The sequence below is a fragment of the Pan troglodytes genome, chromosome 6 (assembly GCF_028858775.2).
Source record: "Pan troglodytes isolate AG18354 chromosome 6, NHGRI_mPanTro3-v2.0_pri, whole genome shotgun sequence".
NCBI lineage: Eukaryota > Metazoa > Chordata > Mammalia > Primates > Hominidae > Pan > Pan troglodytes.
The window spans coordinates 54,808,162-54,952,340 of record NC_072404.2 but is presented as its reverse complement, the minus strand read 5'-3'; positions in this window follow the sequence as shown (position 1 = coordinate 54,952,340).

Sequence of the window (144,179 nt, the reverse complement as noted above, 5' to 3'; positions counted from 1 at the left end):
TAAAAGTGTTCCTGTTTCTCTACATCCTCTCCAGCACCTGTTGTTTCCTGACTTTTTAATGCTGGCCATTCTAACTGGTGTGAGATGGTATCTCATTGTGATTTTGATTTGCATTTCTCTGATGGCCAGTGACGGTGAGCATTTTCTCATGTGTTTTTTGGTTGGATAAATGTCTTCTTTTGAGAAGTGTCTGTTCACGTCCTTTGCCCACTTTTTCATGGGGTTGTTTGTTTTTTTCTTGTAAATTTGTTTGAGTTCATTGTAGATTCCGGATATGAGCCCTTTGTCAGATGAGTAGGTTGCGAAAATTTTCTCCCATTTTGTAGGTTGCCTGTTCACTCTGATGGTAGTTTTTTTTTTGCTGTGCAGAAGCTAAAGAAGGCCATTACATAATAGTAAAGGGATCAACTCAACAAGAAGAGCTAACTATCCTAAATATATATGCACCCAATACAGGAGCACCCAGATTCATAAAGCAAGTCCTGAGTGACCTACAAAGAGACTTAGACTCCCACACAATAATAATGGGAGACTTTAACACCCCACTGTCAACATTAGACAGATCAATGAGACAGAAAGTTAACAAGGATACCCAGGAATTGAACTCAGCTCTGCACCAAGCAGACCTAATAGACATCTACAGAACTCTCCACCCCAAATCAACAGAATATACATTTTTTTCAGCACCACACCACACCACACCTATTCCAAAATTGACCACAGAGTTGGAAGTAAAGCTCTCCTCAGCAAATGTAAAAGATCAGAAATTATAACGAACTGTCTGTCAGACCACAGTGCAATCAAACTAGAACTCAGGATTAAGAAACTCACTCAAAACCACTCAACCACATGGAAACTGAACAACCTGCTCCTGAATGACTACTGGGTACATAACAAAATGAAGGCAGAAATAAAGATGTTCTTTGAAACCAATGAAAACAAAGACACAACATACCAGAATCTCTGGGACACATTCAAAGCAGTGTGGAGAGGGAAATTTATAGCACTAAATGCCCACAAGAGAAAGCAGGAAAGATCCAAAACTGATACCCTAACATCACAATTAAAAGAACTAGAAAAGCAAGAGCAAACACATTCAAAAGCTAGCAGAAGGCAAGAAATAACTAAAATCAGAGCAGAACTGAAGGAAATAGAGACACAAAAAACCCTTCAAAAAATTAATGAATCCAGGAGCTGGTTTTTTGAAAGGATCAACAAAATTGATAGACCGCTAGCAAGACTAATAAAGAAGAAAAGAGAGAAGAATCAAACAGACGCAATAAAAAATGATAAAGGGGATATCACCACTGATCCCACAGAAATACAAACTACCATCAGAGAATATTACAAACACCTCTATGCAAATAAAGCAGAAAATCTAGAAGAAATGGATAAATTCCTCGACACATACACCCTCCCAAGACTAAACCAGGAAGAAGTTGAATCTCTGAATAGACCAATAACAGGCTCTGAAATTGAGGCAATAATCAATAGCTTACCAACCAAAAAGAGTCCAGGACCAGATGGATTCACAGCCTAATTCTACCAGAGGTACAAGGAGGAACTGGTACCATTCCTTCTGAAATTATTCCAATCAATAGAAAAAGAGGGAATCCTCCCTAACTCATTTTATGAGGCCGGCATCATCCTGATGCCAAAGCTGGGCAGAGACACAACCAAAAAAGAGAATTTTAGACCAATGTCCTTGATGAACATTGATGCAAAAATCCTCAATAAAATACTGGCAAACCGAATCCAGCAGCACATCAAAAAGCTTATCCACCATGATCAAGTGGGCTTCATCCCTGGGATGCAAGGCTGGTTCAATATATGTAAATCAATAAATGTAATCCAGCATATAAACAGAACCAAAGACAAAAACCACATGATTATCTCAATAGATGCGGAAAAGGCCTTTGACAAAATTCAACAACCCTTCACGCTAAAAACGCTCAATAAATTAGGTATTGATGGGACGTATCTCAAAATAATAAGAGCTATCTATGACAAACCCACAGCCAATATCATACTGAATGGGCAAAAACTGGAAGCATTCCCTTTGAAAACTGGCACAAGACAGGGATGCCCTCTCTCACCACTCCTATTCAACATAGTGTTGGAAGTTCTGGCCAGGGCAATTAGGCAGGATAAGGAAATAAAGGGTATTCAATTAGGAAAAGAGGAAGTCAAATTGTCCCTGTTTGCAGATGACATGATTGTATATCTAGAAAACCCCATTGTCTCAGCCCAAAATCTCCTTAAGCTGATAAGCAACTTCAGCAAAGTCTCAGGATACAAAATCAGTGTACAAAAATCACAAGCATTCTTATACACCAACAACAGACAAACAGAGAGCCAAATCATGAGTGAACTCCCATTCACAATTGCTTCAAAGACAATAAAATACCTAGGAATCCAACTTACAAGGGATGTGAAGGACCTCTTCAAGGAGAACTATAAACCACTGCTCAATGAAATAAAAGCGGATACAAACAGATGGAAGAACATTCCATGCTCATGGGTAGGAAGAATCAATATTGTGAAAATGGCCATACTGCCCAAGGTAATTTATAAGTTCAATGCCATCCCCATCAAGCTACCAATGACTTTCTTCACAGAATTGGAAAAAACTACTTTAAAGTTCATATGGAACCAAAAAAGAGCCCACATCGCCAAGTCAATCCTAAGCCAAAAGAACAAAGCTGGAGGCATCACACTACCTGACTTCAAACTATACTACAAGGCTACAGTAACCAAAACAGCATGGTACTGGTACCAAAACAGAGATATAGATCAATGGAACAGAACAGAGCCCTCAGAAATAATGCTGCTTATCTACAACTATCTGATCTTTGACAAACCTGACAAAAACAAGCAATGGGGAAAGGACTCCCTATTTAATAAATGGTGCTGGGAAAACTGCCTAGCCATATGTAGAAAGCTGAAACTGGATCCCTTCCTTACACCTTATACAAAAATTAATTCAAGATGGATTAAAGACTTAAACATTAGACCTAAAACCATAAAAACCCTAGAAGATAACCTAGGCATTACCATTCAGGACATAGGCATGGGCAAGGACTTCATGTGTAAAACACCAAAAGCAATGGCAACAAAAGCCAAAATTGACAAATGGGATCTAATTAAACTAAAGAGCCTTCTAAGTATTCAAATGATCCATGATCATAATATGTAATATCTTATTACCTTACAATTTCTAATTTTTTTCTGTCTGATCTGTTTTTGTTTCGTTTTGTTTTGCTTTGTTTTTGAGATAGTGTCTCAATCTGTTGCCCAGGCTGGAGTGCAGTGGTGCAATCTTGGCTCACTGCAAGCTCCGCCTCCTGGGTTCACTCCATTCTCCTGCTTCAGCCTTCCAAGTAGCTGGGATTATAGGCACCTGCCACCACACCTGGCTAATTTTTTGTATTTCTAGTAGAAACGGGGTTTCACTGTGTTAGCCAGGATGGTCTCGATCTCCTGACCTTGTGATCCTCCCATCTCGGCCTCCCAAAATGCTGGGATTACAGGCATGAGCCACAGCGCCCAGCCACTCTGATTTGTTTTAGTAATCACTTTACACCTGAAATCTAGACCATAAAGATGGATCTAAGTGGCTTAGATGATAGACCATAAGAGGGGAATACAATTAGTTAAATGATCTACAGGACTACACAATGAAAATAAACTTGCTAAACAAAATATACATATAATTTTCTGTTACTGAGACCTCAGTGAGTTTTCTCCCCTGGGAATAATGGGAACACAGACTTATTTAAAAAATAAAAGGGAAAAATACAGCATTCCCAAGAACAATATTTTATTTGCAGATATATACTTTAATGCTCAAGGAGTTCATGAATGTCTCATTATAAAAGGTTTAAGCAACACCAAAATGCATAGGATAAAACAGTTAAGGCCCTTCCTTACCCCTAACCACCCTGACTACACTCTCCCCATCCATACAGGTGGCATGCTGCATTTTACAGCTGGTGGGTACAATGTCTTTCTCATCCAAGTACACATACAGAGGTACATGTGCACATTATTGTTTTATATCTACTATATCTAGTATTTTTCCTAAATAGTAAATATTAATACATGCATCAAGATAAAATACCTTTATGACAGTACATTTTCCCTTAGATCATAATAGTTTCATGAGTTTCTTTCTCTTGTAAAAAGCTCTAAGATATTGTACACATTTGTACACATTGTGTATATATTGCACATATTTGTGGCCAGCTTTATTCATACCTTTTTTTCCCTTCTTCATACTTCTGAACTTTGGGTTTGGATTTATAAATATGAAATTATTTGTTTAAAGTTTATTCAAAGTGTTTGCATATTTCAAATTTTGATACCTATTATAAAATTTTCTTCCAAATAATTTCCCCATTCTCTGTTTCCCCCAAACTGGATTGTCTCCTGTATCCTGTCTACCTTTCTTCCTCACTAATAAGTCATCAAATGTTTTACTAGGAAAATGGTGGTGCCAAGTTGGCGTCACCAATCTGAGCTTCCCTTCTCTCTCAAACTGTTGCCCTGAAAATCTTTGCCGGAGTGATAGTTCTGTAATTCTTTCAAAAGTACTTATTTTAAATATATCTGATTCAGTTTATATTTGTTGTCAATAGAAGGTTGAAACAAAGCAAGCGATCAACCATTTCTGGAAGCAAACTGTTTTACAATTTATAATCATAGGGAAGGTAAAAAGATATATACCTATATTCATTATACAGGGCTGGGGCAAGGAAAGAGTAATGGATATATTATAGATTGGACAGTAGAAAAATATGCATAATATAATATCAAGTGAAGATGTACACTGCCACGTAATCTCTAATTTCCTCTATGTTTAAGTATAATATGTACTTCAATAATCAAGAAAGAAAGATGCAAATAATTTTAAAATATTTGTGATGAGATTATTAATGTAATTGCTATAAAATTGCTCTAAAATTATGCAGATTTTTCTCTAAAATATTTGATAGTTGAATAGGGTGTCTGAAATAACTTAAATAGAGATAACTTACTTCTCCCTTTTGAAATATAGTTGGCTGTATACAGAACTGTCACAGATGCAATACAAAATGTCTGCTAAAATAAATTAACCATTGGATTGAAGTCAATGGAGAATAATGGAGAGAATTGGAACCGAACAGCTAATTCTCTGAAGAGCAGAACTCAGCAAGATAAAATGGCTTCTGTGGCTACTCTCACCCTGGGAGCATTTGCTATCTGAGCAACAGGCAGGCGGCTGACAGGCTGGAAGTTATTGCACATACTGCAAGGAGACACAATTCAGAAGAGTTGTAGGCATACAGGTGTCGACCGGAGAACTTGGGCACATGATTTTAAAAATAATTCTGGAATTGTACAGCATAGGGAGATTAAAAACTTCAGCAGAAAGTCACAGTAAAAAAAAAATACATCTCAGAAATATTGTGAAATGCATATTATAATTCCATATTATAAAACCCACCAAGAGCAACAAAAGAAAACTGATATATCTTCTGGTAATAGTTTAGATGCAGAAAATTATTTGATGGAATCCAATAGTTCAGTATAAAAATTCTCAGTGAACTAAAATAGAAGGTTCTTTCTTTAATCTGATGTCTGGCCCCACAGTCATGCTCCCACACACTCAGTGTTGACAGGGTGGCAGCTATCCCTGTGACTACCAGGGACAACACAGGGAGGCTCCCTCTCAGGCTTGTATTCAACAGTGCACTGGACGGCCCAGCCAGTGCCATGAGGTGAGGGAAAGAAGGAAGAGGCATGCAGATTAGAAAAGAAGAAATAAAATAATTATTATTCACAGGCGACAAGCTTATACACAAAGAAAATCCAAAGAAGCACATAAAAAAATACATGTGTAAATTTAAGCCAGGCGCTGTGGTTCAAGCCTGTAATGCCCGCTATTTGGGAGGCCACCAAGGCGGGTGGATCGATGAGCTCAGGAGTTTAAGAACAGACTGGGCTACATAGTAAAATCCCTTTTCTACCAAAAATAAAGTTAGCCAGACTTGGTGACCTATTAGCCTCCCAGCTACAGGGGAGGCTGAGGTGGGAAGATCGCTTGAACCTGGGAGGTGGGGGCTGCAGCAAGCAGAGATCATACCACTGCACTGCAGCCTGGGCAACAGATCTCATCTTAAAAAAAAAGCAAAATTAATTCAGTACAATAAATGCTGACATGGCAAAATAAATCAATTATATATATTGCAACAAATAAAAAATGGAGAGTATAAAACATTATTTAACATAGTTTAAAAAGCATCAAATACCCAGGGATACATGTAAAGAAATATACAAAATTCCCACACATGGAAAAATACAAAACATTATATAAGAAAATTAAAAATAAATAAATAAATGGAGGATATATCACATTCAAGGTTTGGTAGATTTCATATCATACAGATATCAACTCTTCTTAAAATATAGATACAATGTTATTGCAGTAGATATGCAGGAGGTATTCTTTTAACTCTAAAATTATTTTTAAAAATCTGTTTTTTATGAAAATCCAAATTAAAAAATAGTGTGTCTAGAGCAATTCTGTACAGGAAAAATAGAATAAGAAGGAAGAAGAGGAGAAGCAGGAGGAGAGGAGGGGAAGGCATAGGAAATGAAGAAAGAGAACAAAACTGCAGGACTCATAAAACCAGATATTAAATCTTATTTTGAATTTGTGGTTAGTAAGAAAGTCTAGTATTAGTGTGTGAATTGACAAATTGACCAGTAAACACAATAGAATCCAGAAACAGGCCCAAACACATATAGTCACCTGATTAATGGCAGTAATAATACTGAAGTGTCATCAAGAAAAGATGGTCCTTTCAATAAGTTAAGCTGGGTTAATTAGATATCCATCCAGCAAAGGAAAATGACTCTTAACCTCTATCTCACACCATATATAAAAATCAGTTTTTGGTGAGTGTATATCCACATTTAGAAGATAAAAATAAAACATATAATAATACATAGAACAATGTATTTATGCCTTGATATAGGCAAAGATTTTTATAAACAGTTCACAAAAACCACTGACCATAAAGGATAAAAAATTATATATTTCTCTGAACTACTATAAAATTCTATTAATCAAGGACACCATTACAAGAGTAAAAAGCCAAGCACAGATCATGAAATTATTTCTATATCAGGCTCAATTCTTATTAATCAAAGTAGTTATGTTTTATAAAAATGTTGCAGTTAGTGAATATTGAACAATTACTCTATTGTTCATAAATTCATATTATATATATATATTTATAATATCTCACATGCATTATAATCCTAAATCCTGGTAGATGCTATTTTCTTTATTTTACGACAAAAGAAAATGATGTTCAGCATGTTTAAGTGACTTGTTTGAGGTCCCATGCTAACACCTGTCAGAATTGCAATTCACATCCTGTCCAACTTACCCAACATCCAGATTTCCTTGCACTGCACTGCCCTATACCCTCTCCATCTTCTGCTCATCTCTGTATGAAGCTGAAACAGGAAGAGAGTGCATCACCTTTTTCAAGCTCAGCTGATAACATGTGTATAAGAAAACTCCACTCATATTTTTTACCACCATGCACATGTATGTGAATGATCACAAAGATGCCGTAAGTGTTGATTTTGTAGTTACTGATAAATTTTGGTGAGTTGATGAATGTGCCAATACAGAATCTATGAGTGAAAGTTGACTCTCTTTATATCTTTACAAAGGAAACATCTCCAAAATATATAAAGAGGTACTCAAAATCGGTAAGTAAAAATAATTTAACTCTATTTAAAAATAGACAGGTGTTTTGTATCAGCACTTCACTAAGTGGATATAAAATTTCCTAATAAACACAAAGCTTCTCAACTTCATTAATCCTCAAGAAAATGCAAGTAGAAGCATGAGGAGAAGATCACGTTATTGTTGGAGGATACTGGTGGGAAGACTCTCACAGTGCAGTTGAAAGTACAAACACTTTGGTTAAATGGCAGCATCTACTTTTGCTGAACATGCTCAAAGTCTATGTCCTAGCCATTCCCTTGCTAGGCATGTATGTGTAGATTTGTTCTTCAGAAGAAACACAGAAGAGTTTAACTGGAAATGGCCAAAATTGTGGGAGAAAACAAACATCAACAGTAGAATAAGTAAACCATAGTATACTTATATTTGTAATACTATAAAGTAACAATAATGAGAAAAATAAAATTATAAGAGTAAAGTGTTCAGTAGAAATAAAATTATCTAAACACAGATAAATGGGATCTATCTTTGAGGAAAGATTAAGACAGTGAAAATGAATACTGTCTCCTAGGTTTCATACATATATTTTTAGTTGAAAGGTTTTGTACAAGCCTATTGGTTTAACCACAGCAATTAATAACATGTTCTTCTGCCTTTCTCAGTACAATATACAAATAATCTTTATGTCATTCAAGAGATAATTTCTTTAAGGGAAAAACAAATGAAATGGAAGTAAATTTTATAAGCAAAAATTAAGTAATGGATTTTTTGAAAAATAGAAAATAATATGAAAGATTTAACAACTGTCTTCAAAGTTCAATCGATGATAACATGACAAATAAGCTGCCAATATTTCTCCTAGCTTCAAAGAAGTGATGGAAGAATTTGGCTTATTTGAATGTAGAAGTTTAAACAATGCAGCAGTTTAGTGACAAGGTGGCCTCATATTTGACAGTTTTGAGAGCTCTCCTACTGGCCCAAGAAATTGGAAGTACCCCCTCCATGACCCCTTCCACACATAAGGGAGCCACATGTAAACCTGTAGCAGAATGTCTAAAATTTATTGCAGCTTTATATCTCATTGTGTGATATATCCATTTGTTACAGTATATTTTAAGTAATCTAGTTAATTTTTTCTTAAAAATCTTTGAAAGGAAAAGAGTAACTAAAAAAAAAATGTACTGTTCTTTTCCCTTTTGGATATTCACATCCCAGTATGAGAAACATTGGCTTGAGTGATCTTCAGTTTTGAAAGGAAAGATTTTAAAAGACAGCTTATTCTGCTGTATAACATAGTGCCTATAGTTTACAATGTAATGATGCACACTTCAACATTTGTTAAGAGAGGGAATCTCATGTTAAGAAGTGTTCTTACCACAAACAACAACAATAACAACAATACAACAAAAACAAAGGACACAAGTGAACTTTGGAAGGTTCTGGCTCTGTGTATTACCTTCTGTGTTAGTCCTTTTTGGAGCTGCTAATAAAGACATATCTGAGACTGGGTAATTTGTAAAGAGAAAGAGGTTTCACAGACTCACATTTCCATGTGGCTGGGGAGGCCTCACAATCATGGTGCAAGGTGAAAGGCATGTCTTACATGGCAGTAGACAGGAGAGAAAATGAGAGCAAAGTGAAAGGGGTTTTCCCTTTAAAATCATCATATCTCATGAGACTTAATCACTACCAGGAGAACAGTATGAGGGAAACAACCCCCATTATTCAATTATCTCCCAGTGGGTCCCTCCCATGGGAATTGTGGGAGCTACAATTCAAGATGAGATTTGGGTAGGGACACAACCAAACCATGTCATTCCAACCCTGGAGCCTCCCAAATCTCATGTTTTTACATTTTAAAACAATCATGCCTTCCCAACTCTTCCCCAAAGTCTTAACTCATTTCACCATTAACTCAAAAGCCTGTAGTCCAAAGTCTCATCTGAGACAAGGCAAGTCCCTTTTGCCTCTGAACCTGTAAAACCAAGAGCAAGTTAGTTACTTCCTAGGTACAATGGGGGTACAGAAATTAGATAAATATTCCTATTCCAAATGGGAGAAATTGGCCAAAACAAAGGGGCCAAAGGCCACATTCAATTCTGAAATCCAGTGGGGCAGTCAAATCTTAAAGCTCCAAAAAGATCTCCTTTTACTCCATGTCTCACATCCAGGTCACACTGATGAAAGAGGTAGACTCCCATGGCCTTGGGCAGCTTCACCCCTGTGGCTTTTCAGGGTATAATCCTCCTCCTGGCTGCTTTCACAGGCTGGCACTGAGTGCCTGTGGTTTTTCCAGGCACATGGTGCAAGCTGCTGATGGATTTACCATTCTGGGGACTGGAGGACGGTGGCCTCCTTCTCACAGCTCCACTAGACAGTGCCCCAGTAGGGACTCCATGTGGGGACTCCCACCCCACATTTCCCTTCCACACTGGCCTAGCAGAGGTTCTCCATGAGGCCACCACCCCTGCAACAAACTTCTGCCTGGGCATCCAGATGTTTCTGTACATCCTCTGAAATCTAGGTGAAGGTTCTCAAACCTCAATTCTTGACTTCTGTGCACCTGCAGGCTCAACATCAAGTGGAAGCTGCCAAAGCTTGGGGCTTGCACCCTCTGAAGCAACAGCCTGAGCTGCACCTTGGCCCCATTTAGCTGTGGCTGGAGTGCCTGGGATGCAAGGCACCAAGTCCCTAGGCTGCACACAGCAGGGAGGACTTGGGCCTGGTCCATAAAACCATTTTTCCCTCCTAGGCCTCCAGGCCTGTGATGGGAGGTGCTGCTGTGAAGACTTCTGACATGTCCTGGAGACATTTTCCCCATAATCTTGGTGATTAACATTTGGCTCCTCATTACTTATGCAAATTTCTGCAGCCAGCTTGAATTTCTTCTCAGAAAATGGGTTTTTATTTTCTATTGCATTGTCAGACTGAAAATTTTCCAAACGTTTATGCTGTGTTATCCTTTTAAAACTGAATGTTTTTAACAGCACCCAAGCCACCTCTTGAATGCTTTGCTGCTTAGAAATTTCTTCTGACAGATACCCTAAATCGTCTCCCTCAAGTCAAAGTTCCACAAATCTCTAGGGCAGGGGCAGAATGCCGCCAGTCTCTTTGCTAAAACATAGCAAGAATCACCTTTACTCCAGTTCCCAGTAAGTTCCTCATCTCCCTCTGAGATCACCTCAGCCCAGATTTCATTGTCCATATAATTATCAGCATTTTGGTCAAAGCCATTCAACAAGTTTCTAGGAAGTTCCAAGCTTTACCACATTTTCCTATCTTCTTGTGAGCCCTCCACACTGTTACAACCTCTGCCTGTTACCCAGTTTCAAAGCTGCTTACACATTTTCAGGTGTCTCTACAGCAGCACCCCACTACCTGGTATGAATTTACTATATTAGCCTGTTTTCATGCTACTGATAAAGACATACCTGACACTGGGTAATTTATAAAGAAAAAGAGGTTTAATGGGCCCACAGTTCCACGTGGCTGGGAAGCATCACAATCATAGCAAAAGGTGAAAGGCATGTCCTATATGGCAGCAGACAATAGAGAAAATGACAGCCAAGCAAAAGGGGTTTCCCTTTATAAAACCATCAGATCTCGTGAGACTTACTCACTACCAGGAGAACAGTATGGGGGAAACAACCCCCATGTTTCAATTATCTCCCACCAAGTCCCTCCTACTACACATGGAAATTGTAGGAGCTACAATTCAAGATTAGATTTGGGTGGGGACACAGCCAAAACATACCACCTTCATTGTGGTAATATCATTCATATTTTCATATGTCTAAACTCATCAAATTGTACACATTAAATATGCACATCTCTTTGAATATTCACTATATCTCACTAAATCTATTTTTGTTCAAGACCTAACTACTACCAGTAGCTCAGAATATGATCTTCTTTGGAAATAGGGTCATTGTAGATGGTAATTAGGTAGGATGAGTAAAATGAGGTCACGCTGGAGTAGGATAAGCCCTTAATCCAATATGACTGGTGTCCTTATAGAGAGCAGACACACGGAGACAGAGACACACACAGGAGAATCCACGTGATGACAGATGCAGGGACAAAAGTGTTGCTGCTATAAGACAAGGAATGGCAAGGTCTGCTGGCAAACATCGGAAGCTGTGGTGAGGCAAACAGGGACTCTCCTCTACGTGTTTCAGAAGAATCCTAGTTCTGTTGACACTTTGATTTTGGATTTCTGGTGTCCAAAAATGTGAGACAATACATTTCTGTTTTTTTTTAAATGAAAAATAAAAAGAAACCTTAGTATAAGGTTCTCTTGTGTGAAGAATACTTGCAATGTAGCTGGAATGTGTTTTAAGTGTCAACACCAGGAACTTCAACCCATAAATACTCAGAAACATGCAATAATACAGTGGAAAGGTTTAGATTCAGCAGCGATAGTAAATTTCAGTTGCCCAGAGCCTGGGTAGCTTTTTCTGGCACAGTATCCCCAGAAGAAAAGTGCCAGGTGCAGGTCATTTGTACACCGTTGTCCACAGGCTTTCAAGTCGACAGGAGCTCAGTCAGAGATAGACATGGCTTACTGAGAGAGGGGATGTCTGTGGAGATCATTTAATCACTTTATTTTTTTTCTCAAAACTACTGTCTTTCAAAGTGCATCATTGGTTCTCACTTATCTGATTCTGGATTATATAATAGACAGATCCCTTAGCTATTTTAGACATAGTTTAATTATTAATGAACAATCTCACCTTCAGGGAGCAAAAAACCCAGTCTACATAACATCAAACGTTCAAAACCTCATCTGTTTTACAGCTCTGTCTCTTCCCTCAGCTCAGGTCTCACTCAGCCTTGAATCCTGCAGTTTGAAGAGGCACCATTTATCTCCCTAATTTCTTCACCTCCTAGTATTTGAGGTGTTTATTATATAGTTGATAAAGTCTGAGAATCACAATCTTTGAGGGAAATATGTGTTTGAATGTTCATCTTTGACAATGAGTTGTCATTGACAGAAAATTGACCACTGACACATCTCGTAAAAAACAAAAAGAGCAAATTTTGAAAACAAATCATGAGTCAATTTAAATCAGGGGCCAACTTGGAACCACACCTACCCAGCCATAGACCCCTCTGATATACACTGCAGCACGTGGGGCCTATGAAAAGAGCAATGTGCAAACAAGATCCAAGAAGTGTCTTATCTGAAATATGTTTATTCTCTACAACAGGACATATTAGGAAATGGTCCCAGTATATTCTGGTATAAATAAAAGTGTCATTAATAAGATATGAACATAACTGTATACATTAAAAGTACAAACACATCAGAATTACAATACAACAAAAGACTTACAACAAAGAACAATGAAAAAATACATTCAAGGCAAATGATGATAAATTCAGGAAATTGGCTCAGATGTGAGAGTAATGAAGAAAGGATGAAGACAATAAAAAGGAATGCAGAACAGACACTGTATTATTACAATTAACTAACAATAATATATTATCTTCAAAATTATAATTAATAGAAGATAAAAGTGGAAATAAAAACATTAACCAAGATATGCAAATGAAGGACCTTATCCTAAAAATAGACTGTCAAAATAAATTATATTAAGTGAAATTCAATGCACTTGATACATGACAACTTTAAGACAGACATATGAAATGACTTTGGTTTAAAATGTTTCTCCTTTGAATTTGTTAATAATTCAGACTGCAATGATCCTTAGATAAACAGATGTAAATAAAATGCACTCATATATTTGAAGAGTAGATCACGCATATGCTCTGTTTGAATTCACATCATCTATTGTGAATCATATTAAATATAAAATGATTTTACCTTTAAATGGCAAAGGGTTGAAGATATCTCAAAGAACTGATTGAAGTCTGAATGAAAAAGCTAATTTTCTCACTTACCGTATGTGATAGTTTGTAAAGTAATGCATCGGTTAAAACCTTGATTCCCTCACCTTTCAGCAGCATAATACAAAGGTTATCATAATAAATAATAAATGTATTGTATATATACACTTTATATATACAGTAAATAGTACATTTATTTTATATGATTTATATACAATAAATAGCACATTGATTGTATATTTTATATATATATATATATATAACAAATTCCCTATCAGTGAATCAAATATAGTAGGGATAAAACTAATGATTATTGCATTGTTAATTATTGTTGTCATTACCAGTATATCTACTTGCATTTTCTGAAAAAGTATTCCAAGGAGTTGCATTCTTAAATGTTTATGTAACTTTGTAGTTAGCATTTGGAGTAAATATTTTATCTTCTCTAGATTGAATAGGATTATGTCTTGCTCATTAATATGACCAATAATTATTTGACACTTTGTGCATTGCATTCTGTCAGAAAATATATTTAATCTATTTGGGTTTTTGAAGATAATATTTATATACTTTCAGTGCTGGACAAAGTAGTATTTTATCTGAAATGTGTGGATCAAAGATGTCTCCAGAAAACCAGCATTACATTCATTAATTTGAGGTAAAATCATGGAACCATCAGAAAGCTTAGCTTAAAAACTAATTGCAATCAGACATTTGGATATGAACAGAAAATAAAATATTTCTTAGTAAAATTAATAAACATTTGTAATTGTATAAATGAAGAAATGTTGAATAATTAATTGCACTGATCCAAGTAAATAAGTAAAATATGAATCCTACTATGTATTAAAAATCGTATCAAAAACTAGGTCCCAAATTTTATGTTAAGAGTCTCAGTTTTTGAGCTAAGCGGCAGGTATTTGGCATACTTTGAGCAGTGCATTTGTAGTCTGAGAATTGTTTCTTAAAATGGCACTCAACATTTTATTGCATTAGAAATTTGTGTTCCAGCTCTTGCAATGTGGATTTTTTCCTTAACATTAACCTTCATAATTTCATTAGTTAGTTGTAGACTTTCTGGAGAAGTCTGTCACTAGGAGAATGCTCACAGCCTTAAATCCTGTAATACAATATTACCTAAAATTATCTTTGTGATTGTCAGAAAGAAAGGCATCAAGTTATGATAGTGCTACAAATTGATCAACAACAAAGGTTTGTTAGGCATCTTCTATTTGGTGGACTTTGTGCTAATACATCATATTTCATGCTCAATGTATACACAATTTTTCTTTAATTACTTAAGCAATAGCCAAACAAGTTTAGATAACTTTGAAGTAAAATTTGGGTTTAAATTTACTTTAATATAGTTCATCTGATGCTATTGATTTCATCTTATATTATATTCATATAAACTGTATTTTTTCCCATTGATTCTCAACATACCTGTAATAGTAACATGTTTCTAAAATACAATAGTGATTAAACTAATTTCATAATTAAAAGATTTTGAAGACTCACGGAAACATATAGCCTTGTTACCATATTAATTACGGGTATATTTCTCAGGCAGTTTTCTTCTATATTTGTTGAGATTCTATCTGACACAGTCTTGAGGCATAGAACTAACCATACCTTCTTTAGGGGGGAAAAAGTGAAGAAATTCTCAAGCAGAAAGTAGAGGGTGAAGGGGCTGCTTTTTTTTATCACATATATGTGAAAGTTTTTTAGAGAAAAAAATAATTCCACAAAACTATTTTAAGATTAAATTGAAGAAAAGCATTCAGAATAACATTGCAGCCATTATAAGTGGCATTGTAACCTGCATTTTCAAATGCAGGCATTTCTTTTAAAGCAGGAATATTTTCAAAGGAATTGAATCACACCCACAACTCACTGGGTGCATACCATTACTGGTTCTATGGTAATGTGAAGAAAGCTCTTCTTTCTACCCTCAGGAATAAAGAAAAAGCTTTTATAAAATATGTAGAAATACTCAGATCTCTTTGCTAGTCGACTCCTCTATTTGAACTCTCTTCTAAAATGAAACACTGTGTTTTATTGTTTATTGTTTATATTCTCTATTATGTATTGTGATGTGAGAAAATTACAAGACCAGGAAAAGTGTCAGAGAGAAAAAAAAAGATTATTGAAAGCAATTTTTATTAACAAACGTGTAGCTCCAGGTTGAAATTAAGATATACAACTATATTAAAATCTGTTTTTGAATTAACACTTACATTTGAATATCTTATGGAAAATTTAACTTATTCTTTTAAGTGTGACACACCTTGTTTACTACATCATTACTTTTCTATTAAAATAGTTGTTTTGATATGTTGACTTTTGACTATTTGCGGGTTCTTAGGTATGTAGATATTGTAGTATAAAAGCCTATATAGGAAATAAAGAAAAGCCCTGTTTTGTTCACCATTACTAGTGAAAGCATCAGGTGAAAAGAATTTGTTTTAAAGAATCTTATTATACGACTTTGAATAACTTCCTAAAAATCTCTCAAAAAATAGTTCTTCGATCTACAGATCTCTTCTTTTGATCATGATGTAAGATTAAAAACCAATTAAATGCTTGGGATTGGCAAAGATTTTTTTTAGAAAAGACACAAAATATATTGACTCTAAAGGAAAATTGGTAAATTGGACTTCACTAAAATAAAAAAAAAATCTGCTTTCTAAAAAACAAAAGAAAATATGAAGTACAAGTACAGATTGGAAAAAATACTTGTAACACATAACATCTGACAAAGAACTTGCATCCAGAATAAAGAAAGTTATAATTAAATAATAATAAGACAAATAATGTACTCAGCAATAGAGGGGCAAAAATTTACAGGGACATTTTAGAAAGGAAGATATATAAATGGCCAATAAACACATAGAAAAATACTCACTGTCATTGGTCGTCAGATTGAATTAACTCACAATGTTCTGCCTGTGCATATTCATGAGATGTGGTAAAATTTTAAAAGGCTGACTTTCATGTGCGTCCCTGTGAAGAGACCACCAAACAGGCTTTGTGTGAGCAATAAAGCTTTTAATCGCCTGGGTGCAGGCTGGCTGAGTCCGAAAAGAGAGTCAGCGAAGGGAGATAGGGGTGGAGCCGTTTTATAAGATTTGGGTAGGTAAAGGAAAATTACAGTCAAAGGGGGGTTGTTCTCTGGCGGGCAGAGTGGGGGTCACAAGGTGCTCAGTAGGGGAGCTTTTGAGCCAGGATGAGCCAGGAGAAGGAATTTCACAAGACAATGTCATCAGTTAAGGCAGGAACAGGCCATTTTCACTTCTTTTGTGGTGGAATGTCATCATTTAAGGCAGGAACCGGCCATTTGGATGTGTACATGCAGGTCACAGGGGATATGATGGCTTAGCTTGGGCTCAGAGGCCTGACACTGACAATAACAATTTTGATGAGGATGTGGAGCAAATAGAACTCATAGATTACTGGTGAATATATAAAATGATACATCCACTTAAAAGAACAATTTAGAAATTTCTTACAAAGTTAAACATATCTTTACATAAGAATAAGCAATTCCACCCCTACCCCAAAAAAGGGAAAACATATATTCACAAAAATAATTGTACATGAAACTTCACAGCGGCTTTATTCTTAATACCCTGAAACTAGAAAGAACTCAAATGTCTGACAACTGAAAGGATAAAAGCATTGGAGCAAAGTCGTACAATAGAACACAAATAATAAGTCTAACAGGATTAAACTACTGATTCACAAAACTACATGGCTGTATGTTAGAGTTTTTTTTAATTTTGTTGTACATGTACCTACTTTCTGCTTGATACCAATCAGAGGAAATAAACAGTAGTTCATCCTTGAATGACAAGGAGAGTAATTCACCTTCACCATCTTGCTATAGAGCAGTGTTAACTCCTGATCTCCTGTTACTGTAGAAGCTACAGAGACTTTGTGTATTTTTTATTTGAAAAAGTATCACATAAGTCCATATTATAATAAAGTCCAGCTAATTGGTGAACTAGGAGTAGCATATATGTACTCTACATGACTCAAAGATTGATACACCTGAGAATCAGTCAGGTGTTTGGAATCTAGTGCTCTCCTGCATTGCCAGTGTAACCCTTGTTCAGGTAAAGAACAGGTTGTTGCAGCTTGCAGTAAGAAAGATAGTGGTGTTTATCAGGCTTCAAAAAGTTATGGAAGCAGCATAACATTTGGAAATATTGAGGCAACCTATTCACTGAGAGATGCTTTCAGCCTCAAGAGGGTCCCAGTGCAAGAGAATGTTCTGCAGCATACCTAGGCTATAGAGCAAGTTGCTCTGCCACTTGAGCCTAATGGCCAGAAGATAGGAAAATGCTAACGATGTTGTAGGAAATGATGTTAAGTGAGTCTCTGACAAGCCCCAGTGAGACAGGCACATACTCCTCGAGTTCTGGTGCAAGGTTATGCTCTGCTTGAAAATCAGCTCCTTGTGTGTCACTGACACCTAGTAGAAATTAAGCTTCTGATGGAAAAAATGTTACTTTTCCCTGAACTGTCTTGTCCATCATGAGCTGTGTGTTTTTGAAACTTCTGAATCATACTTTAGACAGGTTCAATAGCAATCTGCTGTATAATGAAATACAGTGTCAGGCTCTAGGCTTGAGCTGGTTCAAAAGACACAGGTAAATTAAATAAATAGGTATACCAGACTCCTACGCCACCTAGAGAGAGCTGGAGTCACTGCCTCTTGTTCACCCACTTTTGTGGCTTTATAGTTAACTGATAGAGACTAAGGGATGGACCTAAATGAAGTGGTAAAATAAAATCTTCTCAAAAGGGAGATCTAGGGGACAATACACTTGGTGTCTACTCTGTCTGGAATGTTAGGTGACCTGCAGCATGCAAACACATTGGTACAGCAGTGAATTGTTTGGCTGGTTGGTCAGGGGTATAGAAAGGGCAAGATCAGAAGATTGGTGGCAAGAGATCTATAGAAGAAGCATGGATGGCCATATGGTGGAAAAGGTGTGGCTCTGAGTGTCCCTTGACAATGTCCACCACAGGGCATACCTAGCAGATAAATCATGCGGTGACCCAAAGTACAGAACGGCCAGTCTTGTGGATGTTTTCTAGCCTCTCTGCTCAGCTACTCCATGGCTTTTGCAATGCATCCATGAGCACGGTGGTCATAATGAAGAGATCCACAATTCTCAACAAGTATGTCTCCCCAGAAGTTTGGATTTGGGTCTGAGACATTTCAAGTCTCGATCCATGTTAACATCTTCTGCCTGTCACTGACTGAGCCTTAAAGTACAAGAAAAGATTGTGAAATTGGCATGCTTTCAAAAACAATCAGAAGTGGCAAATGGACAACTGGCCATTGTGGCCATTGTGTTTTCAATAACTTTTGTTTACAAGTTCAGTTTACCTCTCAGGCTATGTTTAATCTCTTCCCTTGTGCACCATAATAATCTCTTTTGTAACTATGATAATACATTCTTGTTTATTTTTAACTTTTCTTACATTGTAGTTGTATATATTTATGGAGTACTTGAGATGTTTTGATATGGGCATGAAGTGCATAATTATCACATCATGGAAAACGGGGTATCCATTCCCTCAAGCACTTATTTTTCTGTGTTATAAACAATCCAATTATACTCTTAGTTATCTAAAAATGTGCAATTAAATTATTATTGATTATAGTCACCTGTTGGGCTATGCAACTATCTCTTCAGTATACTGATTTCCTTTCCTTTGGGTGTGTACCCAGCAGTGGGATTGCTGAATGATATGGTAGCTTTTAGTTTTCAGAAGAACTTCCCAACTGTTCTTCATAGTGGTTGTACAAATTTACATTTCCATGAATGGTGTAGGAGGGTTACCATTTCTGCACATCTTTGCCAGCATTTATCATTTGGATATAAGCTATTTTAACTTGGGTGAGATAATATGTCACTATAGTTTTGATTTGCATTTCTCTGATGGTAAATGATGTGGACCACCCTTTCATATGTCTGTTTGCCATTTGTATGTTTTCTGTTGAGAAATCTCTATTCAAATCTTTTGCCCATTTTTGATCAGATTATTAGTTTTTTTTTTCCTATGGTTGTTTGAACTTCTTACATATTCTGGTTATTAATCATTTGTCTGATGGGTAGTTTAAAAATATTTTCTCCCATTCTGTGGGTTGTCTCTTCACTCTGTTGATTGTTTTCTTTCCTGTGCCCAAGTCTTTTTTTTTTTTTTTTTTTTTTTTGAGACAAAGTCTCACTCTGTTGGCCAGGCTGGAATGCAGTGGCGAGATCTCTGCTCACTGCAAACCCTGCCTCCTGGGTTCATGCCATTCTCTGCCTCAGCCTCCCAAGTAGCTGGGACTACAGGCACCATGCCCGCCACCATGCCTGCCTAATTTTTTGTATTTTTAGTAGAGGTGGTGTTTCACCATGTTAGCCAGTGTGGTCTTGATCTCCTGACCTCATGATCCACCCACCTCAGCCTCTCAAAGTGCTGGGATTACAGGCATGAGCCACTGCACCCGGCCGCTGTGCCCAAGCTTTTTAACTTAACTTTTTAAGCCTGAGCTCTATGTTGGCCCCTTTTAGCCATAGCTGAAGCTAGAGCAACTGGAATGCAGGGCACCATATCTCAAGGCTGCACAGAGCAGCAGGGCTTAGGCCCTGCCCACAGAACCATTTCACCCTCCTAGGCCTCCAGGCCTGTAATGGGAGAAGCTGCCCTGAGGATCTCTGAAATGCCTTGGAGACATTTTCCCCATTTCTTTAGCTATTAACATTCGGCTCCTTGTTACTGATGCAGCCAGATTGAACTTCTCCCCAGAAAATGCTTTTTTATGTTCTACCACATTGTTTGGGGGCAAATGTTCCAAACCTTTATGCTCTGCTTAAGACTTAACCTGATTTGTCCATATTTGCTTTGGTTGCCGGTGCTTGTTCCTTTATAAATTACCCAGTCTTGGGTAGTTCTTTATAGCAGTGTGAAAATGGACTAGTCCACTACCCCTTGCATCAGCATGCCCTGAGTGGGAGACATGGAGTCAAAGGACATATTTTGGAGCTTTAAAATTTAATGAGTGCCCTGCCATGTTTTGGACTTGCATGGGGCCTGCAACCCTTTTGTTTTGGCCAATTTCTCCCACTGGGAATGGGAACATTTACCCAATGCCTGTACCCCCACTGTGTCTTGGAAGTAACTAACTTGATAACTTGATTTTGATTTTACAGGCTCAAAGGCGGAAGGGACTTGCCTTGTCTCAGATGAGACTTTGGACTTGGACTTTTGAGTTAATGCTAGAATTAGTTAAGACTTTGGGGGACTGTTGGGAAGGCATGATCGATTTTACAATGTGAGAAGGAAATGAAATTTGGGAGGGGCCAGGGCAGAATGATACAATTTGGCTCCATGTACCCACCCAAATCTTAGTTTGAATTGTAATCCCCACTTGTCCAGGGAGGGACCTGTTGGAAGGTAATTGGATTATGGGGGTGGTTTCTCCCATGCTGTTCTCATGATAGTGAGGGAGTTCTCATGAGATCTGATGGTTTTAAAAGTGGCAGTTTTCCCTGCATGCATTCTCTCTCCTGCTGCCATATCAGATGTGCCTTGCTTTCTCTTCACCTTCTGCCATGATTATAAGGTTCCTGAGGCCTCCCCAGCCATGTGGAACTGTGAGTCAATTAAACCTCTTATATTGATAAGTTAATCTATAAATAGCAGGGTGAAAACAGACAAATACATCTTCATTTTCATTTGTGTTTCTATTTATTTGTATATTTCATTTTTTATCTTTGTTTATCTGGCAAAGGTTTTTCAATTTTGTTTAACGTTTTAATAAAACCAACTTTTGTGGCATTGATCTTTTGTATTGTTTCCTTAATTTCAATTTCATTTATTTCTGCTCTGATATTTATTATTTCTTTTCTTCTACCAATTTTGGGTTTGATTTGCTCTTCTTTTTCTAGTTCCATAAGATGAGGCACTAGGTTGTTTATTTGATTTTTTTTTTTATGTAGACACTTATAGCTATAAACTTCCCTCTTAGTACTGCTTTTTCTCTACCCCATAGTTTTGGTATCTTGTGTTTCCTTTATTGTGCAAAAAATTTCAGTTTCCTTCTTAATTTTTTCAATGACTCACTGGACATTCAGGAACATTTTGTTTAATATCTGGGTATTTCTATAATTTCCAAAATTTTTCTAGTTATTAATTTCTAGTTTTATTCCATTGTGATGAGAAAAGATGCTTGATATTATTTCAGTTTTTTTGAATGGTTAGGACTTGTTTTATGACCTAACATATGGTCTTTCCTTAAGAATGATCAATGTGCTGAGGAAAAGAATGTGTATTGTGTGACCATTGAATAACATGTTCTGTAAATATCTATTATGTAATTTGGTCTATAGTTCAGATTAAGTCCAATGTTTCTTTGTTGATTTTCTTTCTGAAAGATCTTTCCAATACTGAAAGTGGGATGTTGAAATCTCCAGGTATTATTATATTGGGGCCTATCTCTCTGTTTAGATCTAACACTATTTCCTTTATATATCTGGGTGCTCCACTGTTGGGCACATATATATATTTAAATTTATATATCATCTTGCTGAATTAACCTCTTTATTATTATATACTGTCCTTCTTTTCCTCTTCTTAAAGTTTTTGTCTTGAAATCTATTTTGCTAATACAATTATAGCTACTTTTGTTCTTTTTAGGCTTCTACTGGCATAGAATATCTTTTTCTATCCCTTTATTTTCAGTCTTTGTGTGTCTTTATAGGTGAAGTGTATATCCCATAGGCAACAGATCAGTAAGTCTTGCTTTTTCATTCATTCAGCCACTCAATGTCTTTTGATTAGAGAGTTTAGTATATTTACATTAATATATTATTATTGATAAGTAAGGACTTGCACCTGTAATTTTTCCATTTATTTTTCAGGTCATTTTGTGGTCTTCTCTTTCTTATTTTTTTTCCTTCCTATCTTCTAGTGAAGATGATTTTCTCTGGTGATATGATTTAGATTATTATTTTTTATTTTTTGTGTATTTGTTGTACGTTTTTATGGTTTGTGGTCATTACGAGACTTGCAAATATTATCTTATAACCCATTATTTTGAGTTAATAACAATTTAACATTATATGCATAAACAAAAAATACAAAAACTCTATACTTTGACTCTTTTCACCTGCTTCTTAACTTTTTGTGTTTCTATTTATTAAGATATTAAACTGTCTATGTCTTGAAAGTTGTCATAATTATTGTTTTTGATTGACTCATTGTTTAGTCTTTCTACTTAGGATAAGAGTAGTTTACACACGAAACTTAGTGTTATAATATTCTGTGTTTTTCTTGTACTTACTATTATCAGTGAGTTTTGTACCTTCAGATGATTACTCATTGCTCATTAATGTCTTTTTCCTTCTGATTGAAGTACTCTCTTTAGCATTTCTTATAGGAGAGGTCTGATGATGAAATCCCTCAGCTTTTGTTTGTCTGGGAAAGTCTTTATTGCTCCTTCATGCTTGAAGGGTATCTTCACTGGATATACTATTCTGGCATAAAAAGGATTTTCCTTCAGCACTTTAAATGTGTCATGCCACTCTCTCCTGGCCAGTAAGGTTTCCAATGAAAAGTCTTCTGCCAGAGGTAATGGAGCTTCATTGTATGTTATTTGTTTCTTTTCTCATGCTGCTTTTAGGATCATTTATTTATCCTTTATCTTTGGGAGTTTGATTATTAAATGCCTTGAGCTAGTCTTCTTTGGGTTAAATCTGCTTGGTGTTCTGTAACCTTCTTGTACTTGAATCTACATCTTCCTCTAGGTTTGGGAAGTTTTGTGTTATTATCCTTTTGAATATATGTTCTACTTCTATCTCTTTGTCTGCCTCCTCTTTAAGGTCAATAACTCTTATATTTGCCTGTTTGAGGCCATTTGCTAGATTCTAGGGCATGTTTCATTGTTTTTCCATTCTTTGTTCTTGTGTCTCCTTGACTGTGTATTTTTAAGCAGTCTGTCTTCAAGACCACTAATTCTTTCTTCTGTTTGATAAATTCTGCTATTAAAAGACTGACACATTCAGTATGTCAGTTGCATTTTTTCAGTTCCAGAATTTCTGCTTGATTCTTTTTAATTATTTCACCATCTTTGTTAAATTTATCTGACAAAACTCTGAATTACTTCTCTGTATTATCTTGTATTTCTTTGAGTTTTTTGATACACCTATTTTGAATTCTCTATCTGAAAGGGCACATATCTGTGTTTCTCTAGGATTGGTCCCTGTGTCTTATAGTTTATTTGGTGAGAACATATTTTCCTGGTTGTTAATACTCATAGATGTTTGTCTGAGTCTGTGCATTGAAGAGTTAGATATTTATTGTAGTCCTCACAGTCTGGGCCTGTTGGTACCTGTCCTTAGAAAGGCTTTCTAGATATTTGAAAGGACTTGAGTGTTGTGATCTAAGCTGTATTTTCTTTAGGGGGCATCTCAAAGCCAGAAATGTGTGCTTCTTATAGATTCACAGAGGTACTGCCCTGTGATCTTGGACAAGATCTGGGAGAATTCTCTGGATTACAAGGAGAAGACTCTTGTTCTCTTTTCTTACTTTCTTCCAAAGAAAGGGAGTCTCTCTCTCTCTCTCTGTCCTGTGCCACCTGAAACTGGAGGTAAAGTAACACAAGCACCCCTGTGGCTACCACCATTAGGACTGTAGTGGGTCAGAATTGAAGCCAGTATAGCTCTAGGTCCCACCCATGGCCTGCTATAGCTATTCCCTGTCTACTGCCTGTGTTCAATCAGGGACCTGGGGTTCTCTAATCAGCAGGTGGCAAAGCCACCCAAGCCTGTGTCCTTCCCTTCAGGGTGGCGAGTTCCCCTGGTCCCCAGGTGGGTCCAGAAGTGCCAATAAGGATTCAGGAACTAGAGCAAAATACCTTAGAAATGTAACTGGTGTTGCAGCTGGGCTGGCACTCAAACCACAAGATGCAGCCCTTCCAACTCTTTTCTCTCCTTTCCAAAGGCAGAGGGGCCTTATCTCATGGCAATCACCACAGGCCCATGGGAAGTATTGCCAGGCTACCGTCAATTTTCCCTTAAGGCCCAAGGTCTCTTAAGTCAGTTTTCTATGAATGCTATCTGGCTTGAGACTCGACCTTTAGGGCAGTGGGCTCCCCGTTGGCACAGGGCAGGTTCAGAAATGCTGGAATCAGGGACTTCAAGAGCCCACCTGTTTCTCTACCTCACTAGTAAGTCTCACCCAAGGCCCTTGATGTAGTTAGTACCTAGGTATCACTGCTGGTTATTCAAGGACCAAGGGCTCTTCAATTAGCAGGTGATGAGTACTGCCAGGACTGATTCCTTCCCTTCAAGGCAGTGGATTCTCTTCTGGCCCAGGGAGTGTCTAGAAATGTCACCTGGGAGCTAGAACCTAGAGCACAGGCCTTGCAATTATGACCGGTGGACTACCCTGCTGTGGCTGACAGCTGGTATCCAAGATGCAAGATAGTCTTCCACACTCTTCCCTCTCCTCTCCTCAAGGGGAAGGAAGGAGCCTAGGGTTAGTGGAGGGGTGTTGCCAGCACTCCCTTAGTCTCCCCAGCTGGTGTCTCAGTAGATCACGTGCCCCTCCAGTTCACTGTTGTTGGGCCCAGTTCAGCACTAGGACTCATCTAAGAGTTGCAGTTTTTGTGGCCTAAACCGTCTTTCAAGTTTACTTAGAGACCCAATCACTTTAGCCCTTTGTGGTGAGTTTTACAGGAACTCAAGTTCAGAACACTGGTATCTGGGATTGTGCCCTGGCTAGGGCTAGTTTAAATGCTCCCTCCACAGGTGGGCAGCAGCGGAGTTTTGTCCTACTTTCCTTTCTATTCTAACAAGACAGCACTGAGTTTAATGTCTCACAGTTGCTGTGCCCTCCCTCCCCCGACTGCTGAGAAATGCACTCCACACCACTGCAGCTGTTGCCCAGGGGTAGAGGAGCGGTGGCATCAGCAATTCAAGACTTTTTTATACCTCTTTAGTGCCTCTATCAGAGATACGAAGTTAAAATCAGGTACTGCGAGTGCTCACCTCATTTTTGGTTCTTATGAAGGTGCTTTCCTTGTGTAGATAGTTGTTATATTTGTGTTCTTGCCAGTGGGGGGAGGAGTCATTAGTGAAGTTTTCTATTCTGCCATCTCGCCCTGCCTTTGCCTATAAAATACTCTTAATCCAAGATAGTGTTTGCTTTACAGAAGAATTACAATAGGTCATAGAGAAGATTATCGAAATATGTTCTCAGAATTGTCATGTTTTCCATATCTGTGGGTATAGTATTTATTATACTTTTCTGAAAATGAGAGCAGCCATTTTGAAAGTAAATGTGAAGCCTATTAGGATTATACCCAGAAAAATGAATCAGTCAGGAGGCATTAATTTTAAAAAACACTTTCATAAGAATTTAATTATAAAACTAATACAAAATAGGAAATGGTATTATTTAATTGTTTTAGGTGGAAGGTTATAATTAATTTTAGAAGAGAGAGAGAGATTTTAAGAAATATTTTGTTGATCATGTCATTATCAGCTCTGCATTCTGTGGTCCCAGAAAGGCCTATAGCTTTTCACTCAGCCTAATCTCGCATTGTGACCAGGGAGTTCAGCCAGCATGGATGCCAGAACATGGGGTTCCCCACTGAAGCAGGCTTGCCTGGCTCACCAATACAGTCTTCCTGCCTTTGTGTTCCCATTTCCCTGTGTCCCTGTAAAGACTTGGGCTTCATGGATTTCAGTCTGTCTAATATCTCATCCTTCATCTTGCTGATGCTCAATTCTCACACAAATAGCGTCCTATAGCTTGGAATCTACTTATAGCTCAATTCATAAATTTTTTTCATCTTATTTAATTTTTAGAGATGTGGTTTTGCTATATTTCCCAGGTTGAACTAAAACTCCTAGACTCAAGGTATTCTCTTGCCTCAGCCTCCCAAGTAGCTGGGACTGTTATGCCCAGACCGTTAGTTCCCCAAAGAAGACCACCAGAGTCCAGAGTCAAAGCCAAGCGGCAAGGATCTTTACTACAAGTTCGAACCTGGTCCCTCCATTCCACAGCATACAAGAGGGCCCCGAACAATGCGAGTGTTTGCTTTTTTATAGCCTGAAAGTTACAGGGGAACAAAGGAATTCTTTTGGTTCCCGCTCTTTCAGTAAAACTTTGAACGGCTGTCCCCTCATCTGTCCCCTTATCGGAGACTTTCCTGGTGGTGTTTGTACTGGGCTTGTTTGTTTTGAGCCCGGGGGAAGTTTAAGAGATATATGGTGATATGTGGTGGGATGGGAGGATGGGATGTGTTTGTACTGGGCTTGTTTGTTTTGAGCCTGGGGCTGAGGAATGTGCCCGGCTCTTTTCATTCCCCCCCTTTCTTTTCAGGTATTTTTTTTAGAGCCAATCTTGGGTCTTATAAGTCTGATTCTGTTTCAGCGTTTACAGGTTGGTATTGGGCTCTGAGGACCATGAGTTGTACAGTGTTAAACCTTTCTTTAACGAACCACAAAATTCTGTTAACAACACAAGGTCCTACGGTAAGCAGAAATAGTAGACTCAGCAGGGGTCCAAGGAAGGGGGCTAACAGAGAAAACATAGATGAGTTCCACCATTGGTCTGCAGCTGAAGCAAACTGCCATGTTCTTACTTCTGTGCTTAACTTGCGTAACTGTTGGACTCGGTCTTCCATGAGTCCTGATTCATTTATGTAGAAACAACAGTATTCCTTTAGAAACATACACGTTCCCCCTTTTTCAGCAGTGAGTAGGTCTAAGGCCCTCCGGTTCTGCAAGGTTACCTGTGCTAGGGACGTGAGCTGCCGCTGGAGGGAGGCAAGGGACTCAGCTGACTCCTCCATAGCAACGGCAAATTGTTGGTACAGCTTGTTACTTTCTATAAGGGTGTGACCTAGGGCTCCCCCAGCCAGTCCGGCCGCCATGAAGGATGCGGTGAGGGAGATTCCTGCAATGAGGGGGAGAAATATGGCTCGTGCAGGTCTCGGTCTAGGGTCTGGGTGAATAACAGCACTAGTCCAGTTACCGGTATACCCTAGGAACTCGCCGGCAGTAAGTAGAGTTAACCGGGGAACTAATGTGACAGGAAGACACAGTAGGTTGGTAACAGAGGGGCTTGATAGGTTTTTAGATAATGTTCCATTACACCAGAAGAATATGCCTGACGGAGCCCTTAAGGTGATGTTAGGGGGCGTTGCAGTGATGTTGCAGAGGCTGGAATTAGTTCCTGAGAAACAGTAGGGAAACTTCTCTTGACTGGGGTTTAGGTATAGTGGCACGTTAGGGATAGGGGCATATGAGAGGTTTTGGTGGTTGTTAGCTTGGGCAGAGGTGGATGATCCCCATGGCAGGGGGACAGCGGTTAGCGGTGGATGCCCTAGAGTGGCACATAGAAAGCAGCCAGACAGGCTGTGAAGTCCTGTAAGGTTGGCAAGTTCTAATCCTTCTTGCAATAATTTTAACCAGGAAAAAGGACGTAAATCTTGTGTCAGGCGGTTTTCTTGTCACTGGATATTTCCATGGACCAGGGGCCGTACCTGCACTAGACCCCGCCACAGATAGAGGTGACTGCTAGGACATGTGGAGGCGGAGGAGTAGTATACAGCCCCGTGTTGAGGCGTGGTCCAGCGGGAGTTCCAGGGGTCTCTAACTATCCATGTATATGAAAGGTCTCTATCTCGTCTGCGATGGAAGGGCCATCTGGGATCTATCTGTTCTTCTCCACCCCACCATTGGTATTTATGGATGTTACAATAGTTATAAGGGCAGCCGGCACTTTGGTGCCACCAATAGTGCTTACAATTGTATTCAGTCTGATCATACTCGAAGCATATTATTGGTGCCACTGGTTTGGCTACTGGGAAATCGGTAAAATTTAGTAAAATTGGGCTATTGCACCCTGAGGAGGGGCAATCTGCACTGGCCACTAGTTTCCCGGGCTTATGAGGTTGCCTAGGGTGGGTTTGGTTTTCATAAAGCCAGAATCTCCAGACAAAGGGATTAGGAGCTGGCTTTATGTTTTCCCCAGCGGCCACTAGGGTGACTAATGTTAGAGTTAGACTACCTAACTGCATGTTTGCAGTGAGTTATGCTGCCGGCGCAGGGTGAGTTTTAAGGGGTTGTTCTTAGCTCTGTCCACAGTCCACGTGTCCGGTGCTTCAGCCGCCGCCGCCGTGATTGGCCCCAGAAGGTCGGAGGTTGGGTCCACTGGCTTGACGTGGGTGTAGTGGATCCACGATGCAATGCCTTCTACCTTCAGGGCGGTGGGTGTGGTCAGGAGTACTTGGAGTGGTCCTTTCCACCTGGGCTCTAGGGTCTCTTGTCGGTGTCGCTTAACCAGGACCCAGTCTCCCGGCTGGTACGGATGGGGTGTCAGTTGGGGACTGGTCTCATATAGCTCTCTCAGCTTGGGCCAGATTTCTTGGTGAATTTTCTGTAAGGCTTGTAAGGAAAATAAGAATTCAGAGACATTTTCTGTTTCAGACTTAAGCAGGTCATCTTTTAAGCTAGGAACCAGGGGTGGAGGTCTGCCATATATGATTTCGTAAGGGGTGAGGCCCAGTTTGTAAGGGGTATTACAGGCCCGGAACAGAGCATAGGGGAGAAGGACTACCCAATTAGCGCCAGTCTCTATAGTCAATTTAGTTAAGGTCTCTTTTAAGGTCCGATTCATCCTTTCTACCTGTCCTGAACTCTGGGGCCTGTAAGCGCAATGTAGCTTCCAATTTGCCCCAAGGATGGAAGCCAAGTCCTGACTTACCTTAGCGACGAAAGCGGGCCCATTATCTGACCCTATCTGGATGGGGAAGCCATACCTGGGAAGGATATCTTCCAGAATTTTCTTTGCTACGACCTGAGCAGTTTCTCTTTTGGTTGGGAATGCTTCAGTCCACCCTGAAAAAGTATCTACAAAGACAAGTAAGTACTGGTACCCATACTTTCCTGGCTTTATTTCAGTAAAATCTACTTCCCAGTAGATACCGGGCCTGGTTCCCCTGAGCCTTGTTCTTGTTGCAGCTTGAGATTGGAGGTATGCGTTGTTAAGCTGGCAGACTTTGCAACTTGTCACGATACTGCTGGCCGTCTCAGCTATATGTCTGATTTTGAGCTTGGAGCGTCTGATCAGGTCTATCATCCACCGGGCCCCCAGGTGGGTGGTTTGGTGGATGTGTTCTAACACCTGTTGTCCTAATTTTTCTGGTAGGATGGTTTGGTCATTAGTATCAGTCCACCACCCATTCTGGATTTGTTTCAGGGGAAGTTTGTCAATCCACTGGAGATCTTGTTCTGAATATTCAGGGAAATATGGCAAGTCCCGGGGGCCCGGGTCAGGGAGCTGGAGTGCAAGGAGTTGGCTGGGAGCCTTCGCCACATTCCTTGCAGTTTGGTCTGCCAGAAAGTTGCCTTGAGCAGTTGGAGTAGTTAGCTTCTGATGCCCTGGGCAATGTACAATGGCTAATTTTTCTGGCCTCCATAGGGCTGTTAGCAGGGCTAGGATCTCTTGCTTGATTTTTATCTCTTTTCCTTCAGCCATCAGTAACCCTTGTTCCCTGGAAATGGCCCCATGTATATGCGCCGTTGCAAAAGCATATCGGCTGTCTGTATATACTGTCAGCTTTTTCCCCGCCCCTAAGGTAAGAGCTTGGGTGAGCGCTATCAGTTCGGCCTTCTGGGCCGATGTCCCCGGGGGCAGGGGTTCCGCCCAGATTACCTCAGTCTCTGAAGTTACTGCCGCTCCAGCGTACCTCTGGCCTTGATGCATGAAGCTGCTCCCATCAGTGAACCAGACGAGGTCGGCGTCAGGAAGTGGGCAGTCCTGCAGGTCTTCTCGAACTCCGTGCACCTGAGCTAGTATCTTGGTGCAGTCATGGAGTTGGGCGTCCAGGTCCGGGTTGGGCAGCAGCGAGGCAGGGTTTAAGGTTGTTGGGGGCAGGAAAATTATCCTGAGAGGATTTAGTAGTAGTCCTTTGTAGTGGGTGAGCCGGGCGTTACTCATCCATCGATTAGGTGGCTGTTTGAGTACACCTTCGATGGCATGTGGAGTAACGACCTGCAATTCTTGCCCCATGACAAGTTTATGAGCATCTTGCACCATCAGAGCCGTGGCCGCAATCATTCAGAGACAAGGGGGCCACCCGGCAGCTACTGGGTCTAACTTCTTTGACAGGTAGGCAACTGGCCTCTGCCAGGGGCCTAAGTTCTGAGTTATTACCGCCTTGGCGACACCCTTATTCTCATCCACGTATAAGTGGAAGGGCTTGGTAACATCAGGTAGTCCTAGTGCAGGCGTGGAGAGTAGGGCGGTTTTAATCTGTTGGAAGGCCAACTTGGCTTCGTCTGTCCAATTAAATGGCTGTTGCCCCCATGTTGCCTGATACAAGGGTTTAGCCAGTTCTGCGAACCCAGGTATCCATAGTCTGCAAAATCCCGCCAACCCCAGGAATTCTCTCACTTGTCGGGTGGATTGTGGCCTGGGGATCTGCAGAACAGTTTGTTTCCGGGCGTCTGTTAGCCAGCGCTGCCCTCCCTTAAGCAGGTACCCTAGATATGTTACCTCTGGCTGTAGATGCTCTTTCTGTACCACTGCTGCCAGGACCTTGGTCATTTTTTTAGTGGCCTTAAATTGCTTTTCCTCTGGAGTGTCTCTGTTATTGTAAACCCGCTGGGCTATCTGAAGGAGGTCCTGAATCCGCTTTCCCTCCAAGTCTTCTAATTTCTGGAGTTTTCTCTTAATATCTGGGGCTGCCTGATTTACGAAAGACATTACAACAGCTGCCTGACTTCCTGGAGCCTCTGGATCTATGGGGGTGTACTGTCTAAAAGCTTCCATTAATCTTTCTAAGTAGGTAGCTGGGCTCTCTGTCTTTCCCTGCAGAATAGAATATACTTTAGCCAAATTAGTGGGCTTGCGAGCAGCTGCCCGGAGACCCGCCATTAGAGTCTGGCGATAAAGGTGTAGCCGTCCCCTACCTTCTGCCGTGTTGTAGTTCCACGCCAGCCTGGTCAGAGGAAAGGCTGCGTTTATGAGGTCGGGGTTGGCAGTCGGTTGACTGTCGTCCCCCGGGACCAGCTTTCTAGCTTCTATCTGTATTCTCTCTCGCTCTTCCGTGGTGAACAAAATTCAGAGGAGCTGCTGACAATCATCCCAAGTGGGCTGGTGGGTGAACATGACACTATCTAGTAAAGCCAGTAAATCTTTGGGGTTGTCTGAAAACCAAGCACTCTGAGTTTTCCAGTTATATAGATCACTGGTGGAGAATGGCCAGTACTGGAGCCTGGGGATTCCTGTGTCATCTGGGGGTCCTATTTCCCGAAGGGGTAAAGCCACCGTGGAGTCAGGCGGCTGAGGGGGGCTAGTCCGCAAAGTGCGCCCTCGCGTCCTCCCCGCCGGCCCTTCAAAGTTACTTTCCCTTTCAGCGGGCCCGTGTGTGCCGGCTGCCTCCTGTCCGCCTGCTCCCTCCCGCAGCTCAGCCAGGGGGCTGGGGCCTGGGGCCCAGAGGGGTACGGAGGGGGTTCTGTGAACAGTGGGTCCCCGCTGTCAGGTAAAACAGGATGGGGGGGGCAGTTGGTTGCTTGGATTTTAGTGGTCGAGCAACTAGTGCCTTACAGGGTTCAGAGGCCAATTGGAAAGGGGACAGCCAAGGAGGCGGGTTCTCAACAAGGTCCGGCCATATGAGGATATATGGGATATGATCTAAGTGGCCCGCACGCCCAGGTAGGAAAATCTTGGACTTTACCCTAGTGATGACAGCAAGTCGGAAGGTCCCTTCGGGCGGCCACCCCACATCAAAGGCAGGCCATTCAGAGTGACACAGAGTAATTAGCTTTCCTTTCCTGATTTCTATACCAAGATCATGGCCCCTTGCTCTAACTTCTTTGAAATTACTCGTAAGGAGAGATAGAGGAGTGCTCTGGGTATTACCCATCCTGTAATAATTTGTAGTCTCTTCCTGTAAAGGAATGTGGGTTTGAATCCCTGTAAAGGAAATCTGATCTGACTTATTAATGATATCTAATCGCAGGCGCACTTTGGCAGCCCTGGTCAGAGGCAGCTGCTGCCCGCCAAACCGGGGCAGCTCAGATCAGGCCAAACCGGGGCAGCTCAGATCAGAGACAGATGCTGCCCGCCAAACCGGGGCAGCTCACATCAGAGACAGCTGCTGCCCGCCCAACCGGGCAGCTCAGATACGGCTGCTGCCCGCCAAACCGGGGCAGCTCAGATCAGAGACAGATGCTGCCCACCAAACCGGGGCAGCTCAGATCAGAGACAGCTGCTGCCCGCCCAACCGGGCAGCTCAGATACGGCTGCTGCCCGCCAAACCGGGGCAGCTCAGATCAGAGACAGATGCTGCCCGCCAAACCGGGGCAGCTCAGATCAGAGACAGATGCTGCCCGCCAAACCGGGGCAGCTCAGATCAGAGACAGATGCTGCCCGCCAAACCGGGGCAGCTCAGATCAGAGACAGCTGCTGCCCGCCCAACCGGGCAGCTCAGATACGGCTGCTGCCCGCCAAACCGGGGCAGCTCAGATCAGAGACAGATGCTGCCCGCCAAACCGGGGCAGCTCAGATCAGAGACAGATGCTGCCCGCCAAACCGGGGCAGCTCAGATCAGAGACAGATGCTGCCCGCCAAACCGGGGCAGCTCAGATCAGAGACAGCTGCTGCCCGCCCAACCGGGCAGCTCAGTTACAGCTGCTGCCTGCCAAACCGGGGCAGCTCAGATCAGAGAGAGCTGCTGCCCACCCAACTGGGCAGCTCAGATACGGCTGCTGCCCGCCAAACCAGGGCAGCTCAGATCAGAGACAGCTGCTGCCCACCAAACCGGGGCAGCTCAGATCAGAGACAGCTGCTGCCTGCCCAACTGGGCAGCTCAGATATGGCTGCTGCCCACCAAACCGGGGCAGCTCAGATCAGAGACAGATGCTGCCCGATCAACCAGGCAGCTCAGATACGGCTGCTGCCCGCCAAACCGGGGCAGCTCAGATCGCAATATAGATCAGATGAGAGCCAGGGGACGTCTCCCACCAGTCTCCGCTGGCTGTCCTATAGCGCGTCCGCCAGGACTGTGCCAGCTCCAGTTTCAGACCTCGCGAGTCACAGATTCGGATTCAGAACAGACACAGACAGACAAACGGAGACGAGCCAGCTCACCTATCAGTACATCGATCCTAGCAGATCCATTGACCAGGGGTCTGGTGGGCTTGGGGAATCCCGGACAGGCCCCCAGATGTTATGCCCAGACCGTTAGTTCCCCAAAGAAGACCACCAGAGTCCAGAGTCAAAGCCAAGCGGCAAGGATCTTTACTACAAGTTCGAACCTGGTCCCTCCATTCCACAGCATACAAGAGGGCCCCGAACAATGCGAGTGTTTGCTTTTTTATAGCCTGAAAGTTACAGGGGAACAAAGGAATTCTTTTGGTTCCCGCTCTTTCAGTAAAACTTTGAACGGCTGTCCCCTCATCTGTCCCCTTATCGGAGACTTTCCTGGTGGTGTTTGTACTGGGCTTGTTTGTTTTGAGCCCGGGGGAAGTTTAAGAGATATATGGTGATATGTGGTGGGATGGGAGGATGGGATGTGTTTGTACTGGGCTTGTTTGTTTTGAGCCTGGGGCTTAGGAATGTGCCCGGCTCTTTTCAGGACTAAAGGAGTGCGTCACTGCATCCATCTATTCAACTTGTAAAAATTTGACCCCGCCCACTAGATGTATCTTGTAAGTGTGATGTCTCAGTCAGACTCATGTGATAGGCCTACCTCATCTATTCTTTTTAAAATATTTAATTGACAAATAAATATTGTATATACCTAGGTGTACAATGTGATGATTCGATGTACATATACATTATGTAATGATTATTACAATCAAATTAGTTAACACATCCATCACCACTATACTGTATATTAGATCCTCCGAATGGATGTATAAGTTACAGCAATGTGCTGGTAATTACTCAAAAAGCAAAGGAGTAAAGGGATAATTGCAAAGAGTCAAAATATGGTCAATGAAAAAAATACTATACAAGCTTAGAGAACTAGTAAAGGTTAGGAGTAATTTAAGAAGTAAAGAAGAATATTTCAGCCTAAAGCAAGATCAGATGTATGTGAATCGTGAGAATAGAATGGCTGCAGCATCCAGTGTGACTGCAGCACAGCCCTGAGTAATTCAGTGGAAGCTGACAGATCAATTATGGCCTTGTAAGTTTCCTATACACCTATCAGGAGATTAAGGACTCTCTGGTTATATATTTAACATCAATTCACTGGGTCTTTGCTGAGGCTTCTAAGCTTGAGAATCTATTACAGACAAAAATTTATTTAGAAATGTGTTAAAACAAACACGAGGACTTTACGGGGAGGAATTCAAACTTTCTGATGTTGTTTCCTATGCTTTTGTCAGCAGAACCCTATTTGACACCACTCTAGTTCTCTAAGGCACAGTCCTGACAGTTTATTAGCTTGGTGTAAAATAAGTTCAAGAACATCTGTGAAATGTTTCAAACTGTTAATTCTATATCATTTATTTGCGGAAGTAAACAAAATGCATTAAAAGTTCACTTACCAAGGAATACAGGTTCCAAAACTATTAATTCCATGGAGATGCTATGTGAAGCTAATACCCAAAATTAACAAAAAGACTCCATGACATTGTAGTTAACACTCTCTTACCATGTATTTTTGAAATACGTTTTATATATATATATACGCACACACATATAATATCTTACATATCAATTAAGATATAAATATATACTTGTATACATATTTTTTAAAAATTTAAACAATTAAACATAAACTCAACATGACATCTTGCCTTCAAGTGAGCCCTAAAGTCTAGATTTTGTCTGTGGTGATCAAGCTTAATCTATGGAGTTCTGACACTTCCTAGCTGTGTGATCCAGTCCACTTAACAACCTCACTTTGCCTTCATTAGCTCATCTCTCTAATAGAGGTTAAAATCCTAGGACTATTTTGAGATTAAATGAATTAATGAAAGTGCAGTGCTTAAAATAGTGTCTGGCACATAAGTGTTTGGAGTGACTGGTGTCGTCCCCAACCATCCTTTGCTGTGGTAATTCTACTGAGCTTGTAGTTACCTTCTTCCATTTTCGATATTCTCTATTCTTATCTTTCCCAGGACAAGAGTTTCTTCAGACAATCTAGATAAGATTTATTCTACTATTGCTTTCTTAAATAAAATATTTTTATAACACAGAAAAATAAAATAGACGATCATGTACCTAGTTATAAGGTATAAAGATTTTAAATTAGATTTCAATTTGCTTTTTTAAAGATTTTTCTCTTCATCTCTGTCCCCCATCCAGAGATAACAACTTTCTGAAATTTCTCATTCCCATGCCATTTAAAAAATTCTGCTACTTATAAATATGCACTAAAAACAAATATTATTTTTGCAGGCATTTGGCATATAAAGTAGTTCATATAATAATTTTAAAATTCATGTGATTTTAGGAGTTTAAATCCTAAATTTACAGCCTACAACATTCTCAGTTTGTGAAAATGTAGCAAGTATGTTAGAGGGCGCACCATTTTTTCTCAACATTTAGGTAAAAGATGTTTTATACGTGCAATGAATAAAGTTACTCATTGTTTTTTAAATGCTGTATATTTTTGCTACTTTTTATGTTTGACCTATTAATAATTGAAAGTTTCAAAATTTTGGAGATCATGTTGAATTTGTCAGTTTCTCTACATAGTTTTATAAAATGTTCTTGGTTTATTTCAAGGCCCTTTAAAATATAAACAGCAAACTTACTGTGTTAAATTGAAATCTATATAATATTTAAAGAATCTCTTTATATCTCATGTCATGAAATCTATTTTGCCTCCATCTTATGTTGGGCCATCATTTCCTGAAATTATTTTTACCATCCCATTACTTTCAGCATTTCTGTGTTCTGTATGTTAGCTCTTATCAAAGAGGACATTATATTTATTTTCAGTCTGACAAGCTCTATTCTTTAAAAGGTATGTTCAATTTACTTGCATGTATGGTGACTTTGGACATTTTTTGAATTCTATTGTCTTATTTTTATCACTTATATTTGCTCATCTTTTTCATGCTTTTGCCTTTCCTTGCATAGTTTCAGAAATGTATGTATGAAGTGCAACAACTATACAAATAAATGCTTATCTTAAGTTTACAGCTTGATGAATTTCTACTCAGTTCTAGAAAGAGAATCATGACAGCACTGTAAAGCTTATATATGCTGTGCTCATCTCTAAAATGTTTCTCACTTGCAAAGATTTTATACCAGTATCCAAATATTCAACAAATTTGGGTCCATTTTGCCAGTTTTTGAAAATTTTATAAATGCAATACATGATATTTACTCTTATACCTGGCTTTTATTCACTCAATATTATGTTTGAGAATGCTTCATTTTGTTGCATGCAGGTATATAATTCACTCATTTTCATTTTATGAATAAATCACAATTTATATACACATTCCACTATTGATGTTTGTGAGTTGCATCATATGAGTTGGGATGCATATGAATTGTTCCCAGTATGGGATTCTTATGAACAATTCTGCTACAGACATTTTTATATTTGTTTTGGGTTTTACCAATTTACAGTCTCATCTAAAGTGAATGAGTCATCTACCCTAACACTTTCAGGCAGGAAGGTGAATCTATCATTATTACTTCATCGTGTCTGGAAAAGGAAGTTCTCTTGGCTGAATTAGAATCTGAGCAGCCTTTCCTGTGCTAGTTTTGTCCCACAATGGAGGCAGTACCTTTCTGTGTACTCCACACAGTGTTCCTTGAATTATGATGTTATTCATCCTGACTGATTGGTGAGCTCAGGATTGTTCTCTCTAATCCTTTAGAGTGATTCCTTTCTTAGCTTCAGATGCTTTACTTTTATGCATGGGCTGATAAGTGATTATATTCGCTAAATGAAATCAAAGGAGAGTCTTGCCAATCTTCAGAGCTCTCGTGGTGTACTGTCTGCAAATTACAGACTTCTTTGTCTCATTGGACTTTCAACTCCACCTCTTGAACTCACAGAGATCTCTGGGTTTCTTCATCATGCACTGCTTGACAATTCTTTCTAGAAAGTAACTTAGGCAATTACAGGGCTCACTTTGTATGTTTCTCTTCTATCTGTAAGCATGGTTCTGCACTGGCTAATGCCCAATGTCTGAAAAGCATTTCATACAGTTCATCTGGTTGACAAGTTCTTTCACTAAAGATAATTAATCTGGAACCCCCACTCTCTCTTTTATAGTAGCAGAAGTATATAATAATTAAAATTCATATTTTAAAATAATGTTGATTGTGCATATATTATAACCAAAAAGTTTGCTGACATATTTTATTAGATTGTATAGATTGGTTAAGAAAATATTTGAATTTTCTCTGGAAAATTTCTTTGAAAGTGATGAAATATTATTTTTTTTTTTACTTTTAAACATTTTACAAGCATCTATAATATACTGGCTGAGATTTCTAGAATATTATTGAATATTACAAATGAAAATACATTAAAGACTATGCTTCTATTGTCTTTTGTTACTGAATTTTGTGCTTCTTATATAAATTAGTGTATATTAATCCTTCTTCAAGCTAAATGCGTTTTTAAATTATCAATTTACTGTTAATTTCCTTTAGCTTGATCATTAAAATTTTCAAATGGCTCTAGAATGGTAAATTATATTGATATATTTTATGATTTTCATATGTATTTTAATAAGTTCTTCAATTTATATTATTTAATCATTTATAAATAATATTAATTTTTTTGTTTCTATTCTTTATTCTTTTTGCCTTGTTGTGATCCTTTTAAGTAAACAGGGTGCTTTTGAGATTCTTCTTCGTCCTTAATATTCAGAAATTTTACTTAAATTTTATTTATTTATTTTTTATTTTTATATTGACAAATAATAATTCTGTATATTTATGGGGCACAATGTGATGTTTTGATCTTTGAATATATTATGAAAAGAGTCAGTCAAGGTAATTAATATATCCATCACCTCACCAATTTACAATTTTTTATGGTGAGAGTGCCACTTAAAATTTTAAATATGAAGGAAATCTTTCATTATTTTTATAAAATTCTCAGGCATTTTTATTAAATGCTATTTTTATACAATTCACTCAATTTTTCTTCCAATATTTTTATTGGATATATTTCAGATATTATCATCCTGTCTTTCATATCTTATTTTTTACCTTTATATAGTATATATGTTATATATGTATATATTTATATAACTTACATACACATATATACACACACACACACACGTACATACACACACACATATTCCTGTCATTTTGTTTCTGCTAGTTTTGTTCATGGTAGATCTTTGCTTTGGCATATTTCCTTTTTATTAATTTTTACTGTTGTTTAACTCACTTTCGGTGGAGCTTGTTTTTACATGAGATTCTTGGCCTGTGTGTGGAAGTTCCTCCTGAGAGAGGCTTTGTAGTTGTTTCTTTCACATGCCCACCTTAAATTCCTGCATACATCATCTTCTTCTGGGTCATTCTAGCAGAAAGTGAGTAGTGTAAGTTGAGACCACTACTATTTATCTGCAGTTAGTGGAAGGTTTAATTTATCAAGTGACAATCTTTATCTTTCCTTTTCATAACCTTAAGCAGAGAGATTCTTTATGACCACCTACCCAGACTAGTAGAAATAGATTATTTAGTTCCCCTTTCATTAATGGGACAGCCCCCTGAGGTCCCAACTTTTTGACTAACTTTTATATTTTCCCCCATGTTTCTTGCTCTACATAATTAGCAATGTGGCTTCAATCTTCACTCACTTACTCGTGGTCCTGTGTTGTATTATAATATTTCTGGATCCTCATTTACTCATGTTTTATCTGACAGTTGAATGAAATGATAGGGAGAAACTGTTTGTTATACAATTCTCTGGTTATGCTGAAACCATACTACCACCTAATGTACTGAATGAAATATGAAACATGTATTTTTATCAGAATATTATTAGAAGGCAAATGAACTATTGAAAAATACTGCTGGAGACATTTATATTTTTAAAATATATGATCAAATTTTCTCACAATTGGAAGAATAAAACAACCACTTTTACAAAGCAAGCAAGTGCCAGTCATTACAGGTTGTGTATTACTTGACTGAGTTAAAAATGACCCTGCTAAACCACATCCCTCTTGTATATAAAGGCCCTGAAACACAAAAAATAGCACATTACTAGATAATTTACAGTATTGTTATTTCAGGAGACTTTTAAATCTGTTCTAAGTCAATGAGAAAGCTCTGACAAAAGGATATAAGTGAGTGATTTAAACTTGTTTTCCCAATATCATCTTTATATGTTTTTGGACTATGTATTACATCAGATTTAAGTTATGAAATGAGAGACACCTGCATTATCTCATGACTTCCATCTCTAGTCAAAATAAACTGTTCTAGGAAGCAATATAAGTTCTGCCCACACAATGTGAAAGATTTCATTAACTAAGATTTGGTATGGGAATAAAATCATGTCCTGCCCCTAAGTACAATACAGCTAAAATGAAGTCTCCTGAGAAAGAAATAAATCAACTATTAATTACATTAATTCAGTGAGTGACACCACCTCATTATTAAAAAAGAAATTCAGTGTGTGTAAAAAATTATTTTTATAATTTATAAGGTGTTGCTAAATTTTTTAAAGTTTATTCTGTTTAAAACTATAAAGCAAATCTTTCATTCTTCAGTCTTTAGCCACAAAAGCAGTATTTCACTAAATTCTTTTTAAAGAGAACAGAGGGATCTGGACCTGTGAATCAGAAACACTTTTCCTTATTCAATATTGATCTCTTTGGTGACAGTGACTCCATGGAGGAGTTGCTTAATTTTAGAAGATTAGCATGGTACAATCTGTGCAAACCAATTATTTCAGGTTTTTTAAAAGATAGAGAAACCTAGATCATATTTTCTAAATAAAATTGCATCAGTCTGCTGGCCTAGTGATAAAGAGGTTGGTCTACATGTCAAGCTATAAAATAACTATCCCATCTTCTGATTTGGTCTCTCTAAATTTTGGTATCAAATATATTTCTTGCTTTGGTCTTCAGTTAGATTTCACTGAGGATTCACAGTGGTAATTAGTCATCTGGTGCCTGCAGATAGAAGACAGTAATATGCCCAAGAGTATAAATAAATCAAGGAGGATACACTAACTCATATTCTCACTGGAAGGAAGCAGACAGACTTTCATTAGTAAATAGATGATGCCTCAAGGGTTTTCATTCACCTTCTGTCATGTAATCCTGTGAATGTGTGACATGGTTACTTTGTTTTATTTAATAAAAATGACAGACCAAGAGACATGAGATAATTAGCTCAAGTTTAAATAGACAGACATAACTGAGACTTTATTTAGTTCCGAATAAACAATCAATTGTCTTCATCTAGTATTGTTTTCTAGTGAAACAATAAATAGAATATATATTTTCGGTGATGTGGATTTCCTTCTATCTTCCAAAGTAAAGTATATAGTATATATATGCCATATATAAAATATAAGTTGAATGATATATATTATATATATAGCGTATATATACTATGATATATATATCATTCAATAATTTCTTGCTAAAAATAATTATGAAAAATGTAGCAATACAAGCTAATTATCATTTTCATTTATTATTTGGCTGGCTGATTTTTTTTTTGTTGCTCACTATACATCAAGCACTCTTCAAATTGTTTGACCCTGTTGGTTCAATTAATCTACAGTACAGTCCTGTGAGTTAGATACTAATATGACACTCTTTAAAAATGAAGAATTTGAGGATATCTTGAACCCAAGAGTTCAAGTCCCAATCCCAGCCTTATAGGTATCTTCAAATTCTTCATTTTTAAATGAACTTTGGTCTGAGGTCGCTGATCTTACACACAGCACTGTCATTTTCTCACAGATACGTTTCACTTACATTATTTTATTTATAAAATCTTCCATAAAGCAATTCAAAATTTAATATTGGTTGTAGGATGATCTTATAGAAATTAACTGAATGCCTACATACAGAAGAGCTGTATCAGTAGAATCTATACCCTTCCTGACAAATAGCATGGTAATGCTTTCTCCCCAGGATGAAACAGAGAAATGGAACCACAAATCAGCAAAAGTTCTGAGGTGAGAAACTGGAGAGGGTAACAGAGAAGAAGTTGAATAAGTTCACCTTGCTACAGTAACTAAAAAACAAGCAAACAAACAAAAAACAAAACACACACACAAAAAAACACATATAGGTAACAAGCATAACAACATTCCCAGGCAGCTAATAAAGTTTCTATGCTATTTTTTCTGTGATTGTTTATTTCCTGATCTTGCACTGTATCCTTGAAACTTGCTCTTAGACAAGCAGTAGCCAATTATACAAGGCACCGTCAGTTTAGAGAGGGATGGTTTTGACCTATTTAGCTGCATGGAGAGCCAGTCTACTAATTGAACTACACCTTCCTTAGATCCATAAGCAAAACAGGAATTGTTTTCCCAGTACTTGAAGCAATCTAAGAGCATGAAATAAAAGGAGCAGGATATGCAGATGGAACAACTAAACTCAGAAATACAAACAGAAATAAAGTAGAAAACAAAAGATAATTTGAAAACTTTTAAGAGAGCCTAGTGAATATCAAGTCTATAAAATAGTGTACTGTGAAGTTAAAGACGCAGCCAGAAAAATAAGTCATCTTGAAAACCAAAAACACAAATTCCAAAAAAAAGCAAAAATCAGTAAAATAAATGACCAACAGAAAACATAGATATATATGAAACAAGTGCATTCAAAAAAGTTTTTAAAAATCTAAATATTCAAGTAAATCTGAGAAACATCTTTAAAAAAGAAAACTGGGAAAATTCAAGGTAGAAAGAGAAGCTTGAGGAAATCCAGTATTTGATCCAGAGGGAGAGAATAAATAAGATAGATGGAAGTTACTTTAATAAATAATGTGTAAAAATTTCTAAATTCAGAAAAAATACCTGTATGTTGAGTCTCTACCTTTAACTAAGAAAAAACAAAATGAAAATTAATATGTGACACATGTAAACACACTATGATAAAAAGCCTGAGTTCTGATCATGAAGAAATCATTAAAAGTTTTAGGAGGATAAAAGAGAAAATATCAGTTTTTTTACAAATCAAAAAAATCAGAATAGCATAGGAGTTATATAAAAACATGGATTTGGTGAACATTTAAAAATATAAATTAGTTCATGTACAAAATCTACTGTGATTTTCATGTTTAATAGTCCCTTGCATTTTTATAATTTTATTAATACCTTCATTTTCCTGAAATATGCATTGTAGGTTGTCTATATTTTTTAATTTCACACAAATGGAATCACTCTCTGTGTATTCCTCTATAACTTGCTTTTCTTATTCAAAATTAGTACATGAAGTTAGTCATATTTATGTGCATAATGGACATTCAGTTACTTTTTCTTTTTTACAAAATTGAGTTTTGTGAATACAGCACAAATTATCCATTTTTCTTGTTGGTCATATTTACATAGCTGCTTTAGCTCTCTTATGGTTTTATTTGCATGCTATAAATTTTTTATTTTACTTTCAATGTACTTGTATCTTTGAATTTAAGGTACATCTCTTGCAGATAACTTGTTATTGATATTATTGGATCTTGATTTTTAATCCAGCCTGACAATCTCTGCCTTTGATTGAAATTTTAGTTCACATGTATTTAATGTAACTCTTAATGTGCTTTAGTTTATTTCTTTCATGTGCTCTTTTTTTCTTTACACCACGTGTTTGTTTGTTGGTTGGTGTGGTTTTCCATTACTGTCTTCTTTGTAAAAGAAGGGTCAATTATTTTAATTCTTGTGTTGATATTTTAAACATAGTGTTAGTTAATTTTGGTAGTTTTTCTAAAGATTATATTATACATATCTGATTTATCTCAATCTGCTTTCACATTGCACTAGCATAGTTTTATCCCACACCCACCACGCTGTCATCACTATATATATATCAGTTATTTACTTTATGAACCCAATCGTATGGAATCACAGTTTTGCTGTGAGGTATTCCTGTGTGTATATGTATACAAACGTTGTTTATATTTACCCACATAATTACCATTTTCCATGATGTTCATTTATTCTGTGCATTTCTTTTTAGTCTGAGAGACTTGCTTTAACACTTCTTTAAAAACAAGTCTGTGAGCAAAGACTTCTCTCAGTTTCTGTTTATATGAGAATGTCCATATCATCTTCACTTTTGAAGGATAATTTCACCAGATACAAAATTCTTGTTTTACAGATTTTTAAAATATTTCAGGACTCAAATATGTCATTTTACAGCTTCACTGTCTCTGGTCTGTGGTACTTTTGATGGAAAATCGGCCATTTGGTGAATCTTGTTCTTGTAAAGAGCTACTTTCTCTTGCTGCCTCAAGATATTTTCTGTCTTTGGCTTTTATCAATTTGACTATGATGTGTTAGGTTTACTTCTCTTTGTATTTATCCTGTGTTTGGTTCGTTGAACTTCTTGGATATGCAAGTTAAATATTCCATCAAATTAGGAACAGTTTCAGACTTTATATATATATTTTTTGGTCATTGCTCTTTCTGCTCTATTTCTAAAAACCTCATTATACATATCTTAAACACTTGGTATTGTCTCAGAGGTCTCTAAGGTTCTGTTCATTTTTCTTGAAACTTTTTCTCTCTTAGTTCACATTAGATAATTTCTATTGATATTCCTTCAGGCTTACTGGTTCCTTTTTGATACCTTGATTCAAAGGTATAAAAGCAGGCATATATTAAACTTTTCATTTCAGATTTTATACTTTTAATTCTAGGTTTTTCATGCTTTATAGATTGTATCCCTGCTTGCTGACTTATTATTAGCATATTTTCTATTAATCGTTTTTTTATTTTATTTAATTTTAAAACTTATCTGTAATAGGTGATTTGAAGTATCTGTTAAATCCAGCATATAAACATACTGAGATACAGTCTCTGTTTAAAGCTTTTTTTATCATTCTGACTATAGGTCACACATCTCTGTTTGTACATAGGTTTAATATTTTGATTGAAATTGGACATTTTAGATAATATAGCAACTATCAATTCTGTTTCATTTCCCTCCATAATTTTGGTTATTTTTACTTAAGTGGTTTGCCTAGACTTAAACATTTATGTGCAGATGTTGATGTCTTTGCTCAGTTTTGTTTTCTAATTGTAACCTCTCTCACTGAGAGATCTACAAAATTCAATAACAAGCCCCTTATCTGAGTATAAATGATACTGAGGTATAATTATGGCCTGAATTGTGGCCCCTGATATAATTTATATGTTGAAATTCTAACCCAATGCCTCAGAATGTATTTAAAGATAAGACGTTAAAGAGGTAGTTAAGGTAAAGTGAGGTCATATGGCAGGGTCCTGATCCAATCTCACAGGTGTCCTTTACGGGAAGAGGGGATTAGGACGGAAACAGACATGCACAGAAGACCATGTGCTGACACAGGGAGACGACCCTCTACAAGTCAAGGAGAAAGGCCTCAGAAAAAATAAGCCTTGTTGTCACATTGATCTCAGACTTCTGGTTTCCAGAAATGTGAGAAAAATATACTTCTTTTTATTTTTCTTATTATACTTTAAGTTCTGGGATACATGGGCAGAACATGCAGGTTTGTTACATAGGTATACATGTGTCATGGTTTGCTGCACCCATCAACCCATCATCTAGGTTTTAAGCCTCACATGGATTTGGTGTTTGTCCTAATGCTATCCCTTCCTTTGCCCCCCACCCTCCTACAGGCCCTGGTGTGTGATGTTCCCCTCCTTGTGTCCACGTGTTCCCACTGTTCAACTCCGACTTATGAGTGAGAACATGTGGTGTCTGCTTTTCTGTTTCTGTGTTAGATTGCCCAGAATGATGGTTTCCAGCTTCCTCCACGTCCCTGCAAAGGATATGAACTCATTCTTTTTTATGGCTGCATAGTATTCCATGGTATATAAGTGCCACATTTTCTATATCCAGTCTATCATTGATGGTCATTTGGGTTGGTTCCAAGTCTTTGCTATTGTAAATAGTGCTGCAATAAACATACGTGTGCATGTGTCTTTACAGTAGAATGATTTCTACTATAGGTATATACCTTTGGGTATATACCAGGTAATAGGATTGCTGGGTCAAATGGTATTTCTGGTTCTAGATCCTTGAGGAATTGCCACACTGTCTTCCACCATGGTTGAACTAATTTACACTAAGTTTAAGCCACCCAGTATGTGGTACTTTGTTATGGCAACTCTAGCAAACTAATATAGCTCTTGCTACTGGGCAGTGTGGTGCTGCTGGAAAAATATCTAAAAATGTAGAAATGATGTTGGAACTGCATAATGGGTAGAGGCTGGAAGAATTTTGAGGTTTATATTAGAAAAAACTGGATTGTCTTAAAAAGACTCTTGGTGAAAATAAGGACATTGAATATAATTCTTTTGTGTGCTCAAAAAAAAGAGGAGCACTGTAGACAAAGCTTCTGTCGTATTAGAGATATATGTGGCTCATCATGCACAGAATGTTGGTACAAATATGGATGCTAAAGGTGATTCTAATGAGATCCCAGGGGGTAATGGGGAACATGCTATCAGAAACTAGAGGAAAGGTCATCCATTTATGAAGTGGCAGAGGAGTTGGCTGAAATCTATTTTATCGTTTTGTGGAAAGTAGAACTTGCAAGGCATATATTTGTTTATTTAACTGAGTAGATTTCTAAGCAAAGTGTTGAAGGTACAGTGTTGTTTCTCCTTGCTGTGTACAGCAAAATGTGAGAGGAGATAACTTAAAGAGGGAATTATTAGGCAAAAGGAACCAGAACTTGAAGATTCAAAAAATTTATAGCCTACTTATATTCAACAAATAAGAAAATAAAGTGTATACTGCCAAAGACATCAGGGGTGCAACTGGACATCAATTTGCTACAGAGATTATAGACATATGACTTATGGATACAATCAGTCATTTCAGCAGAAGCCGGGAATAGAGATGAGGACATACCTATGGAAATGCTGCCAACTTGAACTGAAGGGGCAGTTAGGCTGAAATGGAGGAAGTTTCAGACTTATGAGATTCTACAGGACATGGCAATAGAGCTATCTGGACAAGCATATGCATTATACTTTAAGAAAAGAGAAGAAAGGCCCTGAAGGTAATTTAGGAGTCAGCAGGGCTGCCACTGGCACCCTGAGCCCAGAGAGCAGAGGCCTGGGGATTAGGGCTGTCTGCCCAGGGCCAAGGGGTCAGAGCCATCACACTTGTGGGTTTGGAAGCTAGGACCACCCTTGCGAGCTCAGAAGATAGAGTGAGTCAAAGCGAGTTATTCTTGTGGCTTAAAAAAAAGAAATTGCATGAAATTTACCTTGCTAGGTTTCCAGGACCCCTTACCATTTTCTACTTTCTGATTTCTCCCTTCCAGAATGAAAATGTCTTCAATGCCTGTACCAGCATTGTATTTTGGAAGCAGATAACTTACCTGGTTTCACAAGTTCACAGCTGGAGGGGAATTTGCCTCAGGATGAATCCTACCTCCTCTCACCCATACCTGATTTAGAGAATATTTAGATGAGATTTTCTATTTAGAGTTACTAAATAGAAAATTATTGGAGTGGGTTAACACTTTGGGGACTGTTGAAATGGAATAAGTATATTTTTCCTGTGAGAAGAACATACATTTCAGGACACCCAAGGGCAGAGTGATATGGGCTTATATGTGTTCTCCCAAAATTCATGTGTTGAAGTCCTAACCCCAGGACCTCCCAATGTGACAGTATTTGGAAATAGACCCTTTAAAGAAGGAATTATGGTAAAATAAGGTCATATAGTGGGGCTCCAATCTAACCTAACCGGTGTTCTCATAAGAACACAGATAAACATAGAAGGATGACCATGTGAAGACATGGAGAAGATAGCCATTTACAAGCTAAGAAGAGATGGCTCCGAGAAATCCAACTCTGCCAATACCTTGATCTTGCCCCCAGGACTGTGAGAGGTTAAATTTACAGCTGCCCAGTCTGTGGAACTTTGTTATGGCAGGCTAATACTAAGCCAGGCACCTTATCTTGGAAGGCTGCTATTCTCTGCCAGCTGAGCTATGGGTAGGTTGTAGAATGCATTCAAATTTGTAGCCAGCTCAAGTCACACTTGTCTTTCACTTTTTCATTCTGTTGCCTCAGCACCCAGCTTCTCCAGTTTGCATAGTTTAGCTGTAAGACTTTCACATATGCATAGAGTATTTTAGTCTATCTATGTCTCTCTCATTTTTCGTTAAATTTCTGGCTTGTCTAATGCTTGTTCTGAATCAGGCTTTCAAACTTGGGCTACCAAAACTATGGCTTTTCCCCATCTCTTCCAAGCAAAGTCTACTCCTTTTAGCTGGCAAATCCATGGGTTTTCACTCACACTCTCCCCAGTGGAGTGAATCACCTCTTACTGCGTAGCTGCTTGATTTTCTGCCACCCCCCCATTGGCAAACCTATAGTTTTTTCAAGCAAAGTAGAGACTTAGGAGATTTTATGCCCAGGCAAGAAACCCAGCAACTGTTTCTGTTCTTACACAAACCTGCCAACTTGTTATCTTCCTTTGACCAATTTCCTGGGCTATGAAATATTTGTTATTATTGTTACTGTTGAAAATCTGTCCAATTTTTCACTTGTTTTCTCTGGAGGAGAATTGCCCAATTTATTCATGCCATCTTTAACAGTAGTCCTTCACTCTCTTTATTAGATTTAATAAAAACCTCAAAGGCATTGATGTTTTGAGGGAAATTTCACAGCATTAACCACAATTAGTAATATGCATGTTCTTATTCTCCGATACTCCACAGTTGTGTTTTTAATCATCTATCCAGAAACATTTACATATGCACAAGAGACAAAAACATTTATTAGATGTTTATGAAACATAAAAAAACCCTCAACTTTGGAAATTAGGTAGGTTAAATTATAATAACACTTTAATAACTTTGATACAGAGCTGTTATAGTGTTATTGTAAGTATTTAATCATACAGATGCTTGGAAATTTTTATATATATATATATATATACACATGTATACAGATACACACATGTGGAAATGTACACATTAAATAGTTAACATTTGTTTAAATTTCTGGAGATGGAATTAAAAAATAGTTACGGTTGTTGATATGGTTTGGCTCTGTCCCCACCCATATCTCATCTTGAATTGTAGTTCCCATATTCCCCACATGTCATGGGAGGGACTGAGTGAGAGGTAACTGAATCATGATGGTGGGTTTTCCCAAGTTGTTCTTGTGATAGTGAATAAGTTTCATGAGATCTGATGGTTTTATAAAGGCATTTCCCTGCACATGCTCTCTTGCCTGCCGCCATGTAAGATGTACCTTTGCTCTTCCTTTACCTTCTGCCATGATTGTGAGGTCTCCCAAGCCATGCTGAACTGTGAGTCAATTAAACCTCATTCCTTTATAAATTACCCAGTCTCGGGGAAGTCTTTATTAGCAGCATGACAATGTACTAATATGGTAAATTGGTACTGGGTAGTGGGGCACTGCTGTAAAGATACCCGAAAATATGGAAGCGACTTTGGAACTAGGCAACAGGCAGAGGTTGGAACAGTTTGGAGGGCTCATAAGAAGACAGAAATATGTAGGAAAGCTTGAAACTTCCTAGAGACTTGGAGGGCTCAGAAGACAGGAAGATGTGGGGAAGTTTGGAACTTTGTAGAGACTTGTTGAATGGCTTTGACCAAAATGCTGATAGTCACATGGAAAATAAAGTCCAGGCTGAGGTGGTCTCAGATGGAGATGAGGAACTTGTTGGGAACTGGAGCAAAGGTGACTCTTGTTATGTTTTAGCAAAGATTCTGGTGGCATTTTGCCTCTGCCCTAAAGATCTGTAGAACTTTGAACTTGAAAGAAATGATTTAAGATGTCTAGTGGAAGAAATTTCTAAGTGGCCAAATATTCAAGAGGAAGAAGAGCATAAAAGTTTGGAAATTTTGCAGCCTGATATATGATAGAAAAGAAAACCACATTTTCTGGGGAAAAATTCAAGCTTGCTGAAGAAATTTGCATAAGTTACAAGGACCCAAATGTTAATCACCAAGGCAATGGGGAATATGTTTCTAGGGCATGTCATAGACCTTCATGATAGCCTCTCCCATCACAGGATTGGATGCCTAGGAGGGAAAAATTGTTTCCTGGGCTAGGTCCAGGGCCCCTTTGCTGTGTGTAGCCTAGGCACTTGATGCCTTTCATCCCAGTCACTCTAGCTGTGGCTAAAAGAGGCCAACATACAGCTCAGGCTGTTGCTTCAGAGGGTGCAAGCCACAAGCCTTTTTGGCTTCCTTCTGGTATTGGGCCTGCAGGTGTACAGAAGTCAAAAATTGAGGTTTGGGACCCTTGGCCTAGATTTCAGAGGATGTATGGAAATGCCTGGATGTCCAGGCAGAGGTGTGCTGCTGGGATGGAGACCTCATGAAGAACCACTGCTAGGTCAGTGCAGAAGGGAAATATGGGGTGCAAGTCCCTACACAGAATCCCCACTGGGGCACTGCCTAGTGGAGCTGTGAGAAGAGGACCACCATCCTCCAGATGCCAGAATGGTAGATCCACCAACAGCTTGTACTGTGAGCCTAGAAAAGCCATAGACATTCAATGCCAGCCTGTGATAGCAGCCAAGAGAGGGACTGTAAAGCCACAGGTGCAAGCTGTCCAAGACCATAGGAACCCATCCTTTGAATCAGCATGACCTGGATATGAGACATGGAGTCAAAGGAGATCATTTTGGAGCTTTAAGATTTGGTTGCCCTGCTGGATTTTGGACTTGCATGGGGCCTGTAGCACCCTCGTTTTGGCTAATTTCTCCCATTTGCAGTGGGTGTATTTACCCAATGCCTATATTCCCATTGTATCTAGAAAGTAGTTAACTTGCTTTTGATTTACAGTCTCATAGATGGAAAGTACTTGCCTTGTCTCAGTCAGATGAGGCTTTGGACTATGGACTTTTGAGTTAATGCTGAAATGAGCTAAGACTATGGGGGACAGTTGGGAAGGCACGATTGGTTTTGAAATGTCAGGACATGAGATTTAGGAGAGGCCAGGGGCAGAATTATATGGTTTGGCTGTGTCCCCACCCAAATCTCATCTTTAATTGTAGCTCCCATAATCCCCATGTGTCATGGGAGAGAGCCGGTGGAAGGTAATTGAATCATGGGGGATGGTTTTCCTGTGTTGTTCTCTTGACAGTGAATAAATCTCACGAGACCTGATGGTTTATAAAGGGCAGTTCCCCTGCACATGCTCTCTTGCCTGCCACCATGTAAGATGTGTCTTTGCTCTTCCTTCACCTTCCACCATTATTGTGAAGCTGCCCAGCCATGCTTAACTCTAAGTCAATTAAACCTCTTTTCTTTATAAATTACCCAGTCTTGAGTATGTCTTTATTAGCAGTGTGAGAATGAACTAATATAATTGTGGATAATTTTCACTTTGCAATCCATATATTTCTTAAATGTTTAACATTTATAGAATAGACTATTTTAACTTTTTGCCATATAAAAACCAAAAAACAAATGGAAACAAAATAAAGTATATTTCTATATTTGTGTACTTTTGGAGGATGTGAGAAAATTTATATTCTGGGCTTGAAAAATTAAAGCCAGTTTACAACTAATTTTGTATGCATACTGTTAAGATTTTACCTCCTAGTACAGCTGGCAGACACTTTCCTTTGATATCACACTTTAATACTGATATTGTTTATGGGAAAATTTAAAACCCTAGCTGGCTGTTTTGCTGGAATCTTCTGCCAGACTTCTAAGTTCAACCTTATTGATTTGGGTCAGCCTCATCTCCTCAATTCTCTCCCCATTGGCTTTCAAGGAGACTTTGCATTAACTCTGATCTTCACATTTGCAAAATGTTTGGAGGCAGGTGAACCTAGAAAACTGAAATGCTCTGCCAGTGGGTATTGAAGTGTGGCCCAGTTTTGCAGGGAATGAAGTGTGTGCATACTTTGCCCAAAGGGCAGCAGCTTCCAAATGTTTAGTGTAACATAGCAGCCACATGCTCCCTGCAGGAGTTCGAAGTCCACTTGGGGCCTTCAGCTGCCTCTCTCTGAAGAAACTCCATGTGCTGTGACATCTTTACTCATTATTTCAAGGCTGACTGCTTTAAAACTTCATTTTTGGTTTGATGCAGTTGTATTTTATTTATATGTACTTGAATGTTTTTCTGAAAATGCTCCTTTTTATTAAAAACTCAAGTATATTTTTATATTCTTTATAATCTTTTATTTAAAATGTGGAAAAGAAAGAAACAGCTCAAGCAGCTGTTAAATATTTTACACATGAAATCAAGAAGTTTGGATGTATTCTTTACTCTATCCTCCAAGATTTTTAATTTTACTATTTTGATAAAAGTTCTGATCTTAAACATAGCCTTTGTCAGTAATAATACTAAGGATTATTTCCTCCAACAAATTATAATTTTACTAATGCAAGTTAGCAACCCAGTGATGAATTTTTTATTCCATTTGCACAGGGACAGAGCTCTATTGTGTGGAATCATGCATGCTTTCTGACTTGATAAGTTAACTGAGAATACCCAGTTACTACTTTTAGTTGAAAGATCTTCTTTTTTGTTTGGAATTTATGCTGAAAGCAAATCCCATCTATTTAAGTGAGAATGTATTTTTCACTTAACACATTTAAACAACAAATTCTGTGAAGCAAAATAATGCAGTTACTAGGTTCTATAAATATATACTACCAAATATTTTATAGACTGCATGATTTAATTAGGTCCTGAATAAGTACATAACCCAGATGCATGCGGTAAAAGATAACCGACAGCATAAGAGCACATGGTGCTATTTATAATATGATTTATTGATGCAAACCTATAAGTTGAGAAAGAGTAAAACGACCAGATCTCTCAACTTCTAGTCTACCAAGGGTCATTCATTGACTAAAAGATGGACATACGAGAGAGAATGCCAACCCAATGATGTTGTATATTGGTAGCATAACTCAAGAAGGTTGAAATGCCCCATATGTATCAAAAGTGTCTCCAGGGACAGAAAACACAGCTATGGAGGCCACATACAGATGTCCCTGAGAATAATCCTACAACCCCTTAGAATGTCCCAGGTTATCTTCTTACCAAGAATGCTGACATTAGCCAAAGTCCCTGTCAAGCCACCAAAGATGGGTTCAATTCTGCAAAGAAAAAAACAACAGTGTAGAAAAAATATGTAAAGGTGCCTCCATGGCATTACAACCAAGGCCCAAAATCCACCTCCTTCTATCAGGAACATAAAAGAATGAAAGAGACTGGTACTTCCGTTTGAATTTGGAAACAAAATGAAAATGCTTGATAATCATCTATGAATATCTGTGTCTTTACTTTTTTCTCAAGATTAGTTGTGTACTTAAAACAAATAGCACTTTTTTTTTTCTGAAAATAACTACAGTTAGCCCTTGGACAACCTGGGTTTGAACTGGATGGGACCACTTATACAAGGATTTTCTTCTGCCTCTGCAAATCTGAGACAGCAAGACCAACCTTTCTTCTTCCTCTTTCTCCTCAGCCTACTCAATGTGAAGATGATAAGGATGATGACATGTATGATGGTCTACTTCCACTAAATGAATAATAAATATATTTTTTGCTTATGCTTATCTTAATAACATTTTTTCTCTTTCTTTTTGTAAGAATATAATATAGAATACATAAAATAAACAAACTCTTTGTTGATAAACTTAATTAGTAGGTCTTCCAGTCAACAGTGGGCTATTAGAAGTTAAGTTTTGGGGGAGTCAAAATTTTATGCAGACTTTTGACTGCACAGAGGTTGGCACTCCTAACCCCTTTGTTGTTCAAGGGTCAACTGTACTTGTAGGATATCTCAGAAATACATGAGCGATAGCTGGATCATACTGATCTCAATTTCCTTATAGATTCAATAAGGCCTCAATCCGTATATTTCCTTAGCATGATGAAAATTAATAATATATATAAACATCTCCTAATAAAGCCATTATATACTTTGAAAAGAACACTGGACTACTTCATTTTGAAGCTTTTTTAAAAGTGCACATTTTCAGTGCATCTCTTAGCAAATGTACTTATTATATATAACACAAAAAATAAATTTCACCTAGTATAAGGAAGATCATTGTTAGGATAAGAGAGGCTTTATAGTGTGAAAATTTAGAGAGAAATATACTAATGTAAAAAGAGGGAAAAAGTCCATACCCCTCTAAAACAATATTGTAACACGTTTGCTGGTCAGCCCATGGAAAACCCCATTAGAAGATTTATTCACATTTCCAGTAGAGAGGCCAGAGTAGTCATTCCCTATGACATGCCCATCTGTATTTTGCGTCTGTGAAATGAACATGTCAGATCAGGCAAGCAGCATGACTTGCCCACGGCTGTCATCACGTCCCTCCACAACGTATCCAAAAATAAACAGGAAAAAATAAGGAGACTAACAAGGGTGAGATTAACTTGGCAAATATTTTATACCATAAGCACACTTATCATTCTAATAATTTTACTTTTTGAAGCCACATGAGATGAGTAGAATTATATCTGGGTGTCATATTCTGAGTGATCACGTAAACAGACTGAAATTTGCCCTGTCAGCTGTGAATCTAGGTAACTGGTCATGGACTCCTCTGACATTCTGACGTATGTCTTGATGAAGATTAGAACATATTGTATGGTGAAAAATGACAGACAATGGAACTCAATCCAGTCATTTAGATATTCACCAAATTACATCCTCCCATGTTTAAAAAGGAGAGCAGATAACTAATGATTCACTGAGAACATTTTTGCTAAGTCGGCTTCAAGTTACCCTAGGAAACAGCAAAGAGTAGATGATGATTATCCGGCTAAATATGTATTTTTTTTTTCTAAAATTTGCGTTTACTTTCAATGTCTCCTTTTTACTATCAAAATGGATAATGTCAAAAATCATATTCAAGAAGTGAAATAATTTTACTTGAAGGGCTTGTGATTTGTGGCAAGATTACTTATTGAATAACTGTTATATAATCCTGCTTAAATTAAATTTTTCAGATAAATCACGTTGAATTTTTATAGTAGGCATAGAGATTTAGCATTACTTACTGTTAGATGTGAAAAGGCAGCATCTTTGATTACTTAGTTGATGGCGCTGAGCTCTAGAACATCAGATAGGAAGGACAGACCACAGGTCCAGTAGGGTGCTGTCTCTTGACTTTATCATTTCCTTTTGTTACTCTCACCTCTCTTCCTACCTTTTCATTTGTTGAAAGGACTGTAATTTTATCATGTGTTTCTCTCCCCATACTTCTTTGTAAAAATATAATTTATTTCTCTTATCCACTATAACTTTTCTCTTCTAATCCCTAGTATTCTCATTTTTCTTTTACTATCCCTTTGAGCCTTTTATCTTGGCAGATGTCTGCTCTGCTTGCTTTCCACATTTTGGTAGATATTAATAAAACAAGTGAAACAGGCTACTTGACTTTTATTGAAAAGATCCCTTATTTGCCAATATCTACAGTATATATACTGATAGATAGATATACACACACTGATATATATAAAAGGATATATATATATAAGATTTTAAAACTATAAGATGAAACCCACAGTTCAGGTACCCATCAATTATTTCAATTTTGATTATTCTTCTGTAAAACACCAGTAAAAATTCAAGCTAAGAATACTGACTTTTGAATAGAGTCAAAAGTCAGATATTCTAATAATTTATCTGGCATGATTCTTTAAGCTTTATTCCCCATAGTGTTAGATATTCTATTCTTACACAGAAAGCTATACATCTAAATGATATTACTAAAAATTGTTCTCAGAATTTAAAATCAAAGAATCATCACTTTATTCTGAAAAAATCAAATTTATTGAATTAGACAATGGAAGCTTTATAAATTTTTCTTTGATTGGAGAGTGTGCTTCATTACGATGTTTTTCTTTGCACTGTTTTATATATGCATTTTTTCATTCCCACTTATTGAAATATTCTTTGTATTTTAATTTTCATTTAGCTATCTCTGACTGCTTTTAAGAAAATGAGTATGATCAACTAATCAATACATTTTTAAAAATGCCTTTTCTATATATATTTAGAGTCCAAGATATTCTTGGACATTTGAATATCTTTTTTTATACCATTTGTTCTTTCCTGCGACTAATGCAAAACCCATAATATTTATTGTAATAATAACTACAGAAAGTGTATATGCAAAGCACTATTTTGTAGATGTTTGAGGGTCGAGTTATTTCAAGCATTGGGTGATGAGATTATCTCATCCATAGTGACTTTTTAAACACTGACATTTTTGATCCTTGATATATCCTTTCCATGTTAAAATAAAATCTGTTTGTGAGCCCAAATTTATTTGGTTATAATCAGCAAAGTCTATTCAGGATACATTTATGACTTCCAATAAGTTTTATGGTATTTGTTCCTTATGTGTTTATATATTTTTAAAGGCCTCCTTAATTTGTTTTTATTTATATGACCGTAAAGTCACTTCCACCTGTTCTTACTTACAGGTCGTTCATGGTACCTTTAAGCCTGCAGAGTCTGCAGTTCTATCATGGGTTCTGAAGCGATGAACTAAGAAACACAGCCTAGTTAACTAATTGCATTAACTTGTAATCATTAAACAGGAAGGTAGTTAGGAAATTTACTAACTTGGAACTTAGTTGAGAGCATTACCCTGGCCTCGTCCTTCTTACAGTTTGCTTAATTCCACAACCTCTGATATACACAAAACGTTTCAATAGCTGCTGTTTAATAAATATGTGTTGAAGACATCTTAGTTTCAGACCATTTTATGCTAACTCAAATTTATTTTCTACAATTACAAATTTACTTCTTATTACAACTATACCTAGTAATAATACATGTAGAACCTAATTTCTAAATTATATTACAAAAAAACTTAATGCATCTGAAATTATTTAGATGAGTCTTAGGGCTCAGTTATTCTAAACCAAACTAAGCAGATATGATATACATCCCAATGAGCAAAGGATCCCTTTTTTATTCTTCACACTCAACTCTAGCTTGACACATTAGCTAATGTTTTTTAGATAGAGTATTGCTATTATAAAAAATGCAAGAAAATCATTACTTTCCTATAACAATTTGTATGGATTTATTGCTTAATTAGTCTTCTTACCTTTATTTGACAGGGGTTATTGAGTGCGGCTTACACCTCTATAAAGCCAGAACAAAATCTAAGTAATCTTCTATAGGGCCCCACATTAAAATGTAACATAACCAGACAGTAAAATGTATTACCACACCTCAGAGAGTTTTCAATTTGTCATATCTTTCAAGCAGTTGGGAAGATGTGTATTCAAGAAGTGAATTATCTCCTGGGAAGGAGCAAAGCCACTCAACAACAACAAAACAATTAGATTAATTATTTCTACTCAAGTGAAAATGGTCAATACCTAGACAACACCATGTTAAATATGAGCTTTATGAGCAACGAGAAATGGAGGCCAGATAATTATTTGAGGAAATAATATTAACCATAACACAGTGAGTGTTGCAGATAATTTTTGGAGAATATTTGCCCCAAATTGGATACTTTTTAGAGCTGCATAATGTAATTGGTGCTGTTTTGATTGTTGTCTTCACGTTTAACTATATGATCTGTTACTGACTAGCAAGACAATGATTTGCTCAATAGTCAAGGTACTCAATGCAGACAAACAATCATATCCTAAAATAAAGCCAAAGCTATTTATGCAAATATAAGCATAATTTTGAATATAAATATTTATTCAACATAATGTAGATACTATATATTCTACTAGCCATCAGACATTCCTCAAGTCCCCAGAAATTCAGTTACTAAGTTTCAAATGCTGTTGCCTGAAGGGCCCCTGGATCTTTTCCAGGAGTCTCTGTTGTTGATTTTTAGTTCCTTTGTCTTTGGGAGTGTCATATGTCCATTTGACTCTCTCTTTCCTCTCAAACAGTTTGATGTCATGTGAATCTTGTGGCTATTGGTGTCATGTCTAAATTTGCTTATAACTTGACTTCATAGAGATACATTGTAATATTCTCTTTTTTTTTGTAGATAGTGTTTGTGGGTGTTTGGTTTTGTTCCCTTATGTGTTTTTTTGTTTGTTTGTTTGTTTGTTTGTTTTTTGTTTTTTGGAAGGATTTGGTTTAACAGTTATTCAGCCCAAACAATTCTCAACAGCTTTGTATAAAATTGAAAGCACACAATGTATGTTCTCCAACTACAAAGCAATTAATTTAGAAATCAACACTAGAAAGAAATTTGGGAAATTCCCAAACATGTGGAAATTAAACAGTATACTCTTATAACCAATAAGGAGAAAACTCCTAAAGGAACTGATAATATACTTTAAAATGAATGAAAACAAAACACAAGGGACTCTGGGGCATAGGGGCTGTCCCTAATTTTTGAGTACCTGGCCCTGGATGATCAGGGTGGGTGGACAGTTGCCCAGAGTGTGACAGCCCCATAGAGGAGGGGCTTGGGGTGTTGACTCTGGGTTTACTGGTTTATCTTTCAAAAGCACACCTCTGGAAGGGGGACTTCCACCATGGCAATGGAAAGGAATAATGAGGGAGACAGGGCATCAAGACAAGGTGACTCAGGCACATCATCAGGTTGTCCAGAACTATGTGTGTCCAGCATATGCATGCAGGTCAGATGTTAAAGTATCAAGCTTACAGAAACTGGAAACATGATTCGCACAACCCCAAAATCCAATTGATCCAGACTTATATTCTTATCTTCAGGTTGATGGTAATGGTGGCATTAAACATGGATCTAGGAAAGTAAAGGGGAGGGCAAGGAAGCAGTATTTCTTCTTTGGGAAACCTGGAGACAGACTTTGTGTCTTCAAGTCTCAGTATTCTCCCAGCTCAGTCTCACTGGTTACGGAAAAAACATGCATCAACTAACAAGGAGATTAACTGAATCTATTGTAAATGTGCTAGAAGGACTTAAAATTGTCTCATCAATATCTAAGACAGAGACAATTACTACTACTGAGGGCAAAACAGAACTGCATAAGGGTTGTACTGAAATTAAACAGCCGATCCCTTAAAATTCTCTGCTATCCAGCTGACCAGGCTTGCTCTAGTCATTTAAATAACCTCAAATTATCCCATTATGAATTTTAGCCAATTTAGACTTTTAGACTCCACCAATTAGTAAGATAGAATCTTTGGATTTCTGATTAAATTCAATTTGTTGTTTTCCTATGTATTAACATTTTCACTTCTGGGAACATGCTACAGAGATACTAAGTGAGTGAGGAAGCATAAATAACTATGTTTACTCTAATAAGTAGAGTAGTGAAATATTAGAAATATATTTTTATTAGGAGAAGAATGGATAATTGAACCGTTGAATACTAGTGTAATAAAATTCCGTATAGAACTTAAACAACTTAGATCTATATACATTAAATGGATACATCTCTATTAGAAATGCGGTGGCTTAATAATACATTGGACCCTTGAAAGTCAGGATTATGATGACCCACACACAGTCGAATATCTTCATATAACTTTTAAATCCCAAAAAACATTACTATTAATAGCCTACTGTTGACCTTAAGTTTTACCAATGACATAATCAATTAACATGTATTTTTTATGTTTTGTGTGCTATATATATTGTGTATTCTTAGAATAAAGTAAGGTGGAGAAAAATGTTATGAAAAAGAATAAGGATTTTATATATATAGTTTATAAATATATAAATTTATATTTATATATTTATATTTAAATTAAATTATATTTCCAATTAAATATTTATATATTTATTTGGAAATGAATCATCATAAACATCTTCACCCTCATCATCCTCACATATAGAGCAGGCTGAGGAGAAGGAAGAGAAGGAGTTGTTGGTCTTGCTGTCTTAGGGAGAGCAGACCAAAAGAGGTGGAGGAGATGGAAGTGGAATCATGATAGGCAGGAACACCGGTGTGAATTTTATTGAAAAAAAATCTGAGTATAAATGGACCTAACATGTTATTCAAGAGTCCAACTACTTAAATATTTTAAATTTTACAAAATAATTTAAATGCATAAAGTATGTATTTTATTTATACAAATGTAATATAAGTACAAAAAGTATACAGACAGATAATATCCCCAGAAAATCGATTTTCAGAGTGATTGAAATATTTGACATCTGGCACACCAGGGACACTAACCAATGAGAACAGATGCTGCCAATGCATGGACCATGTTTTTTAAGATTCATTTCTGGATGTGACATAATCCTTTTAACTACAGTTTACTTGGGAGTTCCAGGAGGTCAGAAGAGAGAGTTAGATGACCAGAAAGTAGTCTAATAACTGGTTGGGAGAAGGGGGCAGAACATATGGAATTTTATTTTATCAACTATCATGGAAGTATTTCAAGGTCTTAATGTCCAACATGGGTATACTGGCTGAATATCAACTCTGATAGGTGAAGGAAAATTGCCTAGATAAGATTTTAAAAAATGCCTATCTTTGTGTGTGTATGTGTGTGTATACATATGTGTATGTACATGTATACTTAACACACATGTATATATGTATAAATGTGTCTCCATATGTGTTTGTTTTATTTTTAAAATACAATGCTGATATTACAATAGTCATATTTTTATGTGTTTAAATTTTTGACACTGAACAGAAATTGTGTAGTGTAAAATATTAATGTTTTGAAAGATGTATACATGTCAAATGACTAAAGTAAGATAATTAGCATAGGCACCACCTCACATACTAATCATTTATTTATGGTGAGAACACTTATATTGCCAAAATAAGTTTTTAATAGGTTAAAACTTTAGTTAAAATTTCTAGTAATATTAGCACAAAAAGTTTGTGCTTCAAAACTCCCTAGCAGATAAAATAGTTTAAAAAAAAATAACTAAAATGATATAACTAGGTTCAAATACTAGAACATAAATGCCAGGGGCGAGATAGAACACAGAAAAGCAAAAATCTTAATAGGAATTTTGCCATGGAGAGTCTGTTGGATGCAGGATCTACAGATTGGTACTGGGTAGATTTGGTATGATAATTTTGAGGAATTTCTGTTAACATCAGAAATAATCCAAAGGAGGCCACTATCACCACATCTATCCAACACAGGGAGGAATGTACCCAATGCAATAAGACAAGAAAAGGAAGTACATATCTATGAACTATTGAAAAGAAAGTATCAAGTGGTCCTTATTGTCAGATTATAAAACTGTACTTATAGGAACTACAATAGAATTTAAAGAAAGCCTATTAGAAATAATTTAAAATTAAGCAAAGTCATTAGAAATAGAATGGATATGCAAAAATAAATAGATAATATTCAATATAAAATGTAGTAGCAATATTTTATTCAAATAGCAATAACACTTGTATAAATACGTATAATTTTTTTAACTTTTATTTTAGGTTGGGGGTATATGTGCAGGTTTGTTATATAGGTAAACTCATGTCATGTGAATTTGTTGTACACATTATTTCATCACCCAGATGCTCAGCCTAGTATGCAATAATTATTTTTTCTGCTCCTCTCCCTGCTCCCATTCTCTACCCTCTAGTAGATCCCAATTTCCATTTTTTTCTTCTTTAAATTAACCTATGCTTTAGTGTAATTACAATATAAATATAAAAAGATGTTCTCATGGAATATATGGAGCTAGTTATATATATATGGAAGAACAAATAATAAAAGAGCCAGTGTTTAGAAAAAAACCTTGGAATCTTGCCTTACAGTATCTCAGAATTTACCATAAAATCTTATTATTTCAGAGTATGATATTGATACAGGAGTACACACACACACGGAACCATGTCTTAGTCTGTTTTGGCATCACTGTAAAGAAATACCTGAGGCTGGGTTATTTATGATAAAAAGAGGTTTAATTGGCTCATGGTCCTGCAGGTTGTATAGTAAACATGGTGCCAGCATCTGTTTGGATTCTGGTGAGGCCATAGGGAGCTTCTAATTATGTTGGCAGGCAAAGTGGGAGCCAGCATATAACTTGGTGAGATAGGTACAAGAGAGTTGGGGTGGTGCCAGGCTCTTTTTCAACAGCCAGATCTCATGTGAACTAACTGAGCAAGAACTTACTCATCATTAAGGGATGGTGCTAAGCCATTCATGAGGGACCTGTCCCCATGATCCAGTCACCACCCATCAGGCCCTACATTCTAAATTGGGAATCACATTTCAACATGAGATTTGGAGGAAACAAACATGCAAACCATATCAAACCATGTAGAGAAGCATAAAACAGAGGCACACACAGGTGGGGATGTAATATATCACAGAAGCAGCATTATAGCGCAGTAGGGAAATAGTGGAATACATAACAAATGCTGCTAGGATAACCAGGTGTTCATTTGAAAGAGAAAATTAAGTTGGACTCCTAAAATACCATTGATTAAAAAGAATTTAAGATTTTTTAAATGTGTGTTTATACCTACTATGTTTCATTCACTGTTTCAAGGGCTTTACACATATTTATTAATGTAATATTCAAACTATTATTATAACTATTAAACAATCATCATCCTCGTCTTACAAATGTGCCAACAGAGGTAGACAGAAAGGCAAAACATTAAAATTATGAAACATTTTTCTAACTTCTGTGTAGTAAGTATATCTTTTATAAGCACACAAAGCAAAAATCATAATAAAAAAATTTCACTACACTAAAGATCAAAACCTTTATTTCACAAAAATAAGACAAAAGATTTAAAAGACAAAGCTTTTGAGGAATATTTTCCTATGTATATTACTAATACAGTGCTAGTATCTAGAATTTATAAAGATACTCTAAAAATCTTAATGAGAAAGTAGACAAAGCAGGAATTCACAAAAAAGAAACAAAAATGGTTAAGAAATATATCAAATATGCTAAACTTCATTAGCAATGAAGATATGCAAATTAAAGCCACAGTGATGTTCCATTTCACATTCATCAGATTTTCAATTGTGAAAAAGCTGAAAAATGCCAAATGGTGGAGAGGAATAGGATGAGCTGAAACTACCATGGACTGCTGGTCCAACCAATTTGGATAGAACAATTAGGCGTAATCTCATAAAACTAGCAGATTGGATCATCCCTGTATCTCTGGTCCTACATTATAGGAACACTAGAAACAATGTAAATGTACACACAGAGACAGGCACTTCTAGGTCATGTATTTAGTTTTATATTAAAGAATCTAAAGTTAATTTTAACTTGATATTTTGTTGAACATGCTACAAACGCTCAGATACTGAAAAACACTCTGGGCACTCACAAAGCCTATATATTCATGAAAGATGTTTAAAAGCTATTACTTCTGGCTGTAAAACTCTGCAAGAATTTTTTCAGAGGAAACCCAACCACTTGGAAGAGAACATGTCCAATGTCCCCCAGAATCTACCCAGTGAAAGGAATGAGCCTATTATTTGCAGTTTCAGGAAGCCAGCATTGGTCCTCCAGTCCCTTATGAATTCTGGGTGAAAAAAAGAACTTTGAGAATCTGCTATTGCCAAAAGGAGGCCCATGGTGATGAGATGTGGAAGATACTTGAACAAAGCTCCTAAATAATGTATGTTCTGCCTGTCTCCTAGAGGTCCTCTAAGGATGGAACCTGTAGCATCTGATTATAATCTACTTATTGTAAAAGCAGTCTTCAGTTGGGAACAGGACTGCAGAAATTCCATTCTTCTGTGGTCTGTAGACTTGACCATCTCTCTGCCATCCAGGAAAACATTATTCCTTTTGTTGTAAAGTTTGTGTTTCTGTTATTATTCTGCACACTAGGAAAGACAAAACCCAATACATCACCTAACTTAGCAGCAACCTGTAGAAAAATGTTTCAATATGCCCGTCTTTGTTTTAATCTTCTATGTTAGGCATCCTTTCTTTAATGCAGTAGTACTTCAAAGTGTTAGTAAAAAATTTCAATATGAAGACATAAATAATATATATGTAAACCAATAAATACAATTAGTGTACAATTAGAATTGCAGTTTTCTGGTTCCCATTTTCCATTTAATATCCACAGATGACAATTAAAGGATGTAGAAGTTTCTTGTTCAGGTCTGATAACTTGTGTTACGAGGGTAATATAAAACACCTCTTTTTAAACATAGACTACCTCTACAAACTTTTATTTTTTTGCTTAGCTAGAGGCGAAGGAATAATCCTGAGATCTAGTTCACTCTGTGCTTCTGAAGATTTTTTATTCTAGAAAGATTTTCAGTTTCCATGGTTTTTATAGTAAGTTTTTGTTTGTTTTCTTTCGACAGAGAAATTCAAATAATGAAGAAAACAGGAAATTGGATGGCATAAGCTATTTGCTCTCAGCATGTACTTTCATGCTAGATTTTTCTTAGTAAACCTTTCAGCAAGCTTACTATAGTGAACAGTAATCTAAGTTGACGAAATATACTGTCCCATCACATTGGCTCATTTTTTACAAAATTGATAACACAAAGCCCCCAAAGGAATGTGAACAAATTGAAACCTTTATATACTATTAGTAAAATGTAGACAGTTTTACAGTCTTTTTTTTTTAAGTATATGCATTGTCCAAAAAATGTTTCCTTTAGGAGTTTGCTTATGGTTATATTCCCAAAATATATATTAGCAAAAAAAAGCAAAATGTTTATCAGGTGGAAATTGGTCATACAATTATATTATATTTATCCAATGAAATTATCAATGGCTAAATAATTTTCTATGTGATGATATGGGTATACATAAAAATATATATATTTTAAGGTTTAAAAGCAAAGTTTTGAAACTATATATCATTTGATACTGTCAATAAATAGGCAATCAGGGATTGGGATAAAGGAAGAAGTGTGTGTTTTGTGTGTATACTAAAAATATAAATACAGTATTATATAATATAACTTTTATTGCTTTTTAAGGAAGGAATTTAAAAGTCAGACTAATCAATTTTAGATAAATAAGAAGGGCAGAACAGAGGGAAACTTTTCCTTTTCACTTGGTGCTTTTCTGTATAATTAATACTTCTGTTTTTTATTCATTGTTCAAAATGTACCAACAGAATTACCTAGATATTTGTAATATGTGTTAGGTTTTGTTCTTTTTTAGTTCTTTGTATTAATAATATTAATAAGTATTGCTGAGCATACACATAAGTAAATATCTGACTCTTTCATGTCTTGGAGAAATGGAGTCTAAACTAGGTGAAGGTTTGAACAATCTGCAAGCTCCAAAAGATGGCTAGTGCCTCGGACCTTTAGCCTGGGAAAAGCCCCTTCCTCTGGGCTTTTCTACAATTCTCCATTTCCCATATGCTACAGTCTCCCTTTCCATCTCCTGGGGAGGTCCCAGTGCAAGGAAGGAAAGACTGCTACTTGTTGGGAGGGCTTTTTCTCCAGCTCCAGAAAGCACTTGGCACCTAGATTCTGTAATGAGGCATTGGACAAATCAACTGACTGAAAATATTCTTGGCAATTTTACCATCCCTATTTTTAACCACATATAAAAGGGATATTTTTCACTGAAATAATCTTGTTGGAGATGCACAGGCCATGAAGATGTTCCCATTTTTTTCTGGCAGAGATGTTTTCTCAACCCAGATATCTAGGTATCAGCCAATACCCAAGAGGAGAATATGGACTATTGTGTATATGAATTAAATATCTGCTTAGAACTGATGCCATTAAAATATACAAGCAATTGAAGTTCTGCTTCAGATGGCGCACATCACTTAGATATGGTTAGTACAGGGCAATTTGTCACTTGGTCATCTCCACTTTATTTCCTTATATTAGATATCAGGGTCAAATCAAAGCACATTATAAAACAAATTATTTCCCTAATTTTCCTATTAGATTCATAAAATAATTCTATAGTGATAAACTATGTGTTGCAAAGAGGAATTATTTGAAAAGTAGTTTAGCCATGATGTTGTCATGGACTCTATTACCAAGTCAAGGTCAGCTCCTTACTCACACACCCTCCTGGCTTCCTACAGATCACCTATTTAATATATGTTTTCCTCTTCCAAAAGACTGTTAAATCAATGGCATCAGGAAAAGTGTTTATTTGTTCATTCCCCTATACTAAAACCTAGAATTCAAAGATGGTACTTGGTTGAAGATAAGTGCTATGTAAAATGTTAACGTATTTTTAAAAAATGTAATGCATACATAAAGGTTTAAGCCTGTAGGCACATGATCCATACATTTAATAAGGGACAGCACCCAGCAATAAATTTGCATATTCTAATTCCAAGTGTCAGGGTTTTCTCAGTTATATCATAATATATAAAGACTACTAAAATATGGTGTGAAATACATGCTAGAATCCTAGAAAACAATGTAATGAGGAGATGATCTTAGATTTAATAGATGTGTCATTCCGTATACACATATTATTGAGTATGCATGTCATTGTATCAGATAGTAGGGCAGATACAAATACCAGGACTGCATCCTCATTTAGAATATTCAGGCTGGGGAAGAGAGAAACAACCAGAATAAAATGTAAAAAGAACCATGAAAGAGACACAAATAATGTATTCTAGGACTACAGAGAGTATCCGTCATTTACAGTCATAAGCTGCCTATTTCTAAAGTTTAAGTATACAAGAGATTGGCATTTTGATTGCCTTAATTTATTTTTTGAAGTTCTATACCCACACTAAATATCATATGTACATAGATCTCTGACTGAATTTTGAAATGATGCATGTATATTCACCAACTTGTGTCTCCTTTGTGTGTTGTAGCTTATCCCTAGGCAAATCCAAAAGTCCTTGCATTTAAGAAAAAGGTATTAAGTATCAAATATAAAATAAATAAATCCTAGGACTCTAAAGTTAAAATAAGTGTAAAAAATGCTAGCGTAGTAGTGAACTACTTGTGAAGACTGAAAATTTGCTGCACTTTAGGAGCCTTAAAATCCATAAAGGAAATGTCAATCAATCTGCTAAATTGATATTGAAGTCTTTGCTTCCACCAGGAGACTGGGTAAAAGGAAGGGCTGGGTCTTAACATTGGAAGCACTTGCGACAAAATAGCAGGTACTGGAGGCTTTACTTATTTGACATCATGTTTGTAACAAGTGACTTAAGCAATGAAACTGAGAGGTAAGAAAATTTTCCAGGTCAGTTTTTATTGCTAGACATCTGAAACTTTATGAGAGTTATTTTAATACCCATCATAAAATAATGAATGTTAAAAATAACAACAACAAAATAATAACATTGTGATGGTTAATTTTAGTTGTCAACTTCACTGGGTCATCAGGCGCTCAGATATGTGGTTAAACATTATTTCTGAGTGTGTCTCTGAGGATGTTTCTGGATGAGATTAACACTTGAATCAGTACACTGAGTAAGCCATACTGTCCTCCCTAATGTAGGTGAACATTATGCAATCCCTTGCATGCCTGAATAGAGCAAAAGGAGGAATAAAGGAGACTCAGTCTCTCTGAATGATAATCTTCTTTAAGCTGAGACATTGGTCTTCTCCTGCTTTCAGATTCAGACTAAAACTTACACTATCAGCTGTCCTGGTTCTCATTCCTTCAGCGAGCAAATCTTGTGACTTCTCAACTCCTGTAATTGTGTGAGCCAATTTCTCTAATAAATCGTCTCTCATCTATCCACTCATCTCTCTTTCATATATATATACATATGTATATATACATATATACCTATATTAGGGAGGACAATCTGACTTACTCAGTCTACTGATTCAAATGTTAATGTCATACAGAAACACCCTCAAAGACACACTCAGGAATAATGTTTAACCACATATCTGGGCACCAGATGACCCAGTGAAGTTGACAACTAAAATTAACCATCACAATGTTATCATTTTGTTCTTGTTATTTTTAACATTCATTATTTTATGATGGGTATTAAAATAACTCTTTATAAATATACATATATATAAAACCTCTCTCTCTCTATCTACCTATCTAGTCTATCTATCCTATTGTTCTATTTCTCTAGAGAACTCTACCAAAACAACAGTTATTATTTAATAAGTAGTTCCTCAGTGTCAAATTCCATCTTATTATTCTATCCTTATCTCAAGGAGATGATAACTTTGATTACATGCGTTCTAAAGACAAGTATACTATGTCACAAACCTTAATTAACTAACCATAATTAACTAACTGGACTCAGTTAATTGCAGAGAAGATTAAACAAGGTTTTGAAGACGTTTCCAGTTATGAAATGGTGGCATAGAAGCAAGTTGGCTTCACTTCCCCACACAGAAAACCAAAATCAACATAAGCCACTGAGATTACCACAAGTAATACCCCAGAACTCAAAATATGAGGTTGAGACAGTTCCTGGAGCCACAAAGAAGTGAACAGAATCTGAGTGGATGGTAAGAGAACTGGACTTTCAAATCCACGACACCCTCCAATCCTTCTGCCTAGCACCAAGTGCACATTTAATTTCCCTGAGATTAATGGTGTATAACAATGGAAAAGGTGAGATTGAGGTGGACTACCAGTTCCTTCATCATTTTGGGTTCCATGGAAGGTTTGTCTCTGCCTCAACCCACAAGAAACATCAAAAGTACACAGAGAGATATCTCTCTAAAGACAACTAGAGACAAAAAGGGGAAGTAGAACTACCATACTTAGCTCAGGAAACTGTGCTCTGTAACTTGGCCAAAGGAGATGCCAAATCAGAGTGGCTATTCAGCAATGCTGTGCTGTAGGAGGCATGTTTCACGGGTTCCCTAGGCACACACCCCTAGCCATCCTTCCCACTGTTGGGATACCCTCTTTGGAACCCCCCTTATTTTGGAGGAGCACTGCTACAATTGTTTACCAAAGCTGAAGCAAACCTGGGCTTAAGCCGCCATCCAGTGCCACAAAAAAGGCGGCAACTTAATGGAAAATAAAAAGAAAGAAATCTAATAGGTAAATTAAAAAGACTCTGTAAGAAACTATACTCAGTAAAAACCAAAACAAACCAGAGTGAGAAGACTGGAATAAATAATCCTTCAATGCAAAGGTATAAACACAAAACCACAAGAGACAACAGCAAACAGGGAACCGTGAACTCTCCAAAAGTAAAAAGGAAGGCACCACTGACTGACCCTAATAAGATGGCAGTGTGTGAGCTCTATGACTAAGAAACCAAAATAGCAGTTAATAAAAAATCTATGTGCTCTCCAAGATAAAGTAAGAAGGCAATTCAGAAGTGTGTCTGAGGTGGGTGATTCACCTGAGGTCAGGAGTTCAAGACTAGTCTGGAAAACATGGTGAAACCCCATCTCTACTAAAAATTCAAAAAATTAGCCGGGTGTAGTGGCAGGTGCCTGTAATCCCAGCTGTTTGAGGTGGGAGAATCGTTTGAACCTGGGAGGTGGAGGTTGCAGTGAGCTGAGATGGTGCCATGGCACTTCAGCCTGGGCAACAAGAGCAAGACTCCATCTTAAAAACAAAACAAAACAAAAACAACAACAACAACAAAAAATACAAAAACAAAGAAAAAATGTCAGAGAAATTTAGCAAACATTGAAATAGTAATAAACAGAAATCTTGGAACTGAGAAATATATTTGCTATTTTTAATATATAATTTCATATATAAAAGAAATTATATATTTAATTTTATGTATAAAAGAAATTATATATTTAATTTTATATAATTTTATAATTCAAAATATATAAAAGAAATTATATATTTAAAAAATATATATATATATACATATTTTTTTTTGAGACAGAATCTTGCTCTGTTGCCAGGCTTGAGTAGAGTGGTGTGATCTCGGCTCACTGCAACCTCTGCCTCCTGGGTTTAAGCAATTCTCCTGTCTTAGCCTCCTGAGTAGCTGGGATTTCAGGCACCCACCACCATGCCTGGCAAATTTTTCTATTTTTAGCAGAGACGGGGTTTCACCATCTTGGCCAGGCTGGCCTTGAACTCCTGACCTCATGATCCACCTTCCTCAGCCTCCCAAAGTGCTAGGATTACAGGCATGAGCCATCGTACCCAGCCTGAAATTATATTTTCAAAGTGCTGCAAGCAAAAACTGCCATTCAAAAACTTATCATACATTCACTAAAAATAAAAAGCAATGAATGAAAATGTACTACCAGAGAAAATCACTTGATCACAAAGGAAGATAGTGAGAAAATAAAGGAGGGGGGGCGGGGTTACAAAATGACCAGAAAACAAGCAGCAAAAGTCAGTAGTAAGTCCTTACTTACCAATAATAACACAAGGTAAATTTACTTAATTCTTTAATTAGAAGACCTAGAGGGGCTGAATGGAAAAAAAAAAGTCTCCACTATATGCTGCCTACAGGTTATCCACTTCACATATAAAGACACATATAGATTGAAAGTGAAGGAGGAGAAAAAGGTACTTCATGCAAGTGGAAAGCAAAAAGGAGCAAGAGTAGCAATTCTCATATTAGATAAAATGAAATCCAAGTCAAAGACTGTAAAAACAGACAAAGAAGGCCACTATATAATGATAAATGGGTCAATTCAACAAGAAGATATAACAGTTATAAATATCTATGCACCCAACACTGGGGCATCCATGTATATAAAGCAAGTATTAATAGATAAAGGGAGAGATATACTGCAAAATAATAATAGTTGGGGGACTTCATCTCTGTACTCTTAGTAATGAACAGATTATCCAGACAAATATCAACAAAGAAGTACCAGAATTTAACTACATACTAGACCTAGTAGACCTAACTGACACTAGACTAACTACAAGGAAAGAGTGAAGGCTCAAGTAAATAAAATCAGAAATGAAAAAGAAAACATAACAACTGTGATCACAGAAATACAAAGAATCATTAGAGGATATTATGAAGAATTATACACCAACAAACAAAAAACCTGTAAAACATGGATACATTCCTAGACTCATGCACACCACCAACATTGAATCATTAAGAAATAGAAAGCCTGAACAGATCAATAATGAGTAATGAGATTGAAAATGTAATAAAAAGTCTTCCCATGAAAGAAAAGGCTAGGACCTGATGGCTTCACTGCTGTATTCTATAAGACATTTAAAATATTAATGGCAATTGTATTCAAACTCTTCAAGAAAATTTGAACAGAAGGGAATAGTTATAAACTCATTTCATAAGACCAGTCTTTCCCTGTTTCCAAAACCAGGCAAAAACAAAATAAAAAACAAAATCATAGGCCAATATCATCAATGAACATAGACGCAAACGTCTTCAGCAAAATACTAGCCAACTAAATTCAACAACACATTGAAAAGATCAGTCACCATGATCAAGTGGGATTCATCCCAGGATACAGAAATGATTCAACATATGCAAATCAACCAACATGATACATCATGTTGATAGAACCAAGGAAAAAAATTATATAACCATTTCAATAGATGCAGAAAAAACATTCAATAAAATTCAACACCTTTTCACAATGGAAACCCTCAACAAACTGAATGTAGAAGGAATATACCTTAAAATAATAACATTCACATATGACAAACCCACAGCTAGCATCATACTAAATGAGAAAAACCTGAAATTGTTTTCTCCAAGATGTGGAATGAGAAAAAGATGTCCACTTTTACCACTTCCATTCAACATAATACTGGAAGTCTTGGCCAGAGCAATTAGGCAAGAAAAAGAAACAAAGGGCATTCAAATTAGAAAAGAAGTCAATTAGCCTTGTTCAAAAATGAAATGATCTTATACTTAGAAAAATCTAAAGACTCCACCAAAAAATTATTAGAACTGATTAAAATTCAGTAAAGTTGTAAGACACAAAATCAACATACAAAAATCAATAGCATTTGTGTATACCAACAGCAAACAATTTGAGAAATAAATCTAGAAAGTAATCCCATTTACAAAACCTACAAAGGATATAAAATACATAAGAATCAATTTAACCAAAGAAGTGGAAGGTATATATGAGGAAAACTATAAAATACTGATGAAAAAAATTGAAAAGGACACAAAAAAATAGAAAGATATTCTATGCTCATGGATTGGAAGACTTAACATTGTTAAAATGACAAGTCTACCCAAAGCAATTTATAGATTCAATGCAATCACCATCAAAGTACCAATGACATTTTTTACAGAAATAAAAAAAATCAAAAATTTACATGCAACTACAAAAGACCCAGAGTAGTCACAGTAGTCCCGAGCAAAAAGAACAAAGCTGGAGAGATAACTCTACATGACTTCAAAATATACTACAAAGCTATCATAAAAAAATCAGCATGGTATTGAGAGAAAACCAGGCAAAAAGACTGATGGAACAGAATGGAGAACCCAGAAATAAATCCACATATTTACAGCCAACTCATCTTTGACCAAGTTGCCCATAATATACAATGGGGAAAGTCTCTTTAATAAATAGTGCAGGAAGGACTGAGAAACGATATGCAGAATAATAAAATTAGACATCTATATCTCACCATATACAAAAATCAAATTCAAATAGATTAATGACTAAAATATAAGACCTGAAACTATGTATCTACAAGAAGAAAATATTGGGGAAATGCTCCAGAACATTGAGCTGGGCAAATATTTTTTGTGTAAGACTTCAAAAGCATGGACCACAAAAGCAAAAGCAGACAAATGGGATTACAACAACCTAAAAAACCTTTTCACAGCAATGGAAACACTCAACAAAGTGAAGAGACAACTCATAGAACGGGATAAAATCTTGCAAACTATTTATATGACAAAGGATTAATAGCCAGAATATATAATGTCCACAAACAACTCAGTAGCAGAAAGATAAATGAACTGATTTTAAAATAGGCAAAAGATCTGAATAGACATTTCTCAACAGAAGATATGCAAATGGCCAGCAGGTACATAAAACATGCTCAACATCAGTAATCATCAGAGATGCAATTCAAAGCTGCAATGAGATATCATCTCACTCCAGTTAAAATGGCTTTTTTCAAAAAGGGAATAACAAATGCTGCCATGGATATGAAGAAAGGGGAACCCTAGAACACTGTTGGTAAAAATGTAAATTAGTACAGACACTATGGAAAACTGTATGGAGATTTCTCAAAAAACTACAACTAGAAATACTATATGATTTAGCAATATCACTGCTTGATATATACACAAAAGAAAAAAAATCAATACATCAAAGAGATAGCTGCTGCAGTCTCATGTTTATTGCAACACTATTCACAATAGCCAACATGTGAAATCAAGCTAAAAGCCCATCAATCTATGAATGGGTTAAAAAGGGTATATGTATAAAATGGAATATTAGTCATAAAACGAGTGAAAACTTGTTATTTACAACAACCTGGATGAAACTAGAAGTTGTTATTTTAAGTGAAATAAACCAAGCACAGAAAGACAAATATCACATGTTTTCACTCATATGTGGGAGCTAAAAAGTGGATCTCATGAAAACAAAGAATAGATTGGTAGTTACCAGAGGCTACAAAAGGTAGGGAGAAGTGGAGGTTAAAGACAGGCTGACTAATATGTACAAATATATAGGTAGTGAAAGAAATGAGACTTTGTGTTTGATAGATCGGTAGGTAACTATCTTTAACAATAACCTATTATGCATTTCAAAAGAGCTAGATGAGAATAATTCAAATGTTCCTAGCATAAAGAAAATATAAATATTTAAGGTGATAGACTTTCCATTATTCTTATTTAATCTTTGCACATTATGCTAATGTACTGAATTATCACATGTGCCCCCAAAATAGACATCAATTAAAAAGAAAAAATTGAAAAAGGTGGAATTCATTTTTAAAAAGAGACAACAGAAAATAAATGATAGAGACTAATTAAAAAGCTTCAAAATTCAGAAAATAATGACTTTTTATTTCAGCCAAACTGAGTATACAATATATTGGAGGTAGTGATAACGTTATAGAATCTGATTGGAGTGTTAATTATAGTGGTGGAAGTTGAACAACTGGCTATATGATACCTCTATATACAGATACATAAATAGTGTGAGGGGATCAAAACCTGCTATTGTCCTCGACATTGCAGGCCATTTTAATAAATATCTTTATAAATATTTATATATTCCACATACTACATTATACCAGGGACTTTAGTGGAATTAAAATATCCAGCAAGAAAGGCCTAAGGTATAATAATGGGTAAAAAAACATGCATTAATCTGAAATCCAAGGAAGAAAATTGACAGACTCCTGGAGATTTCTCAACATTGAGGTTTTTCCATAAATTGGTTTCAGCAAAAAGAGATTTAAGCCTTTTAGAGACTGATGAAAAGAAAAGGAAAGTGAAAATCAAAAAATATTCTAGCAATGACCAAGGCAGAAAATTAATTACAGGAGCAAGGAATTAAAGGGGATGTTTAAGCTGAAGAACAAAGTATAGGGATTCTCTTGTCAGACCAGAGTGGATGACATGGGGAAACATGAGGAGTACATGGGGAAACATGAGGAGTACAGCTACCAACATTAGGGAGCCAGGACAGGGGAAACTGCTCAGCAACTGTGCTGGGTGATTTATATACCTTCTCTTGTGGCCATCCTTCCAGTACTTACTCAGTAGTTATAACCACTTCAAACTTGAAGATAAGAAAATCAAGGCTAATAAATATGAAATAAATGCCTTATAGGCAATGAATACTCCACCTAGGTTTTTTACCCAAAACTGCTGGAGACCAGCATTTGCTCATTCTAGGACATGGAAAGTGAGTCGGTGGTGCATGCTATGGCGAAAGCGACACAGCCATAAATGGGGAAAATGAAGCAAGTACTGGAAAAGAAAGAAATATTAGAAAGAATTAACTAAGGAAGATGCTGACGATGGTGGAGAATAAAATAAAAATTACCTTTTCCGTTAACCAAACTCAATCACTGGGAGGCAATAGATCATAGTAGTTAAGCACACGGGTGTGAAAGTAGACTCTCAGGATTCTTATGCTGGTGTATGAACTTAAGAAAAATATTTAATTTACCCAGAACTTAGTCTTTTCATATAAAAGATAGATTTTCAGTGGAATATTTTTATTGCTGAGATTGTCTCAATCAATAATAAAATGGGTTCTCTCATCACACAGAGCCTGGGGAAAGGCAAGTTCCCGGTATGGTAATCAGCCTGGCTCCAGTGCTCTATTTTCTTGGCTCTGCCCTCCTCTGTGTAGTCTTCCTCCTCTGACTCAGGAAGGCAGCCATCCCGTGATATTACATCCAGACCTATCAGAATCCAGAGGAAGGAAATAGATCACACCATCCTGCAACTCATGAACAGTGAGAAATTGTTTCTCAGAAGGCACATGTAGATGCCTACCCACTGGGACAACTGAATCGCCAGTGGTCGGAGTTTAATCACAGCCTCTTGCCTAAATGCATCCTTAGCAAGTTAGTAGGGCTTCCACAATTCGCTTCTTGAACCATCCTCTATTCCTGGAGCTGGGAAGGGATCATCTTCTTCTGACACAGAAGAATAATTGGAACAAATTCAGATAGTTTTGGAAGTGGAAGAGCGGAGAAATGCATGCTGGAGGAGCAAACAGTACCTACTAGATACAGTTGTTGAAAAGCTTAAACCACATAATATATATATAAAGGATTAAAATGGCTTCTGGTACATATTTCCTCAGTGAACATTAGTAATTATTATTGTTATGTGCTCAGTACTGAGCCAGGACTTTCTACAATTTAATCATCACCATCATTCTATGAAGCATGTAACACTTCTTTGTTTTTCATTTTGCAGTTGAGTAGAATAAACTCAAAAAAGTTTAAGAAATTGGCTGGAAGCCATAAATGTAGTCATGAAAACCAGCATTTTAATCCCCTGAACTGTCTGAGTGTAAAACCAATGACCTGAAATGCTTCTGTTTAGTGACCCCACCCCATGTAAAAGTATCTAAGCATTACTGTGGTATATAGTAAGGATACCCTTCTCCCCATAGAGTGTTTATACTCAGACCTCCATGCTAGAGGAACTTCCAGAGCCATGACTCCTGGGAACCAGAAGGCTAAGATAGTTTTACTTCAGGGGTGCACTTCCTCTACACATCATTTTCATGTTGAAGAATATTGCAGCAGACAAGGTCCTCATTATCTGTCTGTTTCTAATTAGCAGGGCACACACACAAAAAAATCTATTATTTTCTTCCTTTTTCTAATAAAAAAAGAAAGAAATACCGTTGCATTTAATGGTAAAAAATGCAGTGAAACAAACTGATGAATAACAATCTGAATAATCTACACTCATTTGAAGATACTTGTTAGAGAGGATCTTAAAATATCTGTAATTTTCATCCTGTTAACAATTTATGAGGTCAATTGCCTATCTGCACAGAAAAGCACTGCAATTATTTTGGAGACTGTGAAATATTGCAAGTTTTAAGGTTCACTTTTCTCTTGATAAGCTGTTGTTTTACTCATTCAATAAATGGTGGAAGTGACACATCCGGAAGTGTCAGTGTTGAAGCCCCAAAGAACACAAACACTTTTATAAAACAATTTTAATTGCAAGTAATATTCCAGTGAATGAGATTCAGTAATTACAGAAATTTTCATGAAAAAGTCAGTTCCCATAAAAGTGTTCTAACGACAATTGAATAATTTGAATTTTCAACTGGGAAGGCAAATTTCTTAAGCTCAAGGTCTCAAATACAGCTTGACCCAGTGTCATTTTAAACTACTAATACCGTGAATTTTCTCAGGCAAAGAATCTACATTTCTAAAAGATAAAAATAAATAATGAATAAATAAATATATAAGCAAGTGGATATGATTCACTTTTAATGTTCCTTCAAGTTTCATGTTTAAATCTTTAAATTTTACCTTAGAATTGCCCTGAAACCAATTATGTAATTCTTTATGTGTTCAGAATAAACTTTCTGTAAAGTTCAGACTAAACTTTCCTTGAATTATAAACTCAAGGAAAAGGATGATTTGGAGTATTTCATTCATTCTCTCTTGTTTCTTGAGTCCTTCAAGTAAAGTATTTCTGCCCTGAGTATATTATCTAATTATAGTAATACGAATAATATTACAGATACATAATGTGGTAAACTATGGCATGCATTATTCAAGCCCTTTATATTTATTAACTCTTTTAATTTTTATAATCCAATAAAATAGTGCTAATAAATACCCAATTTAGAGATCAGGAGAGAAAAGGTATAGAAAAATGAGAAAACTTGCCTGAGGCCACGCACGTAGCATCAGAGCAGGAATAAACATAAATGCCAGATATAGATTTTGGAGAGAGGGCTGTATGGGCACAACTGCACTTCAACAAAACATTTTTTATTTGTATAAATTTAGAGGGCACAAGTGCAGTTTTGTAACATGTTATATATATTTCATAGTGGTGAAGTCTGACCTTTTAGTGTAAACATCATCCCAATAGTGTACACTGTATCTGTTAGGTTATTTATCATTCCTCATTCCTCTCCTACTCTTCCTAGTCTCCAATGTCAATTTTTCCACACTGTATGTCCATGTGTGCACATTATTTAGCTTCCAATAATAAAAAACAGTACAGTATTTGACTTTCTGAGTTATTTCACCTAATAATTCATGGATGGCCTCCAGTTCCATCTATGTTGCACAAGACATGATTTTATTTTTTAATGGCTGAGTAGTATTCCATGATATATATACATACCACATTTTCTTTATCCCATTATCCATCAATGAGAATTTAGCTTGAGTCTATATCTTTACTATTGTGAATAAGTGCTACAATACACATGAGTGGAGGTATCTTTTTGATATAACGATTTCTTTTTCTTTGCATAGATACCTAGTAGTGGGATTGTTGGATTGAATGGTAGTTTTGTTTTTAGGTATTTGAAAAATCTTCATACTGTTTTCCATAGAGGTTATACTAATTTACATCCCAACAAACAGTGTATAAGCATCCCCTTTTTTCTACATCCTCACCAACATATGCTATTTTTTAACCTTTTAATAATAGCCATTCTGACTGGTAGAAGATGGTATCTCATTGAAGTATTAATTTGCATTTCTTTGACATTAATGATGTTGAGTATTGTTTTCATATGCTTTTTGACCATTTGTATGTCTTCTTTTGAATTTGACTTTTGATTATCTACAATAATCCTTGACATTTATGTGACTTTAGAATTCAATAGGCATTTTGCTTGTATTAACATATTCAATGTTTTCCACAATCCTCTGGTGAGGTAATAGGAGCTCCTTTGTATATTCAGGGAAGTCAACTGTGAAGATCTTAGGATTCCAGCCAGTATTTTCTCCATTATAACTGCCAGAAAATTAATTACAAGTAAGGTCTGATACATTGCCTGGCAAATAATAGTTGTACAATAAATATTTATTAAGTAAGTGTTTGGGGAAATTTTTGAAAGCTTTAATTATAATGTGGTTTGGTATTTAATTGCCTGTGTGCCCACTGAGAGCCCCAAATGCCACACCACATACATAGAATTGGCAGAAGACCCTAACATGAAGAAATGGAAGTTTTTAAGTAGTAAAGGAGACAGTTTTTGTTCTTGTAGAAAGTATACTATGTGTACAAATAAAGTAAAACATGCCCCATTACAGGGGCAGAAAGAGTGATGCGGTAGCATGAAAGGAGGACTGAAAGATTCTGCCCAGAGAGTGAGACGCTCCTGCTCCAAAGAGAGGTATCTGAGATGCTCCTTGAAAGAGTGAGTAGAGCTTTTGAGAGCTGGAAGCAGAAAACAAAACAAAACAAAACAACAAACATTCTTTGTGGAGGAAACACAGCTCTGTGTTTACAGCTTCTTATCATCTATGGAGTCGTGGCAGCCCTACAGACTGGGCCCACATCAAGATTAAATGTATCCTGGATTTGATTGTCTTTTTGGAATCCATTGCTATCTCCCTCATCCCCAGCACATTAGCCCTTGACTAGATTATTCACGTCGCCCTCTAATTGATCCACATGCTTCTAATCTAGCCCACTTGTGGTTTATTTCTAAAATAACCAAAGTTACTTTTTAAAATATAAAGCAATTAATTTTACTCACCTGTTTAAAATATATTAATGCACCCCTGTCATAAATGTAATAAAATCCAAATTCTTTGCTGTGGACCCCAGGGCTGCCTGGGCTGATCCACCTTAGCTCTAATGAGCTCTTTTTCTGAACTGTTCCTTCAGCTCAATGTGTTCCAATAGTATTGGAAAATAATCCTGTCCATCAACCTTTTCATGTTGGTCTCTGTTTCAATCCCTGTGCACTTCTTCTGTCTCTTGTACTTAAAATGTTCCCTTACCAGAGCTTCTTGTGGCTGATTCCTCATAATTCAATAATAAAGACAATAGTTACTTACACAAAAAAGACCCTCTGAACTCCCAAGCTGAAGGGTCCTTCCTTCATTACCCCTCAATCACTGCCTCCATCATTGTCCTCTATTATTTATTACTCTAATGCGACCCATCCAAAGAATATCATTACCAGCATCACTAATTGTTAGAAGAGAGAGGAAACTCTAAAAGAAAAGCCTATATTTTCAAAGGCCTTGCTCTGAATGGCAAGGTAGAAGGAGGGTAGCCAAGGACAATAGGATTACACCTTCTCAAATTCCTCTGCACCTCACATCTTTTCTGTGACTCACAATCAACCCAGGGCAAAATGAAATAATGGGAGCTACCTGGGTCACAAGTAGGCATGGACTAAGACATGTCAGAAAAGTGAACTCTGACCAGTTCCTCAGTACTGGTGTTCCTCAGCTTGCCTGAAGACCTAGGCATGTCCCAAATATGGACAAATTTTGGTTCTAGATAAAGGATACAACAGCAATCCTAATCCCAGAATCTGGGTCCACTTGGACTTAGGGTGTACGGAAGCAAAGTATGGTATTTATGGTTCCTCATATGTGGCTTAGATGCCTATGCTCTTTACAAATTATTTTCTTTCCTTACCCTCAGCCACTTTGATTCACTCATACCCTAGTTTCATTTTCCACTTTTGGCATTAAAAATCCATTTGCATTCATGTTCTGACTAAAGACAGCCTGTTTGGCTGAAAACTGAAACCCTTTTGAGCTCCTCCATGGGAGGCCAGACCAGGCTCCCTGGTCTAGCCAGCAACTGGGGACATTCTAAAACTGACAGACTGTTGAGGTGCTTATTGTCACCCTTTGCATTTTTTTTTTTTTTTTTTTTTTTGCTAGTTACATAAAACAAAATTTTCCAATTTAAAATTCGGCCAGGCGTGGTGGCTCACGCCTGTAATCCCAGTACTTTGGGAGACCGAGGTGGGCAGATCACCTCAGATAAGGAGTTAAAGACCAGCCTTGCCAACACAGTGAAACCCCATCTCTACTGAAAATACAAAAAAAATTAGCTGGGCATTGTGGCAGGCGCATGTAATACCAGCTACTTTGGAGGCTGAGTGCAGGAGAATCACTTGAACCCAGGAGGTAGAGGTTGCAGTGAGCCGAGATTGTGCCATTGCACTCCAGCCTGGGCAACAGGAGCAAGACTCCATCTTAATAAATAAATAAATAATAAATAAATAAAAATGCAATAGTTTGGATAAATGCACAGAACAATGCAACTACCATCACATCCAGGATACAGAGCAATTCCAACTCCCCAAAAGTTTCCCCCTAGTCTTTTGCAGGTATCCTCACCCTGACATATCCTGGACACTGACACTATCTGATTAGTTTTATCATGTTTGTTTTACGTATTCTAGAATTTCATAGAAATATAAGTGTGTATTATACAGTCTTTTCTGTCATGAATATTGAACAATTTGTATAAAATCAAAATGAGAACTATATTTCTTAACAAGTTAAAAGAAAGAGGTGTCTCATCATTTTGTTTTATTAGCTGAAACGTGAATATCAAACAGGGTGGCACAGGACTGAGTACACAGGCCAGTTCGAGGTGTTTTGTTGGGGGAAAGGTAGAAGTACTATGAAAGTTTAGAGAAAAAGGCATTTATACAGGTAAAAGAACATGATTAAATATTTTTTAATTTACAAATTATTTGAAAGCACGTGTGTTCTCTTCTAAAAGCTTCTTGTTTTACTCATATTGGTTTAGGTATCTATTTTACCAGGTAGCATTTGCTTTTGATTGTATTATATATAATCCAAATGGAAACCTTTTGGCAGATTTTCAAATGAAGAAACACAGTGTGAGAATGTTTTCTGCACTCATTTGCAGCCAATTTGGTCTGGGCAGCTCCAAGGTGCACAGGTTATCCATGACTACGGAAACTTCTTACTGAAGCCGTGCCTCTATAATGAGATTCAGACCAATTTCACTGAGGAAAACAAGTTTTAACACATGAACTGTTTGTGCTCAGGAATTTCAAAAAGTACAAAGCTATGGGAAACCACCCTCAAAATAAAATAATCTCAGATAGATTCCATTTATAAAGTGAAAAATGGCACTAGAGAACTTTATAGTTTAAGACTGGTATTATCTACCTTCAGAAATGTATGGAACCAATTTGAACTAAAGAATTTATTTTACTGATAATAACTCTTTTCTTTTCATGAAAATCATGTGCATACTTTCTTGGCTTGTTATCTGTTTAGAAAAACTCATCTTATTCTTTGCGTTGGTTAATTGGTTGACATTTTTTTCCTTCTCGTTTGGCCAATTCAAACTTTTCTTCTGGCTGGAAGGGTGACTTATTGCATGTATTTTTTTTCCTTTTAGTGGTTAGATCTATTTGATGATAGCATTAAATACTCCTAAAAACTGTGAATAGGGATACTACAGTTTAATGGAAAGACTTGGGATTGGAGATGGACTAAGGCTCTGGTTCTTTCTCTGCAAATTATAAATTTTGCATATAGAATATATAACTTATTTTTCCTGAACATGAATTATAGTTCTTCTGAATAATGATAATATAAGTAAAGAACGGTGGTAGACAGAATAATGAAGGCTCTGCCAAAGATGACCATATGTTAATGCCCTAGCCTGGGAATATTTTATCTTACTTTATAAGATAGACTGTGCTCATATGATTAAATTAAGAGTCTTGAAGAGGGGATAATCCTAGATTATTAGGATGAGCCCAATGTAATCATTGTCTCCAGTGTGTTCCTTATTTGGACTTGTTGCAGTTCTTCCCTTCTTTTTATTTTCCATCGTATTGGTGATGAAGACCCAGAAACCCACCTTTCCATCAAAATCTTAGATAACAACTCTCCAGTTATGAACAGAGTTGTGCCGATATCAGGACAGGCCATAATTGGTTTCAACTATTAAGTATGGCTAATTTATATCTAATTAAATGACTAATTCGTCATACATGTATATCTATAGATACATTTAAATTGGAAAGTTGTATCTACTTTCCAAAGAGTTTGCTTACGGAAGAACTTTTGGACTCAACTCCTGGGTGTGTATGAATAGTTATATATTTTTCAGCAGATAGTTTGGTTATATTACAATTTAAGCACTCAGTTATTCTTTTTGAACCCTGATAGTTTATGGAATTATTTTTTAAGGGTAAAGATATTTCAATCTATGTTCTATCTAAGCCAGAGGCAATCTGAGATTTACATTTTAATCATTAATTACTTTAATAAGTATCCTAGGAAGCACTTTCCAATTGCTCTATTATTTTTCAAAGCCTCTTTAAGCTTCTTATATATCTGATCCAATTATACTTCTGAAGTACTTGTCATTATCTCATTATCTGAGAATTTCTGCTATCTGATTTTTTACTTAGAGATATAATTGCATTTATATTCATATCTCCAGCATATATACATATCCAATGCCATGTAAAAATTTATATCTGCATCAGTCCCTCAACTAGAGTTGCATCTGACTCTGCATTCATCATTTATTATCATCAATGTCTTCAATCTCACTCCTTCTGCTGACTCTTTTCTCTTTGAACACGTGTATGACAAATATACAATAAAAGAGATTTATAAGGACCCCATATTCTTTACCAATTGACCTCTATCTCATTTCCTTTATAGCTTAGATAACTGAATAATCAGTTTGTCATCTTCTGTCTACCACTTTTTCATCCGCTCACCCTATATTACTAGTAATGCACTGAAAACTTGCTTCCCAAATACATTTAACACATTTATTTAACAAACTAAAATGATATGCTTAGCCTATTATCTCATTTGAGACTCAATCTTCCTTCTGTCTTGATTTTATTTTTAAAGATTTAGGAAGTACAAGTGCAGTTTTGTTACATGCATATGTTGCGTAGTGGTGAAGTTTGGGCTTTTAATATAATCATTGCCCAAATGTTGAAAATTGTACACATTTAGTAATTTCTCATTTTTCACTTCCCTCCCTCCAACTCTTCCAAATCTCCAGTGTCTATCATTCCATTCTCTATGTCCATGTGTACACATAATTTAGCTCCTGCTTTCAAGTGGAGACATGTGGTGTTTGTCTTTATGTTTCTGAGTTGTTTCACTTAAAATAATGGCTACCAGTTCCATCCATATTGCTACAAAAGACAATTTTCCATTCATTGTAATGGCTGAATACTGTTTCATTATTGATATATACCATGTTTTATTTATCTGGTCATCCACTGATGGGCACATAGCCTCATTATTGTGACTATTGCTGCAATAAACAAATGTCCTCCTTTCTTGGATTCCAAAATGTTGTTATTTTCCAGTTCTCATCCTCTGATGATTGCTACCATAAACTATGTACTTACAAGGTTCCAGGCCATATACCTAGAGATTTATGTTTATAATCTTCTTTAATTTTCAGAGTAAATCCTTGTGACAGTTACATTCTGGTTATTCCAAATGAAAAAACTAAGGCATTGACAAGGTAAGTAGCATCCCCATGACATAGCTTGATGTTAGAGGTAGGATTCCAACACTAGCACTCTCTTTGTCCTGTTCAAACTTTCATCCTTTTTGCCTCACCCTAAGTTCCAGTCTGGCTCTTTTATCACTCTGTATTCTCTCTCTCCCACAGGCAAGGCTGCAGTTACCAGCATTATACTGCTGTCTTCCAATCCTATGCCCAACCATGAACAATCAGGCCCATGTGTAAGCACGTATTAGACAAACCCTCCGGGATATTTCATGGGCATCTCAAAACCAACAAATGCCAAACTGAACTCATCCTATGGCTCATAAACTTGAAATAATTCATTCTGTATTTCTGATTCAATTTCTTGTGGTTAACCAAGCTCCAAACCTGGATGCTATCCATGTCCATCCCTCTCTCTCCCTCATCCCAGCCGACTTCAAGTCTATTGTCTGAGACAGTTTCCTACATAATTCAAGAATCCTTCTAATTTTCTTCTACATTGGTTAGAGACATTATTTTTTGCTTTTTCTGCTGCAAATAGGATCAGGTTCAAGTTCCTAAGTTAATTTTTTGAGTAATTATATGCAAGCTCCTTCCCTCTTGGGGACATCCAATACTTCCTTTGTAAAGAAGAAGTAGGTCACAACTGTTGTAAACATTTGTGTATAATTTTCTCTGTGCCTAAGGCCTTTATGTATGTCAGCTTATTTAGTTCTATTGTGAGATGGAGCTTTTAGTAGTCCCATTTCATGGATGAGAAATCTAAGCCCTAATAAGGGTATGGCAATTTCCCATTGTTACACAGCTTTTAAAAGTGCCTTGAGATTCCATCCAGATGATCTGACTCTTACCCCTGCTCTCAATATAGAGCTAGATAATTCCTAAGATAGGCTCCTATAGTTTTGTGTAACTTCTTCAAAATATTGCTCTAATTTTAAGTCTACCACTTAAAAGGTATGTGACCTTGGAAAATATCTTTTCCTCAGTGTATGTTCTTGGCAACTTTGTCAAAAATGAGTTCACAATAGGTGAGTGGATTTGTTTCTGAATTCTTTATTCTGTTCCATTTGTCTATGTGTCTTTGTTTATGCCAGTGCCATGCTGTTTTGGATACTACAGCTATGTAGTATAATTTGAAGTTGGGTAATGTGATTTTCATTGTTTTTGCTTAGGATAGATTTGGCTATTCTGAGTCTTTTGTGGTTCCATATAAATTTTAGAATTGTTTTCTCTATTTCTGTGAAGAATGTCATGGTATTTTGATACTGATTGAATTGTATCTGTAGATTGCTTTGGGTAGTATAGCCATTGTAGAAATATTGATCCTTCCAGTCCATGAATATGGAATATTTTCTATTTTTTAGTGTCCCCTTCAATTTCCTTCATCAGTGTTTTATAATTTTCATTGTAGACACCTTTCACTTGCTTGGTTAATTCTAAGATATGTAATTTTAGGTATGGCTATTGCAAATGGGACTACTTTAAAATTTTTTTTATATCATTTACGGTTGGCATACAGAAATGCTGCTAATTTTTGTATGTTGATTTTGTATCCTGCAACTTTACTGTATTTGTTTATAAATTCTAACAGTTGTCTTGTGGAGTCTTTAGGTTTTCCCAAATGTAAAATTACATCATCAGCAAACAGGAATAATTTTACTTCTTCCATTCCAATTTGGATGCCCTTTATATCTTTCTCTTGTGATTGCTCTAATTAGGACTTCCAGTACTATGTTGAATAACAGTGGTGACAGTTGGCATCTTTCTAGTGTTCCAGCTCTTAGAAGAAAAGCTGTCAATTTTTTTTTCCATCTAATATGATACTAGCTGTGGGTCTGTCACATACTTACGTTGCATATTTATTATGTTGATGTATGTTCCTTCTATCCTGTTTTTTGTTTTTATCATGAAGGGATAATGAATTTTATCAGATGATTTTTCAGCATCAATTAAAATGATCATATGGTTTTTATCCTCCATTCTGTTGATATGATGCATTACATTGATTGATTTGTGTATGTTGAGCCATCCTTGTATCTCAGGGATAAATCCCACTTGGTCATGTTTAATGATCTTTCTAATATGTTGTTCAATTCAGTTTGCTAGTATTTTGTTGAGGATTCATCAGAGTTGTTGGCATGTAGTTTCCTTTTTTTTGATGTATCTTTGTCTGGTTTTTGGATCAAGATAATACTGGCCTTGTAGAATGAGTTTGGAAGTATTCCATCCCCCATATTTTGAAATAGTTTGAGTACGATTGTTATTAGTTCTTCTTTAAATGTTTGGCGGAGTTCAGCAGTGAAGCTATCAGCTCTCAGGCTTTTCTTTACTGGGAGACTTTCTATTACAGTTTCAATCTTGTTGCTTTTTACTGGTCTATTAAGGTTTTGGATTTCTTCTTGGTTTGATCTTGATAGGCTGTATGTCTCTAGGAATTTCTTTATTTTTTCTAGATGTTACAGATTTTTTTGGTGTATAGTTGTTCGTAGTAGCCGCTAATGATCATTTGAATTTCATCAGTAACAGTTGTAATGTCTCCTTTTTTATTTCTGAATTTATTTATTTGGATCTTCCCTCTTTTTTTCTTAGCCTGGCTAAAGGATTGTCAGTTTTGTTTAACTTCTCAAAAAACCAACTTTTTGTTTCTTTGATCGCTTGTATTTTTTAAATTTCCATTTCATTTATTTGATTCTCTGGATCTTTATTATGTCTTTTCTTCTACTAATTGTGGGTTTGGTTTTCTCTTGCTTTTCTAGTTCTTTAAGATGCATCATTCGATTGTTCATTGGAAGATTTTCCTCTTCTTTAATATAGGTGCTTCCCTCTTATTACTGCTTTTGTTGTGTCCCATAGATTTTTGTATGTTGTGTTTCCATTATCCTTTGTTTCAAGACATTTTTGTTTCTTCTTAATTTTGTCATTGACCCACTGGTCGTTCAGGAGTATTTTGTTTCATTTCCATGTATTTGTACAGTTTCTAAAATTCCTCGTTATTAATTTTGAATGTTATTCCATTGTGGTGAGAGAAGATGATTGATATTATTTTAATTTTTTGAATTTTTTAAGACTTGCTTTGGGATGTAACTTATAGCCTATCCTATAGAATGATTCATGTGCTGAGAAGAGTGTTTATTGTGCAGACATTGGATGAAATGTTCTGTAAATATCTATCAGATCCATTTCTTCTATATTACAGATTAAGTCCAATGTTCCTTTGTTGATATTCTGTCTAGAAGATCAGTCCAATTCAGAAAGGGGATGTTGAAGTCTCCAGCTAGTATTGCATTGGGGGCTCTATCTCTCTTTAGCGCTAACAATATTTCTTTTACATACCTGGGTACTGCTCCAGCATTGAGTGCATGTGTATTTATAATTGTTATATCTTCTTGCTGAATTGACCCCTTTATCATTATATACTAATTGACTTTGTCTCTTCTAATAGTTTTTGTCTTGATATCTATTTTGTCTTCTATAAATATAGCTATTTCTGCTGGGTTTTTTTTTTGGCTTTCATTGGCATGAAATATCTTTTTACATCCTTTCATTTTCAGTTGATGTGTGTCTTTGTAGGTGAAGTATGTTTCTCGTAGGCAACAGATGAATGGGTCTTGTTTTTTTCATTTATTCACACAGTCTATGTCTTTTGATTGGAGAGGTAAGTCAATTTACATTTAATGCTGTTATTGATAGGTACTTATTCCTGCCATTTTGTTATTTGTGTTCTGGTTGTTTTATGATCTTCTCTTCATTCTTTCTTTCATTCCTGTCTTTCCCTGGTAAAGGTGATTTTCTCTGATGATATGATTTAACTTCTTGTTTTTTATTTTTTGTGTATCCATTGTGTGTTTTTTGGCTTGAGGTTACCGTGAGGCTGCAAATACTCCTTATAAACTGTTATTTTAACTACTCTCTTATAAACTATTATGTAAACCCAATAACCACTTACAGCTATTTGCATAAACAAACAAGCAAAAATAAAATGAATATGAACTCTACACTTTATCTGTGTCCCCCAGTTTTTAACTTTTTGTTGTTTCTATTTATATCTTATTGTTCTGATTATTTCTAGAAAAGTTGTATCTTATTGTTCTGATTATTTCTAGAAAAGTTGTATCTTATTGTTCTGATTATTTCCAGAAAAGTTGTAGCTATTATTTTTGACTGGTTCATCATTTAGTCTTTCTACTTAGGATAAGAGTAGTTTACACACCACAGTTACAGTGTTACAATGTTCTGTGTTTTTCTGTCTACTTATTATTATCAATGAGTTTTGTACCTTCAGGTGATTATTTATTGCTCATTAAGTTCCTTTACTATAAATGTACTCCTTTTAACATTTCTTGTAGGACAGATCTAGTATTGATGGAATCCCTCAGCTTCTGTTTGTCTGGGAAGGTCTTTATTTCTCCTTCATGTTTGAAGGATATTTTTGCTAGATATACTATTCTATAGCACAACTTTTTTGTTGTTATTGTTGTTTTGTTTTTTATTTTTTTTTCTTCAGCACTTAAATTTGTCTTGCCGGTCTCTTCTGGCCCATAAGGTTTCCACAGAAAAGTCTGCTGCCATACGTATTGTATGTTATTTGTTTTGTGTTGTTGTTTTTTTTTCCTCTCTAGTTGCTTTTAGGATCCTTTCTTTATTCTAGACCTTTCATACTTTGATTATTAAATCCCTTGAGGCAGTCTTGTTTGGGTTAAATTTACTTGGTGTAGTATAACCTTCTTGTACTTGGATATTGATATATTTCTCTAGGTTTGAGAAGTTCCCTGTTATTGTTCTTTGAATAAAATTTCTACCCCTATCTCTTCCTCTACCTCCCCTTTAAGTCTGATAACTCTTAGATTTGTCCTTTTGAGTCAATTTGGTAGCTCTTGTAAGCATATTTCATTGTTTTTATTCTTATTTCTTTTGTCTCCTCTGACTGTGCATTTTCAAATAGACTGTCTTTAAGCTCACTAATTGTTTCTTCTGCTTGATCAGTTCTCCTATTAAAGGACTCTGATGCATTCTTCAGTATGACAACTGCACCTTTTAGGCCTAAAATGTCTACTTAATTCTTTTTAATTTATGTCAATATCTTTGTTAAATTCATCTGATAGAATTCTGAATTCCTTCTCTGTGTTATCTTGAATATCTTTGAATTTCCTCAGCACAGCTATAGGTTGGTGCAAAAGTAATCTATGTGCTCTAGCTGTATCTGCTTTAGGGGCACCCTAAGCCCAGTAATGCTGTGGATCTTGTAGACTTATAGAAGTACCACCTTGATAATCTTGGACATATTCCGGGAGAATTCTCTGGATTTCTAAGCAGAGACTCTTGTTCTGTTCTCTTACTTTCTTCCAAACATACATAGTCTCTCTCACTCTCTGTTCTGAACCACCTGTAGCTAGGGATAGAGTGACACAAGCATTCCTGGGACCAATACTACTATGAAGCCAGCACAGACCTGAGTCCTGGCCCTGAAACCAGCACAACACTGGTTCTCACCCAAGGCCTGCTATAACCACTCCTTGGTTACTGCCTGTGTTCACTCAAGGCCCTGGAGCTCTGAAATCAGCAGGTGGCAAAGCCAGCCAAGCCTGTGTCTTTCCCTTCAGGGTGCAAGGTCCCCCAGTCTCTGGGTGGGTAGGGAGTCAGGGACTAGAGTCAAAAACCCTCGAAATGTAATTGGTGCTCTATTGTATTGTGGCTGAGCTGGCACTCAAACCACAAGACACAGTCCTTCCTTTCCCTTTCCAAAGGCATAGGATCCTTACCTTGTAGCCACCACCACCCCAGGCCGTGAGGGGTACTGCCATACCACCACTGATGTTCTCTTAAAATCCAAGGTCTCTTATTTCAGCTTGTCATGAATGCTGACTGGCCTGGGACTCACATTTCAGGGCAGTGGACTTCCCTCTGGCCAAGGGCAGGTCCAGAATTGCTATCTAAGAGTGAGGTCCCGGATGGCATTTCTTGACCTTCTTGGTCAAGCTTGGTGTTCTACCTGCCTTTGGCCACGCTGGTACCTAAGCTGCAAGACAAAATCTCTCCCCCTACTTTTCTCAAGCAGAAGGCATTTTGACCCAGAGCCACCACAGCTGGTAATGTGCTGAGTCTCACCTGAAGCCAGCAAGTTTCAAAGGATCACCAAGGCCTTTGACCTGGGTAACATTTCTGGTTATTCAGGGCCCAACAGCTCTTTATTTAGCAGATGATGAATGCTGCTAAGACTGGGTCCTGTCCTTCAAGGCATCGGGTTCCCTTCTGGCTCAAGGTATGTCTAGAAATGTCATCTGGGAACCAGGGCCTGGAATGGGGACCTCATGACTCTGACCAGTGCTCTATCTTGGTGTGGCTGAGCTGGTATCCTAGATGCAAGATAAAATTCTCCACATTCTTCCTTCTCCTTCACTCAAGCAGAGGGAAGAGGTCTCTTTTGGAGCCATGAGCTGTGCAGCCTGCGGTTAGGGAAGGGGTGAGCCAGGACTCACTTGGCCACTGCCACTTGTGTCTCAATATGTCACATGCACCCCCAGTCCACTGTCACTGGGCCTAGTTCAGCACTAGAACTTGCTTAAGAGTTGCAGTCCTTATGACCTATACTGTCTTTCAAGTTTACTTGTAGACACAGAGAGCTATAGCCCTTGGTGGAGGTTTGCAGGACTCAACTGTGGACTGCTGGTACCAGTGATTCCCCTCTGTTTAGGGCTGGTTTAAATGCTTCCTCTATGGGCAAGCATCAGTTGAGTTTGGTTTGGTTTTCCTTTCTGTTGTAACAGAACAGCACTGAGCTCAATGCTTCACAATTGCTGTGTTCTCCCTCCCCTAATGCTCAGCACCAAGCTGTTTCTGCCAGGGTCAGGGAGGGGTGGCCTTGGCAACTTAGAACTGTTTTTTCTATCTCTTCAGTGCCTCTTTCAGCAATATGAAGTTGAAACCAGGTACTATGAGTGTTCACCTGATTTTTGGTCCTTATGAAGGTACATTTTATGTAAATAATTGTTAACTTGGTTTCCTTCCAGTTGAGAGGAGTGGTGTACAATTGGTGGGGCTTTCTTTTCTGCTCTGTTGCTCTGCCTCCTCCCCAGTTACTGAAAATTTTTTAGTATCCATGTCTGCATGTAATTATATCATAGTCAATTTTTTTGTGCTGTAAAAGTGTAATATTCCTTTATCATAACATTTCATTCACAGCAACTGCTAGAAGTTAGCTTTCAGTATCTAGACCAATAGTTGTTAACATTAATGTATATCAGAATCACCTGCAGGGCTTATTAAAATGCTAAGTGTAGGGCCCCATTCTGAGTTTCTGATTCAGTAGATAGGATTTGCATGTTTACAGGTAGCCAGTTGGTGCTGCTGGTACTGCTTTGAAAATCACTGGTCTACATTCCAAGACATTGATAGGTCCTTAGAAATGATTAGTTTTTGTTTAAAATAATTTTACACGTGAAAAGCCTGCAGATCAAATAACAACATGTGGTCAAAAAGTTGCTTATATCAGAGTCAAAACTCTCAGATGAGTAATCTTGCTTGGCTCTCCTCCTTCCTCAGGGTGAATTTATTGCATCTCACTCCTTACAGCCCAGCCATGATTGAATGTTTTAGTAATTCCCATCTAGTGATTCTTTGACTCTTACCACATTAATTTTCCTTAAGCCCAGATGAACCTTAAGTGCTTTCTCCTTACCTTACCAAATTAAACAAGCACCTTATATTTTATAGCAGTAGAAATCTCAGCACACAGACTCATTTGGAAAAGTTTAACTTTCTCTGGTTATCTAGAGTTCAACTTAATTTCCATTTCAATTCCCCATTCTTTTGTATGATAAAAGCTCCTGCCATCCACTGGCCCTCTTGGTTGCATCTGAGTTCGAAGTGACTAGCATGGTACCAACACACTGGGGAAGAGGATCTTCTGGATAATTTTTCTACTCCACTGATGCTGAGATTTGCAAAATTCCACCTATTTCTCATTTGTTGGTGCACACAAGTCATTGCATTGCACACATTCTAACCCTTCAGGCTTCTGTCTAATGTTTCTGATCATTTACTGCATTGTCATAATGGGATAGAAAACATCATCTTACTGTTCTTGGACTGCAGAAAATTGGGAGGCCACGTCAGGTCCACCTGCATAAACACACTTTACAGCCACCCTTTCTATTCTGGAGTTTTATCAACTCTCTGCTCTATTATTGAGTGTGAGGACACAGCCTTCTTCTGATGGCTGTACTGCTGTCCTAGTCCTCTCACTGGAAGCAGGGCATAGCTCTCTCTTTCTCAGAGATCAAAAGCCATAAGGATTCACACGCAATTTAGGATGTGCAAAGCATTAGCCTTATTCAATATGTGCTTTTATTAAATTACTTTTTATTTTCCAAGTTCTTCTGTGTCTGGAAACATCTTTCCTATGCTTTCCTGCTGTAACATATAGAGAAAGAAATGGCATAGAGTCTCCCTGCCTGAACTGGAGTATAGAGAAAGGGATTAAAAAACAGTAACAATAAAAATGAAAATAAGGCCAGGCTCAGTAGCTCACACCTGTAATCCCAGCACTTTGGGAGACTGAAGTGGGAGGATCACTTGAAACCAGGAGTTTGAGATTATTTCGGGCAACAAAATGAGACCCCGTCTCTGCAAAAATAAAAATAAAAAATTAGCCAGGCATGGTGGTGTGTACCTATAGCACTCGATACTCTGGAGGCTGAGGTAGGAGAATTGCTTGAACCCAGGAGTTCAAGGCTGCAGTGAGCCAAGATGAGGCTATTGCACTCCAACCTGGGCTACAGAGCAAGATCCTGTCTGTAAAAGTAAATAAAAATAAATAAATAAATACAATATAAATATGTCAGTACATTATCTGCCACAACAACAATCATGGATGGGGAAATGCTGCCCTGCTCACACTGTGATTGTAAATGCTGAATATAGCCAGAAGAAATGTGAGCATTTTGTTTTGGAGTAATGTAAGAAGCTCTTTCCAGGGGAGAATGCATATAGTAGTCCTTAAAGAAACATAGGGTTTCAGCTTCCAAAGGAGAGAAGGTGACAGTTGTCCAGACATTATCCTGACAACAGCAAGATAGCTCAGCTATAAAAATGTGTGCATTCATATGAAATAATCTGAGAAATGACCAATGCCCTTCCTCCAGGAGAAAACAGAAGCCGAGGACACTAACATTCCCCATCTTCCACCAGGGGCCAAAGGGATTAGATACATTATCTCAATGCATGCTGTCCCATATTGCATTTTACTAATCATCACTGAGCATGTGGAAGGGGGCCTGGGTTAGTGTACAAGTACTGAAAACGAGGCAAAGTAGTTCAATTGTGGAAATGCCTGCTTAAAAATAATAATAAAATAAAGAAGAAAAACAAAACAGAATGTCCTTGGCGATCAATTTATAATGAAGGTGGGAGGAATAGTGTTTAAAGTTTAAACCCTGCAGCTCAAATTCTAATACAACCAACAATTGTTGAGGCCTTGATAAATTCTAGGGACTGCATGAAGTGCCTTCACCCCCAGCATTCCATTTACCTCCTTCACCTGCCCTCAGAGGATGTGCTTTGACCTCCTTCACAGATTTAAAACACTCTAAAGATCACTGTGGAGGAAAGAGGTAGAGCTGAGCTTTCTGTCCTCTCCATTTTCTTCTAGTTGCCCCACTATTTGAAATAAAACATTTCTCTTTCTTCTCCAAAGGTTTTCAATTCACAAATCATGCACGGACATTTAAAAAAATAAAAATAAACACATTTATAAAGAAAAACAATTGCCTATTATTTACAAGTTTCCTAAGTAGAGATGGTCATTGCTAATATATTGTGGCAAATTTTTGCAAGTTTCACTTTATGATAATCTCTATTTAGGTGCATGAATATGCACGTGTATATATGTGCATACATGTGTGGGTGTATATACATATGGAGAGATTGAGATCATATATGTATATATTTTTCTACTCTTCAGTGGCCCTTAATAAAGTTTTTCTTATTAACATAAGTGTATCTAAATGTAACTTTTACATTTTCTATTTTCTACCATGTACTAAATTAATAATAATTGCATTATATACATCTTAAAGTTATCTCATTATTCCTTCATATAATTTTATCTAATGCATTTATAACATTATTGTACCAATATTTATCCACTAATATTTTATAATCAGAAGACCTGGTGTGTCATGCTGATTTCAAGATTAACAAAATAATTGAATATTTTATGTTCAAAATAGTAAAGCAATATTACAAATAGAAATGACAAAATAGAATATTCTGTAAGGTCATTCTTTATACAGCATACAAGCAGAGATGACAAGAAATAATCATTTGGTTCCAGAAAAAATAGCAAGTTTTAATGTAGAAAGGGTACAAATAAACAGGGCTGAATAACAAATAAACCAGAAAAAAATGATTTTCATTAATATACCTGGTGGTTTAAAAAATATATATCCACACATTTTATAGTATTTCTTAACTCAAAAGACAGAGCTAAGTATTCTTCACCTTGAGTATGGTTTGTGTTTAGTAATAGGTTTCTAGTGAGTAGAATACACCAGATAGTACGGGGTGTCATTTCTGATATTTATCTATAGGAAGACTGTGATTTCTATCTTGGGTGAGTTCTTTTTCTCTCTTGAATCACTTACTCTTTGGGGAAGCCAGCTACCATATTACAAGGATATTCAAGGAGCTTTTGTAAAAGACCACATAACAAATGACTGAAGTCTTATATCAAGTAAGTGACTTCAGATACTTTCAGAATAAAAAATAAATATGCAAAAATAAATTAAATTTCTTTACAGTAGCAATGAAAAATCAGAAAAAATGTAAAATAGCAATATTATACACAATGTCATTGAAATAATTACTTAGAAATACATCTGACATAGAATGTGATGAATATAGTTAAAAATACAAAGAATTTCTGAGAGGAATTACTAAAGGGAGATTAAAAAAATAGATATAACATGCTCAGTATTGCTAGAATTAAATTGTGTTTCCTTAATTTGTCCTACAGGTTCAACAGACTCCCAATGAAAATTTCGGCAAACATTATTATACATATTGACAAACAAATTTTAAAACTCATATGAAAATGTAAGTTTTCTAGAAAAAGGGTCCCCAGCCAGTCTGTGGCCTGTTAGAAACTGACCCGCACAGGAGGTGAGTGGCAGGTGAGCGAGCATTCCTGCCTGAGCTCTGCCTCCCATCAGATCAGCAGCAGTATTAGATTCTCATAGGAGCACAAACCCTACTGTGAACCGCATATGCGAGGCATCTAGGTCGTGTACTCCTTCTGAGAATCTAATGCCTGATCATCTAAGGTAGAACAGTTTCATGCCTAAACCATCCTCCCCAACCTCCTTTTCCAAGGAAATATTGTCTTCCACTAAACAAGTCCCTGGTGCCAAAAAGTTGGGGGACTGCTGATCTAGAATATCCAAATATTGGTAAGATAAACAAGGAAGGAATACTAATGTTATCCTATTTGGGACCCACTGTAAAGCTACAGTAATCAAGAGAGTGTGGTATTAGTCTAATGACATGTAAACAGATCAATAGAACAGAATAGCCAATAAAGAGACCAAATATATATATATATACATAACTGATTTTTCACTTACATGAAAAAGTGATTCAAGGAAGAAAAAATAGTCTTATCAACATATGAAAAACAAATGTCTATATGTCGAAAAGAAAAACCCAACTTCAATACATGTCTCAGATTATGTATGAAAGTTAATATAAAATTAATAAAAAACAAAGTATAAAATGTGGAACTATAAAATTACTAGAAGAAAAAACAGAAGAGGCTGGGCACAGTGGCTCACACCTGTAATCCCAGCACTTTGGGAGGCTGAGGCCAGTGGATCACCTGAGTTCAGGAGTTCAAGACCAGCCTGGCCAACATGGTGAAACCCCATTTTTACTAAAAATACAAAAATTAGCCAGGCGTGGTGGCACATGCCTGTAGTCCCAGCTACTCAGGAGGCTGAGACAGGAAAAACTTGAACCCGAGAGATGGAAGTTGAAGTGAGCCAAGATCACACCACTGCATTCCAGCCATTCCAGCCTGGAGACAGAGCAAGGCTCCATCTCAAAAAAAAAAAAAAAAAAAGAAAAGAAAAGAAAAAGAAAAAATAGAAGAAAATATTTATAACCCCAAATTAGGAAAAGATGTTTAGATACAACCTCAAAGCATAATCTATAATTGTTACAAAATAGTTGATAAAGTAGACTTTATCAAACTTTAATTTTTTGTGGAAAACACTATTAAGATAATTAAGTCAAGACACAGATTGAAAAAATAATCCTCTGCAAATCATATTCTAACAAGGAATTTTTAGCCTAGATATATAAAAACTCTCCAAATTCAAAAAAGTAAATACTCCAATAAATATTGGCAAAAGATTTTATCAATTTGCCAAAGAATATAAATGGGTAGCAAAAAAGTATATGAAAAAATTCTCAACATCAGTAGTCATTAGAAAAATTCAAAAAAAAAAATGAAATGAGATACCACTAAAGACCTACAAGAACAGCTGAAATTTAAAAACATTGTTCATAGTTATTTTTGGCAGTGATGTGGAGGATCAAGAAGCCACATACACTGCTAGTGTGATTGTAAAATGAAAAACCTATTCATAAAATTTTGCTAGTTTCAAAAAATGTCAAACAGATATCTACCATATAATCCACCTATCTCCATCTCAGGTAGTGCCTCTGACCAAAAGAAAATGAAAGCACATTTCTATACAAAAGATTTACATAAAAGTTCATAGCTGCCTAATTTGTACGAATAAAAAGTAACAGATACAACCCAACTATCTTCCACAGAAAAATGTTTTTATTAACTTCTTATAGAATCATTCTAAAAAATACTAATCAGCAACAAAAAGGAATAAACCAATATTAATAGCCAAAACTGATCTGGTTACTATAATAGGATGTAGCCAGTGTACTTGATATGCTGGGAAATGTCAATGGCTAAGGAATTATGGAGCTTGATGAGACGATATAGATGAAAAATAGGTTTTTGCTGAATGTGGATAAAATAATCAAAATATTGTGATCAGAAAGCTTATGTTACCCTTTACAATAGGAAATCATTTCCTTCCTATCAGTTTTCAGGAGTAAGTCAGAGCCAGAGTCCATAAATAAAAGGACATCTATGTTTCTTTGTCAAAAGATCCTGCAAAATCATTGCAAATATTTGAAATAAATATTCTCCCTGTACTTCTAAAAAGGATCATGACTCTTTCCAAGCTAACAATACCTGAATAAAGCAGACTGATTAGACTTTTTAAGGACTGGTGGGTATGGGGTTTGAGCTAACATTAATGCAAGCAAACCTTCATAGTCAGATGGCTAGGGTAGGAAATCATGGAGGCCATGTGATAAAGTGATAGATGAAATAACTGCAGACCCACCAGTTGGTCAATATCTTGTCCCTGGGTGTATAATTAATTACTTAACAGTAGAGAGTATCTTCAAATTGTAACCCTGACCCCTCTAATCAGAGCTATAAAAATGGAAATATGTGTTAGTTTCCTGGGGTGGTTGTAGCAAATTACACAAACTGGGTGGCTTGAAACAACAGAAATTTATTCTCTCACAGTAGTTGAGGCCAAAAGTCTGAAATTAGAGTGTTACTAGGGTTGGTTTGTTCTGGAGGCTCTGAAGAAAAATCTATCCTATGCCTCTCTCCTGGCTTCTGGTAGCTGCTAACAATCCTTGTAGATATATCACTCCAACTCTGCCTTCATCATCACGTGGTCTTCTGCATGTGTGTCTCTGTCTGTCTCCATTTTTATTCTTATAGGGATACCAGTCTTGGATTAGGGCTCACCTTGATCCAGTATAACCTCATCTTAACTTTAGTAATGACATCTGCAGACACTATTTCCATGTAAGGTCACATTCTGAAATTCCAGGTGGACATAAATTTTGGAAGGATGCTGTCAACCCAGTAGAAAAAGGCTAAATGGAAGTACCTGAAGCTACTCACATTCATCCAGCACAGAGAGAAAATCAGTAGCTATATTGTATTTCAAGACTGATTGTAGAAGTTAGTGCCGTGATTGTAGACCTAAAACAGGATTTGGCAAACAATGTCCCATGGGCCAAATTTGTTCCACTGCCTCTTTTTGGAAACAAAATTTTACTGGAATATGGCCACAGTCGTTAGTCTATGCATATGCTGCAGAGTTGAAAAGTTGAGACAGAGACCTTATGACCTATAAAGCCTACAGTTATGATCTAGTCCTAGAAAGTTTGCCAACCTCTGACTTAAAGGATGCAGTATCGGTGCTTAGCATAATATCTCACTCCGTTTTACCTTTGTGGCTTCTGCTAAAACTGGGGAAATTGTATCAGAAGGAGGTGGATTATTGTTAATATAACCAAATGGTGTTGGTATTTCCAATTATAGCTATCGTGCCAATATGGTTCTTTACTGAAAATGATCCATACAGCTGCTGGCATTCACTCTGTAGCCACTGATCTGTGACTGTTTAGTTATTGGTCCATATTAGTAGGGTTGATCAAAAGCAGTTTGCCTTTACACAAGGGACTCAGTAGTACACTTTCACTGTCTTACTTCGGGGCTGTATTAACTGTCAGAAGTCTGACAAAATACGATCTTTAAGAACCTTGTTTTCCCGATGTTCTGTAAAGCTTCATGTTTGTGCACTGTACTAATGGCATTATACTAATGGGAAATGGTGAGCAGGAGGTGGTGAGTACCATTAATACCCTAATGTGACACATGCATCCTACAATGTGAGAGAGAAAAAACGTATGCACACCAAACACATTTACTGACCAGTTATAGGTGAGAAGTTTTTTAACATGCAATATTCTGTGGCATGCCACCTCATACTCTTTATTAAGAAAGAGGCACAGCACTAGGTATCTTTGTATTTTAGAGGCAGAATATATGACACTTGAGAATAAATCCCTGAAACCTGCCCTGGATGACTCACCAGGCTTTCACTTTTGAGTGAGACCCAGCGCAGGAGATAATTTTGCACCAAAGTCAGACCCTGATCCAAGCTGCTTGCCTCAGGGCAAGCTTAGATATGATAAGCTATGATGATATCTGAGCTATTATATATCTATATGATATATAGCTTATCATATATCATATATATCATGTATGATACATAGCTATGTTATGTAGCTTATCCTATCTGATTGTGCTAGAGGTATCCATAGTGGATAAAGGTGCCCTCTGGTATTTGTGAGGGTAAGCTATCCTGATTAATGTCCAGGAAAGTATGTCAGGAAGCCGTGCACCTCCTGGGATGTCTCTTTGTGTTTTTTTCCTGAGTTATAACAGTGAATGGTATTAAGTTGGTGCAAAAGTAATTGCGGTTTTGCTGTCGCTTTTCATGGCAAACACTGCAATTACTTTTGCACCAACCTAATATATTAGAACAGGCTCAAAACAAAAAGCTCCCCCAGGAATCCAATTAATGCTGTATCTCAAGATGAGCCACGTTGGCTAAATTACTAGCCAAGGTTGAGTGAAATATAAAATGGATATTTTAGGAAGGATACAATAAATGCCATGTAGGGTGCAAGAACAAGTTTAGCAGCAGGGACTGTAGCTTGCTTCATTTACCTGTTTGCATTGAGTATTTGCAGAGATTGTGGCTGACTACCGCCTCAAACTGGACTCTGCAGTGGATTGCACTCATATCTCCGAAGAGTAAGAGCATCTTGTTATCACAGATGAGGCCCAATAAATTAGTATGGGAGTTGGAAACAAGCTGTGGAATGATTAGAAATATGTTCGGTCTTCGCAACCCTGCTCCAATTCCTTGCTCTATGCATCTTTTCTATTTGGCTGCTCCTGAGTTATATCTTTTATTATAAAAAGTAATAGTAAGTAAACTTTTCTGGAGTTTTATAAGCCATTCTATCAAATTATCAAACTTGAAAGAGTATGGAGGGAATCCTCCAACACTGTAGCCAAGTTAGACAGAAGAATGGGTAATCTGGGGACCCTATACCTGCTACTGGCATCTGAAGGGAGGTCAGTTTTGTGGGACTAAGCCCCTAAACCTATGGAGCCTGACACCAACTTTGGATAGTTTATGTCAGAATTGAATTAATTTGTAGGACACACATTTGGTGTCCAGAGAGTTTGAAAACTGGTGGATATAAGGGGAAAAAATCACACATTTGGTGTCAGAAGTATTGTGAATAAAACAGCTCAAACGGAGGGCAGGAGCAGATCTGAATGACCAAGGTGTGGACTGTGTCAGATAACTCTTCTGCACCATTTGAGAGTCTCAGTCTCACTTGCCTTTATTCCCACCACTGCTGCTCTGTGTGGGCATCAGTCAGCTTCATCCTGACCTCTGCCTGTGCCATGTGGATTCTGCCACATGATCTATGGCTTCTTGATTGACACCAAGGCATGGGAAGCTATGGAAATTCTCTCTGAGTCTGTGTATGCATGAACTTGAAATGTGGGGCAGTTATGAGGTGGAGATGGGAGACGGTACACAAGCCATTTATCCTCTTTTGTGACAAATAGTCACGAGATGCATTTCATAGCCTTTTCAGATAATGCAAAGGGATTAAAGCCATCAGTCACTCATATGACAATCAACAATAACTCTTAATTTCATGAATTCCTTCTCATGGCCTGTTTTGTTCTCCCATCCCTCTCTCTTGCTTTCTGAGATTACATTTCCTAATTAAGTAACACACATAAGTCTTTGTCTAAGATTCTGTTTTACAGAAAAAACAACCTAATAAAATGTTTGTAATTTTTGTTAAATAAAACAAGCCAAGTGTTTTTTATTACATAGTTCATTTTCACTATGGAGAAATAGCTAAATATAAAACCACACACATGCAATCCCAGGGAGAGACAAAAAGAGAAGAGAGAGAGAAAGAGAAAGAGACAAAGGGAGAGAGACAGAGGGAAATACAGATACAGAAACAAGTATAGAAACATATGTTCCCAGATTTTATAATGTTGCCAGATTTCATTTCAAATGGTTAATGTTTTTCCTAAAGAGAGCAGGCTGATTTATGGGGGAATTTAAAAAATGTTTAAACATTTCTGTATAGTTAGAGTACTTTGATAAATGAAGGCATTTCTTGGTAAACCATGAAAAAAAACAAACAAAGCCATATGGCTTAGTTTTTAGGACAAAATTGAACATAATAAGCTAGAGATTATCATATAAATTTAGGATAATATGTATTTGGATATGTGGATTGAAATATCCTTAATCCAGAGAGGAATGATGGGGAAGAGGCTATTTCCTGATTATATTCTTTTTCTTGAAAACTAAATTAAATAATTTATATTTATTCTTTCATTTTTGTCTCACTATGACCCTGTGATGTAAGAATCACAATATGCATTCTATAGATAGTGAACTCGTGTTTGAAGAAGGTGAGCTAAATTGGCAAGCCATTGTTCACACGTGGAAGAGTGGAGCTGTAGACACGACAGTTTCTGGTACTGAATCCAGTTTCATTATACCCTAGAATCTCATCAGGCCTAGCCCAAGGGTGAAACCTCTACAGCTTAGAACATGAGTCAGGTTCAATCAAATGGCTATGTGAACTAGCATGAAAAGCCAAAATAGTCTGAGAGCAAACTTTGGGAATTGGGAGATTAGTGTTTTAGTCCTCAGGGTTTTCTTAATTAGTTTTGTAACCTTGAGCCACACATGTAACAACCAGGTTCTTAGCTTCCTCACCTGTGAAATTAGGTGTTTGACCCAAATATTCTCTGAGTTGGATATCTTCTGACTCTAAAATTATAATTCTGTGGATATAAAGCAAAATCATTATGCAGCTTCTAGGTAATATAGGTAGAAAACTTGTAAAAATTGTCAGAATTCATCAGAAGTTGTTCGAATGTGTTTAACATATAACTTTCCATATTGATAAGGAAGTAAAGGTGAGTCATGAATGATAAGCATGCAGAATGAAATCTGAAGAAACACTAAAAATCAAATCAAATTAAATTGAAGTGGTGAAATAAGAAAAGTGCCTCTGAGCTCTAGCCATGAGTAAGGGAAATGTCAAAAGAAGACCCTAAGACAAGAGAAAATGCTTTGGGAATACTTTACAAACTAGATTTTATTGTTCCCCTTCTCTGACAACTTTGAACTATTTCCTACTACCACACACACCTAAAAAAATCAATGAGAATTAAAATGTTTCTTCAAGATCCCCAAGGAATACATTAATTTTTTCTTCTGACTCTGTGTTTTTATATGATTGAGAGACATTCTTTTGTTCTTCCCCAGGCTGCACTCCTCAATGGAAGGGGCATGTAAATAAACTAGAGAAGGCGAGAATTAAATATACTTTCAAATGAATTCCTGAGGCTAGGCTGAGAGGGCAGTGAGGCTCCCGTGTGGCTGTCTTTGATTTGTCTTTTTCCTTATGTGAGTTCCAGAATTCTTTCACTTCTAGTTGGCATCTGTGAACCTAATATTGCGCATATATTTTAAAGGGGGAAGTAAACTTGTTATAGGACCATGAGGTTTGTGCCCATTGCCTGGTGACAGAGAAAAGCACCAAAAGAGTAGGAGTTTCAGCAGAGCAAGTTTAATAACAGATTGGCAGCCAAATGAGGAGGTGGGAGGGAATGTCAAATCTGCTCCCTGAGGAGTTTTGGAGTGAGCTTTTTAAGGAAATTTTGGCAGGTCGGGGGGCTGAGGAGCTGATGAAGTGAAAGGTGAAGTCATCAGAAAGGGATGACAAAAACACATTTCAGCACTTGGTCAGCTCCTCAGAGAGGTCTTCAGACTGCCTGACATCAGTGGACCCACTGAAATGCAGAATCTGGAAAATACCTCAAATGGAAGACTTGAGGCTTCTTAATGTCAAAGATGTTATCTATAGATCCTAGGGCCTTGTGACAGGTGCCACATGACTTCTAAGCAGTAAGCAGCTATAAGGAAGTGGGCTATAGGCAACTGCTGAATGCTTAGCTATTCAATACTTATGCTTTTGGTGAAAAGCGAGCAATTTAGTTTTATTTAATTCTATGAGGATGGTTTCAGACTTTTCCATACTTATTCTTTCCATACTTATCCATACTATTTATAAAGATAAACAAACATGATACATGTAACTAATAAACTGATTTATGTTTCACCAAAATAAGGGGAGAAATAAAAAAACACTGATTAATCAATAGGTTGTAATCTACTGTGCATCTGGGATCATAAAATTTAACACAGAGAAGGATAAGCAGCTTTTCTTGTCATCATATTGTCCCCTTCTAGCCAGGAATATATATATATACATACACAATATATGTATATATAATATCTAAGATATATATACACATATATACATAAACAACCTGGACAAAATGCAATGAGAGTTGCTCAAGGGAGAATGACTCTCAGAGGTCTAGGGCAGTGTAAAGGTATGTGTCTTAGCCAGCAGTGATAAAGTGAGCTACATTCTTTCATGTTCTAGAGTGGGAGAGCTTTCCAAGGCATATGCAAAGATGCTGATGAGGAAATATTTTTTCAGAACAATAAACAGCACACAGAAAATTGGAGAAAGGCCGGTTTTGATGACAAGAAGTTAGGGCTGTTCAGTAAGCCAAACCTTAACTATGCAAAGTCTTGTTTTTCTTTTTATTTATTTATTTTATTTTATGTTATTTTTTATTATACTTTAAGTTTTAGGGTACATGTGCACAACATGCAAGTTTGTTACATATGTATACATGTTCCATGTTGGTGTGCTGCACCCATTAACTTGTCATTTAACATTAGGTATATCTCCTAATGCTATCCCTCCCCCCTCCCCCCACCCCACAACAGGCCCTGGTGTGTGATGTTCCCTTCCTGTGTCCGTGTGTTCTCATTGTTCAGTTCTCACTTATGAGTGAGAACATGCAGTGTTTGGTTTTTTGTCCTTGTGATAGTTTGCTGAGAATGATGGTTTCCAGCTTCATCCATGTCCCTACAAAGGACACAAACTCATCATTTTTTATGGCTGCATAGTATTCCATGGTGTATATATTCCACATTTTCTTAATCCAGTCTATCATTGTTGGAGATGTGGGTTGGTTCCAAGTCTTTGCTATTGTGAATAGTGCTGCAATAAACATACATGTACATGTGTCTTTAAAGCAGCATGATTTATAATCCTTTGGGTATATACCCGGTAATGGGATGCCTGGGTCAAATGGTATTTCTAGTTCTAGATCCCTGAGGAATCACCACACTGACTCCACAATGGTTGAACTAGTTTACAGTCCCACCAACAGTGTAAAAGTGATCCTATTTCTCCACATCCTCTCCAGCACCTGTTGTTTCCTGAATTTTTAATGAAGCCATTGTTCTTTTTAGTCTAGTAGGCTCCTTTGACGTTGCCTGTAAAGTTGTCTTCAAAAGCAAATTAAATTGCAGCTATTCAACTCCTGGAAAATTCAAATGGCTCTTCAAAGCTCTCAAGAGAAGTCCAAACTACTTGATTTGTTTTGCAACAAGTAGGAGCCTACTAGATTGAAAAGAACAACGGCTTTGGAAACTAGGGGGAAAAAAAGGCTTCATTCAAATCTTCATTCCTCTAATTTTCTGTGATACCCTAAGCACATGGCTTAATTTCTTTGAGAATTTATTTTCTAAATCAATGCCTTAATTTCCCATTTTTTTAAAATGTGGAAACATACACACACACACACACAATAATGTAGAATGCCTTTGCGTGGCATAAATTAGATGACAAATATATACATTGTTTTTTCTTTGAAAATATTACAAGTAGTTCAAGCAGTAGACAGCAGAAAATTGGTTGAGCAGAGGTATTTCATGAGCAGAGCTCTTTTAGCAGCCATCAGCCAGGTGCGAGGGTGGTGTGTAGTCCTTGACCAACTGAGAGCCATTGCATTCTGTTTGGATCCCTGGCGGCAGAGTCTGCCTTTGTCCTTTGCATCCGAGATTCCCGCCAGGCCCGCTAGTGCTTGGAGCATGCACGTTCCTTGCGTGGCTGAGCATTCAGCCAGGAAAGCATGAATGTCCCCCACGGCTCTGCCTCTTCTCATTTCATCATGTTATATAATCCCTCTGTGTCCATAAACACTGTTAGAGTTTGCCCTGTGCATTTCTCTCCCTCAGGCCCCTCTGCCATCTACCAGATGACTATAGCTATTATTTAAAATCCTAATCCTTGTCAATTGCTTTCTAACACAGGAAAATGTGCTCTCTGGCTTTTTATTTGCCTGCATGTGGTCATGAAGTGGAAGAAAGCCCAGTATTTGAGGAATGTCTATTGTTATTCAAACTGAAATAAAGTCAACCCTTATGCTCAAGGTCATCACAGATTAATAGGTGCAAAAAAAACGATATATAGATAATTGTAATAGGGGACCAGATACAAATACAAAAAGCAATGTGTAACTATTGTGCATTGCAAGTTCCAAAGAGAGATATATATTAATTCTAAAGGAATCAGGGAAGACTTTAGGAAGTAAAGGACTTTAGGAAGACTTTAGGCCCAAGTAATGGCAGTGCTTCTCAAGTGTCTGTGCTGGTGAGAGTAAGGAGGGAGCAGAACACAGCAGAGACAAAGACCAACGTTGCCAAACAAGAGAAAAATGAGAAGCAAGAAGATGGAGGCATGTGTAGCCACACTATAATGTGTGCTTAAAATGGCTGCTGGAGGATTCCTGTAGATGAGAAGTTTGGGGGCCTGATACGAACTTAATGTTTCACAGCTAAAAAGTGCCAGGGAAAGTGTTTTGGCTCTCAAGTGTTTTTTCCAATGATAACATTAAAGCTAGTCCACATTGCATCCCTACTATGTTTTACCGATTTGCATATAAACTTTATGCAGTCTTACCAAGGCATTAGTAGATTTTTACTTCTGAGGAAAGATCTTACAGTAGATTTTACTGCTAAGGAAACAGAAGAGCAGAGGGTTAAGTGACTTGTAAAAGATCAGATAGACTATGAGTCAAAAGCAGAGCAAGTTTGAGCTCTGTTGACCTGAACAGGACTGTGCTCTCTCCCTCACTTTGTGTCCAGGGTCCCTTCCATCACAGTCAACAACCTCCTACCTCACTGTTAGTTTTACCAAGTAACTCACATGTTACTTGTGGGCTGGGTAATCTAGATCCTGCAGGAAAAACATAATCCTAGTACACTCTGTCTTATACCAGATTCAAGCCATATAAATAAAATTAAAATTGAAATTTATTTTCAGAAGTATATATATTACTTGGGCCCACCTGGCTGGCAGAGTCCTACTGTTTATCTTAATGAACACATCAGGAATGTTAAGATGGATAAAAAAGGGAATAGATCCCTAAAGAAGTCAGTAAAGTTGATTTATTAACAAATAAAAATGCTTAATGATTAGGGCAACCTATCTAGTTAACTACCAAGTATTTGCCAATGATTTACTACTTGAACAAATCACATCTCTAGTAACACAAATAAAAGTCCAATTATAAATAATACTTGCAGTATGATGCAATATACATGAAATTAAAAGTAATACTCCACTTTCCATGGATAGACCTTTGGTATTCATTTATAAGGTGAAAAAGAGAGAATAGTTTTAAATCCAAGAACAACTGGTCTATTAAATATTTATGTCAAATATCTTCCATATCTGACAAAAGGAAATAAATTTTATCTTGAATGCTTTGGCATTTACTGTGGGGGAGTGGCATTTCTTGATGAATAATAAAAAGAATAGATAAAACAGAGGAAAACAAAAGTTATAGCTTCAGTAAATCATGCATATTCCATTGCTTTGGCTAAGATCAAGCAATTGACACTAGTGACAAATTTGTCTTCTGGGGAAATTAACTAATTGTATTTTATTGTGAATTCCAAGACATAATTTGGAGTTTGAATCTTAATTGTACCACTTCTTACTAGTGGTCACAACTTACCAAGACAATTATATCTTAGTTTTCTCCTAGAGAAAATCAAGAGCATAAATAACCCTGACCTCAAAAAGTTATGTGAAAAATAAATGAGCTAAAAAAGAGTAAGTTATTTTGCAAAGAGTATAAGGGGAAAAACAGCCAACATTCTTTTTATTATTGTGATATCCAGTGTGATCTCCAGTCATTTCAGCTTTGAACATTTAAGGATCTGAACTTCCCAAATGTTGGTGGCTCATTCAAGAAGACAGAAGAGCATGTTTACTGAGTAGCTACTGAAGCTGAGCCACATGCATCATCACCATTAATCTTATATATGCAGAAAGTATGCATACATAAGTCCTATAAACTGCCTTTATCCTTCTCTTTAAAAATAAAGAAACTAATGTTCAAAGAGATCAGTAGCAACCAAGTTTATGCAGGAAAAGTCAGAGCTGAGATGTGAGTCTTGATGGCTCTGATAGCAAAGGCTGCCTTAATGCTGTGACTCTGCATGTAGCCCCTCTAGTGTGGCATCTGTGAACCCCATGCCTGATATCTGAATATGCTGGAACCTGCCTCTGGGCTACGGATCCAAAACTGATCGTCCCAACCAGCTGTTGTTCTTAGTTGGTTTGAGCTTTCAGCATATTTTTCTATAGAAATAAATATATATAATTTATTCTGTATATTGTAAAATATAATTTAAAATCATTTTAAATTACATACTACTTAGGTGATAAAATGATATAAGCCTAATGATTATAGCTTTTTTTCCTAAAGGATTTAAGTATGTGTACATATATATTTATTTATTATTAATTTTATATATACACACTTAAATATATAATAAATATTAATATGTAATATGTATAAATATATAATTAATATGTACACACACACTTAAATCCGTTAGAAAAAAAAGCTGTAATTATTAGGCGCATATCATTTTATCATCTAAGTAGCATGTAATTTAAAATGATTTTAGTTGCCACTCTCTTTTTCTCACTACTGTGAAGATAACATTTGTCACTTCTTCAAATTCCTCTTGAAGAGTCCATTCATATAAAACCAGGATTGAACACGATAGTTTTCAATCATTTCAACAGTCAGAGAACAAGACGTCCATCACCCACACCCACAGCTCAACATTAACATCCATATTCTACATTTTTTAATTATTTTTGCTTAAACAGCTTCCCAGCATCTCTTTTCTCCTTCTTCTAAGATTGCAGCTATTACCTTTGAGAGCCTCTATTTTGCAGAGCAATTAACAGGAAGCCTGATTCTGGCCCTAAATTATAGTGGTAGCCACCAACGAAAGGGATCTAATTCCTAAGAAGGTCTTCCAAAGACAAGTTCAGAACCGTTTCTTATCTGCACATGCACTTTGGAGCCTCAGACCTCGTTATAAACAGCTTATCAAATTATTTCTTTATTTATTATGTTTTCCTCAAAATGTATTCTTGTCAATAAAATTTCCCTATTTAGTTGTCCATTTATCCTTTAGAAAATAATCTTTGAATTTGCATTTTGCCAATCCGTTGTGATGGGTTAACTTCCTAAACTTATAAAGTAGCCAATCATATTCTGTAACATAATAAACAAGTTAAATTGGAATAGGAAATATGAATACCAGAAATGAAATACTCAAAAATTCAGAAAATGATAGGCAGTAATGGATTTTTCATAAAGAACCAAGGAAAGCCATAAAGAATTTCCAAATGTCAATGTAATTTTATGGCTTCTATGCTAAAGAAAATTCAGGAGCTTGATCTTAAGCCTAGAAATATTTTTTATAAAGCTTTTAACTGACTCCTTTTTCTACTATGTTAAGTCCCACTGGGAAGCCGGCATGGAAGCAGCCATCACTGGTGCTGTGCCCCTTGATTTCTAACTTGTTTTCCTCCTCCTGCTCCCCACTCCTAATCCACTGCTTCTTGGAGAAGCTTCTCCAACACAGACCTAATCATCTCACTTTTATTTTCTTCTGGACCTTCAACAACTTCTTATTTTTAATATTAATATTTAATGATTTTTAAAAGTCTGGTCTAAACCTTTGTTTCCAGTTCAGTCTAAGGCCATCATGACACTTAAATCGGACAAAATTAAGTTAGGCACTTTCTTCTTGCACTTGTAACTTTTTGCTTCTCTGCCTTTGTAAATATTCATTCAATTTCCTGAAGTGGGCTTTCTACCTTTATCTGTCTGTGGAGCCTTCTGTTGACCCAAAGACCCGGTTACCTCACGGTATTTTGTTCTATTAAACATTTGCTCATTTCTATGCTTCCCTATTCCACTAGATCCTGATTTGCCTAAAGGTAGAGGCCAAGAATTTTACATTGTTTCCCACGCCCTAATAGAATAACAGAAATATAAAAAGTAAGCAAACTGTTGATGTCAAACAAGTACATTTTTGTCATAATTCCACTGAATCTGCAACAATGTGTTTTGAGTACTTTTTTTTTTTTTTTTTTTTTTTTTTGCTAGGCAGTGTGTTTAGACCAATTCTTGAAAGGATGTTGTGTGTAAGACATCTGATTATATGCTAGTAAATGTGAACAGCACTTAAAAGGTTAGCAAAAGTTTTAGTTTGCAGAGTTAAAATGCTGAAAAGATTAAACACCAAGAAAGAATATATGTATTGAGTCCCAGACTGAAGCATTTATGGAAGAGATATCATTACAAATGAACTTTAAGAGACAGACAGGATTTAAACCTCAGAATGTATGGTGAGGCCGTTCTAAGAACGGAAAAAGCACGGAACAACAGCAACATGATAAGCCAAGGAACACACCTGGAGGCTGCCAGGTGGCCTCTGGGAGGAGGAAAGAAGATGTTAGGACACAGCCATGTTCCTTCACTCTCAAAGTACAACACACTTCACACTCTTCCTCTTGAACTAGGACTCCTCCAGTCCTTCCATGCTCCCTAAGCCTCCACATTCCCTGACCAGAGTGCATGCAGACTCTTGGCTCAGAAGCTGGGCACTGCCTCCTCAGTCATCTACCTGTCACAGCGAGTTCTGACTTGTCTTAGCTGTCAGGGTGAATGTGGGGCTGAATGAATGTGCAGCTTCTTTCAGTACTCTTCTTTCAGTACTTCTTTCTCTACTCTGTCACGTCTATGATCCCTTTTGATTAAAATATATGAATATCATGAAGCAAAATACATCTCGGGAACCCCGAATCACTAAGCCAAAGGAAAATGTCAGGCTGGGAATGACGTTGAGCAAATCCGCCTTCCATTCTATTCCTAGGTAAGACAGCTATAAAGATTATGAAAAGCTACATACCACCCTCACAATTTACCCACCAGAAAATTTCTTGTGGACGAAGGACAGGCAGAACTCAAAGTCATCCCTCTGCTCACCTGAGACAAATGCATATGTGATCACTTGCTTTGCACTAAGCCAGACTAAGGCATAAGTGACTATTCCCGTACATTGTGCATTCAGTGAAAGGCTAATTAGAAACTCAGAAGAATGTAATCATTTGTCTCTTATCTACCTATGACCTGGAAGCCCACTCCCCGCTTCAAGTTGTCTTGTCTTTCTGGACTGAACCAATGTACGTCTTACATATATTGATTCCCCTCCCACCATGTCTCCCTAAACTGTGTAAAACCAAGCTGTACCCCAGCCACCTTGGGCACATGTCAGGACGTCTTGAGATGCGTCACAGGCAAGTCCTTAACCTTGGCAAAATCAACTTTCTAAATCGATTGAGACCAGTTTCAGACACTTTTTGGTTTACAATACACACGCGCGCACACACATACACACGCGCACGCCTTTAACTACCCTGAAACACAAGCTTCCCTCTTTGCAGAACAACTATAGAATTATAGTGCTCTAAATGCTGCCTGAGAGAGCTGTGCTGAAGTACTGAAGTACATGTGTCCATTTATTAACTAAGTTGTTTAATTTTTTTCCCTAACGAGTTGTAGGATTTCTTGACGTATTTTGGATATAAGTATTTTATAAAATGTGTGATTGAGAATATTTTCCTCCAGTCTATGACTTGCCTATTTATTATTCATTTAGCTCATTGATGAATAAATGTTATTAATCAAGTTCATTTTGTCTATTTCTATCCCATATAGATGTCCAGTTTGTACTCTGCTAAGATTATAAAAAGCTACATAAAAAGCTACCTCCAGTTTTTATTTGGACATATATATGGCTTTTACCTGGCTTGTTGTATAGATATCTTTGCTGGTGGAATTGCTATGGCACTATAGTTAAAAACCAATTTACTATACAAGTATGAGTATGTCTCTGGACCCTATTCTGTTCCATTCATCTGTATGGCTATCTTGAGTGCTGTATCTTTGTAGTAATTATTGAAATCATGTAGTGTAAATTCTCCAATTCTGTTATTCCTTCTAAAGATTGCCTGTGTTCTAGGTCATTTACATTTCTATATACATGGTAAAATCAGAATGCCATTTGTTAGAACCAAGCTACAGGCATTTTGAATGGGACTGCACTGAATGTATACACCAATTTGGGAATATTGACATATTAACAACTTTGTGTCTGCTAATCCGTGATCATAATGTATTTCTTTTTCTATTTTTAGACCATTATTTATGTATTCCAGCATTTTTTAATACTTTTCAGGGACTAGGTATTACATATATTTCATTAGATTGATTCCTATGTATTTTATATATTTAATGCTGTTGTGATAACCTTTTTTATTTCATTTCAAACTATCCTTTGCTAGTTTTTATATATAAACCCATGTCTTGCTATTTTATGAAAAGGTTTAGTTAAAATTGGTGTTAATTCATCTTTAATTATTTCATGGAATTTATTTTTGGAGCTGTCTGATCTCACATTTTTCTTTGTGGGAATTTTTAAATTACAAATTCAATTTCTATAATAGACGTAGGTATAGTCAGGTTTTCTATTTGTCTGTGTCAGTTTTGATTATTTGTGTTTTCTCATTGTTTTCACTCTTGTGCTTTCAGCTATTGTTATTTTACATTTTACTTCTAAATATGTTATAAAGCACAAAATACATGATGTTATTGATATGTTATGGTGATTCCTCAAAGAGCTAAAAGCAGAACTACCCTCCCCCCATATATATATGCTCTTAACTATCCTGAAACACACACACACACACACACACACACACACACACACACACACACATACATGCCCTCAACTATCCTGAAACACAAGCTTCTGTCTTTGCAGAATTACCATAGAATGATATCGAATGATTTATATTCCTCTGGGTATGTACCCAGTAATAGGATTGCTGGGTCGAAGGATAGTTCTGCTTTTAGCTCCTTGAGGAAACACCATACTGTTTTAACTTAATATATTTAAATGCTAATTGATGCTTTAAGCCATCTGTTAGCATTTATATATTAAGTTAAAAACAAAGTGGTACACTTTCATTTTTAAACATATTTATTGTTTTGATGCTCCTCATTGCTTTCCACAGATCTAAGTTTTTAGCCTGCCAAAAACTAGTCTTTCTTGTAGTATGATTCTGCTGACAAATTCTGTTTTTCTTCAAATTTTACTTTGATTTTCGAAGGATGTATTTAGTTTTTAACTTTTACCTTAGGTTCGAGTGTACATGTGAAGGTTTGTTACATAGGTAAACTCATGTCATGGGGTTTGTTTTGCAGATTATTTCATCACCCAGGAATTAAGCCCAGTACCCAAAAGTAATTGTTTCTGCTCCTCTTCCTCCTTCCATTCTCTATTCTCAAGATACCAAATGTCTGTTGTTTCCTTCTTTGTGTTCAAAAGTTATCATTTGGCTCCGCCCTAAAAGTGAGAACATGTGGTATTTGTTTTTCTGTTCCTGCATCAGTTTGCCAAGGATAATAACCTCCAGCTCCATCCAAGTTCCTGCAAAAGACATGATCTCATTCTTTTTATGGCTGCATAGTATTCCATAGTGTGTATGTGCCACATTTTCTTTATCCAGTTGGTCATTGGTGGGCATTTAGGTTGATTCCTGTCTTTGCTATTGTGAATACTGCTGCAGTTAACATTTGTGTGCATGTGTCTTTATGGTAAATGATTTATATTCCTCTGGGTATATACTCAGTAATGAGATTTCTGGGTCAAAGGGTAGTTCTGCTTTTACCTCTTTGAGGAATCCCCATACTGTTTTCCACAAGGGTTGACCTAATTTACTCTCCCATCAAGAGTGCATAAGGGTCCCTTTTCTCTGCAACCTTGCCAGAATCAGTTATTTTTTTACTTTTTAGTCATAGTCATTCTGACTGGTGTGAAATGGTACCTCATTGTGGTTTTGACTTGCATTTCTCTAATGATCAGTGGTATGAAGCTTTTTTTCATATGTTTGTGGGCTATATGTATGTCTTCTCTTGAAAAGTGTCTGTTCATGTCCTTTGCCCACTTTTTAATGGGGTTGTTTTTCTATTGTAGGTTTGTTTAAGTTCCTTATAGATACTGGATGTTAGATCTTTGTCAGATGCATAGTTTGTAAATATTTTCTCTCATTCTGTAGGTTGTCTGTCACTCTGTTGATAGTTTCTTTTGCTGTGCAGAAGCTCCTTAGTTTGATTAGATCTCATTTGCCAATTTTTGCTTTTGTTGGAATTGCTTTTGGTGTCTTTGTCATGAAATATTTCCTTGTACCTATCTGCAGAATGGTGTTGCCTAGGTTGTCTTCCAGGATTTTTATAGTTGTGGATTTTATACTTAAGTTTTTAATCCATCTTGAGTTGACTTTTGTGTATGGTGTAAGAATGGGATCCAGCTTCCACCTTCTGCACATGGGTCACCAGTTATCCCAGCACCATTTATTGAATAGGGAGTCTTTTCCCCATTGCTTGCTTTTGTCAGCTTTGTCAAATATCCAGTTGTTGTAGGTGTCTGGCCTTACTTCTGTGCTCTCTATTCTGTTCCATTGGTCTATATGTGTTGCGGGAAGTCAGGGACCCCGAAAGGAGGGACCAGCTGAAGCCATGGCAGAAGAACATAAATTGTGAAGATTTCATGGACATTTATCACTTCCCCAATCAATACTCTTGTGATTTCCTATGCCTGTCTTTACTTTTATCTCTTAATCCCGTCATCTTCATAAGCTGAGGATGAATGTTGCCTCAGGACCCTGTGATGATTGCATTAACTGCACAAATTGTTTGTAGAGCATGTGTGTTTAAACAATATGAAATCTGGGCACCTTGAAAAAAGAACAGGATAACAGCGTGTTCAGGGAACAAGGGAGATAACGTTAAAGTCTGGCTGCCCGTGGGCTGGGCAGGACAGAGACATATTTCTCTTATTACCAGAAATGGGTAAGAGAAGTACTGCTGAATTCTTTCCCCAGTAAGGAATATTAATAATTAACAGCCCTGGGAAAAGAATGCATTCCCAGGGGAGAGCTCTGAAATGGCCACCCTGGGAGTGTCTGCCTTTATGCAGATGTAGATAGGAATGAAACATGCCCTAGTCTCCTGCAGCATGCCCAGGCTTGCAAGGATTAGGAAATTCCAGCCTGGCGAATTCTAGTCAGACCAGTTCTCTGCTCTTGAACCCTGATAATGTGTGCACAGGGGCACATGGAAGTTCATTAGTGATTCTAGTTTCACTCTGACCTTTTGCCTTGTGATCTTTTGTTGCCCTTGAAGCATGTGATCTCTGTGACCCACACCCTATTCGTGCACTCCCTCCCCTTTGAAAATTGCTAATAAAAACTTGCTGGTTTTACGGCTCAGGGGCCATCAAGGAACCTGCTGACATGTGATGTCTCCCCCAGGCACCCAGCTTTAAAATTTCTCTCTTTTGTACTCTTTCCCTTTATTTCTCAGACTGGCCGACACTTAGGGAAAATAGAAAAGGACTCATGTTGAATTATCGGGGTTGGGTTCCCCTGATATATATGCCTATTTTTTTTTAACCAGTGTCATGCTGTTTTGGTTACTGTAGCACTGTAGTATTGTTGGATGTCTGGTAACGTGAGGCCTTCAGCTTTTGTTTGTTTGTTTGTTTTGTTTTGTTTTGTTTTTTGCTTAGAATTGCCTTGGCTATTTGGGCTCTTTTGTGATTCCATATATATGTTAAAAGAGTTTTTCCTAGGTCTGTGAAAATTGTCATTGGTAGTTTGATAGGAATAGCATTGAATCTGTAAATTGCTTTGGGCAGTGTGGTCATTTTTACAATATTGAGTCTTCCTATCCAAGAGCATGGGATGTTACCATTTGTTTTTGTCTTCTCTAATTTATTTAAGCAGTGTTTTGTAATTCTCATTGTAGAGATCTTTCACCTCCCTGGTTAGCTGCATTCCTATGTGTTTTATTCTTTTTGCAGCAATTGTGAATGGGACTGCCTTCCTGATTTGGCTCTTGGCTTGGCTCTTCTTGGTGTATAGAAATGCTAGTGATATGTGCACATTGATTTTGTATTCTGAAACTTTGCTGAATTTGTTTATCAGCTGAAGGAGTTTTTCGGTACAGACTATGAGGTTTTCCAGATATAAAATCATCTCACATACAAACAGAAATAGTTTGACTTCCTGTTTTCCTATTTGGATGGCCTTTATTTCTTTCTCTTGCTTGACTGTTCTGGCTAGGGCTTCCAATACTATGTTGAATAGAAATGGTGAGACTGGACATCCTTATCTTGTGCCAGTTTTCAAGGGGAATGCTTCTGACATTTGCCCATTCAGTATAATGTTGGCTGTGGGTTTTTTATAGATGGCTGTTATTATTTTGAGGTATGTTCCTTCGGTACGTAGTTTATTGAGAGTTTTTAACATGAAGAGATGTTGAATTTTGCCAAAAGCCTGTTCCGTGTTTATTGAGATAATCATGTGGTTTTTGTTTTTAGTTCTGTTTATGTGATGAATCAAATGTATTGACTTGCATATGTTAAACCAACCTTGCATCCTGGAGATGAAGCCCACTTGATCATGGTGGATTAGCTTTTTGATGTGCTTCTGGATTCATTTTGCAAGTATTTTCTTGAGGATTTTTGTATCAATGTTCATCAAAGATATTGGCTGAAAGTTTTGTTTTTCTGTCGTGTCTCTGCCAGGTTTTGGTATCCAGATGATTCTGGCCTTATAGAATGAGTTGGGGAGGATTTCCTCTTCCTCAATTTTCTGAAATAGTTTCTGTAGAAATGGTAACAGCTCTTCTTTGTACATGTGGTACAATAAGGCTGTGAATCCATCAGATCCTGGGGGTTTTTTGGTTACTAGGCTATTTATTACAGATTCAATTTCAGATCTTGCTATTGGTTTGTTGAGGAAATCAATTTCTTCTTGGTTCAGTCTTGGGAGGGTGTATGTTTCCAGAAATTTATCCATCTGTTCTAGGTTCTGTACTTATTATGCATAGAGGTGTAAATAGTAGTTTCTGATGGTTATTTCTATTTCTGTGGGGTCAGTGATAACATTCCCTTCATGATTTCTACTTGAGTTTATTTGGATCTTCTCTCTTTTCTTATTTATTAGCCTAGGGAGTGGCCTATCTTGTTATTTTTTTTAAAAAAACAACTCCAACTCCTGGATTTGTTGATATTTTGAATTTTTTCTGTCTCAATTTCCTTCAGTTCAGCTCTGATTTCGATTATTTCTTGTCTTCTGCTAGCTTTGGGTTGATTTGTTTGTGCTACTTTAATTCTTTCAGTTGTGATGTTGGGTCATTAATATAAGATCTTTCTAACTTTCTGACTTGGGCATTTAGTGCTATGAATTTCCCTCTCAACACTGCCTTAACTGTGTCCCAGAGGTTCCCCTATGTTGCATCATTGTTTTCATTAGTTTCAAAGATCTTCTTGATTTCTGACTTAATTTCATTATTTACTCAAACGTCATTCGAGAGCATGTTGTTTAATTTCCACGTAATTGCATGTTTTTGAGCAATGTTCTTAGTCTTGTCTTCTACTTGTATTGGCATTGTGGTCTAAAAGTGTGTTTGGTATGATTTTGGATCTTTTGCTGTTGCTGAGGATTGTTTTATGTCCAATTATGTGGACAATTTTAGGATATGTGCCATGTGGCATCAAGAAGAATATATATTCTGTTGTTTTGGGGTGGAGAGTTCTGTAGAGGTCTATCAGATCCATTTGGTCCAATGTTGAGTTCAAGTCCTGAATATCTTTGTTAATTTTCTGCCTTGCTGATTTGTCTAATACTGTCAGTGGAATGTTGAAGTCTCCCAAATAGATTTTAGGTTGCTGGTGTTTTTGTTTTTTAGATTTTTTTTTCTCTTTGCACCTTAAATATGTTGTTTCATAGTCTTCTGTGCTCTTTTGCTTCTGATGTTAAGTTCACTGACATTCTATCCTTCCCATCCCCTACTACAGTATCTAATGTACTATGTTTTGTTTTCCCCTTCAACTCTTTTGAAAAGTTTTCATTATTTTGGTTTTCAGCTATTTGATTATGGACATTCCTTGGTTTGCTGCTCTGTATGTATTCTGCCTGGGATTCACTGAGCATTTTAGATACTAGGATTAATATTTTTCATCAAGCTTTAAAAAATTGTGACCAATGTTAGTTAGCATGTATTCTACTCTATTTCTCTCTTTTCTGTCATATGTTAGGAGCCTTGGCACTGTCCCACAGGTTACTCAGACTCTATTTAATTTTTAAGGTATTTTTTCTGCATTTTAATTTGAATATGTTCAAATGATTTTTCCTCAATTTCACTGAGAACTTATGCTATTAACCTCAAAGAGTGAATGCTTCATCTCAAATATTTTATTCTTCATTTCTATAATTTTCATTTGGTTCTTGGTACAGTTTCAAGTTTACTATTAAGATCCTCATTTTTTTCCTACAAAGTTGATATTTCCTTTAAGATCCTCAATATATTTTAATGGCTACTTTAAGTTAATATTTTATTTCTACATTTTTGATATATTTCTACTGACAAATTTGTTTTTCTGGTTGTGAATTAATTTTTCCTGCATCTTCATATTTAGTAACATTTTAATTTTATGCTAAGCATTATAGATGTTATCTTACAGACTGTCTAGATTTTGTTTTGTTTCTTCAGGCAGGGAGTCGCAGATTTTCATGTGAGCTCATTCCCTTTGAATATTGCTTGTAACCTTTTACAAGATGAGCTGAGTAGTCCCTACTTTTGAGCTGCATTAGCACTATCCATAGATGTGTTATTACTGGAGTACCTTTCTTATGATTAGGTGCTTAATCTCTCTGGCTGGTTGGAGTTGAGCAACTCCCAGTCCTTTAGGAGCTCCAGGTATTTCTTGTATCATAACTCCTCAGAATTATTTTTTTCACTAACAGTTGTTCTTTGGCTAGCCAAATAGTCTTCCATCCTACAAATGAACAATTTAATATTTTACCAAATGCTCAAAAAGAGCCTCGTGCAAATTTCTGGAGGTTTTCTCCATTTAACTCCCTTCCCTCTGAACCTGCCCCCAGATTCCAACCTACAGTAGTTCATTTGTTCTGAACTCTCATCTCTCCCTCCTCAGTTCTATAGGACCAGCATGCTGTGCCCCACCCCAAACCTGCTGCTGTGATGTACAAAGAGCCAATGTTAGATATACTGAGTAGCTTACCACACTTGTTTCCGTTCCCTCATGGATCACAATTTTGCTGACTATCCAATAAGGTAAGCATTTATGTCATGTAGTTTGTAGAGTTTTACAGCTGTTTACTGCAAAAGAACTTATTCTGTGTTGGTTACTCCATCATGGCGGTGAACACTACCATTATATTTTAATTTCTGTGTCCTCCTCATTTGGTTTGAGTTCTGTGGTTGCTGTCGTTGAATATTTCTATAACTTTTCACAATTCACTATATACATGGACAATAATCTGATCAAGGATGTCATTTTTTTCTGGTTTAGATTGTCCCAGCTACCTCATAGCCAGTGTCCCTTTCTTTACTCTGCCTTTCTTCCACTTATGCTGTTTCCTGTCCAGAAGATTCAGTGCTTTGTGTAAAACACAGAAATATCTGTACTTGGAATTCCAACAAAACAAATTACTGTGCCACTTGAAAATTTTTGTGATCTGTTTCCTTTTTACTTTTGGAGTATCATATGTAATTTCTCCACCAGGCACTACTGCATCCTACACCCTCACATCCAATCTCTACAACTTCAAACACCGGAAATCATCTTACATTGCCTAAACGGCCCATGGTTTGCCTTTCCTTCAGGCTACTGATCCTACTATGTTTTTTAAATGTTTTTTTCCCGAAACTTTCATCCCCCATCACTATACCTGCTTAAACTATATTCAACTTCCAGGTTCAGCATAGAATAGATTGCATTCCTCAAAAATGTCTTTTTCAAATGTTCCAAATTTGGGTCAAGATCACTGCAATTAGCTTCATAGCACAGTATCTCCCATAAGCTAAATACCCTGTAGCATACAAACCAATATACTTGCCTGTATCTCCCATTAGAAGTGAATAGAGGCAGGGGGCTTTTTACATTGTTCAGCATTGTATCTGGCACTCAGGTTAGTGTTAGTTTTGTATGTTGGATGCTAATCTAAATGATTGAGAAAATGTAAATAAGGTCCACTCACAATTTTTGAAGTAACTTACAATAAAATTGGCAAATCAAAACTCAAAAACAGCAAATGAAACAAAAGCAACAAATTACCACAAATTTGGAGGCTTAAAATAACAACACCTATTCTTTCACAGTTTTGATGATAAAATTCTGAAATGAACATGTGGGCAGGTCTGTGCTCCCTCAGGAGGTTGGGGGAAAACACCTTCCTTGCCTCTTCCTGCTTCTGGTGACCATCAGCATTCTTGGCTTGTGGTCGTATCTCTCTATCTCTACTCCATCTTCACGTCTTCATATTGCCTTCTCTTGGGTGGAAAGGGATTCTAATTCTGTCTTCCTCTTAGAATAATATACGTAATTGCATTTAGGGTCAACCTAACATACGATAATAATCCAGGTAATTATCCAGAATAATCTCTTCCTCTCAAACTCCTTTATTTAATCACACCATCTGCCATATGAGGTAAGATGTGCAGATTCTGATGATTGAGATGTGGATGTGTGCTTGAAGCCACCCTTCTACCCTCTAGAGCAGGTCACAGTGAGGTAGTTCCAATGAGAGAAGTACAAATCAAGAAATCCATAGTTCAGAAAAATCAAGTCCTGACATTAAAAAACAAAACAAAACAAAAACTTTGAAAATGAGTAGGAGTTTTACAAATGATGCTATGGGAAAAATAGTCCAGTTTCAAAAGTTTATAAAATTACAAAGATGGTGCAGAACAGAATCAGGATTAGCCCAAATTCTAGAGCATGAAATATACAAAAGAGATAACCGGGAGTTTTGAGACCAAAAAAGAAGTGTAGTTTAAATAATACAAATTCTTGGAAATAATTATTTATAGTTTGACTGTGATGTCTACTAAGATATTTAAAATAAGACATTTTTGACCAAAAGAATGACACAAATAAAGTCTGATAGAGATTTCTCTGAGAGATGTGTGTGCAACAATTGAGATGTGGAGATCAACCTGTCCATTAGTTAACCTGATATTGTGGGTTATTGTTATTTGTTAAATATCATAGCAGGAAATCTTGTTACAGGTATTAAAAATATAAAAATTATGGCAATGTAATTGAAGGCAAAATAAAATGAGCTAACAAGTTACCTGCAAGAAATAGGAATTTAAAAATATCTTTTAGTTACTATAATTGTGAATGCCATAAAATGTATAAATAATTTGAAAATCATTTAAGCATTCAGAAATATGTGCTAGGATTTTGGTTTTACATGAGCTATAAAGTTAAAGAAAAGCATATGTTTCTGTCACTATAAGATTAGATTTGATTGAGTGTATTGCTAGCATTGTTTTCTTAGAGAAAAGAAGAAATTAAATTGCTCATGGCTTTGCTCTATGTAAATTTCTATTTCTACCCATGGCGATGACATCTTGTTGCACAGAATTGTGTATCTGGTAGATACACAGTTATACTTCTAAAACTGTACATATATTCACAAGAATATTTATTTATACATTTTCAAGGTACATTTTTAGATTTCTATTATATTTTAGAATCATTTAGTCATAACTTTTGTAATTCTATTTATCAGGGTGTTCCACTTGTGTTTTTTACATTTCCTGTTCTATTTCCCAATATGTTAATTCAAAATGGTGTCAAGAACTATGATTTCCCAAGAAACTATGTGAACTTTTAGAACCTAAGAAACAAGGAGCTAAAGGAATTTATTTTCTAAATCAACACAAGACAGCTACTGTTCATGTGTAAAATTACATTTACTTAACATTATATTTTTGCTTTTTTTTAGAGTGAACATGTGGTTCCCCATTTAAAGTGAAAGCTTTCTTTTGATGAGAAAAATCACATGCACCTTTTAAGAGTATGATCGAGCTGGGTGGAGCCAAGATGGCCGAATAGGAACAGCTCCAGTCTACAGCTCCCAGCATGAGCGACACAGAAGACGGGTGATTTCTGCATTTCCAACTGAGGTACTGGGTTCATCTCACTGGGGAGCGTCAGACAGTGGGTGCAGGACTGTGGGTGCAGCGCACTGAGCGTGAGCCGAAGCAGGGCAAGGCATCACCTCACTCAGGAAGCTCAAGGGGTCAGGGAATTCCCTTTCCTAGTCAAAGAAAGGGGTGACAGATGGCACCTGAGAAATCAGGTCACTCCCACCCTAATACTGCGCTTTTCCAATGGTCTTAGCAAACAGCACACCAAGAGATTATATCGCCCACCTGGCTAGGAGGGTCCTACGCCCACAGAGCCTCACTCATTGCTAGCACAGCAGTCTGAGATCAAACTGCAAGGTGGCAGTGAGGCTGGGGGAGGGGTGCCCACCATTGCCGAGGCTTGAGTAGAAAACCGTGGCATGAGAACTACATGACAAATGCACAAGCCTCAGTAGCTGATTTGATCAACTGGAAGAAAGGGTATATGCTCCAGTTAAAAGACACAGACTGGCAAATTGGATAAAGAGTCAATACCCATCAGTGTGCTGTATTCAGGAAACTCATCTCATGTGCAGAGACACACATAGGCTCAAAATAAAGGAATGGAGGAAGATCTACCAAGCAACTGGAAAACAAAAAAAGGCAGGGGTTGCAATACTAGTCTCTGATAAAACTCACTTCAAACCAACAAAGATCAAAAGAGACAAAGAAGGCCATTACATAATGGTAAAGGGATCAATTCAATAAGAAGAGCTAATGATCCTAAATATATATGCACCCAACAGGAGCACCCAGATTCATAAAGCAAGTCCTTAGAGACCTACAAAGAGACTTAGACTCCCACACAATAATAATGAGAGACATTAACGCCCCACTGTCAACATTAGACAGAACAACAAGACAGAAAGTTAAAAAGGATATCCGGGAATTGAGCTCAGCTCTGCACCAAGCAGACCTAATACACATCTACAGAACTCTCCACCCCAAATCAACAGAATATACATTCTTTTCAGCACCACACCACACCTATTCCAAAATTGACCACATAGTTCGAAGTAAAGCACTCCTCAGCAAATGTAAAAGAACAGAAATTAAAAGAAACTGTCTCTCAGACCACAGCACAATCAAACTAGAACTCAGGATTAAGAAACTCACTCAAAACCACTCAAATACATGGAAACTGAACAACCTGCCCTTGAATGGCTACTGGGTACATAACGAAATGAAGGCAGAAATAAAAATGTTCTTTGAAACCAACGAGAACAAAGACACAACAAACCAGAATCTCTGGTACACATTCAAAGCAAGGTGTAGAGGGAAATTTATAGCACTAAATGCCCACAAGAGAAAGCAGGAAATATCTAAAATTGACACCCTAACATCACAATTAAAAGAACTAGAGAAGCAAGAGCAAACACATTCAAAAGCTAGCAGAAGGCAAGAAATAACTAAGATTAGAGCAGAACTGAAGAAAATAGAGACACAAAAAAACCCTTCAAAAAATCAATGAATCCAGGAGCTGGTTTTTTGAAAAGATCAACAAAATTGATAGACCACTAGCAAGACTAATAAAGAAGAAAAGAGAAAAGAATGAAATAGACCCAATAAAAAATGATAAAGGAGATCTCACCACTGATCCCACAGAAATACAAACTACCATCAGAGAATACTATAAACACTTCTATGCAAATAAAGTAGAAAATCTAGAAGAAATGGATAAATTCCTCGACACATACACCCTCCCAAGAATAAACCAGGAAGAAGTTGAATCTCTAAATAGACCAATAACAGGCTCTGAAATTGAGGCAATAATTAATAGCTTACCAACCAAAAAAAGTCCAGGACCAGATGGATTCACAGCCGAATTCTACCAGAGGTACAAGAAGGAGCTGGTACCATTCCTTCTGAAACTATTCCAATCAATAGAAAAAGAGGGAATCCTCCCTAACTCATTTTATGAGGCCAGCATCATCCTGATACCAAAGCCTGGCAGAGACGCAACAAAAAAAGAGAATTTTAGACCAATATCCCTGATGAACATTGATGCAAAAATACTCAATAAAATACTGGCAAACCAAATCCAGCAGCACATCAAAAAGCTTATCCACCATGATCAAGTGGGCTTCATCCCTGGAATGCAAGGCTGGTTCAACATAGGCAAATCAATAAACGTAATCTGGCACATAAACAGAACCAACGACAAAAACCACATGATTATCTCAATAGACGCAGAAAGGCCTTTGACAAAATTCAACAACCCTTCATGCTAAAAACTCTCAATAAATTAGGTATTGATGGGACGTATCTCAAAATAATAAGAGCTATCTATGACAAATCCACAGCCAATATCATACTGAATGGGCAAAAACTGGAAGCATTTCCTCTGAAAATGGGCACAAGACAGGGATGCCCTCTCTCACCAACTCCTATTCAACATAGTGTTGGAAGTTCTAGACAGGGCAATCAGGCAGGAGAAGGAAATAAAGAGTATTCGATTAGGAAAAGTGGAAGTCAAATTGTCCCTGTTTGCAGATGACATGATTGTATACCTATAAACCCCATCATCTCAGCCCAAAATCTCCCTAAGCTGATAGGCAACTTCAGCAAAGTCTCAGGATACAAAATCAATGTACAAAAATAACAAGCATTCTTATACACCAATAACAGACAATCAGAGAGCCAAATCATGAGTGAACTCCCATTCACAATTGCTTCAAAGAAAATAAAATACCTAGGAATCCAACTTACAAGAGACGTGAAGGATCTCTTCAAGAACTACAAACCTCTGCTCAATGAAATAAAAGAGGACACAAACAAATGGAAGAACATTCCATGCTCATGGGTAGGAAGAATCAATATTGTGAAAATGGCCATACTGCCCAAGGTAATTTATAGATTCATTGCCATCCCCATCAAGCTACCAATGACTTTCTTCACAGAATTGGAAAAAACTACTTTAAAGGTCATATGGAACCAAAAAAGAGCCCGCATTGCCAAGTCAATCCTAAGCCAAAAGAACAAAGCTGGGGGCATCACGCTACCTGACTTCAAACTATACTACGAGGCTACAGTAACCAAAACAGCATGGTACTGGTACCAAAACAGAGATATAGATCAATGGAACAGAGCAGAGCCCTCAGAAATAATGCCGCATATCTACAACTATCTGATCTTTGACAAACCTGACAAAAACAAGAAATGGGGAAAGAATTCCCTATTTAATAAATGGTGCTGGGAAAACTGGCTAGCCATATGTAGAAAGCTGAAACTAGATCCTTTCCTTACACCTTATACAAAAATTAATTCAAGATGGATTAAAGACTTCAATGTTAGACCTAAAACCATAAAAACCGTAGAAGAAAACCTAGGCATTACCATTCAGGACATAGGCATGCGCAAGGACTTCACGTCTAAAACACTAAAAGCAACGGCAACAAAAGCCAAAATTGACAAATGGGATCTAACTAAACTAAAGAGCTTCTGCACAGCAAAGGAAACTACCATCAGAGTGAATAGGCAACCTACAGAATGGGAGAAAATTTTTGCAATCTACTCATCTGACAAAGGGCTAATATCCAGAATCTACAAGGAACTCAAACAAATTTACAAGAAAAAAACAAACAACCTCATCAACAAGTGGGCGAAGGATATGAACAGACACTTCTCAAAAGGAGACATTTATGCAGCCAACAGACACATGAAAAAATGCTCATCATCACTGGCCATCACAGAAATGCAAATCAAAACCACAATGAGATACCATCTCACACCAGTTAGAATGGCGGTCATTAAAAAGTCAGGAAACAATAGGTGCTAGAGAGGATGTGGAGAAATAGGAACACTTTTACACTGTTGGTGGGACTGTAAACTAGTTCAACCATTGTGGAAGTCAGTGTGGAGATTCCCCAGGGATCTAGAACTAGAAATACCATTTCACCCAGCCATCCCATTACTGGGTATATACCCAAAGGATTATAAAACATGCTGCTATAAAGACACATGCACACGTATGTTTATTGTGGCACTATTCACAATAGCAATGACTTGGAACCAACCCATATGTCCAACAATGATAGACTGGATTAAGAAAATATGGCACATATACACCATGGAATACTATGCAGCCATAAAAAATGATGAGTTCATGTCCTTTGTGGGGACATGGATGAAGCTGGAAACCATCATTCTCAGCAAACTATCGCAAGGACAAAAAACCAAACACTGCATGTTCTCACTCATAGGTGGGAATTGAACAATGAGAACACATGGACACAGGAAGGGGAACATCACACACCGGGGCCTGTTGTGGAGTGGGGGGAGGGGGGAGGGATAGCATTAGGAGATATACCTAATGTTAAATGACAAGTTAATGGGTGCAGCACACCAATATGGCACATGTATACATATGTAACAAACCTGCACATTGTGCACATGTACCCTAAAACTTAAAGTGTAATAAAAAAAGAGTATGATTGAGATAACTGACTTTTATTTTTATTTTAATTTAGAAGTCATCATATACTGTTTCCTTGAACTTCCTTCAAAAGCCAATCTTCAAGAAATTAACTGATGTTTGGTGTAATAAAGAGTTCATGGCTAACTAACATTCCCAACACTCTCTATACTATATTCTTGCAAAAAAAAAAATCAAATTTATCCTAAAAAGCATTTAGAGCTCATTTATACTGTATCTAAAATTAAAAGGATAGAGGAACATGATAAATGCCCCCATGAGAAAAATTGACTAAAACTGCCTTCTTCAAGTTTACATCATGAGAAAGTACATATAAAAGCACAGAAAGAATATATTCCTGTTTAAAAAAAATTTAACAGAAAAATTCACTGGGGTGGGCCTATATACCTTCTTATTTCTAATAAAGATATTTATTTTGATGTGAAATGTGAAAACTGGTTGGATATTAGACATTAGTAAAGATTAATTGCAGTTTTGTCAGTTGTGATAATGGCATTATGGTTGTGTTAGAAAATGTCCTCATTTTTTGTAGATGAATGTTGAATTATTTAAGAGCAAAACATTATAATACATATAATCTACCTTAAAAATTTTTAGCAATAACAATAAATAAATCCAAAAGGATAAAAGAAATATACTAAAATTTTAACAACTATAAGTTGCAGGTTGTGAGTTAACAGAGCTTCAATTATACCCTTGTCTCTAATTTTATATGGGTTTAATGTTTATAATAAATAAATATTCTTTTAAAATACTCCTGAGTGTCAAAGCAGGGTAAATGGGTACTTAGAATTCTCCTAAGTACACAATGAAACCTATGTAAAGAATGCTGCAAATCATCAATAGGTAGAATTGACTCATCCATTTCTGCCTGATCAAAATTAGCTTAGGGATTTGATTATAATTGTTAAAAGTATTTACAGTTTTTGCTGTTGAAAGTAATGGCAAAAATGGCAATACCAACCTATAGTTTTAAAGGAGAGACAAAATTATGTCATTTAGAGGAGCTTGGAAAGACAGAGATAAGGCAAGTAAGGGAGTGTGGTTACATATTTCATAAAACTAATCTTCAGAAAAATTAAGTTGATCAAAAACATAATCAGCAAAGCTCAGGCCAAGGGTTCAAATGCAGGTTAACTGGCTCCAATGTTCCTGCTGCATCCTCTTCCGTGTTCCCATTTCCCTGAAAACATCATCTTTGCACAGTTTATAGTACTACATACAGTAGTGCAGTTAGAAATAAATAGATATACACAGGAGAAAATGTGTAGTCAACACCCCAATAGTGTCAATGGGTCATTAGGACAAGCCATCTGATCCTGGGAGGGATGGCTTGAATTGGCACCCCTCTGTCTCAACAGCAATGTTGAGCTGGTTGCTTTTTAGTTATAAAACATCCTGGGATTGTTTGGGATTTTCAGAATAAAATAAATAGGATAGATATCAGAAAAGTAATGATGACTGCAAATAGACATAAATCAGAATTCCTCACACAAATAGAAATGAGTTGGCAGGAATTTGGAGTGAACCCCAAAGAAGGAACAAACCTGGATAAGAGTTCCCACCCTCTCAGGGTGTCATGCAGGTCAGGTTGAAGAGAGTGTGGCTATGACCAGCTGGATGGTAGAGGGTTTCACAGAAGTGGCCCAGGCCAAAATGGCAAGCAGAAAACCAGTCATTCGGTGACCAGCAAGACTCTGGGAAGCCATCCACTTTTTTGTACTGAAAAGTGAAACTTGCTGTGAAGCCTTTACCTGGGTGAGGACAGTTGCCGCTGGGTGCAATGCAAGGAGCTGTCAGTCAGGCACCACAGGAGCAGGATGGGGGAAGCACACCAGAACCCAGAAGACAGCATCTTCCTGGGACAGTGTCTCTCCAGCACCCTCTACTGACAATGTTTAGCATTCTGCCAGCTGTTAAAGGAGAATTGTTCACAGGGTCCAGCTCCAAGTGTCCCAAAGCAGGGCAAAGGATTTAGAGCTGAAAGGCAAAACATGGATAACTGACACACATACCAAAATGACCTAAATGATACTGCTTCAATAAAGCAGGCCTACATTATCATATTCAGTGTTAAACACTTTATCTTTCTTCTACCTCTGTGTTTAGTTTGATATCCTTGCTGAATTATCTATCACCTCCACTGTTTTACAAATCCTTTGAGAACAAAACACGTGTTATCTTAATTTTTTGCAAATATGCAGACTTCTAACCACATGAATTGTACACAGTGAGAATTCAATAAATGTTCGTAACTGTGAGGTATAATAAGCTAATGCTATACACACTTTTTAGAGTTTCCAGTGCCTTTTTTCTTACCATATAAACAGAGGAAATTATATACTAAAGCAAATGTGATTTTTCACGTAAATGTGTTTTGGAAGATTTATTTTTTAATGTTTCAATCTCATCCATTTTAGGCAAAAACTTAAAAAAAATCTGTTACTCTTACTATTTTTCAAAATTATCATGAACCAAAAAATAAAGGGGTATTGTCAACGTGATAGTCTACATAAAGTCATTAGAAGCTGCGTTAAACATTTCACTAAAGGTAAAACCTTAGTCGGGTTTGTATTTTTCCATAACAGTGTCCTGCTTTGCCCAGGACACCTTGCCCCTGCCTCAGTCCTGCAGCTCTGGTCTGGGGTCTTGCTCTTGGCAGTCACTCACGCCCTCCTGCTTCCTCCTGAGAGAAAGGGTGGGGCTGGGTGAGTTGGTGTGGTACCTCTGTGTTCTGTTGTATTGAAAAGTGTTTAGTGCCCTCTGAGAAAATCCTTATAAATTTATTACCACTCCGAATTTTCTTCAAATCTTTTAGTTACTTAAGACACTGACATCTCCTTTACCTTATCAACCTATATTCTTTTTGAGGGCAAGGCCTCTGGCTGGGATATTATATAATGAAAATTTGATTTGCAAAGTTTATTATAAATGCAATTAAATAGTAATTGTTATGAAAAGTTTTCCCAATCCTAAAGAAGTGTGACACATGTATTCTCTGCCATGATTAAGCATAGTGTACTTGGTGAATATTTGGAAGGTCTATCAGAGGAATAGGACAAACGCTGGTTTTGAAATGAGTAGACTGTGGTTTTCAAGGCAAACCCAGTTCCTTTGAAGCTCAAATTATTCATTTCTAAATGATAATAATGATAATTTATCTGTCCACTTCATCAAGATTGTGTGAATATTCATATATCTAAAGAATATGAAGTTTCACTAGTGCTGCATTCCACAAATCCAGGAACTTTTAAAAAATTATAAAAGCAAGATTATTCTAGCTCCAGAGCACCAATTTTACTAATAGTGGAAAACTTAATTTAGTCTAATCTGGTACACTTTGTCTTGTTCTGTAATTCTTAACTCAAATTCAAGTATCATTATCTCAATCACTGTCCAATTCAAAACCTGCTTCTCACGGATTTCTTCCCCTTCTCAAGGGTTTCCTCTTTTACCTCTTTTAGAGATGCTTTCATATTATGGGGCTTCTGAGTTTTGTGGGGAATAAAGTGACTGTCACAAAATGAGACTCAGAGCAGCAGCACAAGTTGCATATTTGGCTGCTGTGGTCTTTACTAGATGACCAGACTGCAGTGACAGCTACAAACAAATGAGGGACTAGAGAGGTTCCCTGGCCATCATTTGAGTCAGTCTGACATCGTGACCACTGATGTCTGAGTGTGGCTTCAGATCATGTTGTGCCCCCCACCTTGCAGGTGTAGGGGACAAGTGGGCAGCAGCTTCCAGGCACAGCTGCTGGGCAATGCCTTGGTGCCTGCTCTTCAGATGACATTTCAAGCTTCTCACCTGCCGAGGAGATTCAGGAATCTGTACCATAATTCCAGAAATGTTTCTTATATTCACTCTTCAGCAGTGGGGATTGGAAGCTAGATAAAGACACACCCTCTAAGTCTGCTGCTCCCTATTTGACACTCTTTGAGAGGCAACAAATGAACAAACGTCCATCTTCTACCACGTACCTTGTTTCAGAACTCTTTCGTGGTTTATATCTAGCTCTCCAGCATTGTTGAGTAGAACAAGATGTCCTCTAGTTTATGTGTTTTCCTGATCATTGTTGATTGGAAAATTGACAGTAGATTCTAACACAGTAAGTGGGTCCCAGGAGGGTTTGACCGGGGAGGAGGACAACGTAACTCTTCATTGGAAGCTTCATAGTATTGCCACAGAAATATTGCATTATAACTGAAAATGAGATGAGTGAATGCAGTTTGGAAAAGGCAAGATTATATAAACCTAACAAATGAAAGTGTGCATAAATAGATTGGTTAACATCAAAAATATGTTGTACCAAACACATCTTCATTAACAGGGGTCAGAGATCAAAACAATGGTTCAGAATATCTACTTAGGGTCATAGAAATCTTTATACCATCCTCTAATATATATGTCTGAGAATGGAAAAACAGCTCAAACTCTTTTTTTTCTTTGCTCTCACACCACAGCAATAATAAGCATCTATGTAGAAGAGTTCTCTGAACAAATGTGTAGGGATTTCTCCCCACCAACAAGAGGGCAATAATTTCTGTAGCAGACACCTGCTAGGTATCCTCCAATTCAATTCTGACATTATCTATCGGGAGATAGTAGCAGATCCCACAGGTAGAGGGCTCAGTTTGCAAGACTTCCCTCCTTCTCCACTTCTGATGCCAATCCAAAGCCCCCATGTTATTTTACCAGTTATAAATCAGGGTTCCCACAACCCCCTTGTCAGCTTCAATTAATTTGCTAGAGTAGTTCACAGAACTCAGGCATTTACATTTACCAGTGTATTACAAGGGATATTTGGAAGACACAAAGAACTAGATGAAGAGATACATAGGGTGAGATCTGGAAGGTTCTAAGTGCAGGAACATCTGTCCCTGTGCAGCTAGGTAGTGCCACCCTCCTGGCATGTGAATGAGCTCTTGTGCAGCTTCCTGTCAGCCTCCATGTGTTCAGAAGCTTCCTGGATCCTGTCCTGTTGGGTTTTTGTGGAGGCTTCATTATGTAGGCATGATTGATTAACCATTGGCCTTCAGTGATCAACTTGACCTTTAGCCTCTCTTCCCTCCCCTGAAAATTTAATCCCTCTGGACACTTGGCTGATTCTCCTGGACATCCAGTGGTTTCCAAGGCTTTCCAAAAATCACCTCATTAACATAAATTTCTTTGAAAGGGCTTGTTGTAAATAACACAAGGCTGTCTCTAACCTTTATTGTTCAAGATCTACTTCAGGAACCAAGGACAAAGGCTAAATACTTGAACAAAAGTTATTCTTACTGCTTTAGTCACTTAGGAAGTAACAAAGCTCACAGGAGCTGAGAGCCAGAAGTAATGGATGAAAATTAAAATACATCTATCATAATATCATGGTGTGTATGTGATGAATAATGGGTATATTTTCTAATCCACAGATATAGTTAAGAAGAAGACTCTGAGTGTTCAGGAGTGGAGTTGAAAACGTCAGGATCCAAAAACATAGAAAGAGAAGACATAAGGACTCCAGTGAAGCAAATTTCTTAGAATAATGCAAGTAACCCCTGAGGACAAGCTTACTTCTCCAATCAGGGAGGTTATAAAGGATAATCATGGCAGAAGAAAACATTTCTCTTTAATGAATGGTTGATTTAGCAAGTTCCTTTTTGAGTTGGACTACAGCTACTCTTGGCATTTCTGGTCAAGCAGGCCATCATAAGGCTAATCAAATTTGCCTAAGTGTCTGCCAAGCAGACTGGACTTGGTCTTATTTGTTAGCGTATATTACTAGCACTTCACTGCTAAGGATGAAAGGCCTTTCTGACCCCAGTAATATTTACAAACAAATGAACTGTCAGGAAATATTGGAGATAAGGCATTAAGCCACCTTCAAAATGACCTCTGATCCTCGTGAACCTAAATATGGTAACAACTTCCATACCATGTTACTGTATGCTTTATGAAGTGAGCAAATGTCATGCATTTTCTAATTCCATGCATGTCATTCTTTATATAAAACAATATGCATATTTTTGTTATACCCTGTCCAATCGAGACACTAATTAACACTATTATGGGTTGCAGGAATGCATTCAAGTCTGAATATATTAGTCATTAATTTCAACAACTATGAGGAGGTAAAAATGCCATGAAAAGAAGACCTAGAGACAAATGAGAGTGCAGCATTTCAAGGGAGCAATTAATGCCCCGGAAACTTTCATTTCACAATAAAATCCTCAGCAATAAAGAATTGACGGCAATTTGGCAAAATCAACATCAGTTGAGTTTTGGATTTAATGAAAAAATAACATGGAATCCATCACTGTCAGTAATAGTTTTATTCCAGGGAACTTTAAACAAGAAACAGAGCTTTGAAGAATGTGCCAATATGTATGTGGATGAAGTTCTTGTCAACTGTATTCATTCATTTATTTTAGTTTACAGACCAAATCAAAAGTTATACAAAAATGATCTTAACTTTAGAAATATTTAATAGCTATAAAAGCTTATTTTCAAACAAGTAAAATCACAATTCAGAGATTTCTTACACTTATGACTTACATAAAGGTAAATATTCTCTTAATTTTCTCATTATTTCGTGTTTTAAGTACAAGGCTTTGACATATAGAAAGTAACTTTTTTAAAAAAGCTTTCTATAATCCTTCCACCCTAAAAATCAAGTATTTTTATGCACATGCATTCAATATTTTCATAGTTGCAATTATAGCTAATACACAGATTTTTGTTGAAGTTAAAAACCTAGCGTGTTTTGTAAACATGTTCCATGCAGCAAATTATTTCTCTACTAACTTTATTCAATAGATTAATTATGTTTTATTCAATTAGTTTCTTTTAAATTTAGCATTTACTCTGTGTCATAAGCTATGCTAGATGTCAAACTTAGTGCAACAGATAAATCATTCCACTTTTGTTATTTTGGCTTGCTTTCTACATTTGTATTACTAATATAATATAATATATCAGTTAAATTAACATATTTGTGCTCAAAACATTTTTTGATTATTTTTCTTAGAATAAGTAGTTGAAAATGAATGATTAACAATTATGTAGTCCTTACTACATTCTGATCAATTGATATCCATTTATGCCAGGATATGCTAATGTTCTCAAGTCTAACCAGAGTTGGATATTATTATTAAGCTTATAATATCTGTTAGAAGATGGTAACATTTTCACCCAAGGTTAGATATCTCAACAAGACAATATATTGAACTCTATAAACTGCTTCCTGATATCGGATCATAGAAGTATACATTTTTGCTATAGCCAAGGGACAGAGGCTCTTTGCTGCCGCAAGTTTTTGATCCACAGTGGGAAAAAGTATAATTGAGTATGAATATTTGTGCTCATTGTTAGAAACGTGTTCCTTTCTGTTAATAAAATCCACTATCCTAGTTCATTGAAAAGGAAAGCAGAGATTAGTAGAAGAAAAAGAATAAAAGACGATGAGAGAAACAAGAGAGAGAAGTTGACAGAGGAAAATACAACAGAAAAATTAAAATTACTAGAAAAAAGGAATCAAGTCATTAGATTAAGAAAATGATTGTTTTGGAGGAGGTACAGAGGAGCTATATCAGCACATTAGTGGAGAGAGAGAAAATATCTCAATGTTTTTGATCCCATGTCCCCCTAGCCATGGCCTTTATGTAGATCTTGGACCTGGGAGAAGTAGAAAGAGGCTTCAGTGACCACTTGGAGCACGACTGTCCAGGTATACTGTTGTCATCCGCCTCCAGGAGAAGGTAAAAAGGTACTAACTCTCCTGGTCTAGGGGCACACTGGAAAAGACAGAGGAAAGGTCCACTACAGTGACGCAACTGGCATTACTAGGAATTGATGGCATTATGGTATTTGGGTTTGGGAAGTAAGAAATACCAATTTTATTGATGGCCCTGAGCTCTTGAGCAAATTAATGTTTTTGCCCATTTGGTTTGGGTTCTTTACTGGCAGGATAGGAGTGTTGACAGGGCTGGTGCAGGGTATGAGAAGACCTTTGGATATAAGGCTTTCCACCACAGTAGCCCTTTGAGCAACACGAGTTTGAACTTCATGGGTCCACATAGACATACATTTTCTTCCACGTCTGCAACAGCTGAGACAGGGGGACCTACCTCTCTTCTTTTTCCTCTTCCTCAGCCTACTCAGTATGACAAGGGCAAAGATGAAGGCCTTGATGATAATCCAATTCCATTTAATAAATAGTAAATATCTTTTATCTTCCTTGTGATTTCATAATAACATTTCCTTTTTGCTAGCTTGCTTTATTGTAAGAATATAATATATAATGCATATGACATACAAAATACATATTAATCAACTGTTTATGCTATGGGTAAGGCTTCTGGACAAAAGCTGTCTATTACTAGTTAAGTTTCTGGGGAGTCAAAAGTTATATGCAGGTTTTCACTTGTGCAGGAGTTGATGCCCCCGACCCCCTCATTGTTCAAGGGTCCACTGCACAGGTGTGATTCCCTCTTGCTTCTGGCTTCAAAGGATATTGGGAATGTATAGATAATGGTGTGGTAGAATCTATCTGAACTTTTACATGTTTTTCTCTTCTCTGTTGCCTATGTCAGTAGAATTTTAGCTCACAAAGCATTAGGCACACTATTAAGGATTTTATCTGGGCTCTTTATCAAATATAATTGAGCAAGTATATTCAGAGCAGACACAACTTGATATGAATAGGGACATCCTCTAGGGATCTGAAGAAATTATCCCTCTGCTGTCCATTTAGTATCATGATTTCATTTGCAAAGTACATCTCTCTATTAAATTTGCAGGAGTAATATAACAGAGCGGGAAGAAATGTTTTTCAGTCAAAAGCCCAAAGGTTATGATTAAGGGCTGGGAAATAGGGAAAATCTGTGGGTTACAGGCACAGGGAAGGACACCTATGTGGTATATTTACTCCAAGTAAGAAGTTGAGCAAACATGTCTAGGTTTGATGCAGTAAGAGTAATACCCATATCTACCAGGAATTGATAAGAATGCCTATCTATGTTTGTGGTTAAACACCTTGATTGTTTAAGGATACAGTATGATATTGGGCATGTTTTCTTTTTTGAAAGCACTCTCATTGATCTGAATTAAGAAAACTTTTTGTCTTGTCTTTCTTTTGTATGATGAGACAATTTTCTTTTCCCTTCTGTCCCTTCTGTTTACAATATCTACAAGTGTCTTTGTTAGCTGGGCATTGGTTGATAGTGGACCAAATAGCTGTTTGATGGGCTGGGCCATGGGTTTCCTTTGAGTCTTGTTTTTGTTCTAGAGCCCCTTTAAAATGTTTTGTCAGGTGTTGTAGTTCCACTAAAGAGGCCATTTTTCATTCTGATTTTTATTTTTGAATTTGGGCTTCCGTTTCAGTTTTGACTACATTGATTAAAATGAAATGAAATGGCTGCTGTTCCATCAGTACCTTTTTTCACTCCCAAAAATTGTTGGACATGTTTCTAGTCCATCCCGTAAATCTCCTACAATTTCATCCTTTTGGTTTGCATAATTGAATTATGAGTCAATCAGTTTTTACGGGAAATGTTTCAGGTAGGGCTTTTAAGAAACTTTAATATACTTTTCTGACATTTTTTTTAACCCTCGGGTGTATTGTGGAAAGAAAGATCTCATAAGTCCCTCTCCAGGTCAGTCCCGTCAGCTTTTTCTCTCAAGGATTTAGCATCCAAGACTCAGATCAGCACTGTGTTCAGGTTGATATAGGTCAGTTAGGTCTGGATTTTATGTACACAGAGGAATTCTAAATTCTCCTGTGAATATATCCACTGTTTTTTGGGGGGGTGGGGGAGTGGTTAGAGAAATCTTTAAGTATAACACTTCAATTAAATTCAGATGTAAGGTTTAAATTCCACAGTTGTTTGCATATTTGGCTCATGGGAGGAAGGGATTCTTAAAAGCAACTGGAATTTTAGGGTTTTAGGAGAGGTGATAGGAAAAGGAAGAGGATCTGGACAAGAAGAGGAAAGAGAGGATGTGGAAGGGGAGAAATCACATAAGAAAGAAGAAGGAGGGCTGAAAATAGAGAGGTAACTGGAGGGAAAGGAGGGGGAGGATTTACTAAGGAAAGGAGCCTAGTTTTTTCCTACTTGAGATTGTCAACTTGCTCATTAACTTTGGACAAATAATCTTTTAGTGAAGCAATTACTGATTCACAGTTTTTTTGTTTTTGTTTTTGGAAATTTCTGCATACCAATAAAAAAATGCTACCTATTGGGCTTGTGAAATCTTATTTCCTGTCTTTTCTAAGGTGCCACTCAAATAAACAATTGTCCTCAAATCACATATTTCCCAGAGTGGCCACTGAATTACCAAATCATCCTTGGTAAAATTATGCAACTTAGAAAGATAGGTGCAAGCATTAGAATTGCGAAGGGAGTACCTATAAGAAGCAGGGATATTTCCTGTAGAGGAGAAGACTTGAATGACCCAGTGAGTGCTGGTCACAGTTGGTAGGCAGCAATGCTTGTGAACCTCGTGTCTTGGTCCCCCAACCTAATGAGTGTCTTCCTCCAAAGCCAGACCTGACAATCTTCTCACCCCGGCAAGTGGAAAACCAGAGAAAATGCTCTTTCTGGATCAATGCCAAACCCACAGGATACAAAATCAAGCGTGAAGGAGAATATCATTTAGTTTTATTGGTGACCTGCAGCAGAGTTTGTCCAAGTAGACAATAGTTTCTCGGGTGAGGACTGTAAACCCACAGGTCTGTGAGGGCAGCTCAAACAAGAAGCTTATAGAGTCTACGGCTATTTTCCTTCCTATATGTCTTTTCTTATGAGAAATAGCACTTCCAGATAGCATGACACAGAACAGGAAAACAAAAGGCTGCAAAAAAGAATGAAGAGAAATGGGCTCATTCCACCAAGAATGCCAAACAAACGGGAACCAATAACAAAACCTGTTTCTAAACTAAGAATAAATAGCTGAGGAACTCAATGCAAAGGAAGTAGATTATTTCAGACCTAGTGCTGCTTTACCATGTCTTCACAGACTTGACAAGCCACCGTCAGCAGGGCACAAAAGGCCTCTGTCGTACTGCACCAAGCAAAAAGCTGGTGTCTACCACAATGGGCAATGCAGATTGGGTGTCGGGGGACCCCCAAGATTAACTGTGGAAGTAAATGAAGACCACTCAAATGAGGATAAGCAAAGGCTACTCATTCAGATCTGGCTGTAGCTTTTTTCTAACCAAGGGCAGCCGTCAACTGACCAAAATGGAGGTGTTAACAGCCCAGTCCCTTCCGTCTGGCTAAGACAAATGGTGACACCACTTATACTCCAGAGCTGTCCATAGGATGAGGCTAGGGCTTGACCTTTCGAAACACATTTCTTCCCCTGCCACATCGAGTTTCTCTCACTTTTCCTGAGAGCAGTCAGTCAATAAATCATTACAAGAGATTTCACATCTAAGAGCTCCACCTAAGACAGGAGGGCTCCGCACTGTGTGTCTACTACTTTTTACCTCTTCACCCAGACTACATTGAACAACCTACCACCACAAATTCTCTCTAAGGAATGTATTTGTTACACTGTTTGAAATTTTCTTTTGTTTATAACTCCCAGGAGTGGAAGTGCTAGGTCATGGTGCTACAACTAATGTAACTAAGTACTTTCAGCTTGTCCTGAGTGGTGCCATCTCTCTACATTCCCACCTTAGGAAGTTTAAGTTCCCTTCAATTATTACTGAAAATACTTTTTAAATATTGACTCCCTATCTGCCATCAGGATTACTAATAATAATAATAAATCTCATGCCCTGGCCCTGTTTATACAATTGTCAAGTTTCTTGTTCTTATTTAAATCAAACTGTGTGTATGTGGTTTGTGGATATGAGTAATTAAGAGAATGTTTTTGTTCAATTACACCAACGTGTCCCACTCCTGTGTAAATTCCTCTAAGCCTTATTTTTCTTTCAACATCTTGATCTTTAACTCCCAAATGATCAAGGAAATATACCACTGATGCTCATATTTTCATTCGTTCAAATGACATTTTTCTTGAATGCTCAAATTCAGTCAACATTTACTGTTTTCACACTGTACCAGGCTCCAGCAGGGAATATGAAATATAATAGATATGTTTTACCTAATTGGAATATCGCTTGAGTTAGTATTTAAGCTGCTACTTGGAAGTATATCTAATGGTGGGTTCAGCTTAACAAGCGATGTGGTTAATTGTAGGAGTCAGGGTTGTGGACAGTTAACCAATCAATGGAGGAGGCTGCAGAATGGTGATTATGGTCTTATAGCCCATGACAAATGGAACAGTGCCAGCACATGGCTCATTTACTCACATTTCTGCTGTTCCTTCTGTGGCCAGAACTGGATTAAAGTTTGAGGGAGGAAAATGAACACTCTGCAATGACAAATATTCTGGGATTCTTTAGGTTCTATTCCTTCATCCTATCTAGTCCATTTTAGTATAAGTCATTAATGAATTCTAGCTCTTTGGTGAAGGAATCATAGGGGCCAATAATTCATAACTGAATCAATCAAAACAGCCCAGTCTCTAACTAAACATTTAATGATTACTCAGTGTTTTTTAGGCAACTGCACTTTTTTCCCTGTGAGCACGTTTCACACTTCCAGGCCAAGATTAGATAGAGTTCTTTCCCTTATCAGTCCAGGTTCTGCCTGGGTCTTAGCCTTTTATCTCTGTTCTCTTAATTGAGCTTTGGTTATGTTCATTGCTGTTATTACTGTTGTTGTTATCATTTCCTAGCAGTCTGGTGGGTTGAGTTGACAGCCTTTAGTGCTGCCTCCAGATTTCAGCTTAGTACTTTTCAAATTTGGATTTTTGTTCTAGATATCTTTGGAATGCCATCAAAGCAGAGATTTTCTGATCTTGTCCTGATAGATTCTGAATTAGTGGGTCATAGTTGGGTTTGAGAATCTGTATATTTTAAAAGTGATTTCCACCCTAGTTATAACCCTACTCACAAGTGTGCAGGCTCATACTTGCCCTATGTCTTGAAACTAATGTGTTAGGATTATATAATTCATGAAATTTCCTGTAGCCCTACAATGGCCCCAGCCAATCCCTAACCCTCAAACATAAAGTCACTGTCTTCCACAAATGACTCTATTCTCCAAGAGAACAATGATCTGGAGCCACCGAGGTGAGCATTGTTCATGAATGGAAGCCCAGAGAGAGCATTTACTCCTTGTTTCTAATGGATCCATTCCTTCTGAGAAAAGTTCAGGATGGCCAAAGCCTAAAATTAAGTTCTATAGTACACCAGTCATTCACACTCCTTCGAGAATAGTGAATGCCTCTTTCCTTAGCTTTAGCCCTTGTGATAGATAATTTTACTTGTCACATTTACCAGGCTAAGATGTGCTAGAAGAGCTAGCAAAAACTTATTTCTTATTTCTGGGTTTGTGTGGGTGTTTCCAGAAGAGATTAACATTTGAATCAACAGGCTGACTAAAGATCAGCCTTTGTCAATAGGCATCTACCAGTCGAGGGCCTGAATAGAACAAAAAGATGGAGAAAGAGTGAATTCAGTCTCTCTGTTCTTGAGCTGTTACATCCAACTTCTCCTGCCCTCACACATGGAAGTTCATCCTTCTCCGGGCTTCAGATTCCAGGACTTAAACCAAACAGCCCAACCCCCACCCCCACCCCTGCCAGTTCTTAGACCTTCTGACTTAGGCTGGGAATTACGGCATTGAGTCCCCTGGCTCTAGGCTTTTGGATTTGAACTGAATTATATCATCAGTTTTCCAAGTTCTCCAGCTTAAAGATGGTAGATGGTGGTCCATCTAGGCCTCCACAATCATGTAAGTCAATTTCCATAATACATCTCTCATTCTTCTTTCTCTCTCTCTGTGTATACACATCACATGTACTATTGGTTCTGTTTTTCTGGGGAACCCTAACAAATGCAGCTCTGCAGCTGTGCAGTACTTATGTTTTACTATTTTCCTTCCTGCAAATTCTACTTTTATTCCTATAACCCACTTCACCCCAAAATGTGAGCTTCAAGAACCTAGTTCCAAGGCATTTGACAGCAACTTGGATATATTACCTACTTTATTCATTAACTTACAACCAATTTTCCCTAGAAACCAATCTGTGACTATCAAACCCCTAACTATTTTCTCAGACCCTATAGTTACTCATATGGGAACACAAATATGTAACTATTCTAATTTTCTACTGTCAAAGTGTCACTCAGCTTGACCCTTCTGCCTTTCTCCTCTCTGGCTCTTGGTTGACATTTAGTAAGGTTGGGTGTGCATGCTTCATCCTATTCTTTAAAATGTTTGCAACATTTGACCCTGGTTTCCAACATCAGAGCATAATCCAAAATTAAGACAAAGAATTATCAATAATTTGTGCAATAATTTTGCAAATAATATTGTAATATTGCTATTACAATAATGTTTATAGCACAAATAGAAACAGCTCAATAGTTCAAGAGAAGGGTAATAGTGTAGAAAATGGTGATGTATTTTTTAATTGGAATGTTATGAAAACACTAAACAAAATGCTTATTAACAGTTTTGTGATGAGTAAATGCTAATGGTATATTGTTTTAAAAAATCAAGATACAAAATTAGATATATAATATAGTCTCAAATATTTACAAGTCTATAAAAAACATTACGGTGATTTTTAAACTTTTAATCTTGAACTAACTTTAATCTTAAAGGAAATCTGCAAAATAGTGTAGAGTTCTCTTAAATCTTTCATCAGACTGTGATGTTACCATCTTACATAAGCACAGTACAATTATCAAGAACAAGTAATTAGTATTCTGTGAATGCTGTGATTATCAGTGTTTTTCTTGCTCTTCTGCACTTTGAAAACTTATATAATGAGAATGTATTGATTTAATAATCAGAAAAATATATAAATCTGATGACGAGTGTATTAGTTCGTTTTTACACTATTATAAAGAAATACCCAAGACTTAATAATTTCACACTGCTATAAATAAATACCCTAAACCGGTAATTTATAACAAAAATAGGTTTAATTGACTCACAGTTTCACATGGCTGGGGAGGCCTCAGGAAACTTACAATCATGGCGGAAGGGGAAGCAGGTACATCTTACATGGTGGCAGGAGAGAAAGTGTGAGAGCATAGGAAAAACTACCATTGATAAAACCATCAGATCTTGTGAGAATTCCCTTACTATCACGAGCACAGCATGGGGAAAACCACCCCCATGATCCAATCAGTTCCTACCAGATCTCTCCCTCAACACCTGGGGATTACAATTCAATATGAGATTTCGGTGAAGACACAAAGCCTAATCGTATCATTCTGACCCTGGCCATTCCCAAATCTCATGTCCTTTCACATTTCAAAACCAATCATACCTTCCCAACAGTCCTCCAAAGTCTTAAATCATTTCAGCATTAACTCAAAAGTCCATAGTCCAAACTCTCATTTGAGACAAGGCAAGTCCCTTCTGCCCATGAGCCTATAAAATCAAAAGCAAATGAGTTACTTCTTCAATATGTTCCCATTCCAAATGGGAGAAATTGGCCAAAACAAAAGGGCTACAGGCTTCTTGCAAGTTCAAAACACAGAGGGGCAGTCATTAAACCTTAAAGCTCCAAAACAATCTCCTTTGACTCCACATCTCACATCCAGGTAACGCTGACGCAAGGGGTGGGCTCCCATGGCCTCGGGCAGCTCTGCCACTGTGGCTTTGCAGGATCCAACTCACCATCCTGTTGCTTTCACAGCTGGTTGAGTGTCTGTGGGTTTTCCAGGCACATGGTGCAAGTTGTCAGTGGATCTTCCATTCTGGGGTCTGGGGGATGGTGGCCCTCTTTTCACAGCTCCACTAGGCAGTGCCCCAGTGTACTTAAGAATTTAGATGAAAAGATGGAATCAGTAAACACATGTGGACTATCAATAGAGAAATAGGAAGTATTACAAAAATAAAGTGGGAATTCTAAAACTAGACCATAATACATTTAAAACATAATTTTCTGATAATTGCAGATTACACATTGCAGAATAAAAATCAAAAAACATAAAGACAGATCAATAGAATTTACCCAAGTATAGAACATATGGAGAAAAATATATTGAAAAAAGTAAACATAGCATCAGTAAACATCTAGACAACATCAAGTAGTATATGTAATTTGAATGCTAAGATATAAAAGGGAGAAGGTAGAGAAGAAAATAATGAAAAAACAATGGATGAAAATTTCCCAAAAGCATCAGTTTACAAATCTAAGATACTTAACAAACTCCAAACATGGGAAATAAAACAGAAACCACACTCAATCACTGACTGCTGAAAAGAAAGTATAAAATTACATTTTAAAAGGCACCCAAAGTGGAGAAAAGTAAGTTAAATGTGGAGAAACACAACATACTAGGCATTGAAGAAACATACTTTAAAATAATAAGAGGCATCTGTGACAAACCCCACAGCCAAGATCATACTGAATGGGCAAAAGCTGGAAGCATTATTCTTGAGAACTGGGACAAGACAAAGATGCTCACTGTCACCACCCCATTCAACATAGTACTGGAAGTCCTAGCCAGAACAATCAAGCAAGAGAAAGAAATAAAGTGCATCCAAATAGGAAGAGGGAAGTTAAACTATCACTGTTTGGAGACAATATGATTGTATTCTTAGAAAAACCCATAGTTCCTGTCCAAAAGCTCCTAGATCTGATGAGCAACTTCAACAAAATTTCAGTATACAAAATCAATATACAAAAATCAGTAGAATTTCTATACACCAACAACATCCAAGATGAGAAGTAAATCAAGAACACAATCCCATTCATAATAGCCACAAAAGAATAAAGTACCTGGGAATACAGCTAATTAGGGAGATAAAATATTTCTATTATGAAAATTACAAAATACTGCTCAAATAAATCAAAGATGACACAAACAAATGAAAGAACATTCCATGCTCATAGATAGGAAAAATCAACATAATTAAAATGGCTGTACTGCCTTAAGCAATTTACAGATTCAATACTATTTCTATCAAACTACCAAGGACATTCTTCAAAAAACTAGAAAAAAACATTTCTCTAAAGTGCATATGGAATAAAAAAATAGCTCGGATAGCCAAAGCAATCCAAACAAAAATGAACAAAGCTGAAGGCATCTCATTACCCAGCTTCAAATTATGCTAAAAGGCTACAGTAACCAGAACAGCATGGTACTGGTACAAAAACAAACACATATATCGATGGAATAAAATAGAGAGCCCAGAAATAAGGCCAAACACCTACAATTAGCTGTTCTTCAATAAAGCTGATAAAAACAAGCAAGAAGGAAAGGATTCCGTATTCAATAAACGATACTGGAATAACTGGCTGGCAATATGCAGAAGATTGAACCTAGACCCCTACTTTTCACCATATCCAAAAAAATTAACTCAAGATCAATTACATAATTAAAGATAAACCTTAAACTATAAAAACCATGGAAGATAACCTAGGAAATACCATTCTGGACATAGGAATGACCAAAGATTTCATAACAAAGACACCAAAAGCAGTGGCAGCAAAACCCTAAACTGACAAATTGGATCTAATTAAACTAAAGAGGTTCTGCACAGCAAAAAACACCATCAGCAGAGTAAAGAGATAACAACAGTATTTGCAAAATATGCACCTGAAAAAGATCTAATATCCAGAAGTTATAAGGAATTTAAATTAACAAGCAAAAAACAAACAATCCCATTAAAAACTGGTCAAAGGATATGAACAGAGACCTTTCAAAATACATACACACAGCCAACAAGCATATGAAAAAATGCTCAACATTCACTAATAATTAGAGAAATGCCAATGAAAACCACAGTGAAATATTGTCTCACACCTGCCAGAATGGCTACCATTAAAAACTAAGAAAATAACAGCTGGAGAGGTTAAAGAGAAATGGGAAAACTTATACACTGCTGGCGAGAATGTAAATTAGTTCAACCACTGTGGAAAACAGTTTGAAGATTTCTCAAAGAACTTAAAACAGAATTACCATTTAACCCAGCAATTACATTGTTGGATATATACCCAAATGAATATAAATAATTCTTCCATAAAGACACATATGCACACATATGTTCATTGCAGCACTATTTACAATAGCAAAGACATGGAATCAACCTAGATGCCCACCAACAGTAGACTGGGTAAAGAAGATGTGGTACATATACACCATGGAATACTATGCAGTCATAAAAAATGAAGGCAATCATGTCCTTTGTAGCAACATTTGCAGTAGACCATTACTAACAAAGGAACAGAAAACCAAATACCTCATGTTCTCACTTATAAGTGAGAGCTAAACATTGAGTACAAATTGACACAAAGAAGAAAACAATATCTACTGAGCCCGACTTGAGGGTGGAGGGGGAGAGGAGGGTGAGGATAGAAAACCTACCTTTTGGGTACCATGTTTATTCCCTGGGTAACAAAATAGTCTCTACACCCAACCCCCACAATACGTAATTTATCTATATAACAAACTTGCACATGTACCCCTGAAACTAAAATAAAAGTTTTTTAAAAAAATGTGGAGAAACAATGAAAATGACAGATCACCTCTTATAAGAAACAATGATAGGCAGAAGGCAGAAATGAATAATATAGTTAAATTTTTAAGGGAAAAAAATCAATCTAGAAGTGTATAGCCAATTAGCCCATCTTACAAATTAAGAAATATGTATGAGGACATTTTCAGACCGATGAAAGAGGAAAGAATTTCTTGCCAGCATAATTGCACTAGATAATATGTTAAAGGAAGTGCAGGATACAGGGAAATGTATAACACTAGAATCAACAAGAATTAGAGTACTGAAAATGATTTTTTAAAAAAACTGGTGAATAAAAAATATGAGTCCCAGCCTGGTAATTCACACCTGTAATCCCAGCACTTTTGAAGGCCAAGGTGGGAGAATCACTTGAGGCCAGGAATTCGAGAGCCTGGGCAACAGAATGCGACCTCATCTTTATTTCAAAAATTAAAAATTAGCCAGATGTGATGTGTACATGTAGTCTCAGCTACTCGGGAGGCTGAGGC